This window comes from Pygocentrus nattereri, chromosome 19 (genome assembly GCF_015220715.1).
Source record: "Pygocentrus nattereri isolate fPygNat1 chromosome 19, fPygNat1.pri, whole genome shotgun sequence".
NCBI classification, from domain to species: domain Eukaryota; kingdom Metazoa; phylum Chordata; class Actinopteri; order Characiformes; family Serrasalmidae; genus Pygocentrus; species Pygocentrus nattereri.
Genome location: NC_051229.1, coordinates 30,624,654 through 30,768,832, shown reverse-complemented (window position 1 = coordinate 30,768,832; position 144,179 = coordinate 30,624,654). Strand labels below are relative to the sequence as shown.

Sequence of the window (144,179 nt, the reverse complement as noted above, 5' to 3'; positions counted from 1 at the left end):
TTTGACTCTACAGGAGGATTTTTTTCTACAGCCATATGAGTAGGCAAAATCAATCATCAGAATGTTTATTGCTTTCAATAATTCAAGAATATTATGTTCATATTGTGAGCACAGGTTTAGAATAGACTTAACACAAGTCACTGATATTAGTGATGTATGTTGGGGGGGGGGGGGGGGGGGATATATATATATATATATATATTTTCAAATTGTCTTTTACATTGTGTATAAATTTCATGATGAATGGATGAAAAGAAACGGCCCAAAACTTGCTTGGAAAGATGTCTGGTTCCATTGACTTACATTAAAATAAAAGCAGGTTTTTTCCTTCTCCTGTAAAGTTACTATTTTGGAGATACGAGGGTTTCTTCCGACAACAGCGAGATATATATATAATACGCAATATGCATGCATGCATGCATGTGTGACCCACCCAACCCCCCGCCAGGGTTCTGACACTGCTTGAAAGCAAACCTGTGTGTTAAAGATGCTATTGTGATAAATTATGGTGCTATGAAATCCTAGGAGGCCCATTTAAATCAATGCGCTTTAATTAAATGTCAAGCAGCCTCTTCTTTTCACTTGCTGCTGTGGCTGTGCTGTTTACTGTGTAGATGTCCACCTTAATACTGCACTGCAGAATCTGGGGACCTCTCTGTGCACATGGTTACATAGAGTTTCACTAGCATTAAGGGTAGGGGTTATGCCTGCTACGATTACCTGGAGTCCAGTACCACACAGCGCTTAACAGATTAGGTCTGACCCATTGAACTGTCCATTGACTGTTGATGATGGTGTAGGAAATTTGTAATTGGTCCAGTATGTGTTCTCATGACATGTTGAAGTTATTTATGATTTGTTTGCTTGTTGTTTTTCCTAAACATTCTTAAAATGCGCTTGCAGGTTCGGGAGATGTTGCGCATGCGGGACTCGAATGGAGCGCGCATGCTCACTCTCATCACCGAACAGTTCATGGCTGATCCACGCCTGTCGCTATGGCGACAGCAGGGCACCGGCATGACAGACAAGTGTCGGCAGCTGTGGGATGAGCTGGGTGAGTTACGGCCTCCGCAGCGAACAGCGTGGACCCTCAGCATCTCACTTCTCCTTTCATTTTCTTCACGCTTGCTCCTCATGCAGTGGCCAAATTGAAGCCCTGTCGCTTTCAACGATATTTTTAACAGTTGATTTTCATTTCCCATGAAGCCCAAATCCCAACGGGAACACTGCAAGCAGTGGATGATGGATAAAGATGAGTGGTCAGCATTACCTCTCTTTCTTTAAAAGCACCTCTAAATTTATACCTGCAAAGCATATAAATCAAAAAAGACCTTTACTGAGATTGATTTTGGAAGATAATCGCAATTTAAATTTACAACCTGTCACTGTATGAACAAGACAGCAGTATTGATGATTTATCCATGCACCAATTTTTGTGTACTGTCTCTGTATTAGTAGTATTAATGACTGCGTTCCAGTTGGTCAAATCTTTCAAATACATAAATATTTGGTGACAGTCACACTCACGTGCCTATAACACTAGCTTTACTTCACCATTAGTGCCACCAGCATATTCCTTTAATAGTTTTGCTCAACCAGTGGTAACAACCACTTTCCTGTCAACTCACCTGCTCATTTTTAGGAATTTTCAGTGCGTGCTTGGAGCATGCAGAGTAGACATATGCGTACAGAGGCGCGACTCTGTGGCCTGTAGTGCTGCATCAGCGTCCATGCGTTCTGCAAGTCAATGCACACGTCTGACCACTCACCTCTATCAAGAGGCCATGAACGGTTTGGGATCAATGGGCTTTCAGACTGCCTTCTATTGATCAGGCCATTTAAGGGGGTCGATGGGAGCGCTTCCTGAGCAGGCTCGTTTGAGAACGGGGCTCTGCTAGCTTTTTTCCTTCGAGACCACAGCTGCAGTAACGCGCACACACACACATGCTTTGGCAGCTCCATCCTGATCAACAAAGACAACTCGAGTGATAAACTGCCTATTCATTTAGGAGCTTTTATTGGAAATAAACTAAAAATTAACATTTTTTTTTAACTGATGGCACAGGTGTAACAATCGTTTGTTTGTTAATCACTTCAGCAGTTACATCCTTAGTTTCAGCCCTGCCAGACTGACAGAGCGCCTAATAAAAGACCAGGCATGTCAGGGTTTTAGTCAACTCTCCAATTGGCCAGCGCTGTGGGCATTATTAGCGCGTCAACCAATCAGCAAGTTTGACGAGGGTGTAAATGACAGCGGAGGAAAAAGACGCAACCCCAGCCATCTGTTCTCAGCAGAGAGGCAGTGTGTGTGATGCAGACAGTTGTAAAAGAGCGGAGGCAGAGCAGGCTGCCCTGCACCTGCCACATCTCCTGCTCCGCACAGGCCAGTGTTTGACACATGCTGACAGTGATGCACTAGCACCTACTCCATTACACGCCAGCCGCTCATTTTTCCATTTCACCTTTAAGACCCATTAAAAGCTGCAGGAAGTGAAGGGCTCTGTCCCAGCCTCTTATTCTTTCTGTCTTCCCGATGTGCAGTCTGTCTTTTCTCTCTCTCTTTCTCACTTATGCTATTCCCCTCTTTCTTTTTTTGGTGCTGCAGAACTCACATGAACGGTCATTAACAAATTTTTGTATTTTGTTACATTAAAAAAAGCAGAAATGCTCTATAAAGTTCTATAGTCTTCAGCTGCAATGCTGTACAGGAAGTGTTGGAGGTGATATTACTGCACGAGGTTAAGGTGAAAATGTTAATCGGAGGATAGACAACAGATTAATCTTTTACAATAATGAAATAAAAGTATGGTTATTCTTCGTTTGTCACACTTTCTTCACTCCTGATCTCCTTTCCCACATTCTCCAAGGCACTCCTTAGTAATGTTCTCAGAGATCTGCTCCCCTGCGTCTCGTTGACTCATCGTGCTGTCTTGCAGGTGCGCTGTGGGTGTGTATTGTGTTGAACCCACACTGTAAGAGTGAGGAGAAGAGTGCATGGCTGAAGCAGCTGAAGAAATGGGGAGATATGGATATCTGCCCCCTAGAGGATGGCAACTATGGCAGTGAGTTGCCCAACATCACCAACGCCTTGCCCCAGAGCAACCTGGCACAAGGTCAGCCTTTGGCTCACATATCAGACCCACAACTTTAGCATTTTTCAGAAAACACTTACAGTAGTGGTCCCTCACTTTAGTGCCTGCCAAATAGTTTGTATTATAGGTTTGCTTTGAGTCATAGTTTCTGTTCTTTTCTAGGGAAGTGTCTCTGAACAGTGAATTATCATTCATACTGAGGGGCCTTTTTTTTTTTTTTTTTTTGGTGTAGTTCTTCGCTCTTTCACTGAGTACATATTAGCTTCTTAGTAGTTACTGAACAATAGTCATATGCAAACGTTTGAGCCACTCCAGTCAAATTACATTACAAAATAAGTGAAGACCTTTCCTTTACAGGAAAGACATTTAATTTAGCATTTTCTTGCCAATTTCAATCACAGTTTCTGCTGAGTTTAACATATTGGACAAAAACATAACTTTTAACAGTGCAAATAAGAGAAGGATATGCCGTAACTTCTGCACAGGCTACCTTTTGTTTTATTGTGTTCCCAGTATGTTAATATAGGGCAAATAAACAGTAATCGTGCATTCAAATGTCCAGAAATGTGCTCTGTGTAGAGGATATGTTAACTTGTTTTTCTTGGAAAATCAACAAAACCAACCAGGTACCCAAAATTTTGCATTTGGCTATGGGTCTTAATGATATTATGGGAATAATGAATGTAGAATTCAAGACGTTAACTCAGCCAGCAGCCTAAAATAAAAATTGCAGAGCTTACATCTTTTATGTAAAGCAGTTTTTTTTGTACCTTTACCCTGTGCTCACTTTATCCTGCTCCTATATGTGTCCATGTCTCTCAGACTCACTGGCCAGGCCCAGGCGGACAGTGTTCACCCGAGCTATGGAAGCATGTGACCTGCACTGGCAGGACAGCCACCTGCAGAGAATCATAAGCAGCGATTTCTACATGTCTCCTGCTTATCAGAGAGAAGGAGAGAGCCTGCTGTTTAACCCCCAGGGCCTGCCTTTGTGGCTGGGTAAGAACGAAACACAAGCTAAGGGTGGGGTGGAACTGAAGATAAGTACCTGTCGATCTGCTGCCGTTAGTCTATGTCTGGACATCAGTTTTCAGTTTCTAAGAACTGGCTTCATATATAAACAGACATCAGTAGGACTGTAATAATTAGTCAGCAGTGTAGAATAAATTTTTTTTGTTAAGCCATCATTTACTTAAAAACAAAAGTGCTATAATGCTTTACAGTGCTCGGAAATGTTCACGTGAAGCACGCAGCACACTACAAAACTTTAAATGATGGAAGCTGCTGAGGAAGAGGAACACTGTTGTACTGGAATCGGTTGTGTGCTTATGAACATTAGAAAGCACTATTGCACTTATGTCTAAGTAAATGACTTAACAATAAAAATCCACTCTAATTTAACTTTTAACAGTGCAAATAAAATAAGAAAAGAGAATTTTATCGTAGGGTCATGTAATTGACCAGTGTTGAGTGTCATGTTGGCCACCTGTTTTCACTGCACTTTTGTTTTCTCTGCTCGAACACCCATTTTAACCTCACCTAAAGAGCTAAGGCAGCAAGGAAGGGGAAACAAAGAAGGCATGATAATAGAGTAGTGAAGAAATCAAACAATAGTTGACCGAGTAGTCGTTAGTTGCAGCCCAGGCAGTATATATTTGTGAGTATGTTCTGTGTTTTTCTTGCTACTTGCATTGGATGCATTGGACTTTTAAGGATATATCTGCATGTGTACGATTATTAGGATCCCCCTCTTAGTGCTGTAAGCGCTCTAATTCCACTAGTGCAGGATTGAGGAGCTAAAATAAGCAGCTTCTGAAAAGATTTGGTCCGTTTTCCCAGCTTAAGCTTGGTCTAGCCGTAAGGGTATATCTCGAAAAAAACAATGGAGAGACACTGGCATGCTGACTCTCATGTTACTTGTCTTCTAGACCATGTGCCTACAGCATGCGCCAGGGTGGACGCCCTGCGTTCCCACGGTTACCCAAGGGAGGCCCTGCGATTGGCCGTAGCCATCATTAATACACTTCGGCTTCAGCAACAGCGGCAGTTGGACATTTACAAACACCAGAAGAAAGGTAAGACATGTGCAAGCACACGGCTCAAAACGTGACCTCACTGCAGTCTTTATCTACTTGGCAAGATACTATGTCTATAGTAGCCAAGAGCTGACAAAAGCGCCATTATGCTCTGTTCAGAGACTGAGGAGGCTCCCCTAAACTTCTTATAAGGATCATTTCAGTTTGTTTTAACCTTGCTGCCTTTATTTAGTCTGGCTTTGTTACTCTATGACATGTGACGTTTGATGGGTGTTATACTCTAAATGCCATCAGTTTAGCAGTTTACCCTGGCGGCTGTTTACATATTCTTGACGTTTGTAGTTTGCTCTCTGCACAACTGTAAACAAACCTCACCTGGGTTTGCAAAGATTGCAGTGCTGCTATAGGACAAAAAAACAATTGGATTTGATGGACCAGAAATAGACTTTGAGCACTTGTTTTTGAAAGAGGAATCAAATAATACAATTTATTTAGCTGATTTTTCTCCACAAATTAATCACATGATTGTGTGTTTATTGTGTTAAGTGTAACCGACTGCACATGACATGACCTCATGGATGCGAGACAGTCCATCTTATTGAGAAGCCAACATTCGACCTGTGCTGTACCATCTATACCCCACTTCTGTCCTGATGTTAATATTAGTGGTTTTCAGTGCTGGTCCTGAAGTAGATCTACACTAAAGGGTGGGCTATAAGGTACAAATGTAATGTCACAGTACTTCATGACGTTTTCTAGATACACAGTATAAATCACAGCATTTCTGGAATAGACAAAAAAGCACCAATATTAAAATATAATGCTATTTTTGTAAAGACCAATGCAGTTTCAGTGTTCACAGTTCACACTGTGACAGAAATTGTCACGATAATGAGTGTCGTTGCCCTCCGCTATCTTTTCTGAGCATTTGTAGTGTTCTCTGCTCTAACACATCCATTTTTACCTCATGGAGGGCTTAATGAGCTGATGATGTCAGGTGAATTAGAGCAGAGAAAACATTAAAATGTGCAGCACTGTGAAAACTGGTCTGTACATACTTATGGAGAAGCTGTTAAATTAATTATCAGTTGCTGATGCGCAGAGTCATTTATCACCCAGTATTCAGTGAAATATATGTATGTATGTGTTCAGAGCTGCTGCAGAGGGGAATGACCAGCACTACTAATCTGGAGGGCTGGGTGGGCCACCCCCTTGACCCCATCGGCTGCCTTTTCGCCACCCTCACGGAGACGTGTCGAGTGGAAGATGACAACGCCATGGACACCGGAGGTACAGTATTATGACTATTGTTGGTTGATATTGTGTTTGTGACCCATAAGGGGGAGATGTGGGTGTGCACCACTTAAAGGGCAATTCCACTAATCCCCCTCCCCCCCAATATTTCTGGATAATTAAATGGTTAAGATGTAAGTCATTCAGAGCAATTTAATTTAATGTTACAGTGGTTATAATGGGAACCAGACATCCAAAAATGATTAACACCTCTATGAATACAAAGTCATTGTTTTATGATCGTCCTGAGGAAGTCTTGGCCCTAAATGTATTTTTTAAATCCATGAAGGAGATGTACATGTAGGACGCTGATAGGCAAAATAGTTGCTGAAGAACCACCCCCTGCCTTTATTTGACCATTATCAACACTACATATAAAAGGCTGAAGACACATGTAGGTTCATTGGTCATTTTGGATAGTAAATAAAATGATAATAATATGAGAGTTGTAGACATGGCAACCCCTGGTTCCTGTAAAGAAATATGTCAGTGAGTCTCTCTACAGCAAACCATTTAACCCTGAATCACTCTGAATGATGATGTATACATCTTACCTGTTTACTTATGTTGGAAAATTGGTCAAATTCCCCATTAAGTCACTTATAACATTATTCAGTCCTGCTGATTGGTGCGCGCGCATGTGTGTGTGTGTGTGTTTGGGGGTTCATTCAGTTCGCTTAGTCATTCATTCTGAGAAGTCATTCTGAACACACAGTGGAGTAAAACGTATAAATTCAGTCTGCATTTGCATTCTATACATCTCTCCCCAGTCTTTGCCAAAAAGGAGAGTGTTGGCTATTGTGTTTCTATTGTGAGACCAACAGGGAGCTATTGTGATGTGGAATAATGCAGCTGAGTGGTACGGTGATTGGGTCTGTCTGTGTGTGTGTCTGTGTGTGTGTGTGTGTGTGTGTGTGTTGTAGTACTTTTTTTTTTCTCCTTAGGTTTTAGTGATCGTGTGTGCATCTGTGTGTTTTCAGACATTTTCAAGAAAGAAATACCAAGACTTTGTAGGAAGTTATAGGGGAAAACAGGGCTAACCTGCAGGACTGACAAAATAATTCCATTTTATTTTTTTTTACTGAGGTTAAGCATGGGGTTAGATTTAGAGTTAAGCTTTGAAAGTTCTCATTACATATAGTTACTTGCTAGGCACGTAACAATCCACAAAATCAATGATTTGGTTTGGTACAGCGGTGTCTCGATTCTGTACATTTTTCCATGCATCACCAGTGTAGAGGGGCTTCCATTTTCAGTTTATTAGAGCATTCGACATTGCAAAAGTACAGTATTTGAAGATGTTCTTTATAGCGTTCCAATCCAGTGCTCTAGCCGCAAGCTAAAATGCTAGTCATGATACAATAATATAATACAATTTCACATTAGGCATAGCAGTACAGTGTGATGCAACATTTAATATATTTTCTTGCATATATGGTTTACATATGGGGCATTTTACTGTATATTTGTACTGTAGCTTTCATGGGATATGTGTGTCCCAGTGTCTTGAGGAAAAACAAGCATGCGTGCGTGTTGGAGAGCCCTTTGTTTGACTCCATCACACAGTTGGAAACATCTGGCATTTGCAGCAGTGTGGGCGGGCCCTAGGGCTCATCCAATCGGAGCATCCAGAGGTCAGAGTGCTAGCTGAGCAGGACCAACAACAACAGCTGAAGCATGTAGTCCAAACACCTCTATCTCTCACTCCCTGGTCATCCTGACACCTCTTTGTGCATTGTATCTTTTCCAGTTGTTCGCATTAGCTCATCCATTTGAATCCCCTCCATTAATTTGCAATGGATGTGTGAGGCTAATGTTGCTTACAAGCATTGTAATCTACCCCAGTGTGTGTGTGTGTGTGTGTGTGTGTGTGTGTGTGTGTGTGTGTGTGTGTGTGTGTGTGTGTGTGTGTGTGTGTGTGTGTGTGTGTAGAATCTCCAGACTAAGGGGTGGGAGGTATAGCAGTAAATAAACTCCCCCTAAGCAGCAGCTTGGGTTTGTCAGTTACCTACCGAGGACTATAAGCTTCTCCCCCAGCTGAGGAAAAATCACGTGACTGGTGGCTTTCAGGGTGAACCCTGATTCAGACAGAGGACAACTGGGTTCATTAGCCAGGATTTAAGAGCTGAGTCTCTTATCAGACAGACAGATTTTGTTTTTGCACACACACCCCCTCCCCCACCTTTACTTAGTCATTATTAGTCTACAGTAGTTTACTGTAAATACCATTTAAGTTCAGTGGAAACCTTTAGTACTTACTACTGATGGCTCATCAGTGTAACCTCCAGCACATACAGGTGGTATAAAGGATAGTTTGGGGGCAAATATAATTTACACAGTTTGCCTCTAATGTAGCCGAGCAGCCTGGTGTCTTTTTGCTTTAGTTTTGTACTGGAGTGTTGCTAATAGTACCATTCGCTTCATGCAAACTGATACTGTTATCTATAAAAATGGACAAATATCTTGCATGGCTAAAAACACTAGTGGTCATCTTAAATTTTGTCCATGATTTTGTCTATTTTTATAGATAGTGTCTAAAACCACATAAGCAAGTCTTTTGCAGACTTACTTACCTTGTCAGTTTGTAATGATTTAAGCAAGCAGTAAGCTCAATGCTAATAGATAGAAAGTTTTCCATTAGATTTTCATTACTTGTTAGCTTTGTAGCTCCAGTACAAACGTCTGATACCAAACGTGTTGGCTAATCAATTACATTCGGAGTAAAATTAGATCACTTTGATTTGAGGAACAAATGCATTAGCAGCACAATGCTAACCCATAACAGTGCTAGAGTCAATGGGGAGAGCACAGAAAGTGGTCACTAACCGGTCACTTGTGTTTCCTTGCAGATTCGGGTGAGCCGAAACCTCCAGTGTATCAGCACGTGCCTGTGTGGGGCTGCTCAGACGGCGGGGAGTCGTATCTAGCCTTGGCCTTGGAGGTGGCGCTGATGGGCATGGGACAGCAGAGGCTGATGCCGGAGGGACTGTATGCCCAGGATAAAGTTTGCCGCAACGAGGAGCAGATTGTAGCCAAGCTGCAGGAACTGGAGCTGGACGAGCTGCTGGTCCAGACGCTCCGGAAGCAGGCTGTACTGCTACTGGAAGGTATGAACACACTGTCTTTATTAGGGATGTGCAGTCCAATCTCATCAGATTTGGTCTACAACTTCTCATAACCAGTACAGCCTTACATTGATCAGGCATATTATTATGACCACCTCCTTGTTTCTATGCTCAATGTCCATTTTGTCAGCTCCACTTACAACCCCAATACCAATCAAGCAAGAATGGGAAAGAATTCCACCTACAAAGCTTCAACAATTAGTGTCCTCGGTTCCCAAATGCTTATTGAGTGTTGTTAAAAGGAAAGGTGATGTAACACAGTGGTAAACATGCCCCTGTCCCAACTTCTTTGGAATGGGCTGCAGGCATCAAATTCAAAATGAGTGAATATTTGCAAAAAACAATAAAGTTTATCCGTTTCAACATTAAATATCTTGTCTTTGTAGTGTATTCAGTTGAATATAGGTTGAAAAGGATTTGCAAATCATCGTATTCTGTTTTATGTTTTACACAATGTCCCAACTTCATTGGAATTGGGGTTGTACTATATAGGTGCACTTTGTAGCTCTACAGTTACAGACTGTAGTCCATCTGTTTCTCTGCATACTTTGTTTAGCCCCTTTTACTCTGTTCTTCAGTGGTCAGGACCCCCATGGACCCTCACAGAGCAGGTACTATTTGGGTGGTGGACCATTCTCCAACAGCACTGCTGTGTTTGATCCACTCGTACCAGCACAACACTCACTAACAGACCTCCACCACGTCAGTGTTACTGCAGTGCTGAGAATGATCCACCACTCAAATAGTACCTGTTCTGTGAGGGTCCATGGGGGTCCTGACCACTGAAGAACAGGGTGAAGGGGGTCTAACAAAGTGTGCAGAGAAACAGGCTCTTTTCACTGCACTCTCCTCTGGCATCTTCCCTTTACACTGCTGTTTTATCTCCCTCCCTCTCTCCTGTTTTTCTTTTTGCCTTTCCCACACTCCTCCCCTGGGCTTGCATATTCCCCCGTCTTTCTTTCCCATGCCACCCTCCTCGTTCTCTCTAGTCTTACACACACAAACACACGTCTTCCACAGATTTCCCGCTCTGTGACATCATTTTGTTGGCGTTATTCACTACAACTCGCCTAACAGCCGTCTGAACCAAATTGACATGGCTCTAAGCTGACCAGCGCTCATCCTTATCGTTGTTCTCTGCATAAAATCAGGAGCACTCCATAGAATGCTATTATAGAGAACCGAAAGTCCCCTAATTACGGTTTCCAACATTATAAAATCAAGTACACTAAATAGAGCACTGTTATAGGGAACCGAAAGGGTCACTCTTCCCTGCACTGGGGCACTATTTAGAACAGTATTAACTGGAACTAGTACATACACCAACATTACATGAATATTCATCATTCTGAAACAGCCATCATGTTCTGTCACGTAAATCTTAGGTGTTCTCTGTTAGGAAGGATACATCGTCTGAACACTTCCAGTGTGGTTCACTGGGGAATGTAAGAGCTGTGAACACTATGCATTCTCCAGCTCTTTCAAGCACCTCTAGAAAACGGCAGGATTACAAAACAGTGTACTGTTTAGTGAATAGGACGCTGTGGTGGTGATGACGTACGTTGAGTTCCGATGATGTATGATTGTGTTTGTGTAGGTGGTCCTTTCAGTGGCCTTGGCGAGGTCATCCACAGAGAAAGCGTACCCATGCACACATTCGCCAAGTACCTCTTCACAGCACTCCTTCCCCACGACACGGACCTGGCCTACAAGATCGGCCTGAGGGCCATGAGGTGAGAACACAAACAGTTATTTCTGTTTTTGGACCATGATAGTCTTGAAATTCATAATTACGGTACTGTTTTTACATTTTTTAGAAAATTTTTGTTTGGATTTACTGTTTTCAGCAATGTAAAAAGCAATTAGGTTGCACATAAATATATAAAAGTAAATGTATAAAATGATTCTGACATGTTAGTCAACAGATACAGAGTGCCTTATATTTCAAATGTGTAGATATTTCTGGTGCAAAAAATTACAGGACTTTTATTATTTGATGATTTTTTTTTTTTTTTTGTCCTGAAATTTTAAATGGGAAAAAAAGTCTAAAATACCTTTTGGCATTTAGTTTATAGTATATAAATCAGCACTCTGAGCCATTGTTCTATATAGAATAACAAAATTAATACACTGTAGGGCTGTATTATGTCATGTAATGAGCTTTAATATTACCATCACATGCACTGATCTACAAAGTCTTTGTCATTTCGCTCCAGAAAGTGTCATGACAACCTGATGTTGGCAAACGCAGCCTTTATGACAAAAGATGCCAACTGGAATTTGTGTTAATGTTTGAATAGGTCTCAGTCAGTTGTAATGAAGTGCATGTACAGGCTTATGAACACTGCCCTATAGTAGTGTTATCCAAAAAATTATAGCAACATTTAATATTGGTGAAGTTGATTACATTTTTTTGGAAGGGTAGTGTAATTTTTCTCACTGCTCTTCCCACTTTCCACTTCATTCCTTTAGAGCAGCTCTGGTGTTCCTCCTCCAGCACACCTGTTTCAACTCATCTGTGCTAATTATCACACCCATGATGGGTTGAGTCAAGTGTATTAAAGCAGGGAAAACACTAAATTGTGTAATCTCCTGGCCAGCAAGGACCGTGAGTGGAGAGCGCAAAAATTGTGACAAAAATTCCAGCTGATCTTAAACACTGAGGACAGAAATCATTGTAAATGGCTTGTGTAGAAAAAAGCCTAAACCTACAGTACAGTGCACAAGTCTTGAGTAGTAAGAGTGATTTTCCTTGTAAAGAGACGACATAATATTAGAACTACAAGTAATAAAAGTTCCTCATTTTCAATTAGTTTTCAATCAGTTCTGTGTTATGTGGTTAGAAGAACACAGATTTGTGTCGTCTTCTCCTTGGTGCACTCCAGCTATTGCATGCCGTGGTTCAATTCCATCAGAAGCACACCTGATTTAAATGATAATTAAATCAGTAAGTTATTAACAAAGTCATTTAGAACGGTTTAAAGTGAATTGATGCATTCTAGAGAAATGTAGACGGTCAATTGTTTACAGCGGTGGTGATAGGAACCAGACATCTGAAGCCTCTAAATGTTTCCTCACAGAAGATATTACATAAAATGGTTCTGAATACATCGCCTAATTCCTGAGATGTTTCACTGATGTTTGTTGATGTTTTGACCCATTTTTTTTCCTTCATTCATGGCAGACAGGTTGTTAGCCAAAATAACCACTGATCAGTACCACAGTTTTACTATTAATTTACCATTACCAGCATTACATATACTCAGAAGACAGACATGTAGGTTTACTGGTCATTTTGGATAGTAAATGAAATGGCTATATTTGTATTTGACACAGTGACTCCTAGTTTTTATCACCACCACTGTACAGAAATCGAGGTCTAAATTTCTGTTCAGCACAAAGCATTTCACATTAAACTTTTATTACATCTGAACCATTTAATTACACAGGTGAAATTTCTATATATAATGGTTAACAAATAAATGCTTACTGACCTGATAAATAGCTTTTAAATATAATTTTTTTCAGACACACACACACACTCTCAGTCTGTGACTGTGCTTGCATGGCTCTGCTGTCTCTGGCTGCAGCCTATAGTGTCTCAGTGGGCCTTTATTACTGTGCTGTCATTAATCCAGGCCAGATCCTCAGGGTCCTCACTGATACACAATCAATAATGCAGCTCCCACTGCACACTCACCCAGACATGGGTAGCAGAGCACAGAAGAGCAGATCTGCTGCCTCCGCATAAAGACAAAGCTAATGGAGCACAGAGAGCTGGGATATAGTCTGGGTGTTTTCAAAGGTCGTGCAGTCACAGCCTGAGCTGAAATTGATTTGTCCGGGAGCTCCTCGTCCAGTTCCAAGCACAATTTAGGGTTTTCCCTTTTTTTAAAGCACCTGTTTGAACTCTTTACCTAATTGTCACATCCATCATTAGTTGAATCTGGTATGTAGGGGAAGAAGCCGTCATGAAACTGGACAATAATGTGAATCTTGGTTAAAGCAGTTTACATAATTTGCTCCGTTACGCCAGATTGAGTCGATAAGACGATGCATTTGGTGTCTGAAGTTTCCTTCTAGTTTTGCACTGAAACTAGAAAACTTTTGAAAACTAACTGCTCCACCAGGTTAGCACTGTGCAAACTGTTTACTGAGGTCAACACATAAAAAGCTCTCCAGTAGGCTTACTTGACTGGTTTGTGTCACATAGCCTTGGTTTGGGCCTTATGACGACTGTTACGAAGCATAGAAGTGTGAAACTTTCCATAATACTGACTGATAATAATGGGCTATGTATTGCAGACTGCCTGTTTTGGAGTCCACGGCCCCCTCGGGCGACGTGGGTCACCCCCACCACGGCATCTCCATCGTACCCAGCAGGTACCCCCGTTGGTTCACCCTTGGACATCTGGAGTCCCAGCAGTGCGAGCTGGCTTCAACCATGCTCACTGCAGCAAAGGGTGAGTAATGCTCAAATGCTTGCACAAAATACGGTACATAAATATCTTTGATATTGGAACAAAACCTCATATCTCCAAAATGATGACTTTACAGAAGAGGGAAATAAATGTTCTCAAATCTTAATGGAAGTTAATGAAGAAACAGTGTTTTGACACAATGTAAAGCAAAGCTGGTGATTTTCAAATAAAAAAAAAAGAAAAATGTCAAAAACCAAAAATAGACTTGAAGACTTGAAGTTTTGTCCCGGCAGCGACAATATATAACGGCATAACTGAAAGATGTTCACTGATTGAGTCTGAACCCCGTTGTTGAAATGTATTGTATGCCAGTCACATATTGCTAGGGTTTTGTCCGTTTTTTACTCTAAGCATCTTTATGCAACACATTTTGCAGCTGTAGTATAAATTCCTCGATAAAGATGCTATTGTTTGAGTTACAGTCTGAGTGAATGTGTTTGGTGTTTTGAGTAGGAGACATGCTGAGGCTGCGTACGGTTCTGGAGGCCATCCAGAAGAACATTCACTCCTCCTCACTGATCTTCAAACTGGCCCAGGACGCCTTTAAAATCGCCACCCCCGCAGATAACCCACCCGACATCACGCTGCTCAATGTCGCTCTGGAGCTTGGCCTTCAGGTGTGTGTGTTCTGGTGTTTACGTTGTGTTTTGTGTGTGTGTGTCTGGTCTTTTTTTTTTCTTTTTGTAACTCATCCTTATTTCTGTGTAGGTGATGCGGATGACTCTGTCCACTCTCAACTGGAGACGAAGAGAGATGGTACGCTGGCTTGTCACCTGTGCAACTGAAGTCGGTAAGCAGCAAAATTACTGCATTTTTACACAAATTTTTACTTGTACTTTTCAGTTAATTGAGAAAACGGCTAAGGATATAAACATTTATGTGCTGCTGATTTAGGTATATTTTGCTTCAACACACTTTCATTTTCATCAAAGCGACTTCCTTGGTGTGAAGAGCAGGTTTTTCTTTTCCAAAAGACATAAAGAAATCAATAATAAATGTCGTAAATATTAATATATAAACCACAGTGTTCGAAAAACATTGGACTGTAGATTGTAATACCTTAAATGGAAGCTTTCGTTTTACACTAGCATTCAAAAGTTTGGAATCACTGTACTGAAGACTGGAACCATAAATAAAAAAAAATGAAAAGCACAGAATATTTAATCACTAGCACGGTAATTGGTAGGACTTACTAATACTGCTTATTTTTCTTACATATTTTGTAGGGAACAGCCTTATTATTAATAATAATTGATATTACTTCACTGCCAAGTTAAATGCCTCTAATCATCCTTTCTCTCCCATCTCAGGCCTGCGAGCACTGGTCAGCATCCTGCAGAGCTGGTACACCCTCTTCACCCCGACCGAAGCCACGAGCATCGTGGCTGCCACGGTCATGTCTCATAACACGGTGCTGCGGCTCAGCCTGGACTACCCTCAGCGTGAGGAGCTGGCCGGCTGCGCACGCACACTGGCCCTGCAGTGCGCTATGAAGGACCCTCAGAACTGTGCTCTTTCGGCCCTGACGCTCTGCGAGAAGGACCACATCGCCTTCGAGACTGCCTACCAGATCGTCATTGACGCCGCCTCCACAGGCATGAGCTACTCACAGCTCTTCACCATCGCGCGCTACATGGAGCACCGTGGCTACCCGCTACGGGCGTTTAAGCTGGCCTCACTGGCCATGGCCCACCTCAACCTGGCCTACAACCAGGACACGCACCCGGCCATTAATGACGTCTTGTGGGCCTGCGCTCTGAGCCACTCGCTGGGCAAAAACGAGCTCGCTGCCCTCATCCCCCTAGTGGTCAAAAGTGTGCACTGCGCCACTGTGCTCTCAGACATTCTGCGTCGCTGCACCATGACGGCTCCTGGCCTGGCCGGAATCCCTGGCCGCCGCAACTCGGGCAAGCTCATGAGCACAGACAAGGCACCCCTCAGGCAGCTGCTGGATGCCACCATCAGCGCCTACATCAACACCACGCACTCGCGGCTGACCCATATCAGCCCGCGCCACTATGGCGAGTTCATAGAGTTCCTCAGCAAGGCCAGAGAAACCTTCCTCCTGGCCCAGGATGGCCACATCCAGTTCGCCCAGTTCATAGACAACCTCAAGCAGATCTACAAGGGTAAGAAGAAACTAATGATGTTGGTGCGGGAACGTTTCGGTTGACCCCCCCCCCCCCCCCCCCCCCCCTCCCGCCCCCACGCCCTTGCACAGAACTCTCTTTGGATCTGCTTGTTCCGGTTTTATTTAAATTCAAGGCATTATTTCTTCTCATTCTTCTGTTTTGTCATCCTTTGTGAATTTATACATTGTTTCGTTTGATTTATGTTTTCTTTTTTTTCCTTTTTTTTTTTTTTAAATAATTGTGAACAACCAGTGTTCACTGACTTATTCTACCAGGTAGAAACCTGTGGAGGGGAGAACAAGCTTAATAATGCTTTTTATTTCGGCTTATGCTTGCTTTAGTTTGTGACGGATATCAAATTGCGATTTAAAAAAAAAACACGTAGAAGTGGCACATAAAGAGAAACCAAATGACAGGCGGTGTATATTTGGAGCCTGGGAAAGCTTTTCCATCATGGTGATATTAGTGGGTTTTACTGTTTTGTTTGTTTATTTTTTGTTTTTTTTTTGTTTTTTTTTTTTTGAAGGAGCTTGAACACTCAGAAAAAGAAAAAAAAAACAAAACAAAAAAAACAAAACAAAAAAGGTCATTCCTGAAACACTCGCACACAGTGTTACTGTCATACCTCGATCGTATTTAAGGAACAGCTTTAACGGTCTGGAAGTGGCCTCACTTTTGGAGGGTAAAGAACGGTGGGGCGACGCAGCTGAGCAAAGAGGTGTTAATCATCTTATTCTAGAAATTCTCCAACACAAACCAACCCCAGGACTCGGCCAAACCACAAGCATCAGGCCCCTCCCCTCTCCCCTCTGTCCGTTCCTCTTGGTTTGTTTTTTCTCTTTTTCAGGACGTAGGCTGTGTTCACATCACCAGGCTGAGGTGGCACAAATCCGTTTTTTTTTTTGCCCTAATGTGACTCTTCAAACCCAACTTGAGCCACTTTCATATGTGGTCCTAGATTGGATACGTATCTGATTCCTGGCCATGTGACCTGTAAACGTTGGGAAAGAAACACATCACGCCTTTTTCTCCTCCGTCTGGCTCTAATAATGAAGCTGAGAGCTGATCAGAGTTAATGATCTTCTCAGCGAAGCTCATTCTGCTCGTTAGTTTGCGCTGATGATGCAGCGATTCAGTCACGTGACGTTACTGAGGAGGAGGAGCTCATGAGGGTCAGTTCAGGATGCCGGTTCATCACATTAATGAAGATTTGAGTCAGCTTGAGTCAGAGTGAACCGTGGTGTCGGAGAGATCGGATTCGAGCAAAACATTCGGATTTGAGAAGCTTGTAATGTGAACGTAGCTGTAGTGAGGGGGTCTTTCGAGAAAGAGATGAAAGAGAATTTTAAGGTGCTGAATCTATCAGCCACAATCCACGCCTGAGAACGGTGCTGCCGCAGCATCAGAGGAAGAAAAGGTGTTTCCTTCTTCTCCACCTGAATTTGATCAACAAAAAAAAAAGAATCTGTCTTTTTCGAGACGACTGAGCGAAAACCAAATCTCTGAGAGCCGCATCTGCATTGTGTGGTGAAGAAGTGCCCATTGTTTTCTGTTATAAATGGGCTTCAAGTCAACAGCCTTCCTGTTCTTCTTCGACCGTACGGTACAGATGCAGCTGATGGAGATTAGCTAGGAAAATGTCTTTGCATTAGCAAGGTGGACAGCAATTCAGAGACTAGCATTAGCATTAGCATTATCAGCCACGTTTTCCTCAATAAGTAGTAGTTTAGTAGCATTATTATACAAGCACTTCATTAATACTCACCCCCTCACCATTTGTCTTGTATCTTGTATAAAAGCTGAATTCGCGGACATGTGTGGGCTTATGTTCATGTTAAAGGATTAAAAAAATACTCATTTGGAAAAACGCAATGGGGGGGAAGAGAAAAATGGTCATTTCTTCCACATTCCTTAACCTGCCGCCCCTTCCCAACACTTAGGATGCACTCTGCGGCTTCAGACAGAAGGAAGCGGGAAAGAAAAGAGGATAAACGAGAAAAGAGACACTCAACTCAGTTCTCAGGGAATCACTTAAAGAAACAAAACGGAAAAAAAATAGTAGCATAAGCATTTAAGATATTGTAAATATGAAAGTGTCAATTCAAAAAATTGTAAATTTATAATTATTTATGATAACTGTGGTTTTTTTTTTTGTTTGTTTGTTTTTTGGGGTTTTTTTTGTTTTCTTTTCTTTTCGGATACTTGAATTTGTCGTGGGCTGGGAATGTGACAGCAGTTAAGAGGAAAGACTTTAAAAAAACATTTCTCAGGTGCTCCTGTGAAGTTTTTTTTTCTTTTTTTCGTATTTACTGTTATGTCTGTATCCTCTTTTTTGGATGCTCTCTTTTTTTATTTTGCAAGAAAAAGCATGGCGTGTAAAAGACTGAAAGAAAAAAGGGGAGGACAAACATTTATAAACTGTCTATGCAGAACCACTTCACGATTATAACCCCCCCCCTCCCGGCTCTATACTCCCCTCCCACGGCCCTGAAGATTGGGGGGGTTGTCGTCATTCCTCGTTCGGCTTCGGCGCGGTCAAGGGACACGCTCTGATTGGACACTTCTGTCACTAGTCTGCACGTTCGCTGCAAACTGGGACGGAGCTTTTTTTGCCTTTTTGACTGACCTGTGTACATCTCCTTTACTTTCGAAGCCTTATAGTCTTCTCTCAAAGCATCTGGCATGTTTTACAGGAGGTTGCGTTGCCAACGTCAATGGAGTACAGAAATTAGACGAGGGAGAAAAGGAAAGAAACGACCCCTTCAACTGTCCGCAGCTTGGGGTTAGGGGGTTTGAGTTTGCCAGCTATGTCATCACACAAAGTGTCACAGTTTTCTAGGTTTTCTGGGTTTTTCTGGGTTTTTCTGCCTTTGCCTAGCGTCAACTGACACACTTTTAGACTGTAATTCTCGGTATTTGGGCTAAGGGAGGGACTCTGGGAGCAGTTCTTGTCTGTTCGGAGCTCTGGACGCCCCATCGCCTCGCCGAGACTTGGACGGACGCCGTTTCGGATGGCCACGTGTGATGAGGAGACTTCTGTTTTGTTGATAGTTTTACTGTTGATCACTATTTTTTTTTATTTAAATATTGTTTCTCCCCCCAACCCCAGTTGCGTTTTTCAACTTCTTCCAAACCATCAGCCACAAAATTCACGTTAAACAAATGCCTCCATCTTCACAACGACCATCTGCAGCCTTTCTCTCCTCCTATTGGACAGACCGCTGTCTGTCAGGGACATCAACGAATCAGAGGGGATGTTTTTTGCAGGTTAGGGAAAGATTCTTTTGCCTTCTTTTCTTTCAACCGAAGTCTGCAGGATGATCCTAGCTCTGCCTGCTGTATAAAACAACAGAAATAAAGACATAAATAACCACCGAACAAGCATTTTCTGTAGCTCAACTTAGTTGGTCTGACGGCATCGCAAAAAAAGAGAATAAAAAACTCCTGTGGCTTTATGATTTCTTTTTCTCTCTCCCATACTCTTTTAAGTGTCTATATGTGTTGACTGTACCAGTGTTCTGATCTGTCCCTAGATTTTAGAAGGAAAAAATAATAATAATCGCTGGTAGAGATTGTTCACTAGTTCATCTACTGTTTGATTTATTTTTTTTTCCTTTTTTACCCTTTGATTTTTTTTTTCTTTTTTTAATTTAAGGGAAAGTGTTTGTCACCTCTCTGTGCTACTGAATTATGAAAAGGTATCCAGTATTTGTTGCCACAAAAGTATAGTTCAACAACATTTTTTTGTTTTTTTGTTTGTGCAACCTCTTGAGCTAATGTCTATAAACAAAAATTTATTACTATTTATGTAATGCTACTACCATTTTATATGATTTGTGTTGAATTTCAGTGCTTTTCTATGAATAAAGTGTGAAACACGTCATCGTCTCTGCCTGGATGGGGAAACCGTGATCTGCACTTTCATACACCGTCAGAAATAAAGGTTCTTTAAACATACAACAGTGGTTTTAAGGTCCAGTTGTGAACCTTAAATAAGGTTTTTACCACGTGAAAATTTCGTATTTGTGCCTTTCTTCATAACCGAATGTTTTAAAACCTTTAAAACAAAAATCCTGGAGATGAGACGGGGCGTGTGGAGTCAGTACAGCTTAGGAAATATGATTATGAATAAACATACTGAGATGGACCCTTGAGGGAACCACCCCAGTGACAGTTCAGTACCTTTATTTCTAAGCGTGTATGAATCTACTTTGAGAATCTATGATTGGCTCTTCAGAGTGAAACCACGCATTCATTAATGAGATGTTGGTCAGTGGTCTCTCACTACAATACCCAGCATGTATTGTGCAGATAGGTCATACACCCATTGGAAACTCTTACAGCGCTCAGGATATGCCATCCCCGCCGCTGACCTGTTTAAACTGGAAGTTGGCCGGTTTTTCACAATTTCTCTAAGTAATAATAATAATAATAATCACTAAGACGAGAATAGAGTCACTCAGAGTGGTTTGAGGTGAACGTCTAGAGAAGCTCACCAAGTCAGAATTGTTCACAGTGGTGGTAATAGGAACCAGCCGTCCGACGTGTTTAATGCCTCTAAAAGCTTCCTCACAGAAAAGAACTACGAGATAGTTACCAAATAAATACAGTAAGAAATGAATAAACTGGCCGTGAACGCGGCGTTTAATGTTTTATGTTCAGTTCCTTCCTCCAAATTGTAGCTCCTTAACGAGCGGTCAGAGTAACAAGCTCCGCCCACTTGCTGCACAGCTGGCAGTTCGCTCTCCAGCTCCTTACACTAAATTCCCAAACTGTCGTCACCACTGAGCAGCTTTTCAGTCGGCAGCTGTGACAGAAGAACAGCTGAACAACCTGGAATCAGCCAGAAATGAACCCAACACCATTCGCCAAACGTGTCTGATCTTCAGAGTCCGAACAAACAGACTGAGCCATTAAACTGACCCAATATCAAGTTTAGCTCAGTTTTGTCATTTTTAGCCAAATCAGTATTAATGCTGTTTTGTTCCAGCCGGTCTGTAAAGCTTCTTACAGCCCATTTTGTTTGACGTATTGTGTTCATTTCCGATTCCAGGTTCAGCTGTTCTTCTGTCACAGCTGCCGACTGAAAAGCTGCTCAGTGGTGACGACAGTTTGGGAATTTAGTGTCATCTCATCTTCAGAGTCGGACCAAATCAGCGTGATTAAATGTGATCTTAACTGTGTCCGTTTTCTGTTTGTGGCAAAGTAAGAAGTAAAAACCATTCAAATAGCTTGAGCGCCTCCTACAGCTGTCAGAGTCGTTGCTTAGCGACGGCGTCTTAGAGGAGTGATACAGTGTTTGTGAAAAACCTGTGATGTTATGGTGAAATAACAGCGCGGTTAGAACGCCTCTAAACCAATCATGCCTTGCTTGCATGGCCGGAACTAACTGTTGTATAATGTTAAATCACTGCTGGGATTGGGTCACAGATATAAAACAAAAGCAGTAAAATTTAAAAACAGCCCGGTGCTACGTGTCCTCCCCAAAGTGTTTGTTGTCCATGTGCTGTCACCTTTAAAGATACATCATCGGAAGGGGGCTTTCCCAGTATTCAAACCTGGAACTCTTGCTCCAGATACTAAGGCACCGCTGTGAGAGGTGAGTTTGAGTCAGGTCAACGGATCCTTTTAACTAATGACCTGACCTAGGTGCAGGGTAGTGGACCTACAGGACTGGTGGAAAGAAACACAGGCCCGTAGAAACCTGCACTGTAATATAAGCCGTGCAGCCCCTCCATAGCTGCCCAGTTACTTGCCTCTTGTACAGGCCTGTTAGCCATGCTGGTGGGGGTAGACACTGTGTTTCCTCTTCGGGCCACTTATTTAGCCCAGTTGACACGCCAGGGAAAGGGAGAGAGGAGTAAATTGCTTTTCCCACCTTGCTCGGAGTTGTCAGTGTGGGCTGGAGCCGGCTGGCTGCTATGAAGGGGAGGTGTTGTGGGTGTTGGGCCCAGGCAGCTACAGGCCCTGACGAAGAAAATGAGCAAAGTGCTCTTAAAGCAATATTCCAGCATTTTTCATCGATAAACGTTCGCTTAGTGTTGAACCTTTTCTAAAATCGTGTTGGACGTTTAGTTGTGAAGTACACACTTAGATGTTTCTTTAGTAAAGGGAATGGTTCTATTTAGAACCGTTTCTTGCTTAAATGGTTTGTTGAGTGGTGAAATGGTTCTTCACACTGACAGACAGTGTGTTGTATATGGTTCTATACAGCACCAAAAAGAGTTCTGCTATTGTTAATAATGTCAAGCTTGTAATGGAAGAACCCTTTTAGGTGCTACATAGAACCATTTTCAGAAGGTCTGTATACAAAACCATATACAGCGCGTTCTCCACTGACCTGAAGAACCATTTAAGCATGATAGTTCTATATAGAACTGGTGGTAGCGATAGCCCATGCTGAAGAACCCTTAAAGAACCACCTCCCTCCTCCCTGCTCCCTACATAGTGCACCACATAGGATTTTAAATACTGGATCCGACACACCAATAGCGCAAATTTTAGATAAGAAATACTCGTTTGGGACTCAATCACATCCTTACTGGATAAATGATGCACTGTTTGGCTGTAGAGACCAGAATTTCTAAACTTTCATAGCTAGCACACTATTTAGGGAGTACGGAGCCGTTTGGGATTCAGCCTGGGTTTGACTTATGACTGAAGCTCAGACATTCGAAGTGTGTAAAACATTCAAGTGACATTTTTAGGCTTTTATACTGCCGTTTTACAGTGAATCATACGGTAAGTGCTGTAATTCAAGCCTGTGATATGAAGCCTAACTTAGTTCTAGTTAAGATCATAAGTTGCCAGGCTTTCAGTCTAAACAGTTTCAAACAACTGGTTCTTATGTCTTCAGTACACTCGACCACGGTAAAGGTAGTTTGAGGTAGTTCATCTTTCCGGTGCTAATGATGGACTATGGACTATGGTACTTCATAAAGACTGGTAAAGACTGGTAAAGACTGACATATTCATGACAGTAAGACCACAGAGAGTGACCCACACCTTTTTTTTTGGGTGACATTTAATGTACCAGGCTTTTGTGTTAATATCATAGAACTGAAGTTTTTCAATGGGAAGAAAAAGCATGCACTTCCAGACCGCGCCCACATCCATGCACACACATTTGTTTCGCTCTACATCATTTCAGTGCATTTAAATACATATTCTATTGTTCATGCTATCAGTACACACCATCAGACAATGAAACGTCAATATTTGAAACGTTATTTGCTCTAAATCATGGTTAGAAACCACACACACCCCTAGCTAAAATGTACTTGCCAGTACTTGTCCCAACAGCATTGAGCCTTACTGGTAAAAAGTGATATTACTTTTCTCAACAATTCTCAACTATTACAACAATTCTCCTTACTGCAGAGATGGTACTGATCTCCTGCTGTCTGAACTGTGCTGAACCACATCTCCTCTTCGATTAATACACACTGTGCAATACATCACAACCATTACTGAAATGACACTTTTCACTTTACTTTACACTACAATATTGATGCAAGTCAGTTAGTCATGTCTATAATATGTGCTGTTATGCTACCTCACACCACTCAGTGCCTGCTGTTCTGTACAGTGAATATGTCTCATATGCCATGTAAATATGTGAATAGATATACTTTTATACTTTATTTTATCTATCTATCTATCTATCTATCTATCTATCTATCTATCTATCTATCTATCTACCACCCACCCACCCACCTACCTACCTATCCTTCCATCCATCCATCCATCCACCTACTTACCTACCTACCTACCTATCCTTCCATCCATCCACCCACCTACCTACCTATCCATCCATCCATCCATCCATCCATCCATCCATCCATCCATCCACCCAACCACCTACCTACCTATTCTTCCATCCATCCACCTACTTACCTATCTACATACCTACCTACCTATCCTTCCATCCATCCACCTATCTACCTACCTACCTATTCATCCATCCATCCACCCACCTACCTACCTACCTACCTATCCTTCCATCCATCCACCTACCAACCTACCTATCCTTCCATCCATCCACCCACCTACCTATCCATCCATCCACCCAACCACCTACCTACCTACCTATTCTTCCATCCATCCACCTACTTACCTATCTACATACCTACCTACCTATCCTTCCATCCATGCACCTACCTACCCACCTACCTATTCTTCCATCCATCCATCCATCCATCCACCTACTTACCTACCTACCTATCCTTCCATCCATCCACCTACCAACCTACCTATCCATCCATCCATCCATCCACCTACTTACCTACCTACCTATCCATCCATCCACCTACCTACCTACCTACCTATCCTTCCATCCATCCACCTACCAACCTACCTATCCATCCATCCATCCATCCATCCACCTATTTACCTACCTACCTATCCATCCATCCATCCACCTACCTACCTACCTACCTATCCTTCCATCCATCCACCCACCTACCTATCCATCCATCCATCCATCCATCCATCCACCCAACCACCTACCTACCTATCCTTCCATCCATCCACCTATCTACCTACCTATTCATCCATCCATCCACCCACCTACCTACCTACCTACCTATCCTTCCATCCATCCACCTACCAACCTACCTATCCTTCCATCCATCCACCCACCTACCTATCCATCCATCCACCCAACCACCTACCTACCTACCTATTCTTCCATCCATCCACCTACTTACCTATCTACATACCTACCTACCTATCCTTCCATCCATCCACCTACCTACCCACCTACCTATTCTTCCATCCATCCATCCATCCATCCATCCATCCATCCATCCACCTACTTACCTACCTACCTATCCTTCCATCCATCCACCTACCAACCTACCTATCCATCCATCCACCTACTTACCTACCTACCTATCCTTCCATCCATCCACCTACCAACCTACCTATCCATCCATCCATCCATCCATCCACCTACTTACCTACCTACCTATCCATCCATCCATCCATCCATCCACCTACCTACCTACCTACCTATCCTTCCATCCATCCACCTATCTACCTACCTACCTATCCATCTATCCATCCATCCATCCACCCAACCACCCACCCACCTACCTACCAATCCTTCCATCCATCCACCTACCTACCCACCTACCTATTCTTCCATCCATCCATCCACCTACTTACCTACCTACCTATCCATCCATCCATCCATCCATCCATCCATCTACCTACCTATCCATCCATCCATCCATCCATCCACCTACCTACCTATCCTTCCATCCATCCATCCATCCATCCATCCATCAACCTACCTACCTGCCTATCCATCCATCCATCCATCCACCTACCTACCTACCTACCTACCTACCTACCTACCTACCTACCTATCCATCCATCCATCCATCCATCCATCCATCCATCCATCCATCCACCTACCTACCTACCTATCATTCAGAACCATTCAATAACAAACATTTCAACAATTAAATCAAGTGTTTGGTGCAGATACGGTTCAGTAATGACGCACAAACTTTGGATTTTACTCGAGGTTGTAATGTAGTTCAAATATTACTTAGATTCGTTCAACATTCACTGCAATTAATGCAGCTGAAATGCTTTTGAGATTAAAAGATACATGAATATTAATATAACGTAATTATTTCACTACATTCAAAATTCGAAAGTTGTGTATGACTGCTGAAGCTTAACTGCGCCATACACAACTGTTCGTAGCGTTGAGGCTGAAAAGCTACTGAAATTCTAAATTTATGAAAGTTCGTAAAAAGTAGTTACACCATCATATCCAAGAGCTAAAGGCTGACGCAGGCGTGCGTCACTCTCTCTCTGGTCGTGCTGGCATGGAAACGTAAGTCTTTACTGGCTACCATAGTCCGATCAAACGTTATTAGCGCCGAAAAGACGAATATGGAAAATAAGACTGACTTGCAGAGTAAAGGACGGTTCCTTAACAGCACAATGGCTTTTCCTGCGGTGGCGCAGTGATACAGACTGCGGTTGTTGTGATGCGGTCATAGGTGCGCATTTGTCATGGATTTTATACAACGGCATCGGGCGCGGCTCAGCCAATCAGATGCTATAAAATTAGATATTTTTTACTGTCTATTGCTGTTATATGAGGGCTTCTAAAAGCATGTTCAAGTCTACTTCTGAGCCACATAGAAGCCTAAAGGGGATTCCATCAATCTTTTAAATCTTCTGCATAACTCAGTGGCTGAGATGCTCAAAGTCTTTCAGAGTGGTTTGACGTGAAACGACGTGAAAAATAGTGGAAAATGGGAAAAGTGTTTTTTTTTTTTGTCTCCACCATGCCCTGCATGTACCCCTCCACCACGGCTGGATTTTAAACACTACATTTTGGGACACAATCTTATTTCTGAGCAATCAGAAAACATTTTTTTTTCATTTACAGCGTTTGGCTGAAGCTCTTATCCAGAACAACTTACAATTTGATTATTCTTTGCACAGGGCCCAAGGACTCTTATTGGTACAGTGTAGGGTGGTTACCGAGGCGGAGACTGAACCCCAGTCTACAGTGTAGAAGGCAGAGGTGTTACCCACTACACTAACCAACCACTCACGCATGATTCAAGCGTCTGGCAGCAGGTTCATGTCACATCCTTCTGTGGCGGCCGTGTTTAGAGGCCTCGGACATCTGGTTCCTATCATCACCACTGTGAACAGTTTTGACTTGCATGTATATGGTGACATATTTCACAACTTAGATAAGTTAGGTAGGAATTTTTATGCAGATTGTTTTATGCTTTTACGTCAAAAGCGGTATGTTTTGGTGGAAATATGCTAAGAAGACCAGCCAACACAAACGGTCTGGCTTGTATGGAACACCACTTTGCTTCCTCGGTCAGTCTCCGAAAGCGCTGTCCTCGGCTGTGCTGTCAGCGCCATCCCTGCATGGCGCTCTTCAGGGAGCTGATTTGCGGAGCTTTGTTCTGCCGCTGTGATTTTTCCCAGCATGCGTCAGTAATTGGGGTGTCGGAGGGGTGGGCGGACGGGAGGGGAAGGGCTGTGGATTACAAAGGGCATGACATATTTCTAGCCGCAATATACGACATCTGAGGATTAAGCCTCGGCCCTGGGTGATCTGTTGTGGCAGTTTGTCCAAAAACAAACAACAGTCCGTTACTCCAGCAGTGGCTATGGACTGCTCTTTGTCCATGGCGAAAACAAACAAAGGGCGGTCCACTCCATTCACCAGCCAATGACTTCAAAGGGACACTCCATTGGTTTTCAACTCAGTCTACATGCAGCAGCTGTAGACTAGAGTTGATTACTATGGATAATAATTTTGATGTGTTGTCCTTTATTCAGAAAAACAATGAAAACCAAACCCGGCGTCGACTGAAGGACGCTTATAACAGAGTGCAATGTGCAGATGCTCAAGCCTGTCCATTTCTAAGCGCAGGACTGTCCCTGGTACTCGTCCAGACGATGCACGATCAGATAGAGACGAGGTTGAAAAACAACGAAGTATCCCTTGAGTGGCTTTTTGAGTCTCTTCTCAAAACACTGTTTTGCTAGGCCGTCCACAGGAGGATAGATGTGGACTAGGCCGAGCTTCAGAGTCCCCCCTTTACTGTCCCTGTGCCCTGTTTCAAATCAATCACGGGCTGAGCCCTCCCAAACCCTGGCGTCTGATAAAGCGCTGATAGTGCCAGGGTCTGACAAATGATGTACAGCCTGCTGTCTCCAAGAGCAGATTGGATTTTCAGGCCCGCTGATTCACTGAGAGATTGCGACTGAACCCCGACTACCACCCCCCCAACCCCTCCTCGCTCGCTCACTCTCATCCCTCTTGTGGTTCCTTAAAGGAGACCCCGGGGAATTTTGCTTTTTTTTTCTTTTTCGAGTGTGGATTCATTGTTGCAATTAAAAATAATGTCTGAAGCCCCTTGAGGTAACTCCTCGGTGCGCGTATGTGTCTCTCTAAGAAGCGTGAGGTATGCCCCAACCCCCAAATCACAGCTGTGCTCTATGGATACAAACAAGCTTGGAGTGACAGGGGCTTAAAATACTACAGTGCTAATCAGCAAATTGATTGCAGCCCCTTCCCACACAAACAGAGGCTTACAGCACCTAACACAGCACAATCAGGGCCAGACTGAGCCTGAGACAGAGACAGAGAGAGAGAGAGAGAGAGAGAGAGAGAGAGAGAGAGAGAGAGAGAGAAGAGAGGTAGAGAGAAAGAGAGGAGAGAGAGACAGCGAGAGAGAGAAGAAAGAGAGGTAGAGAGAGAGGTAGAGAGAGATAGAGAAAGAATGAGAAAGAGAAGAGAAAGAGAGAAGAGAGAGAGAGAAAGAGAGAAGAGAGAGAAAGAGGTAGAGAGAGATAGAAAGAGAAGAGAGAGAAAGAGGTAGAGAGAGAGCGAGAGAGAGAGAAGAGAGAGAGGTAGAGAGAGGGAGCGAGAGAGAGGAGAGAGAAAGAGAAGACAGAGGTAGAGAGAGAGAGAGAGAGAAAGAGGTAGTGAGAGAGAGTGAGAGAGGAAGAGAGAGAAGAGAGGAGAGAGAGGTAGAGAGAGAGAAAGAGTGAGAAAGAGAGAAGAGAAAGAGAGAGGTAGAGAGACAGAGAAAGAGAGAAGAGAAAGATAGAAAGAAGAGAGGTAGAGAGTGAGAGAGGTAGAGAGAGAAGAGAGGAGAGAGGTAGAGAAAGAGTGAGAAAGAGAAGAGAAAGAGAGGTAGAGAGACAGAGAAAGAGAGAGAAAGAGAGAAGAGAAAGATAGAAAGAAGAGAGGTAGAGAGTGAGAGAGGTAGAGAGAGAAGAGAAGAGAGAGAGGTAGAGAGAGAGAAAGAGTGAGAAAGAGAAGAGAGAGAGGTAGAGAGACAGAGAAAGAGAGAAAGAGAGAAGAGAAAGATAGAAAGAAGAGAGGTACAGAGAGGAGAGAGAGGTAGAGAGAAAGAGAGAAGAGAGTGGTAGAGAGAGACAGAAAGAGAAGAGAGAGATGGAGAGTGAGAGTGAGAGAGAGAGATGGAGAGAGAGAGAGAGAGAGAGGGAGGGAGGGAGAACGAGCTGCAGCTGCTACCATTTCATACACAATGACTGTATGTGTGCGTTTTCTACCCCCAGCCTGTACAGTGAGAACCATTTGGTAGGACACAATGAACATCCAAGGAATCCAATTTAAAGAATTGACCCATCGAAGCCCCGCCCACAGCCATTCTATCATAGCTGCTGTTACAGGGTTGGACCAGAGAGGAAATCTTGGGCTTTCTAGGCCCCCACAGAGAACCCAATGATTTCTTTGAAATGAAAAACATACATGCCTTTATTTTTAGCTCACTTTATTTAACATATTTCTTGTATTTAAACTCTGCAAATATTGTAGTAAAGCTCTTACATCATTGTTCAGCTTTGGTTGGAAATACGTGTTCAATCTTCAGATGCCCAATGGACAATGATCCAATCAGGTTTTTTTTGTTGTATCTATGGAGACACAGCCAAGCGAGCTCTCTTATTGGCAGGGCCTTCAGGAGCTGAACTGAAGGCCTAATGTGTCAGACTAACCACCAGTATTATGAGGAACTGGCAGCGAAATGCAGTGAAAAAATGAACGAACTTCAACCTCACAGCCGATCATAATCTTGGCGCTCTCCACGTCTAAGCTTTGTATATGATTGTACAAAGTTATATATGTTTAATAACCTCTTCAACTCTGTGAGACCACCGGTGGGTCCAAAACACACTTTATGTTTTTCATAACGTTCATATTTCATAAGCTACATTCAGTCGTATGAGGCTGTAACTCTTCTCTCCAGTCTAATAGACGGTGACGTCATTTTAAACCCTTATAATAAAAGAAGCTGAACTGAAAAAGTCGACCCGTTTTTCCCCAAATCTGTAAGCTGTAATAGCTGTAAACTATAAACAGACGGCGTCTCTTCAGTGATCTGCTCTGTAAAAATTATCATTATAAAACAATACAAAGAGCGTCTAAAATTTTTGGCTTTCAGCAGTAAATTGTAAGCATATAGCAATATGTGTGATCATAAAACATTTTCTGTATGATCATAAAACATTTTGAGGGGAACTTTTACAAAAAATGATAAATAAAAATGTACATTTATTTCATGCAGTTACTAAATTTGTCTTACGATTTGGTCATGTACATTCAGATGGACAAATCTAAATGTACCCTGGAGAATAAGATGATGATAATGTCTGTTACAATAAAATATCTGAAATGTATTTTTACAAGATTCAGATGTCCATGTTAAATCTATAACAGCCTAAACATGTTTATGAGAATTGATTCATGTAAGCTTCCCATAGGGGTGCTAGCAAAATGAAGTAAGTTTATATGTATCTTCAGACCAAAGGCCTAACAGTCACAGTTCACCACTGGGCTGAAATTAAGTATCTACAACCCCAGTTCCAATGAAGTTGGGACGTTATGTAAAACATAAATAAAAACAGAATACGATGATTTGCAAATCCTTTTCAACCCATATTCAAAATGAGTGAATATTTGCAAAAAACAATAAAGTTTATCTGTTTGAACATTAAATATCTTGTCTTTGTAGTGTATTCAATTGAATATAGGTTGAAAAGGATTTGCAAATCATCGTATTCTGTTTTTATTTATGTTTTACACAACGTCCCAACTTCACTGGAATTGGGGTTGTATAATCGGTTCACATTATATTTTGAACAGTGAATATTCAGAATACAGTTACTACATTAAAAAAAGTATTTAGTGCAAGAACAGTGTTTTAAAACGTACCATTCATTTTACAGTCAATACACGAAAACTATGCTTGAAAAACAGCCTGTTTGAATTACATCAAGAAAAATGTCAACCAAGAACAGCAAGGAACTGTAAATATAATAAATCAGAACTCAGAACTCAGCAAGCACTACTTTTTCAGTACTTTGTCATTCTGCACACTTGGCTTTGGTCAAAAAACCTGAATTTGGATTTCATGCGATGTTTTGTATGTGTGTTAAAAGTCTCATTTTAAGGACAGATTGGATGTAAATGTTTTGTACACACTAAAAAATCTATATAGTACCAAAAACAGTTCTTCTTGTTACAAGCTTGACATCGTAACAGTAGAAGAACCTTTTTTGGTGCTTTACAGAATCCTTTTCAAAAAGGTTCTGCATAAAACAATATACATCACAGTTTCCATCAATCCTAAGACCCCTTTCACAATGCAAAGAACCCTTTAATCATGCAAAGTGTACTTTTGAGTGTCTGTGTTTCTCCACAGAACCATTTTCTTTAGTAAAGAACCCTTGGAGAACCATCATTTTAAGAGTGTAGCTGAGCTTTGATTAGCTACAACAACACAGTCCTGCCTTGTAGCTCCAGTTAGCAAAATTTCTCCATCGTCTGGGCTCACACTCTGTAAAGCAAGTAGAACTAATAGATGTGGCCCAACTACATTGCCAGAACCCTGTTCTGGCCCGTATGCTTAATGTGTGCCTGGTAGTGAACCAACACCTGTGTAGAAAAGCCAGAATCAGCCCACAACTCCCTGCTATCTAACAGTTAAGCAGCAACTCTTAACAGAACCACAGTTTCTCATTAGGGTGAATGGAATTTGTAAAGCTTAGCAGTAATCGCTATGAAAGAATGCACTGGATCATGGAGAGGTCAGTCCTCGGCTTTTGCAGACCAGTGGAAATCCAAAAAAACAAACTGCTACAAATCTACATGCAAATCCTGCCCATGATTGAAATGTGTCAGGGATCACAGATGCCATTCATTTGACTAAAACCTTGTTTTTGAGGATCAGCAGGGCCCCCAAAAACATCTCCTCGGTGGAGTCACGTGATGTGTTGTGGAATTCTATTGCCACCACCTTCAAAACAAAAACAACTGGATTTTGAGGATTTGCCCTGGCTGGGTGCTTACCCGCCTTCGGACGTAGTGGCCACTAGGATTATTCTATCTATCAAGCATGTAGCCCTCTGTATACAACTGTGGGAAGGCCTGTAATCAAAACAATTCCTGCCATTCTTTTTTAAGCCAAGGCGAATATATTTCAGCTTTTCATTCCCGCAAATGGTTCATTAAACGCGAGGACAACTCGATAGCCTTTGATAGATCACTTGGTTATGTATTATAAAGCTTTCAAGCACTCTCATTAAGTTGGTTTAGCTCAAGCAGCCTGTAAATGAATCCATTTTTATTTAGCTAAATATAAAAACATCCATACATACGAATCTGTATCTTTGACAGGTCCCTGTGGTCCCGTTTCAATACTGCTTTTTACATGCTAAATAACAAAACTCTACCTCTTTAATGATGTGCTTCCCTACATTAATCCCAATTTGAACATGTCAATTTGAAATATTAAATATTGTTATTACTATGGTTAATAAACAGCTTTTTAATTGTTTATATTTGCTATTTTTATTTTTGTAAAGCACTTTGAGAAACCTTGAGAAAGCACTGTATAACTAAACCTTATTTTTTAATCATTATTATATTGTTGATTTTTTCTTTTTTATTCTATTTATTATTTGTATTCTATTTTTATTCTTTTATTTTAATTCTGCAGTGTAACTTGTGCTGCAGTTTTCGAGATATCAACACTATTCCAACTCCAGATTGTCCGGTCTGATTGTGTGATTCGGGCTTGTATAAAGCTGTTTGAATGGATGCACGGATTTTGGGTAGCAATGGAATTTTGCTGATGTTTTTCATAGTAATGAACGGAGTGCAGCACAATAAACACACCACACACACACACACACACATTTTTAAGGAGGCAGGACATGTTAGGTAGCAGTGTATTTAAGGTGGCACTGGATTTAAGGTAGCAATGACTTAAGGCAGCAGGAGATTTAAGGTGGTAGTGGCTTTAAGGTAGCAAAGATTTAAGGTAGCAATGAAGTTAAGGTAGCAGTTGACTTCGGCAACCATAGCAACCACCTAAGAACATGAGATCAACATCTGGTCTTGACTGGTTTCCCTGTATTACATCATATTCAAAAAGCAGTCCAGACTGAACCACAGCTTATTCTTTCAGTGTGAAAGGGCGGAGCTAAACCGCTGCAGTTGGAACATATGTATATATGTAAAAGAGCTGGGTTTTGTGACATCACAAAAACAACACATTCTAAAACATGCTGTTTTTTGCAGCTTGGTTTCCATATATAACCCGTATGCACTACATAATGTCATGTTTTTAAACTTTAACCTTGTTTACATACAGCATCAAACTTTCAACAAATAAAGATAATTAAATTTTCCATGATAGGACCACTTAGAATGGCACTGAGGACTCCCCTACAGGGAAATGGCCAAGTGGACAAGGGCCTGTTATTGAAATAGGTGGCCTGTTTCAATCATGAATGCAGAGGCCACTTTTAAAAGGATACATTTTTATTTGGTTAAATACAAAAACATCCACATATATCAATACACTAGCGCTCAACGGGGTCATCTGAACAGAAATGCTAATACCTATCCACTTTAATCAGCATTAGTCAGCATTTTTGATCAGTCTGTGCCTTTAACAAGCCCCTCTGTCTCAGTCGTGATTGCAGTGCAGACAGCCAGAAGACGGCTCAGTATGGCTAATAGTTTCACATTCTGCCTAAAAGTGATTGCTAAGCATGTAAGGCTGTATGATTAGACCACGTGTTCGGTCACATGCTCTGGTGGTGCTGCTGCTTCTTCTGGCTGGACGGTTGTGACTGATGGTAGTGGCTTAGTTGCGGTTGAGGAGCTGGCGAGAGTGCGTGTGGACGGCCTCCACGAAGGCACCCACGCTCTCTGGGTCCATGTCGGGGTACACACCATGGCCCAGGTTTGCGATGTAGCCTCTGGTGCCAAAACCCTCCACCATCGTCTTCACTATCTCAGAAATGCGCTCCTGAACCAGAAAAAATAGAGGTCAAAGCAACAGTCTGGGAAAAAAAAACAGAGGCTGCTACTGTTTTTGGCTATGCAACATACTTTCACCCGTGTTTTAAAATGTTTATTAGATTTTTGGCTGCCAAACTATTCATTTAACAGCATGAAATCCCATGTCTCCTTCAACAGTCAACAGTATTTTAAGACAGACAATCTGATCAAGCTCAAGATAATATACTAGGAAGAATCTGTGCAAAATGGGAGGAGTAAATAACAAACTCAGCTGTTAATGGACAGCAGCTGCTCTTTCAGAGATGTCTTTTCCCCTATGACAGTCAACATTACCTGCTGCCCAGAGCCCCTAGCCATGTTTCATAATCTAGCTGCTAAAAACACACTGCCTGTGGTCTGGCTGGACACTAATTATCAGAAATGACCTATCATTGAGTCCATATTCTCACCTTAGTGGCATAGAGTGCACAGGGGTCCATATTGCCCTGCAGACTGACCCTCCCTCCAGTCCGCTCCCTGTAAAACAAGCACAAATAGCTCGTTCATAAAAAGTTGTAAAAGAGGCGAAACCCTTTTAAACAGAACTAGTCAAATGAAGCAGTTTTATTGATGCACATATGACGCATCATTTGAATATAACTCACCGTGCTGAGCGCGGGTCAACAGTCCAGTCCAGACCCACTACCTCATAATGGGACTGGGAGAGTTCCTCCAGCCCGTAATGACCATCCTTTGCAAATACAATCTGGAAACCGAGGAAAAAGAAGTGGAGTTGAGTCGGTACTGCAACTGCAATCCAATACTGCCGCCTAGTGGTGCGTATAACCAAGTGCAGTATGATTTCTTTCAAGTTCTTCGTACACCTAGCAAAGACTGCCACAGGTTGCAAAGAAATATCGATGATGTTTAGAAAAAAAATAAAGCACTCAGTAATGTAAACACAATGTAATTTCAGTCTCTTTTCTAGCTTCTGTGATACAGGCCTGGGGAATGCCGTGTACTCGGACTGAAAAGAAACCCAATGGCAAAGCTTCAAAGGTGATGATCTCTGTGCTGGGAAAGAGTGCTGATTTCACTTTAAACAGCTCATTTAAATGGTATTAAATAATCTGCTCATGTACATTTTTATTCCTTTTTAACTGTTAAGAATTGCGCCACATTAATAAGCACATTCTTTTGTAAATTCTCTACGGTCTCTGTTAGAGGTTCCCACAGTGCGATATATTCTTTTCGATATCCTATGTGATATTTTCCCACAGTGCGATAAATCCTTTGCATTTTCCATACACTTTAAATAGTCTGAAGGCTCAAGAGTTGTAAAATTATGAAAATATTAAACGGCTTTCCACAGGCATCTATACCTGAATTCCAGTGGGCCTCCGCTATAGCAATGAAAACCTGTTTTTAATGTGAAGACATGTAAAATGCAGACTGGAATTCCTCCACAAGGGGGAGCTGTTAGCATGCAAACTGTTTTTTGTGTGAGTCATTAAAAAAAAGAAACAGGTCTGAACCCAAACCAGCAGGACTGGGAATATTGCCAGTGGTGGTTTGGTAAGTTCAACCTATGCTTTTGTCCACTCACCATAGGCACATTGTCCAGGCCGGAGTCTTTCAGCTTGTCCTTGACCCTGCGTGCAATGTCCCGCAGGTACGGCAGAGAGAACTCCTTAAACTCTGCTGGGCCCAGACAGCCAGTGTGGGATTCAAACACCTGCAGAGCCTAAAAACACAAGCAGCAGTAATTTATTCTCACATATACGGGCCCACGCAATATTTGGATTGTTTATGATGATCTGCCATGCGTATTTGTTTTCAGACATAACTGTTGCACAGTTTTTATTAGCCTGGATTGCTAATGATTATAATATTTATTGTTAAACTTTTTGTCCTTTCAACCAAAATGAAACCATCTTGGGACAACATTTTAAATTCATTTCACCACCTTGGCTGTAAATATGTCTCAGTATGTACTAATGCACCAGTGTAGGCTAAAAATATTAAGCTTCATCTCAGCTATAGCGGCTTTTCTCACATCTCCGGCAGGAAACTTTTCCGCAAAAGTAGAACAGATTCTTTTAGAATGTCGCTTGTTTGACTTTTTATGAGGCTCAAGTCAGCTTCTTGTTCAAATTTTCCCATTCCACCTTAAATAGTGCCAGCATGTAACTTCTGCATCATTTAAAGCGGAATGGGAAAATTCAAACAAGAAGCTGGCGAATGAGAAACTGACTTCAGCTGTGTGACTTTTTAGTGTTTGACAATTTGTTGCAGTTTAAACTTAGCAGGAAACCAGCTGTAGTGATGATAAACATGAAGTCCAACCGTCCCCAAATTATCGCTGTTCGTCTTAAATCTTTCTCTTTGCCTTTTCGTTAGCTACTGGCTAGGCGAATTTGTCTGCGTTGCTATGGTGACCAGCAGTCTGCACGCCAACCTTCAGGGTTAAAGGGTGAACAAGCAGTTCTACATTAACTCCAGCGTTTCAGACCATTTATTGTTAAAAACGGTGTTGGATGATCAGCAGAGCTTTACGTTACTTTAGCTTTTGTTCTCCAGCTAGTAATAAAGCTTCAGCATCAAGGTTGTTAAGAAAAGCAAACATGGGCTGTAATTCCTTTGTTATGACAAATCCAACTGAACTTTTGAGTATGCTTTAATCTCAATTATTATATTTTAGTTCTAATGTCGTTTCAGTTTAATAACGATATGCTTTAATTCATGTTTGACCAGATAAACCAGGCCTGACGAGCATGTGCGCTTGTAGTTGCTGAGCACTGCATTAAAATGATGGCAATTTGAACAGAAAACAACAGGAATAGTAAAAGGATGAACAGCATTTGAATGCCTCTCCGTCTCTCACCTGTGCTCCAGCTTTCACCTGGCCCAGCAGATACTCCACAATGACATCAGTGAGTTGTCTCAGGAGCTTATGGCTGGCCTCTGGATGTCGGTATAACCAGCGTTTTGCCTTCGAGTGGGTAGTGGAGCCTCCACCCTCAATCATATAGGACATTAGAGTCCACTGCATATTGACAAAAACACAGAGATCGGTCTCATCATGTTACACATTCTCCCTGCAGACTCTACAGGGTGGGTTTACATTCAGATTTCATGGACATTATTCAGCAAACCCACGGACTTCATATTTCACTTTCATTTACATTTACATCATCATCTTTTAAATGGTGGGTGAAAAAAAAAGCTTCATATATGTAAACAGTCATTATGAACAACCATGTCAACCAGCTTCCATTTACTTTTCATCTGAAACGGATGCAGAACACGATCACAAATTACATCACAAATAGCAATTACCGGGGTCCAAGCACTACATGCCATTACAGAAACACTGGATGGCGTTATTAGAATGACCTTGATCTGTGATTGATGTGGAATAGTTTAAAAGGAATTTTGCACACACTGGCCTTCTTACCATGGAATTTGTTTTTTACAGCTATTGAATTTCTCATGTATTTTAGCCTCAGAATGCGAGAATTTTAATGTTAAAATGAGCACAATTTTCTGGACCCTGTTAGAGGGCATTATTTTTTCTGAACTTGTCACCTTGTCTGAGTATCGTATAGTATGTAATAAATCTACTTGCTTTATTATTTCTGACTTCAATTAACTGTTTTTGGGGAAAAAAAATCTTATGGTTTCTTATTGTTTGTCTACTGTCTACTATGTGATAAAGCCTATATAATAAGCTGGCTGATGAGTGGCACATCTAAGTGCTCAGTGCAGGCTCGATCTCCAGTGACGCCACAGCTATCTGTGGCCAGGAGTCCAAGAGAGCATAGCTGGCCTCAATGTCTGTCTGGTTGGTCCTGTAAGAGCAAATTTGGCTAAAGAACTGACAATAACTGGATTATTTCTTAGATACCCTGAACTCAAGAGCGGTGCTAGCCAGCATGAGTGTCTGTTAACTGACAAAACAGAACTGGGTGGGCTAATTTAGTACTGGTCCACTCACAGGTGCTCCAGTGAAGCCAATGAGAGGAACCTTTCCCTCTAGTTTGTGTCGGGTCAGGGTGATGGCCTTGAAGACGTAGCCAAGCTCAGCATCTACATCCACTTTAGGCCGAAGCCTCTGCAGATCGTCGGGCTCCTTCAGGGGCTCTGGGAACACGGGGCCTTTTCCTGGAGACATCTGGACATCCATACCCAGTGCCTGAGGACGGGGACACGCACATATATGAGTGGTAGCAAACACATCCGATTGATTCAGAGAGGGGGAAAAAATAATAATAATAATATGAAATGCAATTTTACACTTAAATGTATTTTTACTTAAATATCTGACCTCAAAACAATTTGATAGCTCTTCAGGAAATAAATCACTGCAATAATAAATCACTTTTTAGAATATATTTTTGAAAAACATACGATAATAAACTGAATACCAAATGTACACCCAAAAATTAGTGAAGCAAGATCTGAAAATTCCTGACTGAAACCAAAATTCAAAACCCACCTGGCTGAAAAATATTTTTTTATTGCTGTTTGATTTATGCTTTTGAAAAAAAACTTGCTAAACATAAAAACTACAGAAAATAGAGTAAAAAAAAATAAAATAAAGAAAACCTTAATTTCCAGTCAATAGGCCAAAAACTGAGCTGATGGGTAAATAAAAAGTTTATATAAAACAGACATACTAAAATAATTTCAGCATATAGGCGACAGTATGTACTAAGAATTGCAACATCCTCAGAAAAATAGAATGTTTGGTTATCAAAGTTTATGTTCTATTATTTTTTAGGTATATTTTGCACTCTGGATATCGTTTGTGGCTTTTTTCAGAAACCGAGGCTACAAATGACATCAGCTTGCCAGCAGCGACTTTCCTTTAGCTGTATTCTGCATATCGAGCGAGATGTGTCATCAAGAGGCATCAAATCTGTAGTAAAGACGTCACGTCATCACTGCTCTTCACATCACAGTTTCAGTGCATCTCTAATCTTTACAGTTTAATAATCTGGCCTAATAAGGATTTTTTTTATTGAATATATGTCCATAATAATTTGCTCCAACATTGCAGAATCAATGTTGAATCAATGCATGTTTACGACATTATAGGCCACCGATGCTTCTTACCTGTGGTACAACCAGGATGTCCGAGAAGATGATCGATGCATCAAAAGGGAAACGTCTCAGCGGCTGCGGAAAAAGATCAACTTGCCCGTCAGAGCTACAAAAACATCAGTTATACAGAACTTCCGAAAGTGTCTGGAGCTACTAACCTGTAGTGTGAGCTCACAGCAGGCTTCAGGGGAGCGACACGTCTCGAAGAAATCCTTCCCTGCTCTGGATTCCCTGAACTCTGTGTATAAAAAGCACCACATAGTGAAACAGCATTTAATGGGGACTCCCACCAAATTTTCCAAATTTCTGGATAACTCAACAAATAGCAAGTAAACACTAGAGGTGGGAATCTCTAGGCACCTCTCGTTTCGAATTGATTATGATTCTGAGGGCTGTGATGTGATTATAAAACAATGATCAATTTGGAGATTAATGGACTTCATTCATAAGCAATGCAGTTGGTTTGCTGGTGCGTTAAATCTGCAATGAGAGACTGTCAAACACTAAAAACTTCTCTTTCTAATTCTTCCGTTCCACCTTAAATGGTGCCCCATGTACATTCGGTGCCACAGTCAGGATTTAAGGTTGAACGGGAAAATTCAAACAAGAAGCTGAAGAATGAGAAGCGACTAAAAGCTCATAAAAGAGTCGAACGTTAAGAGACACTTTACAAGAAGCTATTCTACTTTTGAGGAAACGATTCCTGACTGAAAGCGGAGGAGAGCGGCTATAGCTAAAGCTTAAAGCAGAGCAAAGATAGTCCACATTTACATTTATATTTTTATCCAATACGAGGACATTATTACATATTGAGACATACTGGACATTAAATGTTGTGGCTCCCAATGTGGTTTGATTTTGTTGAAAGGATAAAATGGATCTTCTTAACGTTTGGGTTGTGACTCCTGACCTAAGCTGACTTTTAACCCAGAGGGAGCCGGTCAGATTTCTTGCTCATCCAGTTGTGCTATTGTTATGTGCCGCCAGAGACTGTTGCACTTACACTTCCAATTTCCACCTTTATGATCGGTCAACATCAATGAAAATTTTGAAAATCGATTTGTGACATTTGTGAATCGATTCAGAATCGTTCACGTCCGGATCGCGACGCATGCAAGAATCGATTTTAACCCCCACTCATAGAAAACAGTCATTCACAGTGGTTCAGTGTGAAATTCTCCATTCTACAGAAAAGTGCAGAGCCAGAACTGCTCACAGCAGTGGTGACGGGAACCAGCGGCCGGATTCACAAAAGTGTCTTAAGAAAGAAAATCTTCTCAAATGTGTGTGTGTGTGTGTGTGTTGTTTTTAACTGCATTCTTAAGAAAAAAGTTATGAAAAATGATTAGTCTTCAAATAACTTTGTAAGAATTCTCTTATTTTCTTTTCTCAACTTTGTTTCTTAAGAATAATCTTAAGAACGAGTGGAGTTCTTGAAAATATTATGTTCTTAAATGTTTTCTTAAACTTACAATAGCCTCAAACTCGTCTCAGGCTGTAAGAATCAATTATCAAACAGGGACGTTGCCACTGCTACTGTTGCCTCTTGCTTTCCGCCGTCACCCCACAATTATTGTGTTTTCTAAAGAGGATTTTTTTCCCTGTTGGATGTTTTTTCCACAGTTTTTCTATGCTAAAACTTTTTAAATGCTTGGTTTTATGTTTTTCCTCCATTTTGTTGTTTTCTATACAGTGTGTTTATATTAAACTAAACAACAGAAAAACAAACAGATAATACAAATTAAAAATATTAAAACTTCACATCTCCAAAATGGTAACTTTACAGGAGAAGAAAAAAAACATATTCTACTTTTAATGTAAGTCAATGGAACCAGAATTTTTTCCAAGTCAAGACAACGGGCTCTTCCGAATTTTGTCAAAAACCAAAAAACGACAAAAATGGAAATACAAGATTTTGTTCCGACAGCAGTGATATATTTATTTACAGTAAGCTGTACAATGCAAACATAGCTTAATAAGAAAATAATGAACATCCGCACAGGCCACATTTTAAGTTTTGCTTTTTCAATGTGTAAAATTCAGCAAATAAACAGTCATTGTGTATTAAAATGTGCGGAAGTTTGTTCTCTCTAGAGAGTGTGTGAAAACAATGTGTCATCATTCAACCGGGGTCCCCAAACTTATGCATACAGATGCATTTGATAAGAAAAAGGAAAAAAGAAAAAAGAGGCTTGTTTTTTGTGATATGCATCACAGTGCTGGGCCTAAATCCTACTTTTGGGATCTACGAGTGGATCTTATGCACTAAAAATGGTCATAATTCATTTCTACAATCTCTATTTATTCCTTAGACTGTGTTATTGTGTCTGGGTTATTGTGTCCTTAAAACAATGCACAATGACACTCCTTTGAACTTCAGTGTCAATAGGCATGATATAAGAAAATTAGTTGTTTGTACTGACTAGCGTTTTCATGATACAGGCCTAAAATCAGCCTTGGTGCAGGGTCACTTTCTTGTCTGGGCATCATTTCTGTATGTTAATGACCACTGTCTGTTGGAATATCCTGTGATCAATATTGTTTTATCGTTCAGCTGTAATCCCACCATACTGAGAAGCTGCTTCCAACACCCAGCCCTAATCAGTGATGCGTCAGTGGAGTTAAGCTGAGCACAGTTACCTGGCAGGTAGCGGCCGGCTTGCCTCATACACCACACTGGAACATGCTCGACCTCCTCACCGCGGGCGGCTCGTAAGAATGTGTCATTCTTGAGCTCTGGAAAGTCCTTCGGGCTACAGAGACAAAAGGTATTACTAGGGACATGCACTGTAAACGCTGTTTACTACAATTACAATACAGCCTGACACAGCGGCCTAACTACCAGCAGTGCGGGTGGGCAGTGGTGGACAGTAACAGTAAATGTAATTAGTTTCTGTACTTAAGTAGTTTTTTGAGTATCTGTACTGAAGTTTTTTCCATTCTGGGCGACTTTTTCCTTTCACTCCACCACATTTCAGAGTCTAATATCCGACTTTTTCCTCCTACATTTCGTGAAATCTGTCGTTCCTTTTGGTTTCTGTGTGTATAAAAACGTAACATGTCAAAACGAAAGAAGCGCAAAGCCAGAGCACCAATCAGGGCCCAGCGGTCACTTTATTTAGAGCTGGTTTTGACCTGTTGGTCATACCGACCCAGTGCAGCACACGGTTCAACGTCAGCGCAGCAGCGTAAAACTTTGGGAGAGTCTGTTCAACATAAATGATGAACTAACCTAACTTTGTGTAAATAGAGCACAATATAGAAATATGTCCACATATGCAGTCGAGACTGACGCAGCTTTTTTCTGAATTTCTACAAACACCATTTCATTTTATAGTAAATTAGTTTGTGCTGGTTTATGTTTATGAACAGAGGACTACAGATCAACATAGTAAAGGAGCTCATCTGTGATCCTGAGTTTAAAGCCAGTTTTTATTCAACTTAAACTTGGAACTAAGTTGTAAATAAATCTGAAACTGAAACTTTGCTTGTGTGTAAAAAGTGATTTCAGAGCCACTCGGTTCTCCCTGATGGAAACTGTTTACCTTCAGTGTTTTGTGCTTATGATCATTTTAATAGACGTCAGCGTCACTAATTAATGACGTTCTATTAAAAGACTGGTTTACCAAGAGAGACGCTGGAGGACCTTCACCTGAAATGAGTTCATGAAGCCAGTCTGGTTATAAAAATGATAACAGGACATCAGAGCCAGAATTACTCTTTTAGTACTTTTACTTTATACTTAAGTACATTTGAAGGTAAATACTTCAGTACTTTTACTCAAGTGGAGGTCTAAAGGGAGGAACTTCTACTTTTACTGGAGTAATATTTTACCTTGGGTGTCTCTACCACTGCACTGTCCACCACTGCTGTTGGGGCAGTTGCACCGGGACCCATAGAACAGGGAGGCCTGTCGTTCCCAGACTCCATAACGTCTTTACTGGACCACTTATACTGTTCCTTGTAAGTACTTCGACTATAAGCCTACATTAGAGCACCAACTTGAGACACATTAACAGTGTACAGTGGAGCCTATTCATTTAGTTTTCACTGCAGCCAATCAGATCCTATTTATGCACTACAGGTTATCTGTTATCTTCCCAGCTCAGACGGCCCATCCCTCCACATCTAATAATCAAGACCAGCATTCTCTTCCAGAGAAGACCTGGACAGAGAAGATAAGCCCATCAGCTAACAGAGAAATAACGGTCTACTTCACGCCACGATAAGCTTTACGACAGGAAGCTCTGAAAATGTTCCAAACTCTAGATCACAGACCTGAAACAGGCCCAGGGAACTATGCACTGTTAATATCTGTCAGTATTGTGTTTCGTGGTGTTGCCCACCCTTAACTTAAGCTCCTTTACTTACTTAGCTACTTTAAAGAGGAACTACACCTATTCTTCAGAATTCCTGTATAACTAAATGGTTAACATGTCAACAAAGCCATTCAGCTCTGTTCTAGATAAGCTTATAGAGACAGAGCTGTTCACAGTGGTAGTGATAGGAACCAGATGTCCACCTCTAAAAGCTCCCTCACAGAAAATATAAAATGGTTATAAATCCTCGGCCTGACGCCTGAGACACTGTTTAGCAGCAGATCTGTGATGAAGTTTTGGCAAAAATGCAGTCCATTCGTGGTGGACAGGTACATGAAGAGTGTTCTAAGGCGAAATAGTCTCCAAAGAAAACTTCATTTTTCAGATTAATATTTTACAGGATCAATGGCGAGATTTTCACTGCAGACATCAGGACTCCTGGTTCCCATCCCCACCTCTGTAAAGAAATCTGCATATGTAAGTCTCTTTGCAAATGAACCGATTCACATAAAACCAAATCTGTATGCCTTTGTTTGCATTTCAACTACTCGATTATAACATTTTGAAATTTCATGGAAGTTTATAGAAATTCGGTGTAGTTCCCCTTCAAGGTGCAGCCATGTCTGACAGGTGTGTCCAGTTGTGCACATACAGCTATAATCTCCATAGAAAAGCACTGCCAGGATAAAGGGACACTATGAAGCAGCTGCACACGAGTGTCAGCCAGACACCATCCAGTACCTCCAGGATGAGGTGAAGCGATAGAGAACTGACCGTCCAGCACCAGCACCTGACCTAAAGCTCAATCATAATCGCACAGCACATATACATAAATACATACATATATATATATATATATATATATATAATGTATGTATGTATATATATATATATAGCTGCTGTCAGAAGAAAATCTCATACCTCCATTTTTCATTTTTGACATAACTTGAAAGTACTTCTTATTGTTTACGTTGTGTGCAAAATTCGTGATGAATGGATCAAAAGAAACGGCCAAAAATGACTTCTTTCCAAAGTCTGGTTCCATTGACCTGCCTTAAAACTAAAGTAAGTTTTTCTTCCCCTGTAAACTTACTACTTCGGAAATAAGTTTGGATACTACTTTGCCTTACGCGCCCTGTTTGTACCCGTCCGCAACGAATTTGTTTTAAAATATAAATAAAAATGGCAATCAAACATTTTTTTGGCCAGAAGCTGATTTTAAAGCAGTGTATCCATAACCAGCTCATGCAACAACCTTCAGAGAGGAGGCGACCAGCGAAATGAAGCTCTGCAGACGTCTGGTTCCCATCACCGCCACTGCGAGCGATTCTGAGTCGACGGGTTTTTAAAGGACTCCACAGTTTTTCACTCTTAATGACTTTTGAAGTTTTAGCCACCTATTTAGGCCATTTGAATGTTCTGAGCTGCGACTTTTGTTCTTTGTTTTATGGATTAGTATTTTCATTTTGGTCGTTATTTCGCTAAAGCAACTGTACTACAGGTCAAATCCCCCTGAATGACCGCAGGAACTCACACAATCAGGTCGTTCTTCTCCATAGCGGCTCTGCAGTCGACAGGTCCGAGACAAGAGGCCAGTGCGGACCTGCAGGTGTCCGTCCGTCCGTCCGTCCGTCAGTGTGTGTAGAGCTCCACTGACTGACACACACACAGTCCGGCGAGCTCTCCTCGGTGTGTTGGTGTGTTGCTGTGCTTCAGCACGTCCCCCTGCACAGAACTGCACCCCAAGGCCCCTTTCGGGCCTTCCGTATCCGCCTGATCAAAAACGTAGCGCAGTTAGCTAGCATGCTAACATACAGGCCTTTAATTGCGCATAAATAACGTTTTTTGACTTTGTGTATAAAATAATACTTCGGTTACATGTCTCCCACATTATTAGTGAAAAAAAAAACATAAAATGTGGAATGTAGCAAATGGTGGACAGTAACTAAGTAAATGTAATCTGTTACTGTACTTAAGTAGTTTTTTGAGTATCTGTACTTTACTGAAGTTTTTCCATTTTTGGGCGACTTTTTACTTTCACTCCACGACATTTATCGTTCCTTTTGGTTTCTGTGTGTATAAAAACAAACAGAAAAACGGCAGGAACTTCTACTTTTACTGGAGTGATATTTTACCTTGGGTATCTCAGTAACACTGAGATTAAGAACTGATCACACTGGTTTATCAGATTTGTCGTTCTATAGTTGGTAGTGACAACACTGTCTAAGTGCCCTATGGGGCAGTCGTGGGCTGGAGGTTAGGGAACTGGCCCTGTGCCGGTTCGATCCCCAGGGCTGACAGTCCATGACTGAGGTAACCTAACCCCCCACCGCTCCGGGCAAGTGTGCTCACTGCCCCCTAGTGTGTGTGTCTATTCACTAGTGTGTATGTGGTGTTTCACTTCACGGATGGGTTAAATGTGGAGGTGGGATTAAAAAAGTATCACCCCCCCCCCCTTATTCAAACCAGACTAATACTGGAGCATTTCAAAGAATCTGTTTTTATGTAGGTAAAATTTCAGTTGTTGGTGAACGAATTCGCCCAATGAGACGCGGCAGGAAACCGAGAGGGTGCAGAATCTGCCCGGGGCAGATGTTGACGCAGCTCCCCAGCGAAGCCACGCCTGCAAGCGGGAGGCCGTGTTGATATGGTCACATGATCCCGGCACAGCGGGAGCTTTCCGTCAAAATAAAAGTCCAAAACGATCAAACCACAAAAAAGGAAAAAAAAAAAAACTTTAACTGAGACACACTTTACTCCAAAGCCAGATGTTCTGTTTTAATTCACTTTAGTCCAAAGAACTCTTCAAAAAAAAATAAATAAGAAGAAAAAGTCTACCACATGCTACTTTGTAATTTCTGCACACAAACACACAACTAAAAAGCTAAAGTATCATTTATTTAAAGAGATCATTTATTTTAATTGGATTTTTTTTCACAGATCTGAACAAGACATTTTGCAGTCAGCTGAAGTGAAACCAGATACTGAATTCATCTTATTCATGGTTTAATGGGATCAACAAAAGAATATACAAATGTACAGAATATGTGAATCAAACAAAAGGAGATATCCACAATAATTTAATGTCATTAACATGCCTGATCATCACTTAAAGACACAGAGAAGTCAAAGATAGAGAGAATTACAACCGAATGGCATTAAAACAAGGCTTTTATTGTCACACTTCAATGGTGTTCAATTGGTGCAAGCTGTTTCAATGTTCTTTATAATTTACTGCACCACTGGTCAGATTCACTGACACCAGGCTGCATGTGGTCATTTAATCTTTTTTTATTAACGCTAGATTGTTATGTTCTGTCAAATAATAGCTGTGAAATTAATACTTGATTTTTCTTCCTGTGAACTGAACGGTATGATTGTGTTTATGACTGTGGTCATTAAAATTTACTGAGACAATTAAATACATTCAAGTCCAAGCGTACAGCGGCGTTTAAACAGGCAGGCAGATAAAACTTCAATTTGAAGAAACAGTTCATTCTTGCTTATACGTAAGCAAGCTGACCGACGCTGAATATTACTCTTATTTACATGTGTACATGACCTCAGGCAGCAGGCAGGGCCGGCCTTCAGGGCTGCTGCTGATACTGCCCCTCAGTGGCCGTGTAGAAATCGTCCAGCACGCTCTGGATGTAGTCAAAAGTGGGACGATCGTCCGGCTTACTCTTCCAGCAGTTGTTCATGATGTCATAGAGTTCAGGGGGGCAGTTTTCTGGACGGGGCATTCGGTACCCGCGCTGCACTGAGTTCATGACCTCGCCGTTACTCATCCCTGGAGAGAGACGTGAGAGAGACGTGAGAGAGAGGATGACAGGGAAAATGTAAACAAACAAACAAACAAAAGTAAAAAAAAAAAAGAACAAAGAAAATAAATAAATAAAATGACATTAAATAAGTACTATTAAATAAATACCATAATCATATAAAATACCAAATAAACAAAATGACAATAATAATAAACAACAATTACTGCTGTTATCAGTTGTAATTAATGATGTTAAAATCATATAATTGCACCTTATTACATTAGCAAATGTTTTTTTGTATTTTTATCAAACAATAATAATAACAATAATCATCACTGTTATCATATTCCATTTTTATTATGGACAGCTACTGTTAACAGTTAATGCATTTCATGTACAAAATAAATAAGTATATAAAATAATTATTACTATAAAAAAGTCAAATAAATAATATTATAACGGTAATAATGTATATAGTATAATAAAATTATATAAAATGAATATATTTCACTATATATATATATATATATATATATATATATATATATATATATATAAAATTAACCATAATAATCGCATCTTAATTATTTTAGATTAATAACAATATATTATAAATATAAATAATTTTCATATTTACACTATACATTTTTTTACTAAAACAAATATTATTCTGACTATTATTAATGAAAAACAAGCGCTAAATTAAATAACTATCATTAAATAATTATTTGAACTTGCATGTTTCAATACATTTTCTTTAGTTCTGGTTTCCACCAGCAGGGGGCGCTGCAGGATTAAAAGCTAAATTTGCCACCTCTCCCTCCTCATCACCATTACATCACCACAGAAGACTCCAGAGCATGCATAATCACCTGGATACGGGATTTTTCCGTAAGTTATGATTTCATAAAGGAGGATCCCGAAAGACCACATGTCGGACTTGATGGTGAAGGAGCCGTAGTTGATGGCTTCTGGCGCCGTCCACTTGATGGGGAACTTGGCTCCTGTAACACACGGTCACAGAACACTTAGTCCACCACACGGGTCACTCAGCCAGTCTGTGAGCACAAAGCATGTTCTGTGCTTTTCTGCGTCAGAACAAACACACAGGAGGGAAAAGGCCTGACTCAGCATTTAGACCACGAGTGGTCCAGAGCTCGGGCTGAGAATGACCTCCAAAAGTCGGCTGAAATGCTGAATGCACAAGACCTGTCCTAGGAGAGAGGTGTAGGTCATAGGCGTAGTTTTTTTTTTTGGGGGGGGGGGGGGGGGGTTGGGGGGTGCACTCCACCACCTACTGACCAGAACTGAAACTGCTTTATTGTATTAACACAACAGGAAAGAATCAAACAGAATAACAATAAAACCCATTTTCTGATAAAGCTTGTGAAAGTGGTGTGTAATTTAGTGTGATTGTTTTTATTTAAATACAGGCTTTTACAAAGACAGCCCCTCTGTTATTATACATCTCATAACTCCATATCTCATATGATGTATGTAACACCTCATAATGAGTCAATATCTATGAGATTCTTTTTAAAACTCACACTGACTAGTCATAATGATGAGATAATGATTCAGCATCACTACTGTGAGATATTAAGTCTTAATAATGATATTAAGTCACAATTATGAGATACTATCTCAAGTCCTATTACATTAAGTCCTAATCGCAATTTGTAATAAATAAGACATCTATAATGATCAAATACTAAGTCTTAATAATTAGATATTAAGTCATAATAATGAGATACTAAGTCCTTTATATTAAGTCCTAATTCTAATTTGTAATAATTAGGACGTTTAGAATTATTAAATGCTAAGTCATAAGTATGAGATAATGAGACAGCATAATTATTGAGAAGTATTAGGTCTTAATAATGAGATATTAAGTCATAATTATGAGATACTATCTCTAAGTCATATTATATTAAGTCCTAATTGTACTTTGTAATAATTAGGACATTCACAATTATGAAAAACTAAATGTCTGAGATAATGAGACAGCATCATTACTGTCGGGTACAAAGTCTTACTAATGAGATATTAAGTCATAATTATGAGATACTATCTCTGAGTCCTATGACTTTGAGTCCTTAACGAATTTTTATAATAATTAGAAAATTCATAATTATCAAATACTAAGCCATAAGTATGAGATAATGAAACAGTATAATTACTGTGAGATACTAAGTCTTAATAATGAGATATGAAGTCATAATTACGAGATACTATCTCAAATCCTATTATATAAAGTCCTGTATTAATGACTCACTAAATGGTTTAGAAGTGGGAGAAATGGGCTTTCAGGCTTCCTATGTGTGTGAAAAAGCCCATAACGCCTATAACTGCAGGCCTTTAACCTCCAGTTCACACAGTGGGAGACAAGAACAGAGACCATCATGCCCACCTTCTCTGGCCGTGTACTGGTCGTCCTCAATGACTCTGGCCAGGCCGAAATCAGCGATTTTACACAGCAGGCTTTCAGACACCAACACGTTGGCTGCTCTCAGGTCTCGGTGGATGTAATTCTTCTTCTCAATGTAGGCCATGCCCTCCGCTATCTGCACACACCCAGCACAACAGATAACATATAAACAAGCCAGCCTACATACTCACACACACCGAACACGACAGTTTACTGTTCACACAGCTACAACGGCTGAAACTCGAGATGCGGTAAAACAAGTTTTCAAGAGTAAATATGAACTGGTTTGGATTTTAGCTGAGCTAACACTGTCTTGTCTAGGCAGAGACAAAAATAGGGTCTCACTTCTCCATTAGTGTCCTCTTTCACTCTCTGAAACAGGATGTACAACTCCAGCTCGAGATGGTACCGTAGAGGAGTGAGGTTTTACCACAGGCAATAAAAATCACTCCATTTTTCTTTCTTTTTTTTATTTTACCTTTTCTCCCCGTGCAGCCTAAGTAATAACATGTGTAACAACTTAAGTTTTGCTTAACGTAATTACACGACTGTTACACTGTAAAATAAATGGGCAGTCCCTGTGTAGTTGTTATGTCGGTACTGTGTAATAATGGACTGGTAATATAGACGCTGCTTTGGGGGGAAATGCAACAGAATTTATGTAATAAAAGTTACATGCTAATATAAGGGGACATCTGCTGTTCTGTCCCATTACAGACTGGTTTAAATCTGAAACATGTAACTACACACTTACTAGAGACACTAAATATAAAGTAGGACCAGAATGCTTTCTGTGTCCTGTGCTTGTCTGTCATTGGAGAGTGTATGCTTATTTTGCATGGTTGTAATTACGTTAAAGGGCAGAAGATGCTTAGAACCATCACATGTCTTGCTTTTCTTCTCATTTTTGCGTGATGCTGGCCTGCGGTGTTCATGTGTGGCCACTGAAAAACTGTAAACCAGTTTACAAGACCGGCATCAGTGGCTGCCGCTGCTTTTTGTCTTCGCTTCCCGACTCTTCTCAAAATCAGAGATACTCACTAGTAAATATGACACTGTGGCGACGTTCATGTTTAGTCCAACAGGACTTGAAGGCAGCATTAGTTGCTCCCAACCTCCAACAGAAACTCGAAGCTCGAGCTCAAATAAACAAACATGGCTCACTGCTGCCCCCTAAAGGTGTTAAAGGTGCACCTTTAAACTGTCTAAGCATTGGCTCTGTCATCAGGGGCTCGTGAATTCGATCCATGGTGATGCTACAGCCGTCCGTAGTCCTAGAGAGCACAATTGGCCTTGCTCTCTCTGTGTTGTGGGTAGGATGCCCCCCCAGCTTCTGTTAGCTGATGTAACATTTCTGGTGGTTGGCACTTTCCTCCGAGTGCGTTCGGCTGTCCAATGACGTTGCGTAAGCGGCAGTACAAAAAGATGTGGTGATGCTTCACAGGAGGAAGCCTGTGGTAGCCTTCGCCCTCCTAGTATTGATAGCATTGTGTGATTGGGGAACCCTAACGTGGTTGGTTAGTATAGTGGGTAACACCTCTGCCTTCTACGCTGTAGACTGGGGTTCAATCCACACCTGGGCAAACACCCTACACTATAACAATAAGAGCCCTTGGGCAAGACTCCTAACACCTAACTCCTACCTGTGTAAAATGATCAAACTGTAAGTCGCTCTGGATAAGAGCGTCAGCCAAATGCCGTAAATGTAACTAGTGGGTGGAATCAGAGACGACTAAATTTAGATAAACAAAAACAAAACAAAAAAAAACTTGTTGTTTTCATAAGACCCATGACATCTACATTTTGCTAACTGTGGTCAGCTAAAATGACTGTGATCAGGCGATTGTGTTAATTGTGGCAGGCCTATGCTGGACTAGATTGGCCATTCCTCAGTAAATAAATACGTTTTGAATCACTCTTTAGTCTTTAGGTGGGCTTCTAAAGCAACACACCACTCAAGGTCATGCAATAGAGCTTTGCACCAGGCCTAACAAAAATGTGGTAAAATAACTGGGAAGCAAGTATTAAATGTATTATGATAAAATGACAACGTTTAATAAATAATTGAAATTTTGAATTATTATAATAATAATCAACAATAATCACTGTTAACAGTTTCTCTATCAAGCACTGACCTTTCATTACAGTGAACTTTGACTTCTGAACAACATATAGGTCTAGGACTACAGCACAGGACTTGACATTTATTACAACCACTATGCTATTAACCCCACATGGCCAGGGACCGGTGCTGGGCCCAAAGCCTTATTACACACTTCTATAACCTAAGAATAGCTCAGCCAGCTTGTATTGAAGATCAGGTAGTTAATGAATAAGAAGCCTTAGTATGTAATAAGACTGGGATTTTTAGAGGTTCATATATGGAGTATTTTATCTATTTTTTAATAAAACTCTGTGTCATCAAGCCTTCTTGGATTTTCGCTTTACTTATTGTTTTAGGAGTCACTCTACAGAAACGTCCACTTTTCTGTCTCTCCATAGGAGTCACCGGTGTTACCAATCCGCACTGGTGTTCCACAGAAGAAAGGTAACACCAGTGACATTTATAAAGAAAAATGCATTTTACAAAAACGCCTGCTACAGAGCATCAAACTATTTTTTTTACAATTAGCTAAGAATAAAGTCAGTCACACCAGTGACTTCAGCTAAAAGCGTCATATGACATTATGAGCTAAATGAGAAAATGTCTGACAAGACACAGTGGACCATGTTCTTGTCACTTTGTGTGACTTTTATTTCAAAACAAGAGATTTTTTGTTACACGGTAACACCAGTGACACGACTCCTTGGTACAACAACTTTCTTTATATATTGTATCATTTTTTTTGGCTTTGGTTTTCTCAGTGTAATTTAATTTACATATTTCATAATCATGTATAGATTATTGTAGTTAAAACTGCAGAAAAAGGTGTTTTTTCACGCGAAATACGGTGCTCACCCTTCACACATGACCGTGGGAACAAGTACTTCTGAGGTGCTTAGAATTCTAGATAACTGATTTATAAACCTATATTGCTAAACGGATGGCTGAAGAAGATGGAATTGTTAAAATAACTTATTGTTTTATTTGAAATTATAAATAAAATGTAACCCTTCCATGTTTTTCAAGTGTAATATATCTGTAAATGTTAGGGACACAAAAGTGGACATTTCAGTAGAAATACCCTCATAACAGACTAATTAATAAGAGGCCTAATCCCATCAATCCCTCAATAACTTCCTCTCTTAAAAGGGGAATTCCACTAATTTCTCAAAACTTCGGCATGGCGTGAAGTCAGTCAGGGTCGTTTTATGTGAAATGCGCCTTTCTAGGAAATCTTACCAAAACATCTGAGGATTAAAATGCCTCCAAACTCTCCCTCACAGAAAGTGAAATGGTCATAAATACATGAGATAGTTTTGAGTCTTGACTGAGTCTTAAATGAATTTGTAATAACACATTAATGGAGGAGAGAAACACGCAGAGTGTTGGAAGACAAAGAAAATCACCATTTTACCATCATGTAAAAAGTCACTGGTCACTTTGGATAATCAATAAAACGCTATATTGTATATGTGTAGACATTCCTATCGCCACCAACGTCAGTCCATAAGTTTCTCTAGAACACATCAAACCACTCTGACTGCCTTTATTTGGATCCTGACGACCGACAAAAAACTGAAATTTTGAAACATGAGTAGAATTTCAGACTTTATTCAACCCATTAACACATATGAAGTACTACAACTGCAACGTCTTCATTGACATAGTCTTCTCCTCTTTCCTCTGTGCCAGTAACACTTTGTGCAAAAGAATCAGTCACAGTTCCTCTTTCTAACAAGCGATGGAAAAAGTGACATCAGTATTGGTTTCCAAATAATGCGCAAAAAACACAAGCCAGATGCCTGATGTGTTACAACACAAGAGAAAAGAGGAAGAGAGCGCAGGCCTGAGCTCAGCCACGAAACTTACAAAAAACACTTTTAACCAGTGTATTTTTACCTGAGCTGAAAAGTCGATCAGCTTGGGCAGCTGTTGTTTGGCACCAGCATCACTTTTCAAGAAGTCCAGCAAGCTGCCTGGAAAGAGGAGACCATATTCCCAACTTAGTGGATGGGGATGTGGGGAAAAATCTCTAATGTGCAGTCAAGCCTAACCTCTCAAATGACCAGCGAACAGTGGCAGGCCCAAAGTTTAATTACAGACATCTATAACCTAAGAGTAGCTCACCCAGTTTGCACTGAAGTCCATGTAGTTACTGAATAATAAGCCTTAGTATGCAATAACCGGTGGTGGACAGTAACTAAGTAAATGTAATTAGTTTCTGTACTTAAGTAGTTTTTAAGCTTTACTTAAGTTTTTCCATTTCTGGGCTTTTTCCTTTCACTCCACTACATTTCAGAGTCTAATATCCGACTTTTTCCTCCGCTACATTTTGAGAAATCTGTCGTTCCTTTTGGTTTCTGTGTGTATAAAAATGTAACATGTCAAAATGAAAGAAGCGCAAAGCCAGAGCACCAATCAGGGCCCAGCGGTCACTTTGTTTAGAGCTGGTTTTGACCTGTTGGTCATACCGACCCAGTGCAGCACACGGTTCAACGTCAGCGCAGCAGCGTAAAAATTTGGGAGAGTCTGTTCAACATAAATGATGAACTAACCTAACTTTGTGTAAATAGAGCTCAATATAGAAATATGTCCACATATGCAGTCGTGACTGACGCGGCTTTTTTCTGAATTTCTACAAACACCATTTCATTTTATAGTAAATTAGTTTGGGCTGGTTTATGTTTATGAACAGAGGCCTACAGATCAACATAGTAAAGGAGCTCATCTGTGATCCTGAGTTTAAAGCGAGTTTTATTTCAACTTAAACTTGGAACTAAGTCGTAAATAAATCTTAAACTGAAACTTTCAGAGCCACTCGGTTCTACCTGATCTTGTTTGCAGAAGAGCCTTCTTACAAAAATGATAACAGGACATCAGAGCCAGAATTACTCTTTTAGTACTTTCACTTTTGATACTTAAGTACATTTGAAGGCAAATACTTTTGTACTTTTACTCAGGTGGAGGTCTAAATGGAGAAACTTCAACTTTTACTGGAGTAATATTTTACTTTTGGTATCTCTACTTTAACTCAAGTGCATGGTTTGTGTACGTTGCCCACTACTGGTAATAAGCCTGAAATTTAAGGTGTTAAGATGTATCTACCATGCAAATCTTTTGCCACCACATCACCAACAGTAACTGGAAGAAGTGTCGTATAATCATCTAATTAGAACCAGGAAGAAGAACGACCAAATATGCTGTGATAATTATCTGTTTATAATACACAGCTGCCAGGAAGACTCAAAGGTTTAGTATATCAGCCGTGATGGCAGCTAGTTTGAATTATTTACTTTAACACTGTATTAGTAATTTAAACGTCACAAACAGGATGATGACAAAGGCACCTCACTGCTGCGCCCAACACTGATTTGAATAGAAGTATCGGTTTCCACACTTCTACACACAAGCATGTAAAATGCATTGATGCATGCTAAAGGCGCCCAGTGCACTACACTGTTTATATCCCCCTACTATGTAAATAGTCCCACCCTTAACTTAATTTCCAGCCAAAACGGCCATTAAGCACAAGTTATTCACTTCTCAGGGGATATTTCTGAAAAGATTAGATATAAGATAATGCACAGGGAAGGAGAAAGACCTGGTATACCACCAAAACTGTCCCCATCAGATGTGCCTAAAGCTTTCATCTTTGAGAAAGAGGAGACAATCAAGCCGCTTCAGACCTGAAAACATCCAGAGGTGTTTCTGTCCATCCTTCCACTGTGAGTCGACCACTCAGTGCTATGGGTCTGGAAGGAGGAAAGCTGCTGGTGTTCTCAGAGCAATGGACTGACCACACCAGAGTCCAGACCTCAACATCATTGAATGTGTTTACTTGGATTGGGAGAAGCAGAAAATGCAACCAACTTCTAAGACTGAACTGTGGAAAAATATCTCTGTATATTTCTTTGAAACAAAGAAAGTCAGTCTCCTGAAAAGAATGGAAGCTAAAGAGTGACTCACTACATACTAAAGAAGGGGAAAGAAAAAAAAAAATAAAAAAATTGACTCTTATACTGCATTTGTGTATTCAGTGCATTTGTGTTAATATTTTTGGGGACACCAATACATTTTGTGTGTAAATGATCATAAACGAAAGTGAAAGAAAGTGGAAAAAAGAGGAAGTGGGCTCTGTACACTGGCCTGGGCTAAGATATAAAAAAATACAAAAGCTATTTGTGTGAAATTAAAAGACAATGATGAGTTTCCTAAAGAACAGTAATCGAATCAAATCAGGGTAACTGTACCATTGGCCATGAACTCGGTGATGATGTAGATGGGCTCGGTTTTAGTGACCACGGCATAGAGGCGCACCAGCCGGTCATGCTGGAGGGTCTTCATCAGGTTGGCTTCCTCCATGAAGGCCTCCACAGACATGGTGCCCGGCTTCAGCGTCTTCACCGCTACCTTCGTGGTGTTGTTGTAATAGGCTGTAAAACATAAAGGGCTGTTAAGGTCACTGGGCCCTTTGCTAGACCACAGACGACAGCTAGAAGAAACGCTGACCACGACCAGAGAATTCCTGTTTATTGCAACCTCACATCACACAAGAACCTGTATCAGCAAAGTGCAAACTTCTACACGTCTCTTTCCTCTTTCTGCTTCAGTTAAATGTACATCCGTTTCTAAAATGTAGTCAATCAGCCAAGAACTGTTTGGTGTCTTAAGTTTCTTTCTTTAGTTCTGCACTGGAGATGAAAGGCTAATGTATCTAACACTTAATGGAAGCTAATTTTAGCCAAATGGCTCATTTTACTGTGGTGGCAAAAAACTAACAAACTCTGAAGCCATTAAATTAGCACAAAATAAGAGCAAACCATGGCACACGGTGGTCTGTGTGTTCTTTGTTCATTCCGTAAGTTATCAGACAAGTCTTTTTTATTTGAATTATAGTTTATATTTTAGCCATTTTTAATCACGTTGTGTGTAAATATAAGACATTCACAGAAGTTTAAGTATTATTTTATATATAACGGAACAATTTTCTTCACTTTAAAATGTAAAAATAATTCAAATATATAAAATTGCCGGAGTTGGAACAAAAACTCACCTCTCTGAAAAACTTTATGGAAGAAGGAAAAAAATTACTAATTTTTACTAATTGTTACTAATGAAACTATAGTTGTGTCCCAATTCCGGGGCTGCATCCTTCTGAAGGCCGGCTGCATCACAGTGGCACAACTAGGCTGGCCCATTCTGAAGGGTCCTTCGTCTGCAGCCGAGAAATGTTTCCGTGGCAACGAAGGATCTACCGGGTGGATCCTTCACCAGCCAACATATCCCAAGCGTCACTGCATGCCGGCAAGGATTCGAGAACATGGTGGCATCAGCAGAAGAGCAAACTGCGGCTGAAGAGTTACTTTTAAATGCAAGTATTGGTTTTAAACTCGAGTCGAATGGCTAACAATACAAATGTTAAAAAAGGCCAATAAAAACGAAACTTATGCCAGCATTTTGTTTCAGGGAGCAGGGAGCAGACAGAGAGAAGCATCTCCAGCTCTAATAAATGAAAAAATAAAAAGACTAAAATCAAAGTTTTTTTGCTCCATCTCTAAAGAACTTTAAAAGAGCTTGACAAGAGCAGCATTTTGTGATACAACAGCCAAGGAACTATAGCGTCAGAGGAGTTAGACACACTCAAATTTGAGTAATTTTAGCTGTGCTATAGTCAGTGGTGTTACAACTTTACTGTTGTTCAATGTGAGAGACTACGCTTCACACTTACATAACACTAATATCCTGTTCATTTGGCACCACAGAATCACCCAATCAGCATCAAATATGTGCCTCAAATCAAGTTTAGCTGTGAAATAATCACCTACATGATTTCTAACCTTGTGTGACACACTGTTATCTATATAAATGGACAAAAGCAAGTCATAAACAGTAGCAGACATCTTGAAGTTGAACTTCCTGAATGTTATCCATACTTCTGTCCATTTCTAGGACCCTATACAGTTAGCGCGTCTTGGCTGATGGACTGTATTTGCTGTAAGGGGAGAACTGTGTAAATCAGTTTATGGAGCTGTGCTCACAGTTTGCTGCGTATTTGTTCTCATACACACCCTTATTTCTCAGTAGTGGTGAGTCATGAGGCTGTTCTGTGCCGAGACCACAGAAAAGTGAAGCGATATTCGTCCCTATTTCCTAACTGAGTAATTGCAAGGCTGCATTCATCTCACAGAATGTTCTGGTCAACCTGACATTTCCCTGATGAACCTAACTGCCCATTGCCTGCTTTGGATGTGCTGTCCTGAGCGTCCCCTCCAGCCCTTGTTATTTATCACACTACCACTCAAAAGCATGGAATCAATATTTTCAACAATATAAGACTAATTTAGTTGCAGATACATGGATAAAATGGTTCTAAGACGCTTGTCCTGTGTACCATCACAGGTTTCGGCTAATTTGTAAGGAGCTAGGAATGATTATAGACAATAATGTCTTGTATTTCAAACTCAAATGATCAAATCTTCAAAGCAGATGACAAAAACACTGCAAATAGACAAGACAATATGTACTATGTATCATTTAGTAACTTGATTAGTGACTTTTCATTTCGCTTTTTTCAAAATAAGAGTTAGTATGTAAGCGCTATAAAAGTTTAAACATTCATTCTCCACTCCATACAGTCTATTTAAAGAAACTAAGTTGTGAAAACAGCCCGTTTCAAATTCACTGTTCTTGTGATGTCACAAAAGCCAACATGCTTACATATATTTGCCTACAGCAGTTAATCTCCTCACATTCATGCTGTAGAGTGTTTTTTGAACAAGGCACAATCCAAAGCAGCCAATCAGAACAGAACTAATTTACATATATCACTCTTGAAGGCAATAAGGCAGTAATGAAAACACCCTAGACAAGGATATAACAAGTTGGACAGTAGTGTATGCCCACTGTAGGCTAATTATGCAGCAATGACAGGGGTCCAAGCACCAAAGCGAGACAAAACTAATTTGAGCGTGCAGGACAGCAGGAAGTTTTCCATTCAGCCAGCAGCCATGACGGACTATAAACCTGCATGTAGGCCTGCCAGTGCACTGGTAGCAGGGTCAGGAGGAAACATCTTGAGTGCTTGAGGCCCCACTCCATTTGTATATTTGCAAAGTCGACCGCTTCCTGCGATTCATCACGCCTGCCAAGCGGGAAGAAGCTGCATGAATAATAATGACATCCAATGCAAATCTGACGCCGACCGCGCTACAGCTTCCCCCTCAGATCCAGCCGATAATGCCTCTGTGGGTACAGTTAGCCCACCCAGACCCACAATGGGAACAGGCACTGTTCCACTAAAGCTGCTTACCATCTATTGTTCCTAATCCGAATTTAGGCTTTAAAGAATGAAAGCCTGAACCTGCAGTTTTTGCCGTTTGCGATTAACCTTTTCTAAGAGTCTAAAAGTGAGTCATAATCTGACAAATACACAGCTAAACATTTCCTGCCACATAGAGAAATAAACCCCAAACTGTCTTGGATTGGCAATATCATCACTGTCATACGAAAAGAAGCTTGTATAGATATACTATGAGAAAACAAGCTGCTCCTTAAACTGTGGGAACATTTTATGAAGAACAGATCAAAAGAGATGTTGAAAAGTAGGCCTGAAACCTAGAAGGAAACATTTGTAATTTTTCTTAATATTCCTAACTTTGATGGAAGTTAATGGTTCCATTCAGGTTTATTGAACATGATGGAGAAACATAAATTATAATACCATTTTCATATTGGATTTATGTATTTAAATTGAATGGAAAATTGACATGTAATTAATATACATAGTTTTTAACTTTTGGGCTTACATATTTGTTTGAGTGCATGGTGTGAAGGTTTTGATGGTCAGGGTGAATACAAAGAACATTTATTGTATTTTTTCATGCTGTGGTGGTCTATCTTCCTCCACTTACCCATCCACACCTCTCCGAACTGCCCTGCTCCAAGCTTCTTCACCATCTTGATGGACTCTTTGGAAATCTCCCAGGCGTCTTTGTCCCACGGCTTCTGGGCTTTAGGCTTCTCACAGGGCCTTTCTAGTTTACGGCACAATCCATCTGCTTGCTCTGTGTGGAAAAACACGAAATGCACGTCCAAAAAAACATTGAGATAACTAATTAACTAAAGAAAGGGAAGTGACCGACCAAAGCAGTTAACATGGTACTCAAACACTGCAGACGTGCCAGAATGAAAAGAAAGAAAATTGGTGTGATTAGTGAAAGGGAGAGTAGTAAGAATGAAAAGTGTGCAATAAAGACCACTTGACTTGAGAAGTGCTCCAGTGGAACAATGGAACTCACTGTGGTAATGATGTATCATTTTGATGATGTCAGGGAACGTGATTTTGGGGGAAATGTAGTAGCCGCCGTTGTCCAGGCTGCGGATCTTATAATGCTTTACAACATCTGAACCTTGTGGACCCACATCCCGGATGGACAGTGAGTAACTTCCTGTAGAACACAATCAGAAGAGCCTTATCAGAGGTGTCGAAATAAACACTGATAAAGGAGCTATTTGTCTCTATTGAAAGATTATCGTAATGAAAATGTGTGATTAACAAGAGGGCTACTTTAAGCCCAACACTAGAAAAGTCAGTCAAAGAACTTCCCTCAACTTCCCCAACTTCATGTCTGCGATGGTTATATAACTTTTGAAACTAAATGTCTGAACAGCTCTGGTCAAATGAGTTAACACTTCCTCAACGAAGAACCCAAATATGACATTTTTGATGATTTAGAATGTGCCATTACTTTTGCACAAGCCACATTCTAAATTTTGCTTTTAACCATATGTTAAAATCAGCAAATATACAGTAACTGTGCAGAAGTGTTTTTTGCTGTAGAGGATGTGCACGTATTATCACTTAGAAAATCAATGTCATTTAACAAGTGGCACCCAAACTTTTGCATATGTCTATATGCAAAATATTCCACAATATTTTATCCCCCCAAAAAAGAGAAATATATGCTATAAAACTAAATACATATAAAGATAAAATACAAAAAATAGACATCATAATATATTTTATTTTTAAAAAAACTATAATAAAAACTATATATAAAAAACTTTTATGGAATTTTTCCAAAATGAAATATTATAATTTTGTTGTAAAATGAAAATACAGCAGATAAAACAAAGATCATACACTTTATTGTAAATTGTATTTGAAAAAAATAAACTTCGGTAAAATATTGTAAAATGAATTTAAAGTGAAATATTATGCAATTTAATTGCAAAATAAAAAAGGATCTCCATAAACCTTTGGATGTTTCACTCTCTCGTATGAGGTAGGAGCCTGGTTTGTTAGCAGGCGCCAACAGCTGTCTCTCTGCATCTTTCCTTGTGATGTCCTTGAAGAACCACCTGCAAAGAAACACAAAGGAATGTAGCTCTTTTGTGAAACACACCAGAGGAGAACACTCGGAAACCCGGGAAAACACTGGATGCTGTTCTATGGCACTTACACCTCCGTCTCCATGGTGTCAACCTGGGCCACGTAATTGGAGGGGATGAACCCTTCTTTGCGTGTGGTCAGAGACTTGGCCTTCCACCACTCTCCATGCCTGCCAAACACACATCAGCATTAGTCGATGGCCATAAAATTCCAATAAAGAAAACAAGCTAATAAAAATACAATGATGCATCATGATGCACTGATCTGATCATAGTAATAATATTCAATGAAATATGTGCTTTACCAAGATTAAATTCTCAGGCTATATTCAAATGAAAATGCAAAAAAACAGCTTGGTGTGATTTTTTTAGGTTTGTATTCCATTAGTGTACAAACAGACAGTATAATGCAATATAATATCGCTGCTGTCGGAACAAAATCCCATATCTCTATATTGTTGTTTTTCCATGTTTTACATAGTTTGAAAATGCCTGTTGCCTTTTACATTGTGTGTAAATTTCATGGAGAGTAGACCAAAATAAATGGTCCAAAATGACTCGGAAAAATATCTGGTTCCACTATCTATCTAAATTAAAAGTAAAGTATATGTTTTGCTTCTCCTGTAAAGTTACTATTTTGGAGATGCAAGGTTTTCTTCCATCAACAGCTATCTGCATCTTGTTGTAGGCTCACATCCTACATTTTGTCTTGAATTGTAATTTTTCCCCAAAAGCCCACTTATAATGTTTGTTTGGTTTTATGCACTTAAAAGTCACAATTTCTTTTTACATGAAAATTTTCAAATTTCTCTTTATTCCTCAGAATTAAACAGGCTGTTTTGTTCCTGTGCTGATGTACAGACCTATGCAAAAAGTTTGAACACCATACCAGTTTCCATATATGGATGGTGCGGACTGAACTGTATGTTTTGAAAAGATGACAGTATTTACATACTGCATCAAACTATTTTATTTCAGAAAAGCAAAGAAAATGAGGTTTTCCATGATATGGGTCCACATAAAATTGGCATTACACTGAACTGTTGGTGTGTATATTTTCAACATCTTCTCCTATTGGAACACAATGAACAACCAAATAGTGATTTCAATAGTCAAATACTGGGACTTTGAACTAGTTATCTAAGTACTTGAGTAAATAGTGCACATCCCTCGTAAAAAGTTTCACCTGTTTGAATATTCAGTGCATTCTTCCTTCTCATTCATAGCAAAATTAGTGATGCATCAATACCAATTTTCATTACTAATACATGCTTTTAAGTACTTGCCAATACCGATGCCATGCTGAGTATCCTACTTAGGATTCAGTAACTGTTAGTGTTAATGAGTGCAAAGTACCAAACCAGTTAAATCATTAAATTCTAGTTGATTCTGAACGACATGCGTTAGCCAGCAACGTTACATAACATTAGTTAACTTGAATCGAGTAGCGCTGCAGTAGAGATAAGTGAGTTTTGTTCCACGTCTGTACTGTAATAAAGTACATTTCATAGTTTTGATCCCCACTCTCTGTAGCACAAAGACAGCAGGAATCACATCCGAGGTAAAGGCAACTCAGGAAATTAACTGGAGTTTTACATCTTATTGGAGTTTTATATTAACAAAGCCTATGATTTATATACTTACTGACCTGATACATGAAAGCAGACTGAAACTTGCTTGAAAAGCTGCTTCACTCAAAACATCAAAAACGCTGATAAACTGTGAGACAGCAGCTCAGCTAACTTGTGCCACACTGTGCACTGAAACTAAAAGCGGACAGTGATGTATGTGATAGGAGCCTATATCACAAAGATCATTAAAAAAAAACCTTTGTATTAACATTCACACTTTGCAATTCTATTCAGTCAGAATAAAGTTGTGATTTAGGAACTTTGTTAACAGACGTCTCCGCTTTGTTAGCTGATGCAATTGTTAGTCCACCCACTTTGGAAAAGCTGTTGTGACTGTGTTTAAAGTGACCAACAATTTTGTGTTTGACCACAAAAAATTAAAAACACTTTGCTGTGCAATCAGACCTTCCTTGACTGCCAGACTGGGTCTTTGTTTATTAGCACAGCAGCAAACTAGGCCAGGCTAATGTCAGATGGAATCAGGCAGTGTCAGAAAGTTTATATTGGTGCATCTTTCTCAAGCACAAGTAAATGAGTATCGAGTCAATGCCTGATACCTGTATCAGTATTGATGCATCCTTCACCAAAATAATCAAATTAAATGAATCTTATTAAAAGAGATTTTATGACACTAAACACTCTTAGTAGAAAATATTAGTAGAAAAGAAGATTAAACAGTGTAGATGGACACTTACTCTTCAAGGACCTTCAGCTTTTCCCCTTTTTTAAATCCCAGATCGTCTGGGTGAATGGCTTCATACGGATAGAGAGCAATGACTATTTTTCCCTGCTCATTTTGCTCTGCGGAAGACAAGAAAACAGTGCTTTATTCCCTGTGAGCGGGACATCAAAGGGTTGTGAAGAGAAATTACAGGCACTGTAATCACGCCAAACCTTCCATTTTTTGAAACATCTGACCAGGTAGGAGTCCTGGAGGAAGAGAATTATTCTGCAATTGAAAAGCCAGACGTTAAACTTAGCACAACGGAAGGTACTTCTGTGTACTGATAACAGAGAGAATAAGCGTGTAATGATGCATATATTTCCAGCTTTGATTTCTGATACTTAAAATGTCTTGATTCTGAAGAGCTATGATTTTATACTACAGATCGGTTTGATTCAGATTTGACTCAGGTTTGTGCACACCAGCCCTAAAATGACCCCAATAATCACAATCCCGTAAAATTTATGACCAATTTCAGAAAAAAGAATCGAGCATGACTGAGTACTAGAGCTTCAATCGTCAAAAGTTCTGTCTGATCCAACCACTGACCTGACCTGACACAACTACACAACCACAACATCATATGTTAATTCTGACCCCAAGCTGAGCCCTACAAAATTGTGCCTGAGCTCGACTGGACACAGCGCTGCAATTTTTCCAACAAAACAGAGTTCTGTCCGAAACTGAGCCTAAGTGTAGAATAAACCCTGACAGTGCTGGTAAGCGTGTAGTGACAATAATAGATGTCATTAGAGCCTGGATAAACATAATATACACAAGTCTAAAACAATAAAATGATCAGAGTTTAGATTCTGTCTGAACAAATTTATTTGTAAAATAATGCTTTCAAACAGCAAAAATTGCTTACTGTATACTGTTCGGTGCTGATATAGTGAGATGTTAGCTTCATTTGTTTAATAGTAAAACTCTGCATACAGAACATATCATACATGTCACTGTGCAAAAAACAAAACAACAAATTTGCATCTATTTATTTCTTTCTGTTTTTTATTTAAATCAGACTGAGCCATAAAACTGACCCAATAAAAACTAAAAGCTGCTCAGTGGTGACGACAGTTTGGGAATTTAGTGTAAGGAGCTGGAGAACGAACTGCCGGCTGAGCAGCGAGTGGGCGGAGCTCGTTACTCTGACGTAGCAACAAGCTGCTTGTTAAGGAGCTATAATTAGGAGGAAGGAACTGAACATTAAAACATATTAAACGCCGCGTTCACGGCCAGTTTATTCATTTCTTACTGTATTTATTTAACTGTTGTATTAAAGCAGTAGAACACTCGAGGAGTGAGTTATCGCTACAACATCACAGCTGTGATTTCGCAATAACACACTCCCTCTCGTGTTCTACTGCCTAAGGATACACAAAATTCTAAACACACTGAACATATTAAAATACTTTTGGCCAAATCAAACGTCTTTTGGTCATTAAACAGTATTTTTCTGAACTGATTTGTTTTCTTTTGATTCTGGTGCTCGGTGCTCAGTGGGTTTACCCCAGAATGCCAGAACAGAAAAAAACTATGTAAAGCAGTTAAAGTAGTGAAGATCCAAGTATCTAGAAAAAGTAAAGTAAAAGTAGGGGCCTACAGCATAAGCCCCTCCCCCTTCCCACCCACTTTACTCTGATAGGTGCCTAGTTTTGATCAGTGTCAGTGGTTTCCATGGAAGCAGATGAAAGCTCAGGGACCCAGTTATGAATTTCCTCAGACCAATTCAAAATGTTTGTGTACTGTACTGGAATCATTACAGTAAAGTAATATCTACTGAATCTTATTTACAATATGATTATATCCATGTCTTTTCACGTGCACTACTGATCTACAGACAGTACAATCAGGTCTCTGGCTAAAAAAGAAATGGTCCTCTACAAGTGCTACTAATCACATGAGAAGACTTTGTGTGCTTCCCCCCATCTGACTCGCTACTTACTATAGTGTGTGGTTTAGGGGAGGTTGGATCTCTCACATATACCGTTTTGTCAGCACGTGGAGACTCGCGCCTCTTTACGTCGAACACACCTCCGTTCTGGTCTTCGCCAAGCTTGGATTTTTTACAACCCATGATTTCTGTTAGAGACACACACACACACACACACACACACACACCAAAGCATGTTAATGTTTGGATGTCCAAATGTTCATAAAAACGCTGTAATTCAATACAGATTAATTTTCTCTCAAAGTCAGTGAGAAAAGCTGAGAAAATGTTAAAAGCATAGATTCTAAATGATCAATACCCACAACATTTATGTTTATAAGTAGAAGAGGACCTGCTTTATTATGACTTGAGTACAGTCTACATCAGGGGTCTTTAATTAAAATTAAAGGTCCAGTTAGAGAAAATTTCCTCCAGCAAAGGTCTGGAACATCATGTCTAACTCACATCATGATTCATTGCCATATACTGTAAACTGAAGTAGCTTAGTAGTTATATCAACATCTTATACAGTCAGCAACTGAACGTTTCATCAAATAAAGTACAATCCAGTGATATTTCAACAATATGTAGTCAGTTTTCTTTTTTTAGAGCATGTCATGTAAGATAATCTGACTCACTTTCTTCTATGACTGCTATTACTCGCCTTGTGTGTGGGTCACTCACTCGAGTCTCAGTGCTCATGATTGGCTGAGCAGCGTCACGTGTGATATTTACAACAAATGCGATTGGTCAGTGAGTCTCTCGGGCTGCTAAAGCCGCTGTAAAGGCTAAAAATGATACGGCAATTAAAATAGGACCACCCCGTCCAAATTAAACAGCTCTCCATAGTTTATCAGTTATAGGTTCAGGTCCACATAGGATGGCGTCTAGGTCCGGACTCGGACCGCGGTCCACCTATTAGTGACATCTGGTCTCCATCATTTACATTTCTGTCATGAAAGAAGCAGAAGAGATCTGGAGTGACGACTCAAAGCTAGACAGAATGCAAATGTCACAGTCATTCTGTTACACAATTCAGTGTCTACCTTACTGTATAATAGATGCTTATCTTGCATTTAAATTGGAAATTTCCCACATTTAAAAAAAAAATGCATAATTGCATAAAATCTGCATAAGATGTAAACAAAGTCATTCTTAGAGGTGAAAATGCGCCGTGGTGGTGATAGAGACCAGACCTTTACGGAAGTTACTGAGAAAGTTATTGCATGAAATGGCTATTGATATGCTGTCTGATACCTTAGACATTGTTTTCAATCATTTTAAGATAAGGGTTTCAAGTACATTCATGGTGGAGAGGTACTGGTAGGGTGCTATAAGACAAAATAGTCCCCAAAGAATATGTACTTTTCAGATTTAGTGCTATTTATTCATCATCAGCATCACATATAAAAACTCAGATATACTCAATACTCAAATATATAGTAAATAAAATGACTATGTTTGTGTTGTGTGGTGGTTGGTTAGTGTAGAGTTTAACACCTCTGCCTTCTACACTGTAGACTGGGGTTCAATCCCCACCTGGGTAAGCACCCTACACTATACCAATAAGAGTCCTTGGGCAAGACTCCTAACACCACCTTCGCCTACCTGTGTAAAAAGATCAAACTGTAAGTCGCTCTGGATAAGAGCGTCAGCCAAATGCCATAAACGTAAATGTTGTAGACATTGCGACGCCTGGTACTCATCACCAGCTGTTAGGTCTCTGCAAACCCTCACTGACCTCAACAACTGAACCATGCTGAAATAATTGGTGGAACTATTATTGATACAGGGGCCATGGTTAGAAGTTCCCTCGCTAAAAATTGTGTTCCCTCACAAACTATATGCTCGTCAGACAGCAAGCAAACGTAGGACCAGAGGTGCCCAACGACATCGTCCACATTAGAGCTTTGTTTTTAGCATAGCTAACGTTAAGCACTGGCGTTTCCCCAGTCTGTGCTGAGTTTATTCAGCGATTATTCTGTACAGTCTCTGTAAATGTAGCTTTTACTGTACGAGGAAACTCGGTCTCAGTTTCAGTTTGAGTCACTAATAACAATTATGTTTGATTTTGAGAAGCGACACTATGTCTTTATATTTCAATCCAAGAGCAACTTAAAGTTCACATCTGAGCTTAAGCAAAGCACAGCATTTGCAGGCGAATGCAAACTGTAGCATTGTAATGCAAAAGCTTTAACTTTTTGTCACTAACTTTTAACTTTTAAAACATTAACGTTTTTTTTTTTTAAACCACAGCCCCTCAGGGACTCCTGTAGTATGACAATATTTATGGGTACTGTGATAAATTGCATCACAGTATGCTGTCTGAGCATATCATGGATATCGTCCGTATTTAAAAACGCAACTGCATGTTTGATTACAAATAGAGAGTAATCAGGCACAGTGAACTGGATTTGGTGCAGCATAGTGTGAAATGTTGAATACAGATCACTGGATTGACTGTTTTTGATAGCACTTTCACTATTTTGTCTATTATAGCCTCTTATTGACCAGGGTATATTTTGGTGTGTCCATCTGAATTTACATGAACAAATCGTAAGGCAAATTATTCAGCAATTAGATGAAATAAATGTACATTTTTAGCTATTTATTTATATTTATTTATATCCTAAATTCTCTCCTTAAATTATCAGAAAATGTTTTTTATGATCACACGTTTTATGAAGAACATGACCAAGTGCATTTTGGAACCACCGGTGGTCTCAAGGAGTTGAAGAGGTTATCATCATCTTAAGTTTCTGCCACATCGTCCAGCTCTAGGGGGAATTCTCCTTTACTTTACATTCAACTAAATATTCATTAAACTCACTCTAACCTCCAAAACCTAACCCTCACCCTGGTTCTAAAACTAACCTTCAACATCCATAGTGGGCTTTGGAAATAAGGCAGGACTTTGCTTTGTTATATTTAAATGTCATAGCAAAAGACAGTCATAAATGTGGGTTTCTAAAGGTTAAATATCCTGGTGCAGTTGTTGATGACAAGCTGTGTTTTGACCAAAACACAAGCAGGATTTATGAAAAGGGTGTGGAATTTCAGGTGCGCTCAAAGCTCAAAGTGGAATCCCACCACTATTTCAAAATTTCTGCATAATTAACTGAGTAAGATGTGAGCAAAGTCACTCAGAGTGGTTTGGTGTGAAATGCTCTGTTCTAGAGAAATTTGCAGACTAACTGAACGGTCCACAGTGGTGATGATGGGAACCAGACGTCTGATGCCAGGCATTTAACGCTTTTAAAAGCTCCCACACTGAAAGTTATTACATGAAATGGGTACAAATTCGCTGCTTAATGCCTGAAACACTTTCACAATCTTTAATCTAAATACTTTAATGGTGGAGGGATATATGTAGGGCATTGTAAGGCAAAATAGTCCTGAAAGAAAATGTGTGTTTCAACACTATTTTACCATCACCAATATTATATATAACAACTCAGAAGCCATGTGGTGGTTCACTGGTGGGTTTTCATAGTAAATAAAATGGCTATGTTGTGTTGTAGACAGTGCGAGCCCTGGTTCCCATCACCACCACTGTAAAGTACCCTCTGTACCCTCTACGAGGGACCGTTTCACATCAAACCTCTCTGAATGACTTTGTTAGCATCACAAGGATGGAATCCTTGAAAATCAGTGGAGATCCCCTTCAAGACTTTGTTTTGTAAGTTTATAATCAGGTTTGAAATGTACATTAATTAGCTGGAAACCAGAGGAATGAAAAGCTTTGAAATGCGTTGTCAAAACCAAACGCCTAATCAACGATCATCGTAGATCAGTTTGAGTGGGGCTGTTATAGACTTTCTACAATGTGGTCCAATAGATTTATAAGCTCCTTTATCTGCCACGCGATCTTGCTGTTAATTAATGTGGATACATCAAACATGTAACTGCTTCCTGTATTACAAGCAGTGGGGGACAGTAACTGAGTAAATGTAATTAGTTACTGTACTTAAGTATTTTTTGGTGTATCTGTACTGAAGTTTCTCCATTTCTGGGCGACTTTTTACTTTCACTCCACTACATTTCAGAGTCTAATATCCGACTTTTTCCTCCGCTACATTTTGAGAAATCTGTCGTTCCTTTTGGTTTCTGTGTGTATAAAAATGTAACATGTCAAAACTAAAGAAGCGCAAAGCCAGAGCACCAATCAGGGCCCAGCGGTCACTTTGTTTAGAGCTGGTTTGGACCTGTTGGTCATACCGACCCAGTGCAGCACACGGTTCAACGTCAGCGCAGCAGCGTAAAACTTTGGGAGAGTCTGTTCAACATAAATGATGAACTAACCTAACTTTGTGTAAATAGAGCACAATATAGAAATATGTCCACATATGCAGTCGAGACTGACGCGGCTTTTTTCTGAATTTCTACAAACACCATTTCATTTTATAGTAAATTAGTTTGGGCTGGTTTATGTTTCTGAACAGAGGCCTACAGATCAACATAGTAAAGGAGCTCATCTGTGATCCTGAGTTTAAAGCCAGTTTTTATTCAACTTAAACTTGGAACTAAGTTGTAAATAAATCTTAAACTGAAACTTTGCTTGTGTGTAAAAAGTGATTTCAGAGCCACTCGGTTCTCCCTGATGGAAACTGTTTACCTTCAGTGTTTTGTGCTTATGATCATTTTAATAGACGTCAGCGTCACTAATTAATGACGTTCTATTAAAAGGCTGGTTTACCAAGAGAGACGCTGGAGGACTTTCACCTGAAATGAGTTCATGAAGCCAGTCTGGTTATAAAAATTATAACAGGACCAGATCAGAGCCAGAATTACTCTTTTAGTACTTTTACTTTATACTTAAGTACATTTGAAGGTAAATACTTTAGTACTTTTACTCAGGTGGAGGTCTAAAGAGAGGAACTTCTACTTTTACTGTAGTACTATTTTACCTTGGGTGTCTCTACTTTAACTCAAGTACATGATTTGTGTTCTTCGTCCACCACTGATTACAAGTACTTTATATTGTGTGTTTTGCTAATTTTGTGTGTTTTTTGTGTGTAAAGCACATTGACCTGCCACTGGTATGAAAAGTACTCAGATATTATTGCTACACCTACTATTATCGTTATTTGACTCACACTGGCTCCTAATTGGTTCTGGTTTTATTCTAGTAAAACCCTTAAAATAGCGTAAAGTTTATATTTTGTGAATGTTTCTTAAAGAACCCATTTCAAGAAAATTTAAAGTTTCTTTTAAGTTTTCTTGGAATATGTAAACATTACCAGAGTTTTAGATGTTCCATTCACTCCTCACTCCATACAGGAGACATATGGAAACTATGCTGCAAAAATAGCCTGTTTTGAATAACCGTTCTGTGATGTCACAAAAAAACAAACAGACAAGGTATTTACATGGCCTGCAAAAGTTTAGCTCTACTTATGCTGGGGTGTTTTAGCCTGGACTGCTTTTTAAATAGAGAAAAAAATGGCAGCCAATCAGAGCAGAGGTCATTTGTATATATCAGTCTTAAAGGCACAGTAACAAAAGCAGCCTGTTTAAGCATTAGTGGTCAAGTGAGGTTGAATAACTTTTCAAATAAATTATAGCTACAAACAATTTGTGACAACACATAGCAACAATAAAAACAAGTAAATAATTGAATGATGGCGGGAACAGTCACGCTGAGGAGGTGGACGATGGCTTGGAAAGATCAAAGAAAGCAGTGAAAACTTCCTTGAAACTTTGTGTTGTTTAAACAATAAAACTGGTCAAAGGTAAAGAAAGATACACCCAGGCTGTGTTTATACTGCCTGCATTCTCCTTCCAGTAATACATTTACTGCCAAGTGACACCAAATCAGTGACGCCCTCAAAAGAATTTGCTACAACATACAAACATAGACAACATTTAAAAGCAACAAGCAACTGGAGTCTCTACTGCCTGGCAGTTATTGCATTTTTATTTATGTTTATATTTATATATTAGGGATATATTCCTTTAAGAACTATTAATAAAGCCCAAGAGCAAAGCTAAAAGGCCAATAATCAGCCCAAGCACTCATAAGGAAGTTCAGGCAGGTGAAAATGTAAAATTACAGAAAGCTGTAATAAAACTTTTTCAGCTGTAATTTTTTTTTTAAGGGGAAATCCACTAAAATACCACTCAAGGACAGACATGATGATCTTTAGGGGTCCTTCAAAGGGTCCATATCATATTCATATTGCAGTACAAACAGTCCACATAAGGAAACTAAGATGCAAAATTAACCCGTTTTTAATTCATTGCTTTTGTGATGTCACAAAAACCAATAGCTTTACATGGTTTACATGGTTACTATTCAGCGAACAGCAGTTTAGCTCCGCCCACTCATGCTTAAGTGATAAGGAGTGTTGCAGCCTGGACAATCGATTTAAATGACAGGTTTTTACATATGACAGTCTAAAAGAAACAGAAATAAAAATAGCCTGTTTAATTCAAAGGATGAAGAGAGGTTATAAATACTTTAGGATGAATGGGCGGGGCTAAACTGCTGTCACAAAAAAATTCATTTGCATACACCTTACCTATTCAGCCTATAGCAGTTTAGCCCCGCCCATTCATGCTGAAGTTACAAGGAGGGTTTAAACCTAGATTGCTTTTTGAATGAAGTTGGAAAAAAATCTTGCAAAAATAACTCACACCTGTTTTTGGATTATAAACCTGCACAAATAAGTGAATTATTGTGGTTGGTTAGTGTAGTGGGTAACATCTCTGCCTTCTACGCTGTAGACTGGGGTTCAATCCCCACCTTGGCAAAGACCCTACAACATACCAATAAGAGTCCTTGGGCAAGACTCCTAACACTACCTCTGCCTACCTGTGTAAAAATAATCAAATTGTAAGTCGCTCTGGATAAGAGCGTCAGCCAAATGCCGTAAATGTAATTAAGTTAGTTTCAAGCAAACAAAATACGTGAGGTAAAATGACAAACAAATGAATTATTTTAAGTACAAGACAATTTAAGCTGTACTGTGTTTAGGGGGAAAACCGCCAAAATGCTACTCAAGGAAACGTGATGGACAATCACTGCTTGCTCAACGCTGTGTTTGCCCATTAGTAGCCACTGCTTAATCAGTAACTTGATCAACCTTGCACATTCCAGAGAAGGTGACCTATTGTGTATAAATTCCCAACAACACAGATCTGGTGTCAAAGCTGAGCAATACACTTTAATTTTACATAAGTGAAACTGCCTTCTGGAGAAAATGGGAAACAAGTTTTTAGGTGTAGAAACTCATAAAAATTTAATATATTGTAAATAAATTATAGTGTGTCCAAGATTTTGGAATATGTCAATAATATATGTTAGTGTACCATAATTTCATTTGGGAATACACTTCATCACTCAGTGTTGGTACTTTAACTGACCAATACTTATCATGTTCTTTATAACTAAAGAAGACAGTACACTACACAACAAGAGGTTGTAAAAATAACCAACAAGCGTTTTGAGACCCATACAGCAAGCATATATCGGTCAGCCGGCTTCATAAGGTCGGCACCCCGCTGACTGTTTGCCACTGCTGGTCCGACCTCGGACCACCCAGATTACTGTCCTGCATACAAGCTCTAAGTAGTTTTTATTCATAATTCAACTAGATTTTAAATACACTTTTATTCATAAAATAAACTAATATTACCAACAACTGAGAGAGAAAAATTAATGACTAGGCCTGATGTAAAATGTTCATATAGAAAATGTTGCTGCTGACACTGACGACACATGTGCAAAGTATAACTAAAGAACGGAAGGAAGGAAAAACCAGTAAGCTGGATTGTGAGTGGAAAATGAGTGATGATAGGAATTTTGTCTAATACTCTGCTTAAATATCGGTGGACTGTCCAGAAAACACTAAGCAAAATACCAGTGGACCACCAGCTTTGCCATCCTCTTGCTATCAGGGGAGTGTTGAGAGTGGGCTACACTAAACAATGAACAGGCTGCAAGACGGGATCCGCTGCTATGTTGAGCTGTGCTATGTACCTTTGCTGTTTTAACAAATAGCAGGATGTCATACAGTGTCATAAACCACATAAACAAGCCTAGAGATTCATACATGAGATTATACTTAGATCTGGTTTGAGGCAAATGTGAGATGATAAACGTAGTTTGAATGATGCTAATTTGGGTGTAAGCTTCCATTACTTGTTAACTTCGTTAGCTTTGCAGCTCAAAGTGCAAAACTAAGAAGCACCAACTTCAGACGCCAAACAAGTCTTGCTTGTTTAATTCTTAGAACTTTGTTTGAATTATAAAAATTAAATGCTATAAAAAATGTGCCTGGACACTAATTTGAGTCTGAGACTAATTTAGCTGGCCACCCAGCATGGCCATGCTATATGACTAGCATACCAGCATCCAAAACACAACATATCGCTGTTTTCGGAAGAAAACCTCATATCTCCATTTTTCAGTTTTTGACATAATTTAAACACGCATTTAGTTCTTTACATTGTCTGTAAATTTCATGAAGAAAGAACCAAAAGAAATTACCCAAAATGGCTTGGAAAAAATTCTGGTTCCATTGACTTGCATTAAAAATTACATAAAGTAGCTTTTTTCCCTCTCCTGTAAAGTTGGAGATCCGAGATTGCAGATACAAGCGGCCGAAATGAGCTTTCTCCGCAGGGTCGCCGGGCTCTCCCTTAGAGATAGGGTGAGAAGACTGGCGATTCAGGAGAGGCTCGGAGTAGAGCCACTGCTCCTCCACGTTGAGAGATGCCAGTTGAGGTGGTTCAGGCATCTGGTAAGGATGGCCTCTGGACACCTCCCTAGGGAGGTGTTCCAGACATGTTCGACGGGGAGGAGACACTGGGGAAGACCCAGGACACGCCTCAGTATCCCGCCTGGAAGAGCTGGAGGAGGTGGTAGGGGAGAGGGAGGCCGGGACTTAGGCTGCTGCCCCCGCGACCCAGACTCGGACAAGCGGTTGAGGATGGATGGATGGATGGATGAGATCCGAGGTTTTGTTCCGACAACAGCGATATGCTGGTTTTGCTGGTCTATGCTGTTTTTTCTCTTGTACTGCAAGTGATGTAATGACATTTTCACCAAACTGGAACCACTGAATGAATCCACATTATTCCTATATCACTGTCAGCACTGGCAGAGCAAATACCTGCATCTCGAACAGGTGCTATAGTGCTTTCAATCCAGCTACAGCCGCAGCTGTTTTCACATTAGTAAATGTGGTCAAGGTGACCTAGTTCAGGCGGTGGTCTCTCCTAACCCAGAAGAGAATCTGTCAAGCCCAAAAAACTTTCACTTTTTCTACCTCTAGTGCACTTCTGCTCAAAAGCGTCACCTGCTTTGGTGAATGAACACTAGCAAGCCATAGATTGACGTGTGGATTGCACTACTTAATGTAACACAATGCATCCAGAGACACTAATTTATACGTTAGTCCCCTTAAAATAGAGGCTTAACATTCAGTTATTACTCTCCAGCTTAGATACACTTCTTCTTGTACAGGCAAACATAGTTTTGCTAATAAACTTATTATTGTTACAGTTTTTTCATGTGGTTTTTACTGCCCCAAGTCATACATCCAGACACATCTCATACGTTAGCTCCTTAAAATGTACCTTTATTCCCTTAATCTCTAAACAGATGCTCTTTTTCTCGTAGGCCTACATAGGTGTGATATGCAAATAAGCACATTAGCAAGGCTAACGTTTTCCTGGGACGTGCCCTGCTCCATGTAATTCATCCAGAGACACCTTCTAACATGTCAACATGCGCCTTAAACGGCAGGCTAGTTCCCTCATTAATCTCCTGCTTAGATGCAGTTTTGCTTGAGAGCTCTGGTTTTATTTTCATACTAAACTCATCAGCAAGGCTACATTTGGCTTGTGGTTTGCAAGTAACACATCCTGAGACAGCCTCTGATATGCTAACCACTTAAAATAAAAGGCTTGTTATTAGTTTGTTGCTTAAATTCTTATAGCTCAGAAATTTTTGTTAATTTTTTTTGCTAATAAACTCATTAGCAAGACTAATTTTATCATGTGTTATCAATGTATTACATCCATAAACACCCGCAAATACGTTCACCCCTTAAACCTCTGGCTATTTAGATTCAGATAATCTGCATCTTGAGTGCACTTTTTCTTGAAAGCTCTGCTGCTTGCTACTTTTGTAGCTAATAAACATATTGGCAAGGCTAGGCTTGTCTTGTGGTTTTGTAGAGCCCCCTGTAACACATCTACAGACACTTTTAAGCATGTTGCGCTGTGCTTTAGAGGCTTCCAGCACTTATTTAGGAAAACCTTCAGAAGCTTTAAGCAGGAGAAGCTTGTCCTGGTGCTGGACACAGCTGGGTGTTGCTGTATTTTTAGTCGTCTGCAGGAAACTGGTAGCAAGGCAGCATGGCCAGATTAGTGTTAGAGGCAGCATAAAGGCCACCGAAGCTGCGTACTTCCTCCTCTAGCCGGCCTGCGTGTGGCTTTCAGGCCTGACAGGAAGGACAGAGCGAAGTCGAGAGACAAGCGGCTCGGCCGCACTGAAACAAGCGGCCCGTGTCAATGCAGCAGCTGCTCAGGCTTCAGCCCACCGCTGGAGCTCTGAACCCACAAAGGGCCTGTGAGCGTGTGCTAATTAAGGTCATGATCAGCTTGCTCAGGTTTTGTTACTTTTTTGTGCACTTTCGGGACAAAAAGTGGTTCTACGAAGCGACACTGTGGAAGAACCACTGAGGAACCTTTTTTGGAGGACAGTTCTTTTAATAACAAGCCGCGTAACTGAAATATGGACGTCTGAAGAACCTTTTCGACATTTAAAGAAGTTTCTATACGAAAAGGTTTTTCTCCCAGTACTTCAGGTCCGGGAACCATAGAGGAACCTTTATTTTTAAAAGTGTAAATCTTGCAATCTTGCGTAAGTTTGGGCACCACTGGCGCAAAGGAAGTGAATCAATTCTGGAACAGGTTATCTGTTCATTGATAACACTATTCAAATGTAGAGACTGTTTTTGAAAAAAGGCTTTAAAGGGCAATTATATTCATTTTTTAACGTTCCTGCATAATTAAATCATTAAAATGCAAGTCATTCATGATGGGCTGATGTGACGTGTGCTGTTCACGCTTACAGAGAAACTTAAGGAGGCTGAGCGGTGGTCTTAGGAACCTGACAATCTTAAGAGTTTAACTCCTCTAAAAGCTTCATCACAGTGACATATTACACTAACTACTCATCAACACACTGCCTGAAGTCTGAGACATGGCTTTATGATAGTTTTAAAAAAGGTTTTTATGGCTGAAAGGTACATTTACTGTGTTCTAAGGCAAATTTACCACTAATTCACCACCATCAACATTACATATAAAAATCCACTGGCCATTTTAGATAGTAAAAACGGCCACATTTGAGCTGTAGACATTGTCACCCCTGCTTCCACCACCTATGAAGCATTTCATATTAAGCCACTACTTCGAACACCTTTTCCCACCATAAAATGGTTTGTAGAAACACTTACAGACCAGCTATAGCAAGGCAGGCTTGAAAATGGTCATGTAACGGTCACCTTAGTTCACATTTCCATTAAGTAAAAACTGAAGGAAATGGAAACAGAATGGGAAAAAGGAGTTAATGGTCAGGGCAGTCCATGAGTTTGGAAAACACCCTTCTAGCGGCACTGGAATTACTTCCTTTTCAGATAGTGTAACAATCCTTGGCCACTGACCCGTAGCCAGAAAATAGAAACTGCTAAGTCTAACGAAATGTGCCAGGTTGAAGACAAATATGAAAATGCAGCTGAGGCAGTCGATTGTTCCCTCTGCCAATCTGACTGTGATGAACTTCTACAGCTTCTATTAAGGATTGCTGTAAAAACACTGTACAGTACTATAGTCTAACATAAGCCACATAGACTTTCAGGTCCTGGATCGCCGTGATAGGTTTCCAGCATAAAACCACCTGATCAACTCAGAACATTAACTTCATACTGACCAGGGTATATTTTGGTTTGTCCATCTGAATTTACACGACCAAATCGTAAGGCAAATTTTTCAGTAACTGCATGAAATGAATGTAATTTTTTTTTTATTGATTTATTTGTAAAAGTTACCCTCAAATTAACAAAACATGCATTTTATGATCTACACATATCACTATATGCTTACAATTTACTGCTGAAAACCAAAAATCTCAGACGCTCTTTGTGTTATTTTATAAAAGTAATGTTTCCAGAGCAGATCACTGAAGAGACGCCGTCTGTTTATAGTTTAGAGCCCATATTTGATGAAAAACGGGTCGACTTTCAGTAGAAAAAAAAACTGAGTTCAGCTTCTATTTTAAGGGTTTAAAATGACATCACCGTCTATTAGACTGGAAAGAAGAGTTACAGCGTCATACGATGCCCAGCATCTGAATGGAGCTTATGAAACATGAAAGTTATGAAGAATATGACGAAGGCCGTTTTGGAACCACCCGTGGTCTCAAGGAGTTGAAGAGGTTAATATTACTAATAATAAAGTCTTCACTTCTATAGACATGCTACTGCCTAAAGTCCATCATCCAGACGGATGTAATCCTTTCTCCAGAATGTAAACCACAGAGTATCGAAACCTAAACTCCAACTTCACACTTATATATGTCTTATTTCACATACACAGTTGTTCCACCTCTCTAGCAGATTTGAGAGGATTTTTTGAGACCATCTTTTGTTCAAAGAACAACATGTTGGAAGATTTGTGTCAAGAACTTTTTAAAAGTTTAAGGAGCCTTTGGCATAATGTAAAGGCTCCATACAAGTGGAAGAACCGTCACACTATGTGGAGGTTTGGTCTACTTTAAGAAGGATCTTCACACGCTTACAACTGATCCTCGGGAATGACGGATGGTACATTTTTTTGCCCTACCCTGCAACAGGCAGGGCTCCAGGAAGAATGTGAAACGTCTTGGGGCTCCTGATTGGTGTGAGAACTACTGCTCTGTGGCATCACACACAGAACTCATTTTGCACCTTTATTTTTAGTAGGTTCTTTAAGCCACACTCAGTTCCTCAAACACTTTCCTCTGGGGCGTTGGAGAAGTGTGGGCTGAGAACTTTGGTCTTGAATGGAGATGCTTTCAAACAAATAAATATGGGCTGTCAATATATATAACATTAGTAATCACGTAAATCAGTCTATCAAATATTTAAAGGTTTAAAAAAAGAGACGCTGCATAAAACTGGGTGTGACCATTAGATTCTGTCTCCTAAAGACCAAAAAATATGCAAATCGACAACTAATCACTGTTAATTCATAGAGAGTTTAACAGTTGGTTTCTCACACTGAGCAATCGAGTTTAATCGAGTTTAATCGAGACAGCCCTAGGAAAACAGTAACTTAATGGGGTGCAACATCAGGAGATAAAGGTTATTGACTGTGGCTTCCCATCGTCCAGGTTCTCCTAAGACTGGGCATGAGATTCCACACTTACAGCACCTTTATGACCTCCGTCCTTCAGGCTACAATGAGTCTTAACCAGCAGGACAATGCTGGTCAAGCTGGTCAAGCTGACAAACTCATACAGGTACACTGCTGTAGCAGACCAGCACCATTCTACACAGCAGCCGTAACTCAGAAGTGCTCACCTGGGGTGTTTTAGACAAAACAGAAACGCAGCTAAGGTAGAAAATCTGACTCAAACTTAAAAAAAGAGAAAAGACAGGGACGGTCAGGGATTTAAGACAAATGTGAACTGGCTAGACTTCTCTGATAGGAAAAGTAGGTTAATCAAACCACAACAGAACAAGAGGCGACTGTGTTGCGTTACTAGCGATTTGTCGACTCTCAGCTTCTATTTTTTTAAACTGGAAATTGGTCAAATTTTTTTCTGGTGTTTTTTTTTGCTCTGCTCTTTCTTTATAGTCCGTTTTTCAGCTGTAAAGTTTTGTACTAGTCCCTATCAGAGATTTTTCTTTCATCGAATTTCACGCTATCTTTCTCACATACAGAGGAGATTCTGAGATACTGAGAGAGATATTGAGAGAGAGAGAGAGAGAGAGAGAGAGCGAGAGCGAGAGAGCGAGAGAGAGATTCACAGAAAAGAGTAAGAGAAAGAGAGAGAGTCACAGAAAAGAGTAATAGAGAGAGAGTCACAGAAAAGAGTAATAGAGAGAGAGAGAGAGAGAGAGAGAGAGAGAGAGAGAGAGCGAGAGAGAGCGAGAGAGAGATTCACAGAAAATAGTAAGAGAAAGAGAGAGTCACAGAAAAGAGTAATAGAGAGAGAGTCACAGAAAAGAGTAATAGAGAGAGAGAGAGAGAGAGAGCGAGAGAGAGATTCACAGAAAAGAGTAAGAGAGAGAGAGAGTCACAGAAAAGAGTAATAGAGAGAGAGTCACAGAAAAGAGTAATAGAGAGAGAGTCACAGAAAAGATTAACAGAGAGAGAGAGAGAGTCACAGAAAAGATTAATAGAGAGAGAGAGAGAGAGAGATTCACAGAAAAGAGTAAGAGAGAGAGAGAGTCACAGAAAAGAGTGATAGAGTCACAGAAAAGATTAACAGAGAGAGAGAGAGTCATTGAAAAGAGTAATAGAGAGACAAAGAGAGAGAGAGTCATTGAAAAGAGTAATAGACAGAGAAAGAGAGAGAGTCACAGAAAAGAGTAATAGAGAGACAAAGAGAGAGAGAGTCACAGAAAAGAGTAATAGAGAGACAAAGAGAGAGAGAGTCACAGAAAAGAGTAATAGAGAGACAGAGAGAGAGAGTACCTTAAAAAACCGACTTACCTGTGAAGAAAGTAGCCGTTTACGAGTCCTGACGCATTTAAACGGCAGAGTTTAAGCGGGTTTGTTGAGTTTGGGAGCTGCTGCTTTTCCCCTCGTCGCGGCTCATTGAAGTGGACTGGCAGAAAGAGGAACCAACTGAACCTGCTGCAACTTCCTGCTGCTCCTCACCCTGGATTTGCATACAGAAAGCTCGAAGTGACATTAGCAGCAGTTTACGATGGAGGGATTATATTTCACCACGACATGTTAGCAGTCATACCATAATGATCCTTCAGCATACAGAAATCTGATATGTGGACATAAATGGACACATATCATATCACTCTGTCATTAAGAGTCAGGCGTGTATTGTAAATGATATGTGTATATATATATATATATATATATATATATATATATATATATATATATATATATATATATATATATATATGTTGAAATATCAAACAATGGTCATGTATACACAATATATGGATCATAAATATGCCTAATATTGTGGCGGCTGCAACTTGCTCTGGTCCGCGGGGCGTGGTCTGCAGAGCTGGGCCCCGCCCCCTCAGCTGAAGCTATGTTAGATGTCTTTGGATGTTAAAGTTGTTGTCCTTGGTTTAAAGTGTGGTTATGTGTTGTTGTGTTATTCTGAGCGGGGGAGCCAGTTCAGTTGGTAAGTGTCGATCATGAGTTTGTTACTTGTTAATTACTAGTAATAAATATAGTGAGAGTCCATATTTGATTTAAAGCATCGCCATCCAAGACCTCATCCCAGTTACTTCTCCAACACTACGTGAAAGGGGTTGAAGACATAGATGGTTTTGCTTTCTAATGGAAAGTTTTCAGTGGTGGACGAAGTACGCAAATCATGTACTTGAGTTAAGGGAGGGATACTCGAGGTAAAATATTACTGCAGTAAAAGTAGAAGTTCCTCCCTTTAGACCTCCACTTGAGTAAAAGTACTAAAGTATTTACCTTCAAATGTACTTAAGTATCAAAAGTAAACGTACTAAAAGATTAGTTAATTGAATGCAAATTAGTTCCAAAACCCTGTATCTCCATTTTTATCGTTTTTCAGTTTTTGACATAGTTTGAAAATACCTGTTGTCCTTTACATTGTATGTAATTTTCACGATGAACCGACCAAAAGTAATGGCCCAAAACGACTTGGAAAAATATCTGGTTCCATTGACTTCCATTAAAAGTACAACATGTTTTTTTCTTCTACTGTGAAGTTACTGTTTTGGAGATACAAGTTTTTGTTCTGACAGCAGCAAAATGTATCTAATATGCTAATATATCATATTTGAAATCTTAACATTGCCATATATTACATTTCCATATGGGCTGGATCAAATGTAGTGCTATCATCCTGCATATACTGTAGGCTCATTTCAAAGGCATCAAAAGCCTTCCCTCTACTGCTGGAACTTAGACGTCATAACACACAGTTCAAACCAGCAGGTGTCTAATATACGGATCCAGAAATATCCAGACACCCCTTATAATCAACACAGGGTGTATAATTCACATAGAAAAGCCTTGCCAGTACAACAGAATGAGTATTCATGCCCACCCATACAGAAATCTGAGGTATGGCAATATGCACACACACATCTTCTAAGCCACTTCTCCTTCTGGGAGAAGCCTATCCCAGCCTATCCCAGCGGTCATTGTGCGGAAGGCAGGATACACTCTGGACAAGTCACCAGCCTATTGCAAGGCAGACAGAGAGACACATTCACTCACACCATGTATGGCAATAAATAGATTTCAAATATATTACATTAGCATATATGGATTTACCTTGTGTCCAACTTACATTTGCCACACACGGACATACGTGACATACATGGCGACTTTGAAAGTGGCTATTGTCAGACATGAGACACACATTTCAGACATATATCAACATCATCAAACATACACATGTGATATATACATAATATATGCTAGAAAACATTAATATATGGATGGTGTATATTACTCATATATTCTGACTTTGTTACATAAGGATTTAAAGCATCTTCTTTGTTGCTAAATAACTCTGCAGATGTTGTAAATAAGGGCGGCACGGTGGCGCGTGGGTAGCACTGTCGCCTCACAGCGAGGAGGGTTCGATTCCCCGGCGGGGTGACCAGGGTCCTCTCTGTGTGGAGTTTGCATGTTCTCCACGTGTCTGCTTGGGTTTCCTCCGGGTTCTCCGATTTCCTCCCACAGTCCAAAGACATGCAGTCAGGCCAAATGGACATGCTACATTGCCCCTAGGTGTGAGTGTGTGTGTGATTGTGTATGTCTGCCTATCTGCCCTGCGATAGACTGGCGACCTGTCCAGGGTGTATCCTGCCTTTCGCCCAATGACTGCTGGGATATGCTCCAGCATCCCCCCCCGTGACCCTGAGGGAGAAGCGGCTTAGAAAATAAAAAAACGAATGTTGTAAGTAAACATGTAAACAAAAATATGGCTCCCAAACACATTTCAATAATTTAATATTCAAAAGCAAAAAGATAATAGTTATAATAGTAACAATAACACTGGGATGCAGTTAACCATATATCAGATATACACCGATCAGGCGTAACTGTACGACCACCTCCTTGTTTCCACACTCATTGTCTATTTTATCAGCTCTAGTTACTGTATACACTATATTGCCAAAGTATTCAGTCACCCATCCAAATAATTGAATTCAGGTGTTCCAGTCACTTCCATGACCACAGGTGTATAAAGCCGAGCCCCTAGGCCTGCAGACAGCTTCTACAGACATTAGTGAAAGAATGGGTCGCTCTCAGGAGCTCAGTGAATTCCAGTGTGGTACCGTGATCGGACGCCACCTGTGCAGTCCAGTCGTGAAATTTCCTTGTGGAAAGCCTTCCCAGAAGAGCTGAAGCTGTTATAGCTGCAAAGGGTGGGCCGACATCATATTAAACCATATGGATTAAGAATGGGATGTCACTCAAGTTCATATGCGTGTGAAGGCAGACGAATTAATACTTTTGGCAATATAGTGTAGGTGCACTTTGTAGTTCTACAGTTACAGACTGTAGCCCATCTGTTTCACTGATGCTTTGTTACCCTCTTCTTCAGTGGTCAGGACCCCCATGAACCCTCACAGAGCAGGCACTATTTGGGAGGTGGGTCATTCTCAGCACTACAGTAACAACGATGTGGTGGTGGCGTGTTAGTGTGTGCTACACTGGTCTGAGTGGATCAGACAGAGCATTCCCCTTTAAACATTTGCCAATTATTTTGCTGACCACATGAACAAACATCACACAAAAGAGATTTAATGACAAACTTTTATTTAACAAACAAAACACATATAAACACTGTGTTATGAAATGACCAACTATAAAACAATCAAGCACTATAAAACACACAGAGACTGTACAGTACAGTGCAATACAAGAAAATTTAGACAGCATTTAAAAACAAAACTAAGAATCAGCCTTTACCAAACTGCCAAAGTATGCAGTTATGGTTTTTAGCTTATTATTGAGAAAATTCTGCTCCACTTCCACTTTACCACCAGGACCGGCGAGGGACGCAATCTATAGAAAGAAGACACACAGAGAGAGAGAGAATCTGATATGAGAAACTGCAGACACTGATTTACTTAAACTACTCAAACTAATGCTGGAGCTGGATTTTAATAGCAAGTGGTTATATAATGTATTAACCTGTATTACCGTCAGACCATAAAACTACACACGCTGCAGATTCATACCGGATTAAAATCGCTCCACATTTATTACAGTCAGACTGTAAAACTACACACACTGCAGATTCACACTGGATTAAAATCGCTCCACAATTATTACCGTCAGACTGTAAAACTACACACTGCAGATTCATACCGGATTAAAATCGCTCCACATTCATTACCACCAGACTGTAAAACTACACGTGCTGCAGATTCATACCGGATTAAAATCGCTCCGCATTTATTACCGTCAGACTGTAAAACTACACACTGCTGATTCATACTGGATTAAAATCACTCCACAATTATTACCGTCAGACTGTAAAACTACACACTGCAGATTCATACTGGATTAAAATGGTGGAAGTGCTTTTGCCTTTTACGCTGTAGACTGGAGTTTAATCCCCCACCAGGGCAAGCACCCTACACTATACCAGTAAGAGTCCTTGGGCAAGACTCCTAACACCACCTTGGCCTACCTGTGCAAAATAATCAAACGGTAAGTCACTCTAGATAAGATCGTCTGCTAAATGCCATAAAAAAAATGTCAATATAAACTGCATCATTTTGTCTTTTGGTAAACTTTGAAAATGGGTCCCACAGACCTGAACACCACACAAGGGTTAAGAATACGTCATGAAACTGACATAGAATCTATCTCAGGATCTTTCGAAACGAGGCCCAATGAACTGGTTATAGAGAGGAACTAAGGGATTTTAGTTCTGTTTAGTTTTCTGTAAATATTAATAACTCTTTAATGTTCGCTTGCTCTTACAGCTTTTACTGAGAGGAAACACAAAAGTGGTTCATTAGAGACGGAACCTTGACCAAGCTTCAGCACTGTGGCCAAACACCTCTGCTGCCTTTGCTCTGTATTGTGGTTTTACTGAAAGCAGCTGCTGTCTGTGGCTCAGTTTAAGCTACATGCTGTTAGTGGAGGCCTAAAACACACCACAATGTTCCAAAACAATTAAAGATATACTCAAGCATTTCTAAGCTTAATGTCCATCTACCATACTTGTAGCACAGAGCCAAAAACCTGACAAAAATATATATCAACACTTTTCTGTGTATTAACGAAGAACTGACAACCTGTTTACTCAAGACGCACTCATAATAGAAGCCAATGGGCAGAATCTGAAATCTGTCAGAAAATGCTTATTTTCATGAATTCCTGAGTTAAGATACATTTCCAGAGCACAGGTTTGGCTTGATCATCACAGATACGAGAAAGCCTTTGAAAAAAAAAAGTTAAAGTACTTTAAACAATGTTGCTACAGTGTTGAAAGGCTGGATGGGGCCTCAGTCACCAATATCTAACCAAGTTTTTTCTTAAAGCAGTTCTTGAGAAAGGTCCTAAGAAAATTCTACGTTAGATTCATGATGTGATGTGTTATTATATGATGATAAGAACAAGAAAACACAGGTGAAGATTAGAAACTTTGTGAAAACTTCCTAAGTGGCTTTTAAGAAGAAATTTCTTCTTACGAATGGTTGGCCAATGAGCCCCATGGTTTTTCAGCTTCAATACAAAGTCATTATATGCTTGATTCACAGAATTCACCAAATGCCTGGTAGCTTCAATGCTTAAACCAGATTCTAAAAAAGAAATCTTCCTTTCTAAGCAAAGAGACATGCTTAAAATGACTGCAGATGGTACGATATCGATGGGGCAGATTGGGAATATGCTGAAAAATGATGGAATGTACACTTCCATGGCCACCTAGCACCTAGGCATGCAGACTGCTTCCACAAACATTTGTGAAAGAATGGGTCGCTCTCAGGGTGGACAGAAACACCTGTGGATGGTTTCACATTTGAAGCAGCTTGATTTTCTCCTCTAGGCTGTGATTTTTTCACCGTAGATCATCAGATGTAGATGTTAGAGATAACATATGACGTCAAGTGTCTCTACTGCTTTTATACAACAGTTAAATAAATACAGTGAGAAATTAATAAACTGGCCGTGAACGCAGCGTTTAATATGTTTTAATGTTCAGTTCCTTCCTCCTAATTATAGCTCCTTAACGAGCAGCTTGTTGCTACGTCAGAGTAACGAGCTCCGCCCACTTGCTGCTCAGCCCGCAGTTCGTTCTCCAGCTCCTTACACTAAATTCCCAAACTGTCGTCACCACTGAGCAGCTTTTGTTTTTTATTGGGTCAGTTTTATGGCTCAGTCTGATTTGGTCCGACTCTGAAGATCAGACACGTCTGGCGAATGGTGTTGGGTTCATTTCTGGCTGATTCCAGGTTGTTCAGCTGTTCTTCCGTCACAGCTGCCGACTGAAAAGCTGCTCAGTGGTGACAACAGTTTGGGAATTTAGTGTCGTCTCATCTTCAGAGTCGGACCAAATCGACTGTCGGTCAAATGTGATCTTAACAGTGTCCATTTTCTGTTTGTGGCAAAGTAAGAAGTAAAACCATTCAAATATCTCTTACAGCTGTCAAACTTGTTGCTTAGCAACAGCATCTCAGCAGAGCGATAGTGTTTGTGGAAAAACCAGTGATGTTATGATGAACTAACAGCATGGTTATAACACCTCTCAGCCAATCAGCTTGAATGGTCAAAACTAACTGTGGTATAATTCTCTGTATCTTTAAATATTTTCTTAAGAAAACTCTTTGTTCTTTGCCTTTTGCAAGTGGCTCATCTTATATCTAATGTCTGAAACATCTGAAAATGAACAGCATAATGTACATTTTGACTGGAAGTTAAATGAATGGAAGAGGATCTCAAGGTACAGTACAGTATGTAATACAGAGAACAGCTCTGAACAATGTTTTCCATGAACTTCTATTCAGATCATGGTCAGAATCAATGGTATTCCCACTAAATCATGTGTTATTCCCATCACACATCCCACAGAAACTCACAAAGAAACTCACAGCAGGAATTAGCATATTCCATGTAGGCGTTTGGGACATTGAAAGCGTTCATTGTGATCTGGTCTACGATCGACAGGCATATGAAATTTCCATGCGACAGACAAGATAGGTCATCTTTTATGGCGGTGATGGCAATGCGTGATCTGAAAGATCTTCAGCATCCCGAGGTCATTTGCACAGACATTTGAGAAGGCTAAACAGAGCCGAGGTGTCGGTATTCCCAAGAACAGATACACAAACACAAAAACAAGTCACCTGGCACCTCACATAAGGCCCACCGTACAACCTCATACATGATAACTAACCTATGGCAGCACGTTCCTCTGTGATTAACATCAAACTTCTCCAGTCGTCTTACCTGCTCCATATCAGCGTTCCGAGGGAGAAAATACACAATGTTCTCCGAAATCATTTTGGCCAGCCTGAAAATCTCAAATGTAAAGGGTAAAGAGTTAAGGAATTTCCACAACATACATGATCATTATTGTAATAAAAGGAGAAAAACTGGTAACACTTTATTTGGATAGTCCACTTTAGATGCTTTGTAGATACTTAATTTACTTTCAAGTTATATTCAACTAAATATCTAATAAACTGACTACAATTTTCTTTAACTCTAAACCTGCTTTAACCCTGCTCATAACCCTTACCTTAACCTAAACCCAACCCTCACCCTGGTCCTAGCCTAACCCTGGCCCAAGCCCTACCCTTAACCCTACCACTGTTTAGAATCAACTGAGTTTAAACAGAAAGTTATGTTAACAATTTGAACATGCGTAGATAATCTGTAGAAGACTTTCCAAATAAAGTGAGAGTAAAGAATTTAATCAATTATAACTTTACTTTTAATCATTCAGTGTGGTTTAACGTAAAAAGGTGCACTGCAGAGAAACTTGGTGGTGATGATAGGAATCACCCATGAATCTACACGTGTCTTCTGAATTTTTGTGTGAAATTGTTGATGATGGTAAAACAGTGATAAATCTGAAATAAGTTATCTTTGGATGCTACTTTGCCTCCTAACACCCTACATGTACCTCCTACCATGAATGGAGCTTTAAAAAAGGATTCAGACATCAACAATTTTGACTCTAGAACTGCATATTTCTAGAAGACCACTCCAGATAATCATTTATTTATCCAGGAATTAAAAATATATATGAGTCAAATTCCACTCTAACTTGTGTACTTATTATAAGTGTTAGGAGTTAATCATTGCTAGGTCAAAGTAGGGGGACTTTTTTGGCTGGGCTCATGCTTTTCCTGGTTGTCCGACTGCATGAAACTTTCATTGGAAGCAAGTACAATGAAGAAATAGCTGTTTTCTTTGTTGTGTTTATGACACCACCCACCGCACTAATGTGTTATATAGTTTTTACACAGTTCAACCTCCACAATATGTAGTCAGAGCCAAAATATATTTGGTGTCTGAAGTTTTTTTTGCTTTTTTTACTTGTGCCCTGGAACTAAGGCTTTGTTCACACAGCAGGCCAAAGTGGTCCAAATGCGATCTTTCTCCTCAAATGTGACACAGATGTGTGTCTGTGTGTCAATGTTGTCAGCAAAAACACACCGAATCTGACATTTTCAATTCCGATTCGAGACGCTTTCATATGTGGTACTCAAATCCGATACGTAGCATTGCAGTGCGCCTCAGTCTGAACAGCCCGATCGGAATTCATGCGACTTTTACATCAATCCAATTCAATATTCGTCATAATTTCATGCTGCTGAGACTCAAACATTTAGGCTGATGTTTCTGTACCTAAAAAATAGAAGAGACACAGGTTTCCAAAGAAACGGTCGAACGTGGCCGGAGCAGACCGAAGCAACTGGCGTTCCTTGGCAGTTATGATTGTTTACCTTGGGATGAGCAGCGTGAAGCCACGTGAAGCTCTGTTCTTTCGCACATGCGGGTCAGTTAAGAGCTGATATCACTTACAGATTACATTTAAAAGATATTGTGAACAGCCACATAAAACAAATCTGATTTGGGCCACTTTTACCTGCTGTGTGAACAAAGCCAAACAGGCTAATGTAGTTAAAAAGTAATTGAAGTATACAGTAAGCAAAACTGTGACCACCCCCCCTGTCCGTAGTATGTGCCACAGCACATATTTGTCTTCCTAATATGTTATATTCAGCAAATAAACAGTAACTGTGCCTTTAAATTGAGGTGTGTTCGCTGTAGAGGATCTGTTCACTTACTTTTACTTAGTAAATCAACAGGTCATTTGACCAGGGCTGCACACATTCCCTCACATGAGTCTATGTACACCAATCAGCACTGTGCAAACTATATGCCTAGATCACACTTATCTCAAACCACAGGAATCTTAAATAGACTTGCCTATGTGGGTTCTCACACGATGACATACTGTTGCCTGTAAAAACGGAGACGTAGCTAAAAACAGTACTACTGGCTATTCGGAAGTCTTTTCTAGAAGAAGTGTAACAACACATTCAGCCCACAATATGATTCGATTCACAACACTGGATTCACAGTTTGGTTTTCTCATGATATTCTGAAGAAAAATCAAATGAAGACAAATTAAGGCTATAATTAAGTTGTTGCACAGCTTACGAACGACACTCGTTTTCCCCAAAAACGTGGACCTTTTACTTACAGGGTAATCCTATGTAGGTAAGCCTTTGACCTGATGCCTTTATTACTATCATTAAAATCAATCAGGCAGACTGGACACAGCCTTAATGATACTGCCTTGCAATGTGTAACTTCATTTTCTTTCCTTACTTTGACAATATTAAATTTGGCTACTTTAATGTGACAATTGTACCAGGACATTTATTCCAGTTTTCAAGAGGCTATTTAATCCACATTATTATATGCAAGTGACTGCACGCTGTTGTATGCAAAAGTGAACAGCCCCAGTTAAATTACATGTAAACGTTGGCTTTCTATGTGACAAAAAGTTAACACACAGAAAATCAAGTCAAAAATGACTTTAAATCTTAGTGCACAATGTTTGTGTTTGCAGAGTGTAACAGAAAAAATGAAAACTTAAAACTTAAAACCATTAAAAAAAATCATTTTTTTACTCCCCAATATATCCAATTCAGCAAATAAAGAGCAATTTTGCATTAAAGTGCACAGAAGTGTGCTCTCTGTAGAGGTGGTTGGTTAGTGTAGTGGGTAACACCTCTGCCTTCTACACTGTAGACTTGGGTTCAATCCCCACCTGGGTACGCACCCTACACTATACCAATAAGAGTCCTTGGGCAAGACTCCTAACACCACCTTCGCCTACCTGTGTAAAAAGATCAAACTGTAAGTCACTCTGGATAAGAGCGTCAGCCAAATGCCATAAATGTAAATGTAGAGGATTTATGTACTTCCAACAAAAGGTAATTTGGCCTACAACTGTATGCCAAAGCTAAAGTAGGGTTTAAAGTGAATTTAATCGGACATAGCCCAGTCCACCGCAAAGCATATGATGATTCTCTGACGAGCTTTCAATCCATACTGCATTTGTGTTTACAAACAGAAGAGCAGATCTTTTTTAATGAAGTTATTGTCTTGTTTTGCTGAAAGAAGGAAGCATTTTTATATTCACCACCATTTGGGCATCTCGACACCGAAACAAAGAATAACGTTGGAAGTACAGATTTGACCCTGTCAACTGTAACTCCTTTTAAATACCACAGCAAAATAAAAGAAATGACTTTAAGGGTTAAGCAAGTGGCGCATGTTTTTCTCAAGTTAGGTGATACTTTTTTAATCCCACAAACGGGGAAATTCCACCTCCACATTTAACCCATCCGTGAAGTGAAACACCACATACACACTAGTGAATACACACACACACTAGGGGGCAGTGAGCACACTTGCCCAGAGCGGTGGGCAGCCCTATCCACGGCGCCCGGGGAGCAATTGGGGGTTAGGTGTCTTGCTCAAGGACACCTCAGTCATGTGCTGTCAGTGCTGGGGATCGAACCGGCAACCTTCTGGTTACAGGGCCGGTTCCCTAACCTCCAGCCCACGACTGCCCCCAAAATTCCCTCAGTGATTTTATTTATGACTAATTGACTTTACTAACTAATCTTTGCAGCCCTAAAGGGTAAGGTGTGTTAAAAGGATATCCATCGGGGCTCATCATGGTTTTGATGTTGAAGACTTCAGCGCTGAGGTACTCTGGGCCTCCCCATGGAGGGCTGAGGAAAACCACGTCGGCCCGTAGGCGTGGGGCCAGCTGAAGGAAATCACCCTGGATGAAGTCGATGCGCTGGGCCACTCCGTACACCTCGGCGTTGTGGTGGGCCAGCTCCAAGCGCACCGGGTCGATATCGATGGCTATCACTGAGTGACATACAGGCAGAGAAATGATCAGGGTTTCCTTTGTGGTTATCACTTCGCCTACGTTTGATATTTTGAGGAGTCTTGCTTCCTTTTGTCTTAAATACACACTACTCTGCTACAGCTGTTAAACCTTTAATCTGCAGGCTTTTCAGTAACTACTATAAAATAATCGGTTACTATTTTACTGCTGGCCATTAAAACTGCAACACTTGGAAAAATGCATCAGAGGTAAGTCATAATAAAGTGCGAGTGCAGTACATATGCAAATTATGTGTGCGAGTTACACCTTACAGACCTGGTATAGAAGCAAATGAGCACAAGAGTTTTGATATTGATCGATTTCATCTTTGGCATATCTGTGCCAAATATATGTGTGGTAAAAGTGTAATAGTTTAAAAATCAGAAAAAAAATTCTTAACGCTTGATTTAATAACCTAAAGTTTTCAATATCATTTATAATACTAATAATGAGCAAAAAATAGAAAAGAACAATAGTCCTAATAATTTGTGCACTAGTGGATGTAATTATTTTACATGCACAATGATATAAATACATGCTGCAACTATCTCAAATTCAATTTAAAGACGTATTACACTGTTCTTGCATTATACTACTGACACCGCTGAAAAAAAACAAAAACAAAACAAAACCATAAAACACATCACATTTCATTATAATCCAGTGGTGGATAGTAACTAAGTAAGTCTAATTGATTACTGTATTTAAGTAGTTTTTTACTTTACTGAAGTTTTTCCATTCTGGGCGACTTTTTCCTTTCACTCCACTACATTTCAGAGTCTAATATCCGACTTTTTCCTCTGCTACATTTTGAGAAATCTGTCGTTCCTTTTGGTTTCTGTGTGTGTAAAAACGTAACATGTCAAAACGAAAGAAGTGCAAAGCCAGAGCACCAATCAGGGCCCAGCGGTCACTTTGTTTAGAGCTGGTTTTCAACGTCAGCACAGCAGCGTAAAACTTTGGGAGAGTCTGTTCAACATAAATGATGAACTAACTTTGTGTAATTAGAGCACAATATAGAAATATGTCCACATATGCAGTCGAGACTGACGCGGCTTTTTTCTGAATTTCTACAAACACCATTTCATTTTATAGTAAATTAGTTTGGGCTGGTTTATGTTTATGAACAGAGGACTACAGATCAACATAGTAAAGGAGCTCATCTGTGATCCTGAGTTTAAAGCCAGTTTTTATTAAACTTAAACTTGGAACTAAGTTGTAAATAAATCTTAAACTGAAACTTTGCTTGTGTGTAAAAAGTGATTTCAGAGCCACTCGGTTCTCCCTGATGGAAACTGTTTACCTTCAGTGTTTTGTGCTTATGATTATTTTAATAGACGTCAGCGTCACTAATTAAAGACGTTCTATTAAAAGACTGGTTTACCAAGAGAGACGCTGGAGGACTTTCACCTGAAATGAGTTCATGAAGCCAGTCTGGTTATAAAAATGATAACAGGACATCAGAGCCGTAATTACTCTTCGAGTCCGTCACGATTGGCCCCTCCCAGTCTCCACATTAGTCTGAATCGACCACACGATGTTCAGAGATGCGTGTGTGGAACATGTGTGTACCTCTTTTCCCAGTGAGGGCGAACTGAATGGCGTTCCCACCCACTCCACAGAAGGCATCAACGATGAGCTGCGTATCGTACACTTCTCGCACTCTCTGAGCGATGTGCTCAGCTATCTTCTCAGGAGTGACAGAAAACCATCCCTCTGGGGACAAAACAGAGTCAGACAGAGTCAGTTTCTGTAAGTAAATCTGACCTACAGACATTCCATACACAGCACCGTCAAACTGAAACCACACAACCTACAAAACGTCATGTGACAGTGTGACGTAATGACAGCATTTACTACAACACTGTGAAAAGATACAGGTGCAAAAAGATACTTTGACATCTCTTCAGGGGGTGATTTTACACATTTTCACCAGCCAGATGCAGTGCAGATGTAAAAATTGGGAAAGAACTAAAGCACCACTTCATCTTAACCTTTCCAACTCCTTGAGACCGCCGGTCGTTCCAAAATCGCCCTTCATCATATTCTTCATAACGTTCATATTTCATAAGCTCCATTCAGAAGCTGGGCGTCATTTGAGGCTGTAGCTCTTCTCTCCAGTCAAATAGACGGTGACGTCATTTTAAACCCTTATAATAAAAGAAGCTGAACTTTGGAATTTTTGGCTTTCAGCAGCAAATTGTAAGTATATAGCTGTATGTTTGTCCATAAAACACATTTTCTGTTCATTTGAGGGGAGCTCTCATGAAAATCTAAATAAAAAAACCGCACATTTATTTTATGCAGTTACTGAATAACTTGAACTGAACTATAACTAACCAAACCATGCGTCTCATTTTTGTTGATTTCTAGTTTTCTACATTATTTCAACACACCAGCTGTTCTTTACATTGTGTAAAAATTTCATGATTGAATTTCATGATCTTCACATTGACTTACATTGAAAGGTAAGAGTGTTTTTGTCCTCTCCTGTTGAGATTTTGGAGATACTTGTTTTTCATTGGACAGCAACGATATTAATTTTAGGCTTATGAAGCAACAAAACTCGGCACAGGAGTGTCCATAAAGCTCAACACTAATTAAGAGTGGAAAGATACCATGAATGTCCGCAATTACACAGACTGTACCTTTGACGTCTGGCCAATGGGCAATACAGCCCCTCTATGTTTAAACAGACTGAGCAGATGAGAACAACAAAAGAATAAATGATTCTCATAAACCAATTCAATGTTATCCATAAGTTCAGTGATGGATAGTAACTAAGTAAGTCTAATTAGTTTCTGTACTTAAGTAGTTTTTTGAGTATCTGTACTGAAGCTTTTCCGTTCTGGGCGACTTTTTCCTTTCACTCCACTACATTTCAGATTCTAATATCTGACTTTTTACTCCGCTACATTTTGAGAAATCTGTCGTTCCTTTTGGTTTCTGTGTGTATAAAAACGTAACATGTCAAAACGAAAGAAGCGCAAAGCCAGAGCACCAATCAGGGCCCAGCGGTCACTTTGTTTAGAGCTGGTCTTGACCTGTTGGTCATACAGACCCAGTGCAGCACACGGTTCAACGTCAGCGCAGCAGCGTCTGTTCAACATAAATGATGAACTAACCTAACTTTGTGTAAATAATAAATAAAAAAATAATAAATAAAATAAATAAATAAAAAATATTTCATTCTCATAAATGAAATATGAAATGTGAAATTACACTTTCATAAATTTGTTTTTGCTAGTTTATGTTTATGAACCACTTGTATTTAAAGCAAGTTTTTATTAAACTTGTTTAAATTTAAGCAAAATTTCATGAAGCGAGTCTTGTTATGAAAATGATAACAGGACATCAGAGCCATAATTACTCTTTTAGTACTTTTACTTTTGATACTTAAGTACATTTGAAGGCAAATACTTTTGTACTTTTACTCAAGTGGAGGTCTAGAGTAAGGACTTCTACTTTTACTGGAGTAATATTTTACCTTTGGTGTCTCTACTTTAACTCAACTACATGCTTTGTGTACTTCATCCACCTCTGCATGAACTGTAAATTATGATCAGCACCAAAGAAAGTGAAGTTCTCACAGCAGATTATGTTAGTGGCAGCAGAGTTACACCTCAGCTTAGCGTATCTTAGCGCACCACAGAGCAGGTTAGACTCTTTCTTTGTCGCTTCAGCATCACCTTCTCGACTTCACCCTAGACATAGGACACCACAGTTCTGCTGTGGCATACAGAGCTCTTTTAGCCCACTAACGTTAGCTTCTGAAGCTACTAAGGGGCGTATAAAAATTACATCACTGAGCCAGAATTAAACTTATGTAGCGGTCTCTGGCTGGAAGTGGGACGCCTAGCATGAAGCATGGCTGATAAATAAACAGACAGGCTACCGTCCATAATTATAAACCTACAAAGCACACCTATGTGGCTTGTTTCTGATAAAATGGCCAGTATTTGAGTATTTAAAAGTGCTGTTTCCATATATACTAGGATTGTAATGACACATAAATTTGACAATAAGTCAAAGTCCAGTGTGAGGACCTGGGTACCTGGTGAAAGCATTATAAACACAAACAATTGGATTTCTTAGTGTTGGAAGACAAATATAATTAAGAAAATATGAGCAGCACAGATCGACACTTTCATCTTCTACTATTTTTAACAGTTTTTACTATTCATATGCATAAAAATGGGGGTAAAAGCGGGTTCTGAATGAATTCTCGCCTGTATATGAGAGTGAAAGCTCTTGCACAGGCGAACAGGGGATCTGAGAGACACTGGAAAGTTTAACAGACCATGTCCTCCAGCTTCTCTACAGAGACCAACACCATCTGTTTACAGCTTCCACAAACCCATCTTTGGTTCTTTTCCGCTTCTTCTACTTCTCTGTCCTTTGAGAAAAGAACACCTGCTCAAACAACAATCGCAGGGGGCCACACAGCCCATCACACAACTTCCTGTTCACTTCTCCGTCATTCAGCAGAAGGGGGCGCCACATAGGCCTCTTCAATCCCCTCTTCAACACCAGAGGGCACCATGGTGGTCTTTTTCATATGCAACAGATGATCTAGGTACAAACTGAAGCCTTGGAATGCTCCAGCATCTCTCATGAGTCAAAGCAATAAACAAACAAACAAACAAATAAATAAAACTTAAGGGAATCCTTTCAGTGTCCAAAGTAAGAGTGAATGACATAGCAATGGCCAAAACATTCTTACTTAACTAATATGCAAAGATGTAATCATTATCAATCCAATATGATTATTATATCAGTTATAATTACCAGCTGAAAAATCTGATGTGATAATCTGGCAACCCGTTTTTCCATGCTGATACATGTAAAAATCACATTCTTTCAATGACACCAGTTTAAGCTGCTGCAATCTGATTGCCTTTCGTCTCAGTTTAGAGTAAATCCAATCATCCGGCTCAGTGTTGAGCGCTGTTGAATTCGACGTGTAACAGGTTTATTAGCTTAACCTTGTTTTAAACAGATTTCGCTGGTGCAATCCATCCATAGTCATTTGAACAGAAAATGAGGCAGCTAGCATCTTTGTACTTATAATCTGTTTTAAAGGGCAAGTCCACCCAATTTGTCAAAATGTCTGAATACTTCAGCCCTTGAGAGGTAAATAAAGTTATTGAGAGTGTTTTGATGTGAAAAGATTCACTGTAGAGAAACGTACCGACTCAGGAACCGGGGACGCAATTCCTACAACACAAATGTACCCATTTTATTTACTATCCAAAACCACCTGTGAACCTACACGTCTTCTGAGTTTATATAAAGGTGGTAAATCTGAAGAAATAAGTTTTCTTTGGGCACCATTTTGCCTTACAACACCCTGCGTTTACCTATCTGCTAAGAATGGATTAAAGTAGGTACATTAAAATACATTTTAAGCCAAAACTATCACAAAACAATGTGTCAGACATCAGGCAGCATGTATCTAACCATATCATGTAATAACTTTCAGTGGGGGAGCTTTTAGAGCTGGACGTCTGGTTCCTATCACCACCACTGTGAGCAAATCTGACTCAGCAAGTTTCTATAAAACAGAGCATTTCACACCAAACCACTCTGAATGACTTTGTTTTCATCTCATCCATTCAATGATGTGGATTTTTTGGAAATTTGGTGGAGTTTAAGGTTCTCAATTTTTGAGAAAACTGGCAATGTTGTTGAAATATGACTGAATTATACTGTATTGGATTTGATGTTTGGTTGTTGGACAGTATAAGATTGTTAGATTTGAATACTGGCAACACTCAATTAGTTTGCAATTAGCTGAGGCTGATGTTTAACACATTGGGCATGTTTTCTGTTCCATACAGACTAAAACTGACCAATTAGTGACTGCAAACAAACATAAGTGAGATTCCCCTCCAAGCCAGGCTGTGCCAAACTGTCCTACTTTATAATGTCTGAGGGTGTCTGTGAGTTTATTTTACATCAGGGGACCTTAAGGCTCATGTCTGAGGCTCCATTTACAGTGAGACCACTCTACGTTTACCTGATTTACAGTTAAAACAACTATATATATATATATATAATAAATAGATATTTCTGAGGACATTTCCTGTTAGTAAAACTAAAGGAAAAACAAAAGTTTGAACTACTCAGAGAAAATGAGACTCCAAATAACCATGCAAGACCTAGTAGACACCAAAACTGTCCCCGTCAGATGAACAGCACTTAAAGCTTCCATCTCTGAGAGAGAGGAGAACATCAAGCTGCTTCAGATCTGAAAACATCCACAGGTGTTTCTGTCCATCCTTCCACTGTGAGAAGACCACTCAGCGCTGTGGGTCTGAAAGGATGTGTTTCTGTTCAAGAAGAACCTCACTGAGAAAAGGAGACAGACACATCAAACAAAGAAGCTGGACAATGGACTGACCACCCCAGAGCCCCGACCTCAACACCACTGAATGCGTTTGGATTACTTGGATTGTGAGAGGCAGAAAATGTGAACAACTTCCAAGACTGAACTTCTGAGGTGTGGAAGCAAATTTCTGAAGTTTTTTTTGGAAGCCTAAAGGCCTCCAGAGTCTCCTGAAAAGAACGGAGGCTGTAATAAAGGTGAAGAAAGGCCACACTACATACTGGACATGGTGGTTTGTTGAGGCTTCTGTGTAAATCTTTAAGCTTTCATTCCCTGATGCTGAACAATGAACAGCTTGTCTATAGCGGCCAATGTGATTGAAACACACAGCGTCTTCTGATTTCTGCACAGTCGTGTAGTATTTAAAGCTCATTTAAGGGGCACAATTGGATTGATCAATTTTGGAATATTAAGATGAACAAAAGTGCTAATTTTTTGGCCAAATAACAGCGTCGAGCCATTTTGAACTGCAAGAAATACCCCAAGAACCCAAGTCTATTTTACCATCTATATGACCTCCTTTCATCTGTGTATTCCATGTAAAAATAACCCCAACATGCCAAAACAAACAGTTTCAATCCGAGATTTAATGACATTCTGAATTATTTCTTAAAGGATCTTAATCAAATTGCAAAAAAACTCAATGACTTGCTGCCACTTAAAGCACACGTTGTTATTAATTCACTCTGCTAACGTGAGAAGCGTACGCCACGTCCCTTCGAGTGGTCCTGCTGTGACGTTCAGAGGCCTTTGGTAAGCGAGAAAAGCGTGAGGCGGCATCTTTGGGGAGAAATGGCAGTAATCCTCTTCATACAGTCACGCAACGTACAGCTCACACCACTAGGGTGGGCTTACAGAGAGAATCTTCACTCTTGCTCTCTCAATCCAGCAGAGCTGTAGAGTTGAAGGCAAGCGCTTTAGCTCTCTCCGGCTGTGGAAAGAGACCGTTGGCTCTGTTGACATGAATAAGAGAGGAGATGTGAAGGCTCTGATCTGGATTTCAAACGGAATTCCTTATGACTGGAGCTCAGAGTAACACGTAAAAACACATTAGTCGTGCTGCCTTGGAAAAGGCTGCCGCCAAAGCTCGCTCTATTATGAAGATAGCGCTTCTAATATAAGATAACAGGTTCTTTCACTGACTCGGAGATGCAGAGCATTTGACACCCTCAACTGATGTTCAACAAACAAAAAAAAGAGTCACTCTGACCTCGACAGCTCTCTGGTTTAACACTTGCTATCAGCACCAGTGAAGGAAAAATACTTAAAATCAAATCCAGTGGTAATGAAAGAATGAAGTGTGCCTATAAAAGAGATTGCAACATGTCTGCGACGGACTATACAGGCGTAAGCAAATGGCCTCAAACTGCCTTAGTGAGCAGATACTGGAAGGAATATTTAAAGGAATAATTTAGCAGAAAAAAATAACTTTTTTTAGGATTGTCCTGGAACTGTCCGACAAAATACATGGAAACCGTCTGGAAACATTTAACTGGTTTGTTTATACTACATTTTTTTCTTGTACAACTACATTATGGATCGTGATCAACCAAAAGGTCAACAAGGGTCACTCGTGAGTCCCTATGCAACATACTTTTGTCCATTTAGCTTGTGGATAACAGTACAACAACTGTGGCATCAACTCTAAGGCCCAGTCTTATTTCTTCTTTTTACCCCGATCCCTTGGTTTCGAGTGTCACCCTAACCCCTTGGAACTGAGTTACATAGGGTATTGGTTGAAGTCTTGCCCTATGAAATGGGACAAACCCTCAAATTAAAAAGAAACACACATTAACTTCATTAACAGCTACTCGCGCTGTTAATGCTACGACCTGACCCGTCTGCAGTGACAGCAGAGGAGGGGAAAGTTCAGCTCCTCACTGCTGGGCTTTAGCTACAGTTAGGGAATCATATGCTTTCAAAGAGGGGGGCAATTATTTATTATCGCCCACCGCCAATTCATTGGTGATACAAGGCTATTCACCAGCTTCTTGTTTGAATTTTCCCATTCCACCTTAAATGGTGCAGCAGTTACATTTTAGGTGCTTCAGGTGTCAATACTGCTGGACTATTTAAGGTGGAACTATTTAAGAGAAAGTTAGCTAGCTAGCTACCGAGACAGCGATTTTTTATGCTTGTTACGAAGAAAACGACCATAATACAGAATACGGCCTGTAAAAATCATTGAAATTTTCTGTTCTAATTAGCCTGTTTCAACCTGATCTGCACTACAGTCCCCAGCATGCAGCGCCACAGTGTGTGTTCTGACCCCCCTTCACCCAGCAACCATCTATGGGCAGTGGTTACACAAAAAAGAAATGCCTGGTGTCTGGTTCAAGCAAACAGGCTAAACAAAAACTACCTAAAACAATTTTAGTATTTAGTGCCGATTTTGCTGTTGCAGTTTTGGCAGATGTTGCATAAACAATGCCCTGTTCAGATCATCACGGCAAAATGTAAAAATGAAATAAACACACAGCTGGTCCACCAAAATGTTGACTTTTTCATATGGCGCTTTTACAGTTTGACACTCTTGCTCTAGCGCAAAATCAATAAAGACACTAAAAATGTCTGATCTACAACAGTTGGAGTGAAGGAAGAAACGGATACTTCAGATTTTCCACTCAGCCATTGCTTTAATATTCTGGCAAAGCTGTTTCAGTTACAAGTTCCAGGCTGTTTGGTCTTCCAGATGGAAGATGCTCTTCTGACTGGAGAGTGTGTGTGTGTGTGTGTAAGTGAGTGCGTGACTGTGTGTGTGTGTGTGTGTGTGTGCGCAGTTACTCAGATAGAACAGCGGTGCAAGTGGAGCAGGAGTGAAGCTCTCAAGGGCTGACTGAAAGCTGCAGCCTTTTCTGTGTGTGTGTGTCTCTCCCACCCTGTTCCTCTCTTTCTCTCCATCGTTCCCTCCTTTCCCATTTTCTCCTTCCTCTCTGTCTCTCTTCCTCCCTCTAGCCTTCCACCACCAACATTTTACTCTCTCTATCCTTCTCGCTCTGCCTTAGAGACTCTTTCTCCCTCCTACCTCTACATCTCTCTCTGCCTCCCCTCTCTTCAGTTCATCTGGCCTTCCCCATTTCTCTTTCTCCCTTTATCTTTCTTTCACTCCTCAGCCTTTCCCCCCTTTCTCTTCCTCCACCTCTCCCTCTAGCCTCGATCACTCTCTCCCTCTCTTAAGCTCTCCTCCTCTTCCTCTCCTTGACTTCTCTCCACTTCTTTCTCTCTCCCCTTCATCTTTCTCTCCCTTTCAATTTCTACATTTTCCTCAGCCTTCCCCCCTTTCACCTCTATCCCTCCATCTCTCTCGCCTTCCTCCAGCTCTTCATTCCTTACTCTTCCCCCTCTGCCTCAATCTCTCTACCTACCTTCCACACCTCCATCCGCTCTCCACCATTCCATCCTTATCTTTCTCCCACTCTCTGAGCCTCTCCCCCTCTCTTTCACCATTCCCTCGTTTCTTGCTCTCTTTCGCCCTCCTGTCTCTCTCTCCACCTTTCTGCCACTTCTTTTTCGCACTCTCCCCATCTCTCCCTTTCACTCCACCTGCATCTCCATCCTTTTCATCTGTCTCGCTGCCCATCTCTCCAACTCTACCTTACCACCAGTTGTTTCTCTACCTTTTACCTATCTATCCTTCTCTCTCTGCCTTTCCGCCTCTCTCTACCTCACTCTCCATCCCTCTCTCCATTATCTCTCTCTACCCCTCCCTCTCTCTCTCTTTCTCTCTTCACCACTTCCTCCTTTCTCATTTTTTCCTCCTTCCTCTCTGAGTCTCTCTTCCTCCCTCTAGCCCTCCACCGCCTACATTTTACTCTATACTTCTCTCTCTGCCTTAGAGACTCTTTCTCTCTCCTTCTACCTCGACATCTCTCTCTGCCTCCCCTGTTTTCACTTCATCTGCCCTTGTCCATTTCTCTCTCTCTCTCCCTTCCTCTATCTCTCCTTCTTTCTCTCCTCAGCTTCCCCCCTTCTTTCTCTCTCCTCTACTCTCCCCTTCTCTTTCTACATCTCTCAGCCTTTCCCCATCTTTCTCTCTTCACCTCTCTCCCTCGCTTTCTTCACCTCTCTACCTCTCCCCCTTTCTCCCTCTTTTCCCTCCTTCCCAACTCTCCAACCTTTCCACCACCTGTTTCTCTTTCTTTCTTTCTCCACATTTTTACCTCTACTTCTTTCTCTGCCTTTCAGCCTCTATACCCAATCACTCTCCATCCCTCCCTCCCTTTACGCATGCATCTCTCTCTCTCTCTCTACTCCATCACTCTCCATCCCTCCCTCCCTTTACGCATGCTTCTCTCTCTCTCTACTCCATCACTCTACATCCCTCCCTCCTTTTACGCATGCATTTCTCTCTCTCTCTCCCTCTCTACCCCATCACTCTCCATCCCTCTCTCCCTTATCCTGCCTCCCTTTACGCATGCTTCTCTCTCAGTCTCTCTCTCTCTCTCTACCCCATCACTCTCCATCCCTCTCTCCCTTATCCTGCCTCCCTTTACGCATGCTTCTCTCTCAGTCTCTCTCTCTCTCTCTACCCCATCACTCTCCATCCCTCTCCCTTATCCTGCCTCCCTTTACGCATGCTTCTCTCTCAGTCTCTCTCTCTCTCTCTCTCTCTACCCCATCACTCTCCATCCCTCTCTCCCTTATCCTGCCTCCCTTTACGCATGCTTCTCTCTCAGTCTCTCTCTCTCTCTCTCTACCCCATCACTCTCCATCCCTCTCTCCCTTATCCTGCCTCCCTTTACGCATGCTTCTCTCTCAGTCTCTCTCTCTCTCTCTCTCTCTCTCTATCCCATCACTCTCTATCCCTCTCTCCCTTATCCTGCCTCCCTTTACGCATGCTTCTCTCTCAGTCTCTCTCTCTCTCTGTCTCTCTCTCTCTCTCTACCCCTCTCTACCCCATCACTCTCCATCCCTCTCTCCCTTATCCTGCCTCCCTTTACGCATGCTTCTCTCTCAGTCTCTCTCTCTCTCTCTCTACCCCATCACTCTCCATCCCTCTCCCTTATCCTGCCTCCCTTTACGCATGCTTCTCTCTCAGTCTCTCTCTCTCTCTCTCTATCCCATCACTCTCTATCCCTCTCTCCCTTATCCTGCCTCCCTTTACGCATGCTTCTCTCTCAGTCTCTCTCTCTCTCTACCCCATCACTCTCCATCCCTCTCTCCCTTATCCTGCCTCCCTTTACGCATGCTTCTCTCTCTCTGTCTCTCTCTCTCTCTCTACCCCATCACTCTCCATCCCTCTCTCCCTTATCCTGCCTCCCTTTACGCATGCTTCTCTCTCAGTCTCTCTCTCTCTCTCTCTCTCTCTCTCTCTCTCTACCCCATCACTCTCCATCCCTCTCTCCCTTATCCTGCCTCCCTTTACGCATGCATCTATCTCTCTCTCTCTCTCTCTCTCTCTCTCTCTCTCTCTCTCCCTCTCCCTCGCTCTCCCTCTCCCTCCCTCTCCCTCGAAGGGTATTATTCTGGTCCAACGTCAGTATTTCCCCCTGTAGACACCGGCAGGTCATCAGCCTCCTGTAGCTCAGACCACACGCCTTCAGCTACAGTTTGTACCTCTGTATGTGGCTATAAACAGTGATACATCTGACCCTTTAACCTTTTTACAAATGAAACCAAGCCAAAAAAAAAAAAAAAAATGTAATCAAATTAAACAGCAGAAGAACCAGCTGTCAAAACGTTCAGATTTTCTGTCAGCCTAGGTAGATTTAGTCCCCACAAAGAGTTAAATACATGCCCCCTAATCTCCCCCCTTCCACCCACACAGACACCCACAGCTTGGTTTTGGTCACACATACCCCACCTCTCTGTCACACACGCGCTCACACCTCCACTGTGGCTGCCACTCAGTTCCGCTCTCTGCTCTGGTTCCACTTCGGTTAGGCCAACAGGTTTGGCTCTTTTTTCCTAGTCTACTGACGATTTAAAATTTTTCCATAATGTTCCGCTTCACCAGTTGCTCCGCCAAAGTAGCTCTAGTTCCACTCAGCACATATGGCAGTATATTTGGGCTGTAAATGGACAGAAATGAAATCTCATTTCCATAAACCTTCATTCATTTTGCAACGTGAGCTCTTGCGATACATTTAGAGGCCAGGAGCAGCAGAACAGGCAAAACCGAGGAAAGCAGAAAGAAAGGGAAGTTCCAGTTCTCTGACTCAGCCTTGATACAGTAAAGCTGACTGTGCATCTTTAACCTCTTATCCTCCAGGGTATGTTCTGGTTTTTCCGTCTGAATCTACATGACCAACTCATGAGGCAAATTACTCAGTAACTACATGAAATAAATGTAAATTTTTATTTTAGTGATTTACTCATTCATTTTTTGTAAAAGCCCCCCTCAAATGAACAGAAAACGTGTCATGGTCACACACATGTTGCTATATGCTTACAATTTACTGCTGAAAGCCAAAACTCTTAGATGTTCTTTGTATTATTTTATAAAAATAAAGTTTATAGTTTATAGCCCAGATTTGGGGAAAAACGGGTCGACTTTCAGTAGAAAAACAAACAGAGTTCAGCTTCTTTTATTATAAGGGTTTTAAATGACGTCACCGTCTATTAGACTGGAGAGAAGAGTTACAGCCTCATATGACGCCCAGCTTCTGAATTGAGCTTATGGAATATGAAAGTTATGAAGAATATGACGAAGTGTGTTTTGGGACCACCGGTGATCTCAAGGAGCTGAAGAGGTTAAGTGCGTAATAATAAAACCATTTTCAAGAAGGTGATGCCTGCACAAGAATTCAACATTGTGGAAATTCATATTATTCGCCTTATTTACAAGCATCTTCTTTGCTATCTACATCAAAACCTTTTCAAGCTTCTGCAGTTTGTTTGAATTTAAGGAAGCACAGTGTGCCAATTGGACATGTTACATTGCCCCTAGGTGTGAGTGACTGTCTGTGTCTGTCTGTCTGCCCTGCAATGGACTGGCGACCTGTCCAGGGTGTATCCTGCCTTCCGCCCGATGACCGCTGGGATAGGCTCCAGCATCCCCCCCGCGACCCTGACGGAGAAGCGGCTTAGAAAATGACACGTTTATACAGAACCTGAAGCAAAATCAGCCCAGGGAGGTGGGAATAGGTTGTAAAATAAATTCTAAAATAATAGGTTGGGTGACTCAAAACAGCTTACATTTAAAAACCTGCACAAATTCCTAAGTGTGTCAGCCAATCAGGGTTAATATGTTAGCCAAGTGTCTTTCGTAAGGAGAAAATGATGTAGAATTTGTCAATTGCTGCTAATACATGGAGATATATAATATTTACCACTGAGATATGTATAAAATAAATAACGATGTAGATTGTTATGAAAACACTTTGTAGTTCTACAGTTACAGACTGTAGTCCATCTGTTTCTCTGATACTTTACTAGACCCCTTTACCCTGTTCTTCAGTGGTCAGAACCTCCATGGACCCTTACAGAGCAGGTACTATTTAGGTGGTGGATCATTCTCAGCACTGCAGTAACACTAACACTGTGTGTTAGTGAGTGTTGTGCTGGTACGAGTAGATCAGACACAGTACTGCTGATGGAGTTTTTAAACACTGCATCCACTCACTGTCCACTCTATTAGACACTCCCACCTTGTCAGTCCACCTTGTAGATGTAAAGTCAGAGACGATAGCTCATCTGCTGCTGCACAGTTTGTGTTGGTCATCCTCTAGTCCTTCATCAGTGGTCACAGGACGCTGCCCACAGGACTCTGTTGGCTGGATATTTTTAGTTGGTGGACTATTCTCAGCCCAGCAGCAACACTGAGGTGTTTAAAAGCTCCAGCAGAACTGCTGTGTCTGATCCACTTGTACCAGCGCAACACACACTAACACACCGCCCAAATAGTACCTGCTATGAGAGGGTCCATGGGGGTCCTGACCACTGCAGAACAGGAAAGAGGGCTAAAGGAGTATCAGAGAAACAGATGGACTACAGTCTCTAACTAGAACTACAAAGTGCAGCTATACAGTAAGTGGAGCTGATAAAATGGACAATATAGTTATAAGGTAGGTATATTTAATGAAGTGGCACAGATTTCTAAGATTAATTCAATTACGGTTCTTGAGGGAATAATTCAGTGTGTCAAGATATTTCAAGCTCACTACGTTGTGACAGAATTATTTTGGTGTAGTTCAGAATATCTGAATCAACTTGTAAGATGTCCAGTAGAACTGACCGTGGTCCAGTTTGATGCCCTCATCGAAGCGGGAGAAGAGGCGGTAACGCTGTGCCCAGTACTTGGCCAGTTCCGGCTCTGCTGCGATCTCAGGGGGCACGTCCACTTCTCGCCTCCATCTTTTAGCCTTCTTCTTTTTCTTCTTTTTGGTGGACGCCTCTGTATCTACTGAACAAACACTGCTTCAGATTCATAAAATATTCACTGCCTATCATTACAAAATGGATTTTCAGACAAATTTAAAACTATTTGAATACCCACAAGCACCCCAAGTTAGTCTTCAACATGTGGTGTGTGTGCAAAATCATTTATATTAAAAAACACTGAGAAAAGCTCCAGTATAAACACAATCCACACTGACCTCCCTGTTTGTCCTTTGGAGCGTCAGGGAGGAGGTAGTCTGGAATGTCTAGAGGCTGGAGTTCCCCCCTGGGGTCAGAATCGCTATCCTGCAATGGATCTGAGTCCGGTGCTGCCAGTGTTTCAGGTTCTGGTTCTGGCTGAGTTAAAGGCTGTGGCTCTTCGCTCTCCATAGATCCTGAATCAGGCTGAGGCTCCCTGCATTCCTCCTCATTCTCCTGCGGACGTAGAGTGCCTTGTCCATCCACTGTACTTACTCTGGCCTGTAAAGTTGTGCTGCCCAACACTGATGCTGCTTCTTTCTCAGAGTCATTCTCAGTTTGGATCCTCTGCAAAAAACTCTGTACCTGGAAAGCAGAATACACGAATAAAGAAATATGTAAGAGGAAAAAGTATCAACTACGGAGGGATGCAGTGAGTGACGCAACCACACTATGATTTTGTGTGGTCTACTGCATTGTGGCTGAGCTGCTGTTGTTCATAGATGCTACTATTCCGCAATAATAGCACTTACAGTTGTCTAGGGCAGATCTAGTAGAACAGAAATTTGAAGAGCTGACCTGCAGCAAAGGTCGCATCCTATAATCATGCTACATTTGAAGCCAATGAGGCCTTTAGTACATACTGTTGGCAATGGGTGTGGCTGAAACACCTGAACTCAATAATTAGGAGGGATGGGGGGGCTCCAGAGTCATACAACCGTCTAAGTGTTGGCTTGATCATCAGGAGATCACAAGTTCGATCCCTGGTGATGCTACAGCCATCTATGGCCGGGAGTCCTAGAGAGACACAATTGGCCTCACTCTCTCTGGATGGGTCGGATGGCCCCCCTTCTCCCCCACCACTCAACACGATACTAGTCAGCACAGTCATCTGACATAACAAATCTGGCAGTTGGCGCTTTCCTCCAAGCTTGTGCTTCACAGGTCTCAGAAGAAGCCTGTACTGCCTTCCCCTTCTTAGCATCGATAGCATCATGTGATTGTGGGAGTTTTGGGGGTGGAATTGGAGACGACTAAATTGGGGATATAATTTGGTAAAAAAAAAAAATAAAAAATAGGAGACATGTCCTCATACATTATATGGACAAAAGTATTTGGACACCTATTACACATTCGGGAGCTTTTATGACATGCCATTCTGAATGCATAGGTATTCATATGGAGTTTTTCCCCTTTGCAACTATAACAGCTTCCACTGTTCTGGGAAGCTTTCTACAAAATTTTGGAGTCTGTCTGTGGGAATTTTTGCCCATTTAACCAGAAAAGGATTTTTAAGGTCAGATACTGATGTTGGATGAGAGGGCCTGGCTTACACTCTCTGTTCTAGATCATCCCAAAGATGTTTGATGATGTTGAGGTCAGGGCTCTGTGTGGGTCAGTCAAGTTCTTCCACACTAAACTCACCCAGCCATGGACCTTTTTTTGTGCACTGGGTCTCGGTCTTGCGGGAACAGAAAAGGGCCTACCCCAAACTGTTCCCACAAAGTTGGAAGCATACAGTTTTCCAAAATGTCTTGATCTGTTAAATCATGAAGATTTCCCATCACTGGAACAAAAGGGGCTTGGCCAATCCCTGAAACCAACCCCATAGCATCATCCCTCCTCTACCAAACTTTACAGTTGGCACAGTGCAGACAGACAGGTAACATTCTCCTGGCATTCGCCAAACCCAGACTCGGACACGACACTTTACACCACTCCACCTGACACTTGGTGATGTAAGGCTTGCAAGCAGCCTTGGAAACCCTGCCATGTAGCTCCCAGCACTCAGTTTTTGTGCTGACATTGATGCCAGAGGAGGTTTGTAACTCTGCGATTGTTGAGTCAGCAGAGCGTTGGTGACTTTTATGCGCTATGTCCCTCAACACTTGATGACCCCACTCCGTAACTCCACATGAGCCAACATTTCATGGCTGAGTTGCTGTGGTTCCTAAATGCTTCCACTTTTCATTAATACCACTCACAGCTGATTGTTGAATATATAGGAGCGAAGAAATTTCACAAACTGACTTGTTGCATCTTATTACAGCACCACACTCAAATTCAGTGAGTTCGATCCCTGGTGATGCTACAGCCGTACACGGTCGGCAGTCCTAGCGTGAGCGAAATTTCAAAAAAAGATGCGGCGGTACTTCAGAGGCCTTGGAGGAAGCCTGCATTTGCCTTTGCCCTCCTAGGGTTTGCAGCATCGTTTGATCGGGGAAGTCCTACCTAGTGGGTGGAATTGTAGGTTATTAAATTGAAATTGAGAAAATTGGGTAAAAATAATAAAAAAAATAAAGATTGAAAAAGAAATGTTTTTAAAAGCAGGCTGCATGGCTTGGTGCTTGATCTTATACACCTGTGGCAATGGGACCGAGTGAAACACCTGAATTCAATGATTAAGAGGTGTGTCCCAATACTTTTGTCCATACAGTGTAAACACAGTGCTACCAAGCTGGAGGGTGAAAGCTAGGACAAACTTCACCTTTGGTGCAAACAAATCACTGGGCAGCTCAACATGCTCTCAGGTGAAAACTAAGGATGTTTTTAGAGCACTGCTTCAAGTTAGCCAGCTGCTAAAAACAGCTAGCCTGGAAAGATAGTGTTCTCCCGCTTTCCAAAGCCTCACAGCTTTCTTGGTTTACTGTCGTTTAAATCAGGGCTGTAACTTGCATGAAAGCACTTCTTTCTTTCATTTTCGTTGCTTGGTAATGCACTAATACTAAAATATGACTGAGTGCTGTAACAGAGCTTTAGTTGTGAGGAGCAGACTTGCTTTAACGCTGCTAAAGCTTGTTAGGATGTTAATAAAGACGTAAGTTCACTGCAGGGCAGTATAGTTAGGCCACTTATCTCATCACTTACACTTGGTCACAGGACAGCAGATCGCCGGTCACTCCACTCAAACAAGGAATGTAAATCGCCACGTTTCAGCCATTGCTAAAGACTCATTTCACTTGTCGTCACATGTTGAAAAACTCAGAAGTGCGCCCTCTCCTGGTGACAGCAGAGTAGTGTTGCTTTACTTGCAGTAGAAAACACCACCAGGGCTGTAGTGGGTGTGTGAGACTGGTGTATTATATACTGGTGCAACCTTTCTTATCACTATATCGAGGAAAAGTTATTTTTCAATATTGGTTAAAGATTCAAGTAGAATTTCTGAAATGACCATCCCTAGTCATTTCTATGTCTGTGCAACATCCAGAGTGCTTTCCTTGGTTCCTAAGTAGCACTACTCCCCCATATACCCACAAGAGGCACAGCCTGCCTCCTGTAAACACCGTACACTTAACTGACAGGCCCACAGAGGGAACCCCTGGAGGCTCACAGGAGGGTACACATGAGTGTCACTGAACAAACTGCGATAGATTAAAAAAAAAAAAATTATAATTTAACAGCTGAAGATATTGGGTCGGATTTCGCGGGAGCTTTTCTGACCACTGTCACACATCTTTGTGTGTTCTAACTGTGCTGATATTTCACCATAACATCACAGCTTTTTTCATAAACACCGTATCACTCGCTAAGATGCTGTTGCTAAGCAAGGACTCTGATAGCTGTAGGAGACACTCAAGCCATGTGAATGTTTTCACTTCTTACTTTGTCACAAACAGAAAACGGACACTGTTAAGATCACATTTGACTGACTGCCGATTTGGTCCGACTCTGAAGATGAGACGACACTAAATTCCCAAACTGTCGTCACCACTGAGCAGCTTTTTAGTCGGCAGCTGTGACAGAAGAACAGCTGAACAACCTGGAATCAGCCAGAAATGAACCCAACACCATTCGCCAGACGTGTCTGATCTTCAGAGTCGGACCAGATCAGACTGAGCCATAAAACTGACCCAATAAAAACTAAAAGCTGCTCAGTGGTGACGACAGTTTGGGAATTTAGTGTAAGGAGCTGGAGAACGAACTGCCGGCTGAGCAGCGAGTGGGCGGAGCTCGTTACTCTGACGTAGCAACAAGCTGCTCGTTAAGGAGCTATAATTAGGAGGAAGGAACTGAACATTAAAACATATTAAACGCCGCGTTCACGGCCAGTTTATTCATTTCTTACTGTATTTATTTAACTGTTGTATTAAAGCAATAGAGACACTCGAGGAGTGTGTTGTCACTATAACATCACGGCTGTGATTTGGTGGCCGTAGATCATCACAGCCGTGATGTTATAGTGTTATTTCACGAGAACACACTCCCTCTGTGTTCTATTGCTTAAACATCGCACACCAGCTCAAAAAAGATTCAGCTTGATGTTCTCAGATGCAAAATTAGTTATGCTTATGAAGTTGACAATATTAGATGATTCACTCACTCACTCACTCACGCGCCTGCACTTACACATTTACACCAGGGGTCTCCAAATCCCCCCAAAAGTGTACACATTGTAACTGTAAACATCATTGACGGTCTTTACATGCAACATTTTTTGCCACACATTGAAAACACTGTAATTGTAAATTAAGACTGAGGTGTTCATATGATCCCTCTACTCAACAGTCTGATGGAAAATATCTGTTTACATGTAGACGTTACCATAACAACGTGCATCACATGGGTCCAGTCAGAATGAGTTGAGCAGCAGTGAGCAGGACTCGGCTCAGAACAAAGTATGAGCAGCCATGAGCTCTGATGTAAAAGACAGTTTAAAAAGACAGCTGTGCAAAAAAGCCTTAAGGAGTTTTAGCCTTACTTCAACAGAAAATGTCCTATACTGCTCTTCAATGTAAACACTGCTGTAAATATCAATATTCATCAATAAGTTTACCTGGATTTATAATTTTTTCAAAACTGCTTAGTGAAAATGGATCATTTCTTCTGCACTGAACCTCTTAATTGTGTTATTTCTACCTCAAAAACTCTCACGTTTGCTCTACCATTAAACAGGATACACAGTTAAGGTGTAACTTGTTGATTACCATCTTAAATCAAAAATACGTTTGGTCTTAACTTTAATGGCACAATTAAACTATTACGTATCATTCTTTCCACACTAAACATTAACTTAATCATAATCACTTATCAAATAACTGTTGAAAAGGGGGAAGTCTCACCTTCTGCAGAGTTTGACTGATCTTTGGTACAGCAGTCTGTCCATCCTCGGTGAAGAAGATGTGTTTGTTGATCTTGCAGGTGGCTTTCCGTCCTGTTGGTCTCCACCTTGCTCCACTCTGACTGCCCTCACGCTGCCCTGGAGCCTCCCGGAACTTCAGAACGCTTGTGAACCTGCAACAGCACGCGCACACACACACACACACACGCTACCTTCAAAGGGACTTTGCAAGACTGCCAGGCTCTGAAGATAAATGTGTGTATGCACAGGGGTCTTACTTGAGCTGTGGGCTGCGTTTGAGGCCCAGAGTTTCCCACGCCTCCTCAGAAGGTACCTGAGCGAGCTCCTCAAAATCCAGCTCATGACTGTGGGAACAGATAGTTAGATTTGAAGCACATTTCATGAATAAAACGCTATTATGTCTAAAACTAGGGTGAAAACGCGCATATGCTGGTGAGACAGTGTACATAACTCTAAACAATCACCTTTCTATTTTCACTATTAAAAACGTTAACTACCATATTCAAGCACATCGCTGTTGTCGGAAGAAAACCTCGTATCTCCAGAATGGGAACTTTACAGGAGAAAAAAATAACACACTTTATTTTTAATGTAAGTCAATGGAACCAAACTTTTTTCCAAGTCGTTTTGGGTCATTTAAAACAATGAAAAGGGCAACAGGTATTTTCAAATGATGTCAAAAAGTGCTAATGTCTCACAGTGTAATAGGCTTATAATGCAAAGGCTCTCCTGGCTTTTCACCAGGTAGGTGAGTTCCTCAACATCCAACTCATGATTGTGGAAACAGGCAAACAGCCAAACATCCTGCAGTTCACCCAGTAAAATGCTAACATTGCTTAAACGGAGGGAACCAGTTAGTATGATCCCACTTCATTGCTCATATTCACTATTAGCAGTGTTAGTTGGCATTTTCAAATATTTCTTAAACATGAAGCATTAAGTACAGCTAAACACCACAAGCACAGCAGCATCTAAGTGAGGTCCTTCTCACGGGGGCAGAGAGACAAGCTTCAAGGGATAACACGGCTAAAACTAGCAGGAACTACTGAGATCATGTGCACAGTTCTAAAACTTTCACTCAGGCATACAGTGCCATCTACGCCACTGCTGACCACTCAAAATATTGTCCTGCATACATACACTGACCTGCCACTTTATTAGGAACACCTTGCTACTAAAAGGTTGGACCCCCTTTTGCCTTCAGAACTGTCTTAATTCTTTGTGACACGCTTTCAACAAGGTGTTGGAAACGTTCCTCAGAGATTTTTCTTTCTATCATCTGGAACCAGTCTGCCCGTTCTCCTCTGACCTCCCACATCAACAAGGCATTTTCGTCCACACAACTGACCGCTCACTGGATATTTCCTCTTTTTCGGATCGTTCTCTGTAAACCCTAGAGATGGTTGTGCGTGAAAATCCCAGCAGATCAGCAGTTTCTGAAATACTCAGACCAGCCCGTCTGGCACCAACAACCACGCCACGTTCAAAGCCCCTTAAATCCCCTTTCTTCCCCGTTCTGATGCTCGGTCTGCACTTCAGCAAGTTGTCTTGACCACCTCTACATGCCTAGTGGCCATATGATTGGCTGATTAGCTATTTGTGTTAAACACCTGAACAGGTGTATATACCATGTTCTAAACTCTTCCCATCTTCCCCAAATTTTAAATGCACACAGCCTTGTATGTTGGGAAATAAACCAAGACAATATTAAAAACAACTGGGAAAAAAGGTACCACATTACATTAAGTGTCTGTAATAACTGTGTAGTTACACATGAACAACATACTAATGATTTCATACCTGTAACAGATAAATTACAGATGTTATGTAAATATGTGTATCAACTTTAGTTTTGCCTCATGTAATTACACACGTGCAACTTAAAGGTTGTAACAGCCTATTCTCGCTCATGAATTACACAAGGGTAATAACAAATGTAATTACATTTGTAATCAGCAGTTATTATTTTTTCCAGCAGTAAAAGGAAGTATGTAATAACTTACATTAAGATATTATTAGCACGGTATCTGCCAGCTTTCCTGACATTTAGCCAGCATTTATGTTGTTAGTGCTGTGAGACTGTAACCGGTTTCAGCTTTAAACCAGTCTGTAATGCGACAGAACAGCAAACGTCCAATTTAATGTGAAATTGTGTCGTATTACCCAAAAGCGATACCTATTACCACTATTATTACACGTTACCTACATAATAACTATACAGGGACTGTGCACTTATGTTAGTGTAACTTCAACACTGCCCTGCAGGAAAGTTCCTGTATAGAAGATACTCTTGTGTAATTACACAAGGCAAAACTGAAGTTGACATACATGTGTAATAACATAGGCTGCACTTCTGAAATCGGTAACAGTGACAAAATCATCGGTAGTTACAGTGTTGTTACATGTTATTCTGTAATTACAGAATAATTACATAGTTATTAGAGACACTTAAAGAGGGACCAAAAATATTAGCTAGGACTAAAATGTTTTGTTGAAAATTGTTGCTGATATTGTGCTAGACTGGTTACAGCTGTATAACCTGCTAAACTAATTTACAAAACAATAAAAAAGAGAAAAAAATAAGTAAATTGTACTGTGGGTTGAAAATGAGTGATAAATAGTGGAATTTTTTCTAATATTCTGCTTAACCAATAGTGGGCTGTCCTGACAACACTAAGAAAAAACCCAGGGGTGGCTGCCAGTTCTGCTGACCCCTTGCTATCTGGGGTTATTGAAATCTATTATAAAACATGGGTTATAATATAAATGCTTATGGGTGTGAAACACTTTACCTTCTCTTTATTTTTGCTTGCTTTCTATCTGGCGGCTCGTCGTCGTCACTTTCGTCCTTCTTGTTGGAACCACTCCTCACAGGCTGGCCATTTTTATTGGTCACAGAACTAGAGCTTGCTTGCTTATTGCCCTCTGAAACATATTAAACCACTATTACATCATAATCAACATTACATACAAAATCTCAGAAGACACTGTCTGTTTTTGTCTGTAAATTAAAGGGCTGTATTTAAGCAATAGAACACAGAGGGAGTTTGGTCGTCATAGATAGTGATAACACACAACCTTGAGTGTCTCTATTGCTTTAATACAACAGTTAAATAAATACAGTAAGAAATGAATAAACTGGCCGTGAACGCGGCGTTTAATATGTTTTAATGTTCAGATCCTTCCTCCTAATTATAGCTCCTTAACGGGCAGCTTGTTGCTACGTCAGAGTAACAAGCTCCGCCCTACACTAAATTCCCAAACTGTCGTCACCACTGAGCAGCTTTTCAGTCGGCAGCTGTGACAGAAGAACAGCTGAACAACCTGGAATCAGCCAGAAATGAACCCAACACCATTTGCCAGACGTGTCTGATCTTCAGAGTCTGACCAAATCAGATTGAGCCATAAAGCTGCCACAATATCAGGTTTAGCTCAGTTTTGTCAATTTTTGCCAGATCAGTATTAATGTTGTTTTGTTCCAGCCAGTCTGGAAAGCATCTTACAGCCCATTTAGCTTGGTGAAGCACTGGGTTCATTTCTGGCTGATTCCAGGTTGTTCAGCTGTTCTTCTGTCACAGCTGCCGACTGAAAAGCTGCTCAGTGGCGACGACAGTTTGGGAATTTAGTGTCGTCTCGTCTTCAGAGTCGGACCAAATCGGCTGTCGGTCAAACGTGATATTAAAAGTAGTTTTCTGTTTGTGCACAAGGTAAGAAGTAAAAACGTTTAAATGTCTTGAGCGTCTCCTACAGCTGTCAGAGCCGTTGCTTAGCAACGTGATACAGTGATACAGTGTTTGTGAAAAACCTGTGACGTTACAGTGAAATAACAGCATTGCTGGAACGCCTCTCAACCAATCAGCTCGCGCGGCCGGAACTAACTGTCGTATAATTGCAGACATCACAAACCCTGGTTCATATCACCACCACTGTAAAGAAGCTGATATTTTATCCAAATTACACCAAACCACTTCATCTCGATTGAATTATGCCGCATTTCTGAAGAAAAAAAAAAGGTGAAATTCTCCTTTAAACACCTCTGTAAGCAGAAAATCACTGAAGGCGGCTCCAAAAAGAAAGCAGCTATCTTTAGAGCATCACACAAACTGAGAGGGAGCTGGTGTCAATTCTCAAATTCACTGTCATGTTCTCCTGTTATATCTTCCTCTCTCATTCTCCTGCTCAAACACACACAGACAGGAATGGAATCATTAAAACTGCATGGGCCCATGGCACATGCTTCTTTCACTCCAGGTCTGACATCTTTTGATAAGGTACATAAAATATGCAACAAGAGCTAGAACGAAAGCTGTTTGCTGTCAGGAATCAAATCTGCCGTTCCAAAGGTGGCAGGACACACAACCTGGTTCAGAGTGATGTACAGTGCAGCTCTTTCTGTTTATATACTGCAAATGCAGCAAAAAGCGTAATGACATGTCTCCATCACAGGTAATTAAGTCATGAGTTCTGCCGCAGGCCGACCATCAAACCTATGTCAGAAAATATGTTGTTACACATGACTGGCGCACGGCTAATCTAATATAAGACCTTTATGACGAGGCGTTATGAGCTGATGTACTGGACTGAGGAAAAAAATGAATGAATGAATGGAGAAAACAATACATCCTGAAAACTAGGGCTGCACGATAAATCGCATTATTTATCATTATTGTGATATGCCTTTCGCTATGAGACACGAGAGGGAACCGGCCCTGTGACCAGAAGGTCGCCGGTTCGATCTCCAGAGCTGACAGTACATGACTGAGGTGTCCTTGAGCAAGACACCTAACCCTCAACTGCTCCCAGGCGCTGCAGATAGGTCTGCCCGCCGCTCAGGGCAAGTGTGCGCGTGCTCATTAGTGTGTATGTGGTGTTTCACTTCACAGGTGGGTTAAATGCGGAGGTGGAATTTCCCTGTTCTGGGACTAATAAGGGTCACTTAATCTTAACCTTAATCTTAATGAGTCAAGAGCGGCAACGATAGATCAAAGGACCTCAAACAAGCAGCACCAGACAGACTTCACTGCACAGCCAGCGCAAACCATTAGAAGCCATATGTATTTGTTCATTTGTAGCATTTCATTAAATTTCATTAATGATGCTTTTCTGTTATTTTACGATTTGTTTCAAACAGATTTCTGTTTACTCATCCTGAAAAAAGGGCTGTATTTGCATCACATCCAGTCAGTAGCAACTCTTTTAGCCATAAAGTACTGTGAAAAAGTTTTAAGCATCTAAGCAAATTCTAAACAATCTACCTCAGCAGTGAGTTTATCACAATGTACATTAGAAGAAAGTCATATTCATAATTCAAATAAACAGAAAAACAATAAAAAGTAACAAGAATTTCTTGGGTCCATATTTTTCCTGGACACCTTCACAGCCGCCACAGAGACTCGTTAATATCATCAATTACATCATGAGCTCAATTTACTGAGCACTGATTGGTCAAACCAGGAGCTGCTATTTAACTACATATAATACTGGGCTTCCTCGAGGAGATATATATATATATATATATATATATATCCATCCATCCATCCATCCATCCTCCCTCAGGGTCGCGGGGGGGGTGCTGAGTTTAGTGTGATTGCATTGAGTAACGTTAGCACGTAGCTCTTTGGCTAGGCTAGCAGTCAGAACTGGATGGCGCCACAGGGACAATAACAATAAACATGTACCCCTCAAGGGTTCATCTCAGTATCTTCAGTCAGGGAGCATAACTGAACCATAATCCACTGAAATGATCTGTTCTAAGCTGTACTGACTCCACACACCTCCACACAAGACACCTAACCCCCAACTGCTCCCCGGGCGCTGTGGATTGGGCTGCCCACCGCTCCGGGCAAGTGTGCTCACTGCCCCCTAGTGTGTGTGTGCTCACTAGACTGTATGTGGCGTTTCACTTCATGAATGGGTTAAATGCAGAGGTGAAACTTCCCCGTTGTGGGACTAATAAGGGTCATGTAATCTGTACTCTTAATATTTTGGTTTGTCTGAATTTACGTGACCAAACTGTAAGTAAATCATTCAGTAACTGCACATTTTTATTTATTGTTTTCTAAAACCTCCCCTCAGATTAACAGGACACGTGTTTTATGATCACACATCTGTTTATAGTTTATAGCCCAGATTTGGGGGAAAATGGGTCGACTTTTTCTTAGAAAAAAAAACATTGTGAGCTCCGTTTGTTTTATTATAAGGGTTTAAAATGACATCACCATCTATTTGACTGGAAACAAGACAGTTACAGCCTCAGATGACACCCACCTTCTAAAAGTAGCTAATGAAATATGAAAGTTATGAAGAATACGACAAAGTGTGTTTTGGAACCACCGGTGGTCTCAAGGAGTTCAAGAGGTTAATCTCATTTTAGGCCATAAATCCCCACAAAATAATCTCAAATTGACACAAAAGCCTCAAACTGGCTTTTATTTTCTGGCAGGGTTTAATGCACCTATCTACAATAAATAAAATAATGCAAAAGCTGCAAAGCTAAAAACAGTAGTAGCGGTCATTCTGAAGGTGGAATTTTATCCATACTTTTGTCTGTTTTTATAAATGTGTTCATTTGAAACAGTTTATTTAAAATAAGGCTATGCGAAGGTGATTACCAATCAAGAGCTATGAATAACGAACTATGAGTCATGAAATGAACTCACCCTTAGTGCAGACGCTGCTGGATGAAGACGGCCTTTTCTGGTCACCTCCATCACAGGGTTCATCCGCGCAATTACAGTCGAAGGCCTGCTGGCCGTCATTACTGCCATTTTCATCTGTCAGCAAGTTTAAACTGTCAAAACGTTCTGCTATATCAACGGCGTTTAGATCCGCCATGTTTTCAGACCAGTTAGAGGACGGCTTGTTCTTTTCTTCTACCAGTTCATCTTCTCTACACTGTCCATCATCATGAGCAGCAGCACTATAAGACTCATCTGTTGTCCAGCCTTGGGCAGCCCAGTAATCAAACTGTTCCCAGTAATAGAGATAGCCCTGGCTGGCATGCTCCTGCCAGGCCTCCTTCCACTCAGCACAGTCCCACGGAGCCAAAGGGGTCCCACTGGAGAATTCAGGGTGTTTCTCCACCCAGCTCCCCCACAGCAGGGTTTCTCCATGTAGTTGCCAGTAGTTAAGCCAAGGCGTCTCAGAGATGGTAGATTCCGGGTCAGCTGGGGTGTCCTCCAAAACCACCGGAACAACCTTTTCCTTCTCTTCCTGCTGCTCATTCTTAACTGGCTCCAGCTCTGGGTCCTGCTGTGGGTCCTCCTGTTCAGAGAATGCCTCTTGATGACCAGCATTGGCCTTCTTTGATCCTCTGTGAGGAGTGTATCCAGTCCACTTGTGCTTATTGGAGAACAGGACAAACAAAATGTTATTCAATTTTGGACTTGCTGAGTTGGCATCCTGAACTTGGCTACTGGTCGAAGGGGAATTTCATCATAACATCGTGTGACTGGGGGAGTCCTAACTAGCGGGTGGAACTGGAAATTGGGGAGACCACATTGGGGAGAACCCTGGGTAAAAAAAGAAAAAGATTTGCTCTCCTCGGAAATCGCAAAAGGTCTCCCAATATCAGGGTGATCTAAAATGATGATCTTCCCAGTTTATCCAGTGGCGAGGGGTGTCTATAATCCAATCTTTATGTGTCTGATCTTCTCCCAATCCAGTTGGGCCGCCTGATTGCATATACATGTTCATTATTTACGACTCAGTATCCTTTCGTGTTGGGTGGACACAGTGTAAAACACACCTCCCCATCAGAGGACTACTAAAACTTTAGCTCTAACTTTAATCTCCATTTTTGTCATTTCTTCGTTTTTGACAGTAGGCACGTTTACATGCAGCCTAATAATCCGTACATTTTTCTGAGTTTGATATATTTTTGAAGCTATTAAAAACACAAGCACTGCTCACTGCTGCTCATCTCACTCTGACTGGACACACGTGATGTTCGTGGTCATGGTAACGTTTACTCTAAGCGGTTCTCCACACATGCGTGTTATTTTGGATCAGATTTTTTGTAGTGAGCATGGAAACGAAGATTTTCATCAGTTGAACAGAGTAAGAATAAACACCTCCTTCTTAATTTGCAATTGGAATGTATTCAATCGGATTGGCAAAAATCTTTGCATGTAAACACAGCCACTGTGTAGTGCAAGGAGGCAGGCATGGGGGCAGTCATGGGCTGGAGGTTGGGAAACTGGCCCTGTGACCGGAAGGTTGCCAGTTCGATCCCCAGCACTGACAGTCCATGACTGAGGTGTCCTTGAGCAAAAGACCTAACCCCCAATTGCTCCCCGGGTGCCATGGATAGGGCTGCCCACTGCTCTGGGCAAGTGTGCTCACTGCCCCCTAGTGTGTGTGTATTCACTAGTGTGTATGTGGTGTTTCACTTCATGGATGGGTTAAATGCGGAGGTGGAATTTCCCCGTTTGTGGGATTAAAGAAGTATCACTTAATTTAAGCACTTTAATGAATAACATCAACTAACAGAAACATCAGTTAAAAATATCATGTGTAGTGCATTTCACATTCACATCGGTTAGGATTTTCAAAATCCTGTAGGCTTTAAAAATATAGTACTAAAGTACAAAGAGAAAGGAATAGTTCTCATCTTCTAATCAAGAGCAGCCAAGCTCTCCTCACTCGCACAGCTCCCAGCACATCATAACAACAGATAAACACATACTGCTTTCCTCTGAGCTGAAGAGCTGCCGAACGCTACTGGCAGACCCATACTGGCCATGAGGATGGTCTCTTCATCCATCTCCACATCCTCTTCGTCCTCCGAGTTGCTAGGCTCCTCATCTTCAAGATCTTCGACATTGTCTGGTGAAGAAAAGAGGGAGCAAAAAAAAAGCCTGGGTTGCCTGGATGTTGTGGATTTGATCTGAGCAGCTGAAAACGGCGATTCCCAAAAGAAAGATTCCACAGAAATCCTTTTCTGCCTCATCTCAAAGGTCAGATTTTTACAGGTGAGATAAGTGTAAAATAATACACAGGGTGAGTCAAAAGTCACAGGACACCGTTTTATTTTATTTTTTATGCTGCCACAAGCCTCCACGATGCAGCACTGAAGGTGGTGTTTGTTGCGGATTTTCTCAGCACACACAAGTTTTCTGAGATGACCCCAGAGATAAAAGTCGATAATAAAATAAAAAATAAAATAAAACCTGTCCTCTGACTTTTGACCCACACTGTAGAGCACGAACCCAATTTCAAGACGAACGTACCTTGCAATACACTGTCAGTCAGAGCCTGAAGAGATTTTAAGTCAGATCGATAGAGCTCTCGATCACTGCAAAAAAAAAAACATAAAAAATGAACACTAATTAAAATAATACACAACTCAAATCTAGGAAATAGTAGAAAACACTGCTGAGTAAGAGACGATCCTTAAAACTGGAGCATTTTGCAAAAACAGTTCCTCTGCATTTATTAGAATTATGATCATAAATCATGCGGTTAAAATATGCAGCTACAGCAATGATTGCCATATTTCAAGATATCCAATGCACACAGTAGTCTACGTGTCAACATCAATCACTGGCGCAAAATGCATTTTGTTGGTTGCTGTTTTATTATGGATGCAGCAATGTGAACACAGCACATCAACAATGAGTAACTACTAAACACCTACATGATAAGAAACTTGTTTCTGACACTGGAAAAATGTATATAGTCATTTTTGTAAGTCTTATTAATGAGAAGGTTTTCCATAATTATGACTTAGCATCTCATAACGACTGCCATAATTATTAACTGGTATCTTACAGTTATAACCTACCTTAATTAAGACTTAGTATCTCAAAATAACCACACACTACATAATATCTATGACCTTATATCTCATAATTATGACATAGCATCCCCTAATTATTCATTAGTATCTCATAATAATGACTTAGTGTCTCATAATAATGGCTTACTATATAATAACTATGACCTTGTATATTATAATTATGACAGCATCCCATAATTATGAATTAGCACCCCATAATGACTTAGTATGTCATAATAATGACTGTAGTGTCTCATAACGAGAAAATGTTCTCATAAATATGACTTAATTTCTCATAATAATTGCTTACTATGTTGAAAATTCTCTTATTTCATAATTATGAGACATTAAGTCATTCAGTCTCATAATAATGAGAAATTTATAATGATGAGAAATTAAGTCATAATTATGAGATTCTAAGCCATAAATATGAGATATTAAGTCAAAATGATAAAAGATGTTAACTCATATTTATAAGATATTAAGTGGTTCAATCTCACAATAATGAGGAGGTTATAATTATGAGAAAGTAAGTCATAATTATGAGATATTAAGTCAAGATCGAGATGTTAAGTCACACTAATGAGATATTAAGTCGACCAATCTCACAATAATGAGGAAGAAAGTTATAATTATGAGAAAGTAAGTCATAATTATGAGATTCTAAGTCCTAATTATGAGATATTAAGTCAAAATTGAGATGATAAGTCATACTAATGAGATATTAAGTCGACCAATCTCACAATAATGAGGAGGAAAGTTATAATTATGAGAAAGTAAGTCATAATTATGAGATTCTAAGTCCTAATTATGAGATATGAAGTCAAAATTGAGATGTTAAGTCATACTAATGAGCAATTAAGTCGTTGAATCTCATAATAATGAGAAAGGAAGCCATAATTATGAGGTTCTAAGCCACAATTACAGAAAATTTTTACATTATTATAACTCACTAAATGGCTATACATTTGTTCCAATGGCAAAAAAGGGCTTCCATAAGAACCTGAGCTAAAACATGCAATATATAAATATATATGTGGAAGATACTTACTTGACGAAGGCTCTTGTGCAAAGGCAGTATATAGTCATTTCGTCCAGCACGCCGTGGTGAAAATATATATCAGCTATAGGAACTGTCTGCCATTTCCCACGATTGACCATGATGTAAAATCACAGACGAGCCTGTCCCAGCAGTAAAAACACGATTATTAATCAGCATTGATCACCATATATCACCATTCGATCACCAGAGCTGGTCTCATCCGCCTGAAGCGAAACCACAAATCACAAGCGACGAAGGAAGAACAGTCCTAAAAGTATTAAAATCACTTTAAAAACGATGTTAATCACGAAAACGAACGTATGTGTTTGCTTAATTTCGCCTCACATGTCCTAGAAGCCTTTCTGAAGAGGACCCATGAATTACGGGCAAACACGCTACAAGCTAAAAGCCTGAAACGTGCTAAAGCTAACGTTGCTAAAAAAGTAACAAAAAAAACGAAAGCTACTAGCCAGCCTGATAATATTTCCATGGTGCTAATTAGTGGCTTTGCTTTCATTTATTATGCGCACAATTAGAATTTTTAAAAAACAATTTATTCCCTAAAAGTGAAAAAAAACCTGATTTGAGGGCTTTTATTATGAATTTTCCAGCTCGCCTCCTACAGCGCGTTGTGTCATCCGTGAAGAAAGCCGGGCGAAGCAGGAAGGAAAACAGCGCAAAGCCCGAAGCGGTTGTGTGACTTTTATTGATGCAGCACCATGTAAGTTCAGCTATGAAGGAGAAGTAAGAGTCCGAGCGCGGTGTGTAAAGAGTAAGCGGATGATCTCCTGGCTTCTGTTTTACGTGTTGTTTGTTTTTTTTGTTGTTGATGAAACTGAAGCTGAAGCTGAAGCTGTTTGCTCGAATTTGACCGTTCCACCTTAAGTGGTGCAGCAGTTCCATTCTGGCGCCTGAGGTGTCAGACTGTAACTGTTGTAGCATTTAAGGTGGAACGGGGAAATTTGAGCAAGAGGCTGGAGAATAGGAAACCCAGTTTGTTTTTTTTGCAAGGTTGTGTAAAAGCACTGGAGGTGAAGGACTGACTGCCTGTCTGTGTGTCTGTCTGTGTGTCTGTCTGTCTGTGTGTGTTTGTCTGTCTTTCTGTCTGTGTGTCTGTCTGTGTGTCTGTCTGTGTGTTTGTCTGTTTGTTTGTCTGAGTGTTTGTCTGTCTGTCTGTCTGTGTCTCTGTCTGCCTGTGTGTGTGTCTGTGTTTGTCTGTCTGTCAGAGTGTCTGTCTGTCTCTGTGTGTGTTTGTCTGTCTGTCTGTCTGTGTCTCTGTCTGTCTGTGTGTGTGTCTGTGTTTGTCTGTCTGTCTGAGTGTCTGTGTGTGTGTGTGTGTGTGTGTGTGTGTGTGTTTGTCTGTCTGTCTGTGTGTGTGTGTGTCTGTGTCTGTCTGTCTGTCTGTGTGTCTGTCTGTCTGTCTGTCTGAGTGTCTGTCTGCCTGTGTGTGTGTGTGTGTGTGTGTGTTGGGTCACAGCCGGCTCCAAACCAGCTCTGCACAAATGAGCATTTGCCTTGTGATATCTGATAGAACCGAGTATCAAGCTTATATATCTGATAGTACAAAATATGGATGATATGTAACAGAACCAAATATCCAGTTTATTAGAGAATAAGGTCAAAGGGGTCTAACAAAGTATGCAGGGAAACAGGTGGACTACAGTCTGTAATTGCCACCCATGTGGGGTGAGTGGAGCTGGACAGTGAATGTAGACACGAGGAGGTGGTCAGTGTTATGGCCGATTAGTGTATTGTATCTAAAGTATATGGTATTTTGAAATGTATGCATAATTAAATCATTCAGATGCAAACAAAGTCATTCAAAGTGTTTTGTTGTAAAGCTTTACTGTAGAGAAACTCAGAGACTCCGATTTCTTTACAGTGGTGCTGATGGGAACCAGGCGTCACAACATCTACAGCACAAATATAGTCGATTTATTTACTTCCCAAAACCAGCAGTGAAACTATGTGTCTTCTGAGTGATTATATGTAATGCGGATGATTGTAAAATGGTGGTGAATCTGGGAAAAAAAAGTACGTTTAGTTTGGAGACTGCTTTGCCTTATAACACCCTACATGCATCAATCCACCATTAATGGATTTTAAAGTACACTGGAACCCAAGAACGGTCCTAGAACGATCATAGAACAATGGAATGTGTTGGACATCGGGCAGCACATTCAAAACCATTTGACATAATTTTCTGTCGAGGATCTGTCACCTTTTATTCTCCAGGTTATGTTTTGGTTTGTCCGTCTGAATTTATGTGACCACATTATTCAGTAACTGCATGAAATAAGTGTTAGTTTGTATTTTATTTATTTATTTATTTTTAAAGCTCCCCTCAAATTAACAGAACTTGTTTTATGATCACACATATCACTACATGCCTACAGTTTACTGCTGAAAGCCAAAAATCTCAGACGCTCTTTGTGTTATTTTATAAAAGTAACGTTTCCAGAGCAGATCACCGTCTGTTTATAGTTTATAGCCCAGATTTGGGGAAAAACGGGTCGACGTTCAGTAGAAAAAACACTGAGTTCAGCTTCTTTTATTATAAGGGTATAAAATGACATCACCATCTGTTTGACTGGAAAGAAGGCACTTACGGTGTCATACGACACCCACATTCTGAATGTGGCTTATGAAATATGAACGTTATGAAGAATATGATGAAATGTGTTTTGGAACCACTGGAGGTCTCAAGGAGTTGAAAAGGATAAACTGGTCAGACGTCTGGTTCCTATCACCACCTCTGTGAACAGTTCAGACTCAGTGAGTTTCTCTAGAATGGACCACTTCATGTCAATGAGCTCTGCATGACTTTGTTCACATTACAGACATACAGGCCCAGAGAAATTGTAAAAATCAGTGGAATTTTACGTTTCAGCTGAGGTGTGAAAATGAGCATTAGTCATGGTAATGCTGTGAAAAAGTCATAATAATCAAATTATATAAAAGGCCATAAAAACTGCAGTGTTTCGGTTGCCAAGCTGTTTGGTTTTAGTTTTTAAATTGTAATTTTAGTGTTGAATTGTACCGTTATGTGCAGACTTATTGTAAACAATATTGATCATTCATGAATTCATTCACAAAGTACCACATGTGAGCATTACAGACCCTTACCTTCCTCTGTGGTTATATATCTTCCACAATGGACTAGCATCTCATGTTCATATTTCATAAAGATAAATATATCCTGCACAGACGGCACCTGTAACACCTGTAATGGCCTGTTAAAATCCAGTGTTTCTCTGCGTTTGTTTAGTTGGAGACTGGGCCGTCAGCACCCTCCTTGTGGACAAGCTTGTCCACAATATAAACTTTCCATGTGACACTTTTGTCGCCTATAATTTAATTGCAAGGTTTTCTTTGGGAGACACGTTTAAATAACTATCGATAAGAATGAGTAAATATGAATTGCATGGATGAATAAAGGCAAAGGCATAAAAGAATGAAGATTTGCATGATCTTTGGCTTATTTTAAAATCTTTTTCATAGTACTCGATAGTATCCGCTAAATCGATTTGAATCTTTTGATCTGAGTCTTCTTAGAAAAGTTGCCAGCTCACCTTCACTTTCAATACATTTGCCAGTTCTTTTTCTTACTAAACTAATACAACTTTTCTACGACTTTATAGACCTAAATTGTTGATCCTTTAAAGTCAGTTCAAGGCGAAAGGTCATTGTGGTCTCTTTCTTCTTCTAAATGGATGTTTTTGTTGTTTCTTTTTTAACTCCAGGTCTGCCCGTAGGCAGGAGGTGCCATTGTTCAACCTGGCTTCCACTGGGAGAGGGACCTACTGAAGCAGCATGTCTAATGAGAGCGAGTCTTGCTGGTCAGGGAATGGATCTGTGGGCATCCTCAACTGTCTCCTCCTGGCCTGGGAGGACTGGGCCGGGATGGGAAATCTGGAAGACTACCTCAGCTTCCTAGAGTATCTGCTGTGGGTCTTCACCCCGCTGGCCATTGTCTTCATCCTGCCTTTCCTCATTGTCATCTTGATCTACTTGTCCATCCTGTTTCTCCATGTCTACAAGCGCAAGAACCAGCTGAGGGAAGCCTACTCCAACAACCTCTGGGATGGGGCGAGGAAAACGCTGGCCACTCTATGGGACGGCCATGGCGCCATTTGGCACGGTGGGTAATGCGTAGGGGGAGGAGTGGCTTGCTCCTATTAGAAAATGTTTATTTATGTTTGTTTATTTATATAATATGTGATATTATACAGTATTTATGATATGATGTTTCATGATAGGGCGGCACGGTGGCATGGTGGGTAGCGCTGTCGCCTCACAGTAAGGAGGGCCTGGGTTCGATTCCCCGGCCGGGCGGTCCTCTCTGTGTGGAGTTTGCATGTTCTCCCCGTGTCTGTGTGGGTTTCCTCCGGGTTCTCCGGTTTCCTCCCACAGTCCAAAGACATGCAGTCAGGCCAATTGGACATGCTAAATTGCCCCTAGGTGTGAGTGTGTGAGTGACTGTCTGTGTCTGTCTGTCTGCCCTGTGATGGACTGGCGACCTGTCCAGGGTGTATCCTGCCTTCCGCCCGAAGACTGCTGGGATAGGCTCCAGCACCCCCCCGCGACCCTGACGGAGAAGCGGCTTGGATAATGGATGGATGGATGGATGTTTCATGATATTTCTTTTTTTCATGACATCTGAAAAATTAGAACAGACAAAGGAGGCCCCCATTTTATCTATCAACAACTGTCAATCCAGTTACTTGTATTCAGTATTTCACACAATGTGCTGCACTAAATCCAATCAAACAGGACTAATTATGATTTTATTCAAACATACAGTTGGGTAGTGATTTTTAAACACACCCACAATATGCACAGAAAATCATATTGTGACCTTGTGATGTAATACGTCACAATAGCAATAAATATTTTTTATATTGCCCAGCTCTAAATTCAGTTATTAAGATTAGGTCTTTCAGATTTGTATGATATGAAACACTCAGATGCCTGAAGAGTTGAATGCCCCCAAGTGGTCTCCCATTGAAAGCTATTATATGAGATGTTTTTTATATACACTGCATTGATTCCTGTTCATGTTGAGAGAAGATTTTGGCCAGAAACATAGTTTATAAAATCCTTTCATGGTGGAGAGCTGCATGCAGGACACTATAAGGCAAACTAAAATTTATTGGGGTTTGCCGGTCAGAGTAGAGCCGCTACTCCTCCGCAGTGAGAGGAGCCAGCTGAGGTGGTTCGGACATCTGATCCAGATGCCCCCTGGACGGCCTCCCGGGGGGGGTGTACCAGGCAAGACCCCGGGGTCGTCCTAGGACCCGCTGGAGGGATTATATCTCCAAGTTGGCCTGGGAGCGGCTTGTGTTCCCTGGGAATGAGCTGGAGGACATTGCGGGAAATATGGTCATCTGGGATTCTCTGCTCTCCCAGCTGCTACTGCGACCCGATCTGGACTAATTATATATAAACACTCAGAAGACACATGTAGATTTATTGGTGGTTTTGGATAGTAAATAAAAAGGCTATATGTATTTCGTGAACATGCTCCAGTGTTAAACTTACAAGACATTATTTCAGCCTGGGCTGCTTTTTGATTAAGGCTTAATACAGGGCGGCCCGTAAGGGTTGAGTTTCATTTAAGCAGTAGAACTCAGAGGGAGTGTGGTCTCGCGAAATAACGTCACGGCTGTGATTTGGTGGCCGTAGATCATCACAGCTGTGATGTTATAGTGATAACTCACTCCTCGAGTGTCTCTACTGCTTTAATACAACAGTTAAATAAATACAGTAAGAAATGAATAAACTGGCCGTGAACGCGGCGTTTAATATGTTTTAATGTTCAGTTCCTTCCTCCTAATTATAGCTCCTTAACGAGCAGCTTGTAGCTACGTCAGAGTAACGAGCTCCACCCACTCGCTGCTCAGCCGGCAGTTCGTTCTCCAGCTCCTTACACTAAATTCCCAAACTGTCGTCACCACTGAGCAGCTTATGTTTTTTATTGGGTCAGTTTTATGGCTCATGTTTCGCGAATGGTGTTGGGTTCATTTCTGGCTGATTCCAGGTTGTTCAGCTGTTCTTCTGTCACAGCTGCCGACTGAAAAGCTGCTCAGTGGTGACGACAGTTTGGGAATTTAGCGCCGTCTCATCTTCAGAGTCGGACCAAATCGGCTGTCGGTCAGATGTGATCTTAACAGTGTCCGTTTTCTGTTTGTGGCCAAGTAAGAAGTAAAAACGTTCAAATGTCTTGAGCGTCTCCTACAGCTGTCAGAGTCGTTGCTTAGCAACAGTATCTCAGTGGAGTGATACAGTGTTTGTGAAAAACCTGTGATGTTATGGTGAAATATCAGCACAGTTAGATTATACTGTTGTATAATTACACATAGTGTCTTAAAGGTAACAAAAACAGCCTAAGCAAAGGTTGGAAAATCGTCATGTCAGAATTATTTATGACATACTTAAACTCGGACCCACCCTTACATAAAGATACACAAATGTTGTAGAAGCACCTCGATTTTCCAGTTTTTTTTTTAGATTGTTTTCACGGTGTCATTTTTGAAAGATCTCTCTTATTTTTACGTCCGTTCACGTTTTTGTGTTTAAAAGTGAGTGAGGCTTGATTTATACATATATTGTCCATACAGACTGCATCTATTCAGTCATAGACATCGCTTCTCCTGCTTTTCCCTTTTTCCATATCTTAAACAAATACTAATGCTCAAACCTTGTCCTCTGCTCATTTTGCTCTGTTATTGTTTGCTCTCCGGTGTCGACCGGAGGAGGATGGGTTCCCCTTTTGAGTCTTGGTTCCTCTCTGGGTTTCTGCCTCTTGCTTTTAGGGAGTGTTTCCTTGCCACTGTCTCCATTGGCGATGCTCATGGGGGCTCGGACCCAGATTTTTCTATAAAGCTGCTTTGTGACAGCACCTGTTGTAAGAGCTAGATAAATAAACCTTGACTTGACTTCACTCAGTTGACACGTGAAAAGTTAACACATCCTGAACTTAAATGTGGTACATTTCTTCAAATCTAAGAGCACAATTTCTATTTATTTTATAGTTTAGTTTATCATATTGAGGGGAAAAAAACATAAAATATAAATGTGCCAATACTTACATAATTACAATAATTACACATTTTGAGTCCCTTTTTATTCCAATATATTAAATTCTTGTATGTTAAAATGTTAAAAAATAACTGCAAAGCATGTTCTGTGTAGACCTCACGCTTGCTGGATAAAGCCTTATCAATATTTGGGTATGTTTATGTCAGTTGTCATGAAAGGCTTCTGTAGTTGTCAGTAAAATAAAGGAAATTAATGGAAAATGTAACTGCCGAGGATGTAGCATAATCTTTATTGTTTTATGAGGCTTGTAGTTGCTCGTTTGTTTGTTTGTTTGTTTTGGTTTTGAGAATAGTAATTTCCCAGTTCCGGATTTGGAAAATAATAGAGAGCTGATGTTTTTGGAACAGGTTACGAAATCCATGGCTTAGATAAAATTCCAGATGAAGGCCCGGCCCTCATTGTCTACTACCATGGAGCAATCCCTATCGACTACTACTACTTCCTTGCGAGGGTCATCATTCAGAAAGGCCGCACGTGTCACTCGGTTGCTGACCACTTCTTGTTCAAGGTCCCAGGTAAACAGTCAGGCTCTGTCTGGAGTGTAGAAACAGTCATAAGCTCCTGTAATAATACCCTTAATAATTCATTATGGCTCAATTCTAAGTCTTGTTTCTGTTTCAGCTTGGAGTAGCAATGCTGTAGAGTAGTCTGCATGTTTATAGTCCTTTACAGCAAACCTAAAGGAATGCTCTAGATTTTTTCAGCATTACTGAAAAATATTTCAGCACCTGCCCATTGACTTCTATTATAAGTATTATTCCACTTTGCAGGTCTTCTGTTCTTTAGTACGTGCAGGAAAATATGTCAGAGTTATTTCCTGTGGCCATTGGCCTTGTACTACACATGCAGCAGATCAGGTTGAAAATCTAGCAGTGACCAGTTAGCATGACCTCTTGTAAATATTGACTGACCCACCTCCCCTTTCCTTGTGTTTTGGCAGGTATTAAGCTGCTTTTGGAGGTCTTTAGTGTAATCCATGGGCCACAGGAGGAGTGTGTGAAGGCCCTGCGCAGCGGCCACCTGCTGGGCATCGCTCCAGGAGGGGTCCGGGAGGCCCTTTTCAGTGATGAGATATACCCCTTGGTCTGGGGGAAACGCAAGGGTTTTGCACAAGTGGCCATTGATTCCAAAGTGGTATGTTGTCATAGTCCTGTTGAATGATGTATTTACATTTATTAGCAATAATAAGCAAATGCAAAAGAGTTTGGTGTCCAGAGTTTAATCCTTTAGGTTTACGTCAGAGCTGCAAGGCTAATAGCAAGTCGCTAACAACTAATGCAAGTTCCTACTTAACCAGTTAGCACTGGCTAATTTGAGAGACATTGTTGTCTAACATACATTCAGTGTTGCTGCGATCACTGTTTTCAGCTAAACAGACAAACTTTGTTCTTTTTTTTTGTTCCATGTTAGTGGGTGTGGTATTAAGATTAAGAGACCCTTATTAGTCCCACAACGGGGAAATTTCACCTCCGTGAAGTGAAACACCACATACACTCTAGTGAGCACACACACACACTAGGGGGCAGTGAGCACACTTGCTCGAAGCGCTGGGCAGCCCAATCCGCAGCGGAGCAGTTGGGGTTTAGGTGTCTTGCTCAAGGACACCTCAGTCATGGACTGTCGGCTCTGGGGATCAAACCGATGACCTTCCGGTCACGAGGCAGGTTCCCTAATCCTCCAGCCCATGTCTGTCCCCTATATAAGCTCCCTGTATAAGCTTCTATTACTTGTTAGCTACGGTCCTGTGCAAAAGTCAGAGACCACCTTTCATTCATTTAATTTCCAGAATTTCCAGGCAAAATGGCCTGGAAAAAAGTATGAGATACTCATTATTCATCGTCCGAGGAAAAGTAGAAAACATACATTAAAATTTTCATTTCATATTCATCTTCATTGTGCAAGTGGATTAGCTGCACCCCCCCCCCCAAAAAAAAAACAAACACTTAAAAAAAGATGGTTCTTCAAGGGTTGTTTACGAAGGACAATGGTTCTGTACAGAACTATGAGCACTCAAAGAACCCTTTTGCGTGATTAAAGGTTCTTTGCATCAAGAAAGTGTCCAATAGATTGATAGAGAATGTGCTGTAGATGGTTCTTCAAGGGTTCTTTAGTAAAGAAAATGGTTTTATGTAGAACCATGTACACTCAAAGAACCCTTTGCATGATTAAAGTGTTCTTTGCCTGGTGAAACGGTTCCTCTGAATGCGCTGTAGATGATTCTATATAGACGCTTTTTGAAAAGGGCTCTATATACCACCAAAAAGGGTTCCTCTGTTGCTACAAGCTTGACATCATAACAACAGAAGAACCCAGAAAAGGTTCTGTATAGAACAATCTACAACGCATTCTCTATCAATCTGAAGAACCATTTAATGATGCGTAGAATTCTTAAATCATGCAAAGAGTTCTTTTAGTGTACATGGTTCTCTATAGGACTCTGCAGCTGTCCCAGAACATGCACACTTCACTCTGTACTGTTGTTTGGTTTTGGCATCTTTATCTGCTGATCTGTGTCCTTGCGCAATCCAAAATAAAGACTGATCCAGCCAGTTGCAAAGAATTTGACCTGCCTGTACGAGCGCCAGACTCAAACAAAGCACATCAAAATAATCTTGTGAGTTTTAGGAAGGTTATCTGAGGCTTTCTGCCCAAAGTGACTTACGTCAACCAACTGCTGGGACAGCTAGGAGTGAACACACGCGCGCTAAAGCAGATACTGGGTTTACAGCATGTCGGATCATTGTAGTTCAGGACCATGTCTTTCTTTTTCTCCACAGCCAATTATTCCCATGTTTACTCAAAACGTCCGGGAAGGATTTCGCTCTCTGGGAACATTAAGTAAGTCCTGCACCCAAGCAGTTTTTTTTTTTCATCTCCTAAGTAGATCTATGAAGAAATCCACTATTATGAGTTTAGCAAGAACAGCATTATTGATTAATTGTGTAATTTCACTCTCTGGCAACCCGTTTGCTTCCCTCCACCAGAATTTTTCAGATGGGTGTACGAAAGGTTCCGGCTGCCCATAGCGCCTGTGTACGGAGGATTTCCTGTCAAATTCCGCACTTACTTAGGCGACCCCATTCCGTACGACCCTAAACTGACTGCAGCTGAGTTAGCAGAAAAGGTACGAGTCCATAAGCAGCTGTTTCCTTTCCTTTCTCCTCTTCTCCAGTAAATGATTTTGTTGGGTCTGTAAAGCTCAATTCGGACAGGATTAAATTGGCATGGGGTCCTGGAGGTAATTTCCCATTTTACAGGTGGGTCCCACTGAGTGATTTGACTTCTATGCAAATTTTGGTCCCAGTTTATATTGTCTTTAATAACTGTGTAGGTACATGTTAACAACATATGCAACAACAATGTAACAACTAATGAGTTAGTCACTCCTACCGATGGATTGCAGAAGTTCACCTTATGTAATTATATGTGTATAAACTTCAGTTTTGCCTCATTTAATTGCACAAGTGTATCTTAATAGTTGTAACAGGATATTTCTCCCATGTAACATGAATGAAATTACATTTGTAGTGTAATAACAAACTAAGACGTTTCTTACACTGTATCTGCCAGCTTTCCTAACATTTCACCAGCATTTATGTTGCTAAATGCTGTGACACTGTAACCAGTTTCAGCTTTAAACCAGTCTGTAATGAGACAGAACAGCAGATGTCCCCTTATCTTAAAATGTAACTTTTATGACATTAATTAAATGTGTTGCGTTAAAACCCAAAGCAGTATCTATATCACCACTCTGTTATTACACAGTACGTACATAACAACTACACAGGAACTGTCCGCTTATTTTAAAGTGTAACTTTAACACTGCGCTACAGGAAAGTTCCTGAGTGGAAGATTTGTGTAATTGTGTAATTACATGGGCAAAACTGAAGTTGATCCACATGTGTAATTAAACCAGCTGTATATCTGTAATCCATCTGTAACACTGCCTAAATAATCAGTAGTTACATTGTTATTACATATGGTATACCTGTGTAATTACACAGTTTTCCCTCCATCTTCCACTGCAGAAATTATGGACTGAGTTAGGTACAATTTTTCACCAAACTCAGTGGTGGTCTTCACTTTAGCCCTGTCCTGTTCGTCATTTCCCAAACAGATTCAAAAGTGAAGGTTTTTGACCACTGCTGGTCATCTTATTCAGTCTCCTACACACTTTGAAATGACGGTCCCTCAAGAGTATTTTAGTAGAGTAGTTTAGTATATAGTTTCTATATAGAGCCATGACCAACCTTTGCATGATTTAAGGGTTCTATATCGTACTAAAATGGGTTCTTCTATTGTTACGATTGTCAGGGTTGCATTGAATGTATATCCACTTATTCAGCCTATAGCAGATTAGCTCCGCCCAGTCACACTGAAGTTAAAGGTAACACTTTACTGTGGGGTGCTGTTTATAAGGCTGTATGACACCTACATAAGTTTGTCATGACAACTGACATAACCCTACATAAATGTTTATAAATGCTTATTCCAATAAGCGTCATTCGTTATAAATGTTTTATAAACTTGCCAGTTTTGATCACAGTTAGCTAAAGTAGCCTTTAAGACAGATGCTGCCTGTTGGGTTAAGCGTTTATAAGCATTTATGTAGAGTTGTGTCAGTTGTCAAGATGAGTTTATGCAAATGTCGTGTTGCCTTATGAACAGCAGCCTACAGTAAAGTGTGAATGTTATAAAGAGTGTTTTGGTCCAGACTCCTTCTTGAATGAGACACAATACAGGGCAGCCAATTAGAAAAGAGCACAGAGCTCATTTGCATGTCGCCCTTAAAAGCACGATAAAAAAAACAACTTGTTTAGAGACAAAGAGGTTGGAAAATGGTAATGAAAAAATGATTGTGACAGAAAAAAAGAAAAATATAGAATATGGTCTGAGGTCCAGGTCCAGGTCCAGGTCCTGGAGTGGTCCTTTCCACTGAAGGACGAGAAAGCAGGGGGCTTATAATTTGTGTGGCAACAGACAGACTAGAATTAATAACTGTTTACCTACAAAGTGCACCTATGTGATAAGGGTTAGAGGTAATGTGTATAAGCATTGTATGGCGTTTCCATTATTTTGGACACCTTTGTACTTCTAGCAGACCCATGCAAATGTTCAAGCTGTAATACTAGATATCGCTGCTGTCGGGACAAAACCTCGTATCTCCATTTTTGTCATTTTTCCTGTTTTTGACATAATCTGAAAATGCCTTTTGCTCTTCACATTGTGTGTAAATTTTAGGATAAACGGACCAAAAGAAACAGCCCAAAATGACATGAAAAGACGTCTGGTTCCATTGACTTGCATTAAAAGTAAAGTAGGTTTTTTCCTTCTCCTGTAAAGTTACCATTTTGGAGATATAGGGTTTTGATCTGACAGCAGCAATATATTAAAGTTGATATCAGTTACCGATAAAGTATTTTGCCCACCAGATGAGGATGAAGTTGTGTCCGTTGTAAATTATCATGCTGACCGCTGCCTGTGGAGGCTTCATGAAATATTCAGGCGACTACAGCGCAGACCTTCATTGAAGCTCTCCTCTAATCCGGTCTTTCATTCAGGTGCAGGCAGCAGTTCAAGCACTTATCGACAGACACCAAAAGATTCCTGGCAACATCCTGCGGGCTCTGCTGGAACGTTTCCACACCAGGCCCAAAACGGAATAGCGTGCACTTTTCGGGTTCTTATCCAGCGATTCGGCGCCAGGCTCAGAGGAACAGCACAGCGCTTTCTCTCAGGCTAAAAACACCACTTATAACTTTTATTCCCAGCATAATTTAACAGAGAACTGGAAGTATTATTGAACTAATGTATCATTGGTGTATGATATTTTGATGTTACTGATACTGAGATATTGACATCTGTGTGGCATGAGCACGTAATTATCAGCAAATGTCGCAAAAAATGACGTCTAATAACGGTGTGTCTGTATTGTGTCTGGTTTCTAGTCTCGTGTGCATGTGAAGTATAAGGATGTGTGGTTTCACCTCTTGTGTGATTTTCGTGTGTTTTGTTTCGTGTTTTGTTTTCTTTCTTTCTTTCTTTCTTAATCCGTGACTTATTTGCACACTTTAATCTGTTTTAAGGACCACTGCCAAAAACAACTGGGTTTCAAGAGGCCTTTTGGTTCCTTTATGTCCAAAAAGCAGGAAAAGCTTTTTTTAGAGCTGGCGAACTGTTCAGCGTGGGAGACAGAAAAATAACATCTTTTATAAAAATGCGCAATAATTGCAGGTTGAGGTGGTTCGCATCAGATTCTTGTTCTTCTTAAAGCGATAGTTACGCCAAAACTCATAACTCATAATACATAATTCTCTTATCCCAAATGTAGGAGAATGACTGAGGCATGTTTGCTTCTTTAGTTTTACACTTGAGCTATGAGGCTAATGAGCACCAGTTAGTAGTGGGCAAACTGCGTGCGTTGTTTTGCTGTTGTTGGATCAAAACCTCGTATTTCCAGAATGGTGACTTTACAGGAGAAGGAAAAACCTTCATAACTTTTAGTGTAAGTCAATGGAACCAGAATTTTTTTCAAGTCATTTTGGGCTGTTTCTCTTGGACCATTCATCATGAAATTTACACACAATGTGACAGACAGTAGGTATTTTCAAATCATGTGAAAAACTGAAAAATGTCAGAAATGGAAAAAATGGTTTTGTTCAGACAGCAGCGATTTGTTTTAAACTGTTATTTATAAAATGGACAGGAGGTCATCACACAGCAAAAACAGCAGCCTGAATTTTGGCAATTTTGCATAGGTAACATTACTTAATAACCCCTAATACTTTAAGAATTCCACTTTACACAATGCTAACTGCCTGGTGGCTAGAAGTTTTATCGCTGTTGTCGGAACAAAACCTTATATCTCCATTTCTGTCGATTTTTCAGTTTTTGACATAATATGAAATTGCATGTTGGCCTTTATATTGTGTGTACATTTCATGAAGGATGGACCAAAATAAATGGGCAAAAATGAATTGGAAAGACGTCTGGTTCCATTGACTTACACTGATGGTAATGTATGTTTTTTCCTTCTCCTGTAAAGTTACCATTTTGGAGTTTTGTTCCAACAGCAGCGTTGGTTCCAATCGCCGCTATGGAGTCCAGTGTTAAACTAAAATGCCCCAAATCTGATGCATTTTGCCAAATGGACAGTTTTCCTCTGAATCTCTGGATTCCTAGACTGTTTATAAGCCTAAACATGATGATTGCTATATGGAAACTCACTGAATTAACATCATAAGCTTGGCAACCTCACCAAAATACGAGCAACCTTTGTTTGGCTTTTGCAGTTTTAAGCTACAATTTGAGTAGCTTGTGTTGATATGTGTCGAAGTTTTATAGTAGATTTACTTTCATGCGTCTTTTAAGTGCACAGGAGCTTTAGCTTACCCGTAGCATATATGTGGCGTTATTTTTCCAGTTCCAGGAACACTTGTGGGGAAGAACCTGTCAGTTTTGAGGCATTTTAGCTGACCTTAGACTCAATTGACATTCAAGCATTCATTTCTTTCATAAACCAGCGTAGACCTAACATGGGCATGACGCACCACATCAGAGGTCACAACTGAAGAAGCAAACTTATCTCGCCTGATCAACTACACTATACGTTCAACTGCTTACAGACTCCTGCTAACATTTTCTTCTGAAATCAAAGACATTTAATAAGGAGTTCGTCCTGTTTTACCTGCAATGATAGGCCTCTTCTGGGAAGGCTTTACACTAGATATTAGAACATTGCTGTGAGAAGTTGATTGTATTTGGCCATAAGAGCATTAGAGAGGTCAGGAACTGGTATTGGATAATTAATTCTGGATCACAATCTCTGCTCCAACATGGGCATAGCTCCATCACTCCTGACGATGCAGTTCCATTACTCTACATTCCTGATGCTAAACCTTTGCATTGTGCGTGGTCACCTTAGGCTCATGTGTGGCCAATCCAGAGTGTCCCGTTCTGTTGGAAATGCTTTCCTAGAGAGATAGAAGCTTTGTCGGCACAATCGAACACCTGCGTCAGCAATAGCTTCTTCTTAGAAGGGGTGTCTGGATATTTTTTGACATTTTGAACAAAAATTATGTGAAATGTAAATGATATTTTTGGCCTGAACTATCGCTTTCATCTTACAAGCATACTGTGATTTTCATGGGAGCCAGTAAGTATATGTAATTAATGACTGTTAAAAGTGAGATTCGGCAGTTGTCGATTGGTGCTGAGCACATCAAGGTTCCAGCTGGGCCTTGGGTAGTGTTTTCTTCTAGAGGTTTGAATGCGGTCAGCATCGGACTGCAGTTTAAAAAGGTACTGGTTCGCTAAGCTCTAAAAACCTGCTCTCCGATTGGGCAGCATAACGATGCAGTACGTTAACTGTTACATCAATGAGGTAAATTATGCAGGGGTCGAATCACATCTGTCTTTACAGATTCAGCATTTCTATACATTCCTGGAATCTGCTCGCTTGGTGTTTTGACCAGCGAAGAAGTCTAAGATTCAGATATGTCAACGTTTAAAATCAATGGTTGTAAAATGTGATTTTATAGATAAAAAAAAAAAAAAGATTTTATTATTTAAAATAAGTGTATATTCTCATTGTTGAAATATTTGGCACAAATCGAACCCATTTGGACTTGTTGTCATTGATTTGTTTGTGTTTCCTGAATCTTCCATCCATTAAAGGACTGCATCGTTCAGTAGTGCTGATGCTTCTGACAGTGGATGAAAGCTTGTAGGGGCCAGTTAAGCTTGTGCTAACTGCGGCCCTTTTACTGCCATTCACTGTTGGCTTTAGCATTTCTGAATGAGTTATTTCTCTGTGCATATCAGCAGTACAAGCATTGGTGTGATTCTCTGTGGATCTGTCTGGTATTGATGAACAACCTCTGTGCATTAATTGTAAATCGGAAAAAAAAGACATGACACTGAAAATTAAAACAGTTATTTTTTGATAACGTTTGGGTTGATTGTTTCTTCCTTTGTCGTACAGAGTGCGCTGCTCTGCCTTTTTTAAGCCACGACCACCAATTAGGGAATAAAAAGCTTTAAAGCAGTGGAAGACTGAACTCCTCCAGGCGTGTTAGTGTTTCACAAGGCCTAATTGTAAGCGTGTGGCGCAAACTTCATTTTTAATGCTGGGGCCTGAAGCAGTGATGCTTGCACTGACGTTAAAGAGCTTTTTTTGAAATGTAATATTCCGAAATTTCCTTAAAGACCCTCTGCACTCGGAAACCTGTTTCTTAAATGGTACCTCTGCTTGGGTGGCTTATTATGATTATACAGGGCGATTCACTTGAAAGAGGCCCCGAATATTCTGCACTATGTCTCTCTAGGACGAAGCAATCTGAATGAAACAAAGTGCAACGTGCTCCTCAGTATATGGAGCTTCGACTGAGCCTGGATGCCCCTGCGTCGGAGGGATGAGGTGGGTGCTGGACCGCCGTTGCCATGTTTAACCTCTCTAATGTTTGCCGAGACGTTTAGGAACATGGAGCGCCGTGCCAAAATGTGTCTGGCAGAAAATGCAGATCACTTCCAGCATCGCATGCAATGCAGTGGATTACACATCAAGGTATGTAGCGCATTCTTTTGGTTCAGGTTGCTTCGTCCTAATGGGAGTTACAAGAGATTAATCAGGCCTCTTTTGAATGAATCTCCCTGTGTCAATCAAACATGTTACCATAGTGTGAAGTTCACTGTTTTTCCATTGAAAACAGACACGTCCACGTCCTGTTCATTTCAGTGGAGGCCACATAGTGCCTGATGGTCGTGATGAATAAGTTGAGCAGATTACTTCATGCAAATGAATCTGGCCACCACATTACGTTGCCCTTTTCACAAGAAATGGAAGTATGTAAATGCCAGGTAAAACGAATTCCACTAGTGCCTTATGCACTATAATTAACCTTGGAAATACTGTTCATATCACTTTAACTTATCATGGAAAGGTGCCACTTCGTTTTTGTTACAGTTGCTAAAATTGAAATGAAAGAATGTCCAAAATTATTGGAGAACATCAAACACACAACATTGTGAGCGTCCAAGCTGAATAAGGAACACATCATGTCAGCTAATGTCTACTGAATGATAAACATGGACATGATAGACATGTGAAAATAGCTATAACCAGAAAGATAAAGTAGCCACGTTTGCTGGAGGTGTTATAACAGCTTAATAACTATAAAAAGGGGCACTGACCACATTGCCATAACAGCACTATAGAGGTTTTTCATAACCATCGACTCGCCCGCAGAGCATTTGCTCTCTCAAATGCCAACAATTTAGGTTATTCCATGCAATTCCAGCAATTCCATGCTGGTCAAAGCTGGGCTTGTGCTGGTCCAGTGCTGGTTTAGCTGGTCACCCAGCGTGTTCATACAGCCAGCATGCCAAATACAGCATATTGCTGCTGTTGGAGGAAAACATTGTATCTCCAAAATAGTAACTTTACAGGAGAAGGAAAAAACATACTTCACTTTCAATGTAAGTCAATGGAACCAGAATCTTTCCCATGTCATTTTGGGTCATTTCTTTTAGGCCATTCATCATAAAATTTGCAAACAATGTAAAGAGTAACAGATACTTTCAAATTATGTCAAAAACTGAAAAATGCCAAAAAATGGAGAGACAAGGTTTTCTAACGATATACTGGTTTTGCTGGTGACCATTGCTTGTCTATGTTGTTTTTTCTAGCAGGGAAGCTGTACAAGTTCAGCCATCAGTGTTGCTGTTGCTGTTTCAGCAGAGGCAGCGTAATCAGTCCTTCCCGCTGAAAAAACAGAAATGTGAAAAGGTTTTACTTTCAATGGAGAATCTCCATCCAAAACGCAGGTTAGGAAACCAGTCCCTAATAGTTGAGATGTTTAGACTGTGCAGTTACCAATTAGCTAAAGTAGATGATGGTTATTAGAAGCGCAATGTGGTCAAATCTTTTAAACTGCCAAATACAGTATGTTGTGTAAACGTCTTGGCCGCCCTTATACCCTTAAACAAGATGGTTATTTAAAGGTTCTTTAGTAAAGAGAATTGTTCTGTTTAGCACCACAAGTTCTATATAAAACCATTTCATGTTAGTATACAGCATCAAAAAAGGGTTTTTTTTTCTATCGCTACAAGCTTGACATCATAACAATAGCAGACCCTTTTCAGTGCTATATCGAGCCATTTTCAACCCAGGCATCTGAAGAACCATTTCACCATACAAAGAACCATTTAAGCATGAAATGGTTATATATAGGACAAATGGTTCTGAATAGAACTATTCCTTTGACTAAGGAAACCTTGAAGAGCCTTCTTTTTCAAGAGTGTGCACTGTTAGAAAATCTAGCAAAGACCAGCCTGGCCTGTTCACCAGCATAACTAGCATATGGTGTGTTTTGGATCAACCAGCACAACTCTGCTGGGAAACCAACTAAACCATCTTAAACCAACTTAAACCAACACGTAATTCATGGAATTCAAGTACTAAATAGTTCAAATAGCATGTAGCGTTAGCTTAGCATCATAACAGCTACATGCAAATCCTAAAACCTCACTCCGAATCATGGGGAACGAATGCTATGGAGCTTCTGTACATCTGACCGATTATCCATCCATCCATTTTCTAAGATGCTTCTCCCTCAGGGTTGCAGGGGGTGCTGGAGCCTATCCCAGCAGTCATCGAACGGAAGGCCCTGGACAGGTCGCCAGTCCATCGCAGGGCAGACAGACAGTCAGTCACAGTCTTTGGACTGCAGGAGGAAACCGGAGAACCCGGAGAGAACATGCAAACTCCACACACAGAGGACCCTGGTTGCCCGGCCGGGGAATCGAACCCAGTTTAACTTTTTTTTTTGACCGACAATCAGTTCGGCCGCCTCGGAAATAAGTTAGCAAAGGAGTCTGAGAAAATGACCACAGTGTACTTTATTAAATGAATTTGGTACTTTGTGTTGCATTAGAATCAAATAAAAATTTACAAAAATCCAATATATACAAAAATGTAATGTTCTTTTGTTTTACTCTTCAATTTACAATAAAATCAGGTAACAGATTCAATGCATTTTAAGCACTTAAGACTTTCATCACACAATGCAACTTACTCAATAGACCAATAATGAACAGTTTTTTTATCGTTTTGCTTTTTTTTTTTCTCATTGAATACGTCACATACACCACACTAGTTTTATTCTGTATTACGCCATATGTAACTGCCATTCTCGTGGCATTTGCCTTCTAGTCAACAGACACCCTTTACAGTCAGGACTCAAAAGGGAATGTTCTTTTTAAACATGTACATTTACATTACAGTTATTTACAGTTAAATAGCCATTTGCAATTCACTATGGTGAGCTTCCGTCGCAACTGAAATACCAAGAACATCTGTACATATTAGGTCAAACCTAACTGAACGCATCTAGCCGAAGGTCATCGTAACTACTGTGCTTGTACTAAATCCGTGCTCTGGTGTTCACCGCTAATCAGCCCTAGATTCCAGTATGTATTTTTTTTTTTTACCCTCCTATGCCATTCTAGTTCATCTAATCATCTAATTCTAATGGCGAGGGATGACCATATATGTATAACCTTTGACTCTTGTCTGCATACACGTATGAAAGTAAAAAAAACAAGTATCACACTTTCTGCACCATTTTTTTTCCATGTTTTTTTTTTCTTTTTTTCTGAATTTAAGTCAGCAGTTCAGTTCCGCAACTCAGTAACAGTGCCATCCATGACTGTCCGTGACGTCTACGGGATCGCCACTGATTGTTAGACTGCAGAACGGAGAAGCCGGAGTTTCCGACTCACCTCTTTTCCTCCTCCTCCTGCCCATAGTAGAAGCACAGTAAGTCAAATGAAATGCCAACTGCCACAAACAGAAAGATTAGCATCACGCTCCCACCTTTCACAGCAACCCCACCGTGGTTAGCATGGGACACCAAAAAGGAAGAGAAAGAAAGAAAAACACCAGACCACCCAACACCCCCCTCCCACCACCACCACCCCCAACACCCCCCGCCAAAACAGAAAAAACATAAATAAAGGCCAAACGTTCTTTAAGGCAAACAAAACTCATAGAAGCAGCTTGCATGGTTTGCAGTATGAATGAATCTCCCTGACTGCCGTGGGTTGCTTGTACGCGGGAAGGAAAAAAGTGACGCACTGAATTTACATGATTCGAATGAAAATCCGAATCAGTTACATTCAGTTCAACCCTTTTGTCCAGCTTAAAATATCGGATAGTCCTGGGTTTGAACTGCTTTTCCGATGAGTTGGGCTTAAACAGAGAACTCTCCGCCTTTTAGGCCTCACAGGCCTAGCCTAGCTTTATATTAGCAGTGATTTTGCTAGCATCTAGCACCATCCACTTCGCTTTGCAGGCGCAGGGTGCTCCGTTTACCGGACCATGTTGAGGTAGGTTTTCTGTACAATTTCTAGTCTTTCCAGAAACGAAATGGTAGCTTATGGAGCCATAAAACCATAGAGGTGAGACTGGAAGTGCAAAACAAGATTGTGAACGTAGCTTAGTTTCTGCTGCAATGCTTTAGCGTTGACTATAATCAGAGAACTTGTAGAGAGAATTCCTGCTCTGCAGTGTCTTCTCAAAAGCTAGAGTGCGCTCCCGAGTGAGTCCAAAATGAATAGGTTGATACGGAACATTTGAGCAGTTTATGAACGCTTAAACATTTTTAATGTGAAATAATGCAATAATCTCCTGAACACAGAACAGCATAAAACATTTTAACTCTGCTGTTATATTTTTAAGAGCTTTTAAACTCGAGTTATAGGTCATCGTGTCCGTGATGTTGTGAGAGCGAAAAGCCAATGAGCTGCTCCGCTCACCAATCAATCATCACTCTCTAGCAGTACTGCCCGCCTTCTGCTGCATAAAAATTTGATGTAGAGAAAAGGAAATATGAGGGTGAGATTTCTTTGTTTTTTTAGTGAAATACATCCTTCTACTTTCTAACATTAGAGAAACGTTCTGGGAAAGTGAGCTCTATTTTCTCCCGTTCGTTGAGGACTCCGTCGCGGGCGCCCTCTACTGATTAGAAGTCCTGTTTTTGATATAACAAGGGAAATAGGAAGTGGCCAGGCTCCTCATAAACTGGCTCTGCTATAATTGCCTGCCTTCTCCTGTGTATGTATTTGTAATTGATGGTAGTTCATGTGTGAGTTACATGGTTAAACTGACCCATCCATGGCGACAAATGTGTCCTTTTATAGTAACTTTACTAGGTTGGAACCTGAACTGCAAGTGTTTACGTTTTTGACGAAATACATCAGTTACTCAAATCTACACAGCTGAACAGTTACAGTGTTTGTAGTGACCATAACGTTTAGTTTCCAGTTCAAAATGCAACAGTATGTTGCAACTCATCAAAACAATTTTTTTCAGTCAAGCTACACATGAATGCAATCAAATGAAAAGATGGGGACCAAGTAGGTTTTGAATGCTTGGGGGGTCATAAGCATCCTACCTGAGCCCACCAGCCATTTAGATCGTAACATTAATATATGTAGGCAAGAAGGAAAAAGAATTTTCATTCAAAGACAAAAAAAACAAAACAAATACAACCTACTAAACTGCATGTCGCTGTTGTTGGAAGAAAACCTCGCATCTCCAAAATGGTAACTTACCTACTTTACTTTTAATGTAAGTCAATGGAACCAGATTTTTTTCCAAGTCATTCTGGGTCATTTCCTTTGGTCCATTCATCATGAAATTTACACACGATGTAAACAGTAACATGTTTTTTGAAATCATGTCAAAAACAGCAAAACCTCAAAAATGGACATACAAGGTTTTCTCCCGACAACCTGTGATATGTAAATAAAACAAAGCCACTAATAACTAAACCAAACTCCTTGAATACTACATGCTCAGGGTGCCCCCTGGTGGCTTGGAGGCTCACTATAGCTTTACTACAACCAGCAGCTATGAAAGGACGCATTTGTGGGTGGATCATGGATTGCTCAGATAGGACCAAACTGCCATATTACTACAACACTGACCTACTGGCTAATTTTTCACATAGATTGAAAAACTGTTCAGCCTTGAACTACAAATAAATAATTTAGAATAAAAATAACTGTTTAGGACATTTTACTTAAAGCAAGCATTAAGTAATGTTTTGAAAGGCTTGGTCTAACAGCATCTGTGCTTTTTATATTGACCCCTAAAAATGACATGAGTTTCTGAGCGGCTACTAAATCATTCAAAGTAGTTGCCTAAATTTTGCAAGTGATGTTCTTAGCAAGAGTTAAAATGAACCTTTCGCCATCCATAGCTGGGGG

At 40.6% G+C, this 144,179-nt stretch overlaps 5 protein-coding genes across 9 annotated transcripts in view; 2 read left to right on the top strand and 3 right to left on the bottom strand.

Moving 5' to 3' along the window:
- zswim5 (zinc finger, SWIM-type containing 5) overlaps nucleotides 1–16,218 on the top strand; it is a 69,686-nt gene extending 53,468 nt beyond the window's left edge. Inside the window, exons 4-14 of the mRNA XM_017705993.2 lie at nucleotides 904–1,054; nucleotides 2,937–3,113; nucleotides 3,915–4,091; nucleotides 5,021–5,167; nucleotides 6,281–6,418; nucleotides 9,271–9,528; nucleotides 11,144–11,279; nucleotides 13,852–14,009; nucleotides 14,481–14,644; nucleotides 14,736–14,817; nucleotides 15,338–16,218. Of these exons, the coding sequence (XP_017561482.1) occupies nucleotides 904–1,054; nucleotides 2,937–3,113; nucleotides 3,915–4,091; nucleotides 5,021–5,167; nucleotides 6,281–6,418; nucleotides 9,271–9,528; nucleotides 11,144–11,279; nucleotides 13,852–14,009; nucleotides 14,481–14,644; nucleotides 14,736–14,817; nucleotides 15,338–16,200 (2,451 nt within the window). The 3' untranslated portion in view covers nucleotides 16,201–16,218. The remainder of the gene's footprint in view (nucleotides 1–903; nucleotides 1,055–2,936; nucleotides 3,114–3,914; nucleotides 4,092–5,020; nucleotides 5,168–6,280; nucleotides 6,419–9,270; nucleotides 9,529–11,143; nucleotides 11,280–13,851; nucleotides 14,010–14,480; nucleotides 14,645–14,735; nucleotides 14,818–15,337) is intronic.
- A 17,273-nt stretch (nucleotides 16,219–33,491) lies between these two features.
- urod (uroporphyrinogen decarboxylase) lies at nucleotides 33,492–45,125 on the bottom strand. The gene is made up of 10 exons (XM_017705974.2): nucleotides 44,934–45,125; nucleotides 41,721–41,833; nucleotides 39,239–39,318; nucleotides 39,093–39,155; nucleotides 37,972–38,169; nucleotides 36,859–37,020; nucleotides 35,581–35,718; nucleotides 34,640–34,740; nucleotides 34,445–34,511; nucleotides 33,492–34,002 (listed from the first exon to the last, which is right to left on the bottom strand). The coding sequence occupies exons 1-10, from the start codon at nucleotides 44,954–44,956 to the stop codon at nucleotides 33,838–33,840; spliced, it is 1,110 nt and encodes a 369-aa protein (XP_017561463.1). The 5' UTR covers nucleotides 44,957–45,125; the 3' UTR covers nucleotides 33,492–33,837.
- Nucleotides 45,126–46,289: 1,164 nt separating this feature from the next.
- On the bottom strand, nucleotides 46,290–80,209 carry lyn (LYN proto-oncogene, Src family tyrosine kinase). Of its 2 annotated transcripts, none has more exons than XM_017705991.2 (13): nucleotides 80,086–80,209; nucleotides 65,386–65,522; nucleotides 63,611–63,665; nucleotides 63,412–63,517; nucleotides 61,157–61,255; nucleotides 60,952–61,055; nucleotides 59,993–60,142; nucleotides 59,606–59,758; nucleotides 55,946–56,128; nucleotides 53,595–53,671; nucleotides 49,574–49,727; nucleotides 48,036–48,167; nucleotides 46,290–47,189 (listed from the first exon to the last, which is right to left on the bottom strand). In XM_017705991.2, the coding sequence occupies exons 2-13, from the start codon at nucleotides 65,515–65,517 to the stop codon at nucleotides 46,987–46,989; spliced, it is 1,548 nt and encodes a 515-aa protein (XP_017561480.1). In that variant the 5' UTR covers nucleotides 65,518–65,522; nucleotides 80,086–80,209; the 3' UTR covers nucleotides 46,290–46,986. The 2 variants fall into 2 exon arrangements, with proteins under 2 accessions (XP_017561480.1, XP_017561481.1); XM_017705992.2 differs by having other exon boundaries at nucleotides 65,428–65,522.
- A 3,153-nt stretch (nucleotides 80,210–83,362) lies between these two features.
- tgs1 (trimethylguanosine synthase 1) lies at nucleotides 83,363–122,197 on the bottom strand. Of its 3 annotated transcripts, XM_017705988.2 has the most exons (14): nucleotides 122,154–122,194; nucleotides 121,818–121,948; nucleotides 120,219–120,283; nucleotides 119,675–119,814; nucleotides 117,648–118,329; nucleotides 113,781–113,913; nucleotides 111,246–111,332; nucleotides 110,969–111,140; nucleotides 105,929–106,274; nucleotides 105,568–105,735; nucleotides 92,576–92,719; nucleotides 90,768–90,984; nucleotides 87,025–87,103; nucleotides 83,363–83,628 (listed from the first exon to the last, which is right to left on the bottom strand). In XM_017705988.2, exons 2-14 carry the CDS (start codon nucleotides 121,925–121,927, stop codon nucleotides 83,515–83,517), a joined length of 2,457 nt encoding a protein of 818 aa, XP_017561477.2. In that variant the 5' UTR covers nucleotides 121,928–121,948; nucleotides 122,154–122,194; the 3' UTR covers nucleotides 83,363–83,514. The 3 variants fall into 3 exon arrangements, with proteins under 3 accessions (XP_017561477.2, XP_017561476.2, XP_017561479.2); XM_017705987.2 differs by having other exon boundaries at nucleotides 121,818–122,197; XM_017705990.2 differs by having other exon boundaries at nucleotides 105,568–105,732; nucleotides 121,818–122,197.
- A 250-nt stretch (nucleotides 122,198–122,447) lies between these two features.
- On the top strand, nucleotides 122,448–135,449 carry tmem68 (transmembrane protein 68). Of its 2 annotated transcripts, none has more exons than XM_017705972.2 (7): nucleotides 122,448–122,529; nucleotides 125,552–125,949; nucleotides 129,257–129,424; nucleotides 129,850–130,043; nucleotides 131,687–131,747; nucleotides 131,894–132,033; nucleotides 134,471–135,448. In XM_017705972.2, exons 2-7 carry the CDS (start codon nucleotides 125,622–125,624, stop codon nucleotides 134,573–134,575), a joined length of 996 nt encoding a protein of 331 aa, XP_017561461.1. In that variant the 5' UTR covers nucleotides 122,448–122,529; nucleotides 125,552–125,621; the 3' UTR covers nucleotides 134,576–135,448. The 2 variants fall into 2 exon arrangements, with proteins under 2 accessions (XP_017561461.1, XP_017561462.1); XM_017705973.2 differs by having other exon boundaries at nucleotides 122,455–122,580; nucleotides 134,471–135,449.
- Nucleotides 135,450–144,179: the final 8,730 nt, after the last annotated feature.

Coding starts and splice junctions, on each gene's coding strand:
- urod (XM_017705974.2), bottom strand. CDS start 44,956: ATGGAGAAGAACGACCTGATTGT. Junction 41,834..44,933: donor GAGAAGAACGACCTGATTGT/GTGAGTTCCTGC, acceptor TTGTCTCTGTAG/CCCGAAGGACTTTCCAGAGC. Junction 39,319..41,720: donor AGCCGGCCGCTACCTGCCAG/GTAACTGTGCTC, acceptor TTTTATACACAG/AGTTCAGGGAATCCAGAGCA.
- lyn (XM_017705991.2), bottom strand. CDS start 65,517: ATGGGTTGTAAAAAATCCAAGCTTGGCGAAGACCAGAACGGAGGTGTG. Junction 63,666..65,385: donor CCCCTAAACCACACACTATA/GTAAGTAGCGAG, acceptor TTTCAATTGCAG/AATAATTCTCTTCCTCCAGG. Junction 47,190..48,035: donor CGGAAAAATCCCGTATCCAG/GTGATTATGCAT, acceptor GTCTCTCTCCAG/GGATGAGTAACGGCGAGGTC.
- tgs1 (XM_017705987.2), bottom strand. CDS start 121,927: ATGGTCAATCGTGGGAAATGGCAGACAGTTCCTATAGCTGATATATAT. Junction 106,275..110,968: donor TCAGTCAAACTCTGCAGAAG/GTGAGACTTCCC, acceptor TCTGCTTTCCAG/GTACAGAGTTTTTTGCAGAG. Junction 90,985..92,575: donor CGCCCTCACTGGGAAAAGAG/GTACACACATGT, acceptor TATGTCACTCAG/TGATAGCCATCGATATCGAC.
- tmem68 (XM_017705973.2), top strand. CDS start 125,622: ATGTCTAATGAGAGCGAGTCTTGCTGGTCAGGGAATGGATCTGTGGGC. Junction 131,748..131,893: donor TCGCTCTCTGGGAACATTAA/GTAAGTCCTGCA, acceptor TCCCTCCACCAG/AATTTTTCAGATGGGTGTAC. Junction 132,034..134,470: donor CAGCTGAGTTAGCAGAAAAG/GTACGAGTCCAT, acceptor TCTTTCATTCAG/GTGCAGGCAGCAGTTCAAGC.